At 41.5% G+C, this 123,698-nt stretch overlaps 1 protein-coding gene across 1 annotated transcript; it reads left to right on the forward strand.

The window, feature by feature from the left end:
• The first annotated feature begins 16,263 nt into the window (after window positions 1-16,263).
• LOC127573057 (cytokine receptor common subunit gamma-like) lies at window positions 16,264-108,949 on the forward strand. Its single transcript, XM_052020859.1, has 7 exons — window positions 16,264-16,450; window positions 74,694-74,781; window positions 75,564-75,745; window positions 84,991-85,130; window positions 90,422-90,581; window positions 98,957-99,050; window positions 108,479-108,949. Exons 1-7 carry the CDS (start codon window positions 16,411-16,413, stop codon window positions 108,498-108,500), a joined length of 726 nt encoding a protein of 241 aa, XP_051876819.1. The 5' UTR covers window positions 16,264-16,410; the 3' UTR covers window positions 108,501-108,949.
• Window positions 108,950-123,698: the final 14,749 nt, after the last annotated feature.

A 123,698-nucleotide genomic window follows, 5' to 3' on the forward strand; every position in this document is an offset into this window, starting at 1 on the left:
TTCAGGTCTTCCTATCCTGAATTCTGAAACTTTCCCAATTCTCAGGCATATGTCTTTTTGCAGCAGCTTTACTAGTGTTACTTTTCTTGACAGCCATGGATGAATCACTTTACATCGGGATTTTTAACCATAAAATGTCATATATTACTTGTTAACTTCACATAATTTTTTAATGACAGCTATTGTATGTTTACAGTCATACCTTCTTTTAATGTAGTTTCCAAATTTACCACAGTAACTTGTGCTTCATGCCATCGTATTTTGCTTTGTTTGGATAGAGTCATTGAGTAATACAGCACAGAAACTTCGGCCCAATTCATCCATGCCGATCAAGATGCCCATCTAAGGTAGAGAAACGAAGGACTGCAGATGCTGGAAAAAGGATAACACGATGAAGAAGGGTCCTGACACAAAACATTGACTGCCTGCTTTTCTCCACCAATGCTGCCTGGACTGCTGAGTTCCTCTGGCATCATCATGTCATGCCCATCTAAGCTAGTCCCATTTGTTCGCGTTTGGCCCATCTTCCTATCCATGTACCTGTCCAAATGTCTATTAAATATTGTTATTGTACCTCCCTCAATCACTTCCTCTGGCAGCTTGTTCCATATACTGACCACCCTCTGTGTGAAAAAGTTGTCCCTTAGGTCCCTTTTAAATCTTTCCCCTCTCACCTTAAACCTGTGCCCTCTAATTTTTGATTCCCTTTCCCTGGGAAAAAGAATGTGTGCAATCACCCTTTCTATGCCTATCATGATTTTATACACCTCTACGAGGTTACTCCTAGCCTCTTATGCTCCAAGGAAGCTAGCTTTATATGGCCTGGCCATCCCAACCTCTCCCTATAACTCAGTCCCTCGAGTCCTGGTGAAGTCCTTTAGATGCAGAAGTCCTAGCCTTCAGTCTCTCCGTATAACTCAGGCCCTTGAATCCTGGTGACATTCTCGTAAATCTTCTTTGCACTCTTTCCAGGTCAATGACGTTTTCCTATAACAGGGTAACCAAAACTGTACACAATACTCCAGGTGCTGCCTCACCAACAACTTGCACAACTGTGACATTTAGGACCCTGGTTTCAGATGGAACTAAATTATTTTAGACTTTCAGGTAAAATTCTATCACGGTGTGATCAATGTTTCCTTCAAATTTTCTAACCAAGATTCATTTACTACCAGATCAACAATTAACTCTTTCTCGTGTCACAATTTTTGAAGAATTAGAGACTGTTCTCTCATTGGTTCCTTAACAAACAGATCTAGTAAATTAGAATTTTTTTACCTCTGTGGTTCTGCTTTTCAATTTGGACCCTCTCTGTTCATATTCCTACGCTACAACAATTCCCTTTTTCCTTTCTATGTTGTTGGTTCCCAATTCCCTCTGTATTTTCCCACATGAACCACAACAACTGGATCTATCACTTCTCACTCTCATGGCTGCCTAACAATAAAATACAAATGTATTGATGTACTTGAAAGCTTGGCATGCAGAGCAGCAAAGCAGAGTGTACATCTAAAGCTAGATGCATCCACCAAGGAACTTGCAGTTGCACTTTATGGTAAAATTCATAATGCACAAAATAGTGTGATATAAAACAAAAAACATCGAGCCAGCAGTTCACTGAATATTTGTTAAGTCAGCTATTATTAAGAATATGCTTGACCCCAATGGTTTAAACATGGAAGTTACTCAATGGCAGTTGGTGAAGAAGTATAAAGGAATAACTTGCAGTTATTATTATTTTTCACATTCTAAGGACATCCTGAAGTTTTTCCACAGCCAATGATTGACTTTGAAGTCTATTCACTTTAGTATTTTGGCAAACAGTTCAGCCAATCAGGCAATAGAAAATGTCGCAATTTATGATTTATATTCTGCTTTTTCTGGTGACTGTTGATTAATAAACAGGTTACTGGGAGAAAGCCAGTGTTGTTCAAATAGTGCATTGTAATCTGTTGAGTCCAATGCCAGCATCCATCATGTGCCCTTGATCTTCTGATTAAGATGTGAGAGCACTACTGCTTTACCAAGGTTGACTTGAAAAGAACGACAAATGCTAGAAACATGAAATAAATGATGAAGGCCTTCAGCCTGAAACGTTAACAGTCCCTCCCTTTCTGAGGCCTAACCTGCTGAGTGTTTGATGGTTATCGATCAGTAAAACACTCAGCATGTTATGTAAAATTTAACTACTGGCAAATGGAATTGGATGAAGTATTATCAAACTTTCGCATTCCCTATACTGTATACACAGCCATTGACTTCCTTCTTCTTCTTAGGCAGCCCCTAGGGATCAATGATCAGTTGTTTCCACTCTGGTTTTGTGGATACTGAGGTGACTGATGAAGCAATATAGGAATCACAGCGTGCTCCACAGATGCCTGATCAGGTGAGTGGGTGGGTAGACTGTGAAGTAGTATGTTCTTCCTGATGAGAGCAGAAGACTTTTGTGTGCTCCCGAGGCATGGACTTGGGGTTGTCAATACCATCCCAAATCTTCCTTCCTTGACCAGTCATGAGCCAGAGATTGGTCAGAGTCAGTGGGAATATTGTGGCTTTTTCAAGGAGCAAGTGTTTTACAATCATCTCAGCCACAGAAATCTTCTAGCCTTAAATATCACAAATGCTAGATGATGTTGAAATAATGCAAGTTATTATAGATATGATCCCAGTTTGGAAAAAATGATAGGGAGATACAGAATTTTTCTATGAGTGAGTTATTATGAAAGTCTGTGGTAGCAGGTCTAATGTTAACTTTCAAAGGGAACTGACTAAATTGTGTACAAGCGTCAGCCTTCTCTCAGGTATTCTCTTACACTTCTGTATCATTGCTTGATGTGGGTTTGCTCTCTTGCAATATTTTGGTGAGTAGAGTAAAAAGAATGCAAGATAGCAAGCTCAAGATATCATGGCATAAGATAACCAGATAACTGTTTACATGATCCCCTATCCACTGATAACAATTGTAATGTTGTATGGGACGATAAGAAAAACTGAAAATGACTATTTCTGCTTTTGCAAGGTCTCAGAGCTTCCATCTGACGCCAATATATGAAATGTTCTTTCTGAATGCACAATGAGGACTATGCTTTCGTGCATGCCGGAGTTGGCGCCAGTAAGGCTTTCATCTAAATGTTTTACTTTTATTAATTGCCTACGCATTTCTAAAGTGTTTGAATTTTGTTTCCCTGCATCACGGGAAGGGTTTCAAGGATCATCTAACTTCAACAAGGGAAACGTCACAACTCAAACTGCCAATCTACTACCTTCCCAGTCACTATCTGTTGTTTAGTTTTGAATTTAGTAATGTACAAACAGTACCACAACAATGTTTAAAGTGGAATCACTTGTAGTGAAATGCAGTAAATTATTTCTGCATGGCAAGGTTCCACAAATGACATTGACATTAATAGTACACTCATTTCTTTGAGTGCTATTGGTTGAACAAATAATCTTGACCAGAACACTGGAAGAACTCCCCTATTTTTCTTTGGGAGGTGCCATTTGATACCATTAACATACCTGAGATGACAGGCAGGACCTCAGTTGAATGCTTCAACTCTCTTAAGAAGGAGAGCTTTTCCTCAGGCTGCACTAAAGTTTCAGTCAAGACTATGTGCTTAATTCTCTGGAGTGGGGCTAGAATGGCTGAACTTTTGACTCAAAGGTGAAGGGTCCTCTCAATGATATGTATGTGCATTAGTGACCACAAGTGAGAGGAGTACTGGAGGTGGGATTGGAGGAGGGGAAATTCCTTGTAATTCTTTCAGCACTACACTGCTGCTCAGAATTCCCCATTTTATTGCATACATTGGTTGTAAACTGCATCCCAGTCCCAGAACAGAACTTAGTGTCAGTACTGCCAACAATTTCATTCACAGTGAGCCCACCATAGTTATTTTCATCACATTTGTTTAGACTTAGTTTGAAGACCCATTATACAAGATCAGCATTGTAATCCCAATTGCCTTTACTTTGGAAGTGAACAAAGGTTATTGAAAACCTTTTGCTTTTAATAGAAAATTGAAGGGAGGGATGTTAATGAATTCAGTGCAATGTAAAGCAGCCTGAGGACAAGTTTAATACTACTAGTTACAGATTGTATTAATCTCAAAAATATATTCCTTATTAACATCAGACAAAGACTGTTTTGTGGTAGGCCCAAGCCCATAATGAACTGGAAAGTGCTCAGCTCATTTTGTGCTGTACCCCCTCAACCAACAAAAAGAGGAGGATTTTACATTAACAGGACAAGCTGGATAATGAAAATAAGTGATAAAAATAAAATAGTGGTTTCTAATCCACTAGTCTTCTTCCACTTAGTCCAATATTTCTTAAAGGATCATTAAAGAGGATATTCACTTTTCATCAAGGTAATTCAATCATGAATCACTGAAACACAAAAAATGTGTGAATTATTTGCCTCATGCTTGGTAACTTTTGGAAGAACTACTTCCTCTGTAGAAATTCAAGGATCTTTCAGAAAGGTTCCTTTTGAGAGGTAAATGTTTATATATTTATGATGAAGGACATCTGTTCCATTTCCTGCATCGGCAAGGCAGCCGCTGTGTGTTATATTGGAGAATGCCACAATGAGGATTGTGTTATGTAGAATTTTTTATATCAGCAAAAGACTGAGGAACAATGCACATAGATGTGTTTAAGAGAAAATGTGAACCAGAGTGCCTGAAGGGTTTGTGTGATAACAAAATGGACAATAACACAGAAGCTGTCTGTGCTGTTCTCTTCCCAACTCCCCTTACCGTTGAATCAGAGGAAGTGTAAAATGGCGACAGTTCAATCGTCATCTGCTGTGTGCGACCATTTGAGACAAATTGAATTCCCAGTGCATGTCCTATGAAAGTGCTACAGAGGGGACTTTATTCCAGAGAGGAAGGAAAATAAAACTTTGATTGGACTACTATAGCAGCAAGAATATAGAATTAGTATGTGCTATATTTTAATGTTTGGTACAAGAAATATTTGTCAGGTTTCTGCTTACAATACAAGGTTATTAAATGATATGAATGATAGAAAAATAGGGGGCTCCATGGGAGGGAAGGGTTAGATAGATCTTAGAGCAGGATAAAATGTCGGCACAACATTGTGGGCCGAAGGGCCTGTACTGTGCTGTAGTGTTCTGTGTTCTATGTTTGTTAGGTAAACACCTATCTGTAACCAGCCACCATAACCAGAATTGACTTTCTTTGATGTTTTTGCAAATATCTTGCCTCTTCCTCCTGTCCAAATGTACTGTTTGAAAAAGACACAAATCAGAAACCATCTGCTAGAGAGAAGTGTGGTGAGATCATACTGAAAAGATCTCCTCTGTGGAACAACCTCCTGCCATAATTGATGCCCCAGTGATCACTGAGCAATTTAGAGTTGCAGTCTTTTTAGAAGACATGTTTTCTATGCACCAGGTTGCCCCTGCTAGCCTTAGCGCAGTCCCAAGGAGAATTATAAAGGACTGGATTCATTCAGTCTCATTATAAAAGCCTATATTAGGAAACAGATGCTCGTTGACTGGTGATGTGCACACTCTCACACTTAGTTCCCTTCACCACCCATATACTATTAATCAGCCGGCAGCTGTTTCCTCCACCACATTCAGCAAGCTGGATTCTGCTGGCATCAGCTTGTGTTTCAGTTATTAGTTCTTCTGAAATCAATCTTGTTTGCTTTGACAATGAAGTTAAAAGTCGGTCAGCACGTTTCTTGTTGTTGGCCCAGCTGGAAAAGTGACTACCATCTTCAGCAGGGAGCCAAGCCCTTCGTGTACTTGATGAGACCTGGCCCTCCCTGCAAGACTAAAGGGAAGGGGGAGATATAAAGTTGGGGCAGAGATAAAAGGGAGAGACAGTGGCAATGGCTAATAACCTCATAGGAATGAGGTTTGGCAAGGGTAAGATTCTTATTCTTAGGGGTAAGATGCATCCTTGAATCGCATAGGTTCACTTTCAAGGAACCTGGGAATGGGCTTTAATGTTGAAGCAGTGAAGCTTCTGAAAATTCAATTTTAAGTTCTAATTGTAAAGTTTTCATTTGTTGCTAAAAATAAAAGCCATTTGACAAGCAATTAGCAGCACAGTGATGTCATTTCAGATGTGTCACTGCAACAGCTGTAGATCAACAGTGTAGCGAATCATCTTAAAAGACTTATTCTACTAATCTCTGAATTGGTTTAATTACCAACACCTTAAGTAATCCAATAAATAATTAATTGATCCATAATATATATTCTTTAAGGAATAAATTCTCAGCTCACAATTTATATGTTCGTGTGACATTGGAGTCATTTGCAAATCCAGTATTTCTCACCTAGCTCTACTTGGCCCTGATCATTGCAGCTTGTTAGAGGCCACTCCAGAGACAATTATGAATCAACAACAAACACTATTCCTTTCCTCCCACAGACGCTGCTCAACCTGCTGAGTTCTTCCAGCAGTTTGTTTGCTGCTCCAGATTCCAGCGTCTGCGGTCTCTCGTGTCTCTACAAACGCTGTTGGTCTGGAGGCACATATAGTCTGGGCCAGATAAGCAACATCTAATTTCTGATTATCAAAACCATCAGTTAACCAGATATATTCTTAAAACATTATGTAGTTTCATGGTCACCAAATGTATTTGATTAACCAGATTTAAATATTGAATTTAAATTCCTAAACCTACGGGAGGGATTCAAATTCATTATTTCAGATCAATAGTCCATGTCTTGGGATGCTGAACCAGTAACTTAATCACTGACCTACTTTTACCCTGAGTGTTTTGCCTAGTTTAGCATTAGCAGATAGCAGGCTAGATATACTTTCACTTGCCTTGTGACAATAATATGATTGTGCCGTTTTAGGAAGGCAATGGGCCATTTAGCATGTTGCATATCAGTTAACTATCAGAGCATTTTCTTTATTGCTTTTTTAATCTGTTTTTGTCTCCCTCTTCCCTGTAATTGTTAAACCTATTTTTAGTTTTCTTTCACTAACTGGTCTGATGTCTTGTAGCCAAGAGGGTGAGTGCGTATGAATGCACTTCTGAAGCAAGGAAGCTCAAGCCAGCTCTAGTGTCTCCTGTCTCCCCTAGAGAAGGGAGCTCAAGATCCTCTTTGCTAACCAACAGAAGCAGAAGGTTAGCTGTGTACACCAGAGCTTCAACTTGCACTTGAACTGCTCCATGCCACAACTATTAGCTGTGTGCAGGCAAATCATTTCCAATGCTGGTTGCTGCTGATCTGCCTGCATGAGTAACCCTGGAGGGATAGGTATATGCAGCAAATCTGATTAACAAATAAATAAACATTCGACTTGCAAGGATCAGATTTTGTTTTCTCTTACCTACCTCTTGGATGCAAAAAAATGCTTAACATTAGTTGGGGGCCATTCCTTCATATTGAAGCTAAAACTTTACTTTTAATTTTACAGCATAGCAGTCATGAGTTCAAAACCTATCAGGGCAGCTTGTGAAAATTAGTTACATCAATGTGATGATTTGTAGGCTGGTACTGTAAAGGTTAATTCGGTTAGTTACATACATCAAGGAAGGGAAATTGGTTTCTAACTGGTCTGGCCTATGTCTCGCTCTTTTGCCGCTACATAGCTAACTCTCCACATCCTCTAAAGTTGTCTAGCAAGGCGCCTGGTTTTAAATTTAGTTCCATTTTCTCAAGGGGACGAGAATTGTCGCTTTGCCACATTGACCCACACTCTAAGAGGAAACAAAGAAACAAGAGACAGAAATAGCTCTTGGCAAGATGATGTAATGAATTTGAGAAATGGAAGCAGATGGAGGCCATTTGGCTCCTTGTACCATCTCCATTGTTCATTAGGATAATGGCAGATCTTTACCCCTCTGCCACTTTCCTGCACCAACACCACATCCTCATTTCCCTCAATATCTAAATGTCTATCAACCTCTGTCTTTAATATATTGAGCCTCCACAGCCCCTTGGCTAGTGGATTCCTCCTCTCTGGGTGGAGACATCTTTTGTCCTGAGTGGCCAATCCCTTATTTTGAGATTGTAATCCCTGGTTCTAGAGACCACAGCCAGGGGAAAGAACAGCTTTGTGTCAATCCTGTCAAATCCCTTAAGAATCTTGTACATTTCAATGAGGTCACCTCTCATTCTTTTAAACTCAAAAGATTATAGGCTCAATTTGCTTAATCTCCTCATAAAACAAAGCTGCCATCTTGGGGAATCAACTGGGTAATCCTTGGCTGTATTCTATTGCTGGCATAATTTTAGCTAGGGAAACCAGACCTGTACAAATATTCCAAATGTGATACTGCCTGGGCTCCATATAATTAGAGCAAGGTGCCTCTATGTTTGTACTCAAATCCTCTTGCAATAAAGGTCATCACACGCGATGCCTTGCTAGTTGCTTGCCAAACTTGCATGTCAACTTTCAGTGATTTGTGTACATGGACACCCTGTTACCTCTAAAGACCCTCAGCTTTTAACCAACCATTATTTGTTTGCCACAAAAACTGATGGTTTAGGCAGAGAAAGATATGTCCAAAACAGACATTGTCTGTAATCAATGCAGATAAAACTGCAGAAAGTTAGTGGTGCTGATTATAAATTAGATAGAATAAAAATGTCAGGCACCAAGGAAGAGAAATCTGGTTCCTACCTAGTCTGGATTGTGTCTAGCTCTATTGTCACTACATCACTCATTCCTAATGTCCTCTAAAGTGGTATCATGGATGGGAGGAAAATGAGAAGAGTGGTTTAAATGGAGGGACTCCGTTAAACTTCTACAGTTCTGCTGATTTCATGATCTTAGAGGTGAGACAGAGGATGAAAGACAAGGAGGAGGAAACATGCTCTGTTGTTGTTGTTGTTGTTGCTCTGGGCATTGTGTCCCTAAATGTCTCCATCTCTCTGCTCTTTTCCCATCTGTTTAAGCAAACTATTAGTCATCCACACTAATATATTCCAAAGTGTTTCAATTTCCTACTTTGCCTTGTGAAACTTCAGTGAATTTCTTTGGGACACATTACTGTGTTGAAGGTGTTTATAATTCACTGCTTTAGTTGCAGTGACCAGGTGAAAGGTGTGAAGGAAGCTGGTTAGTGCTGCAGCCTGCTGTCTGATCTCTTCACTGTAAGCACAGCTTCGACTAGGGATTCCATGCAGAACATTCAACCATTCCAATTTTTTATCTTTCAGATGAGAAGTTAAACTGAAGCCCAGTTTGCTCTCTGGGCTGGTTCTGTTTTGAAGAAGGACATGGCAGATATCCCTTGTGATCAAGCCAAAGCTATGCTTCATTCAACACTTCTGGGAAATAAAGGATGCTATTTTTGAGAGCTTATTCTGAATAAATTAGTTGCCATGTTGCATCAGGAACCACAAATCATAAAAACCCACATTGGCTGTAAAGCCTTTTGCGTTGCTCTGAATGTTATGTCAAGGTGGCATGTGAATGCAAGTCCTTGTTAACAATGCCACATACGTCATGTGCAGTGTGCAGTGCAGGACTCCACTGAGAAAGCTGTAGTTGTCGCAGGTTTAAGTTCCATGTGGGGTTGAGTTCAGCAGGGTGGCACCCAGGTGTTACAGTCGGTTTCACTGGCACTACGCTACTGCATAGGGATGTTGTTCTGCAGTTCCCCCTGCTGGGAAGTGTGCAAAGAACAAATTACTTCCAGACTCCTGAGTTAAACTGAGCCCAAGTCAGTACCTTCTGGATAAGTGGAGGAAGAGGAAGAAGCTTAGGGAGAAAGAAAGTGCTCACACACACACACACACACACACACACACACACACACACACACACACACACACACACACACACACACACACACACACACACACACACACACACACACACACACACAGGTGAATTGTTTTTGAACAATCTTGGCAAACCTGACTGAAAATAAAGACAGCCTAAAGGTCTGGGAACATTCCAGCACAAGGAAAGGATGAAGTTCAAACTCACTCTCACTGAAAACAAAGGGAGCTTTAACTTTGACTGTTTCTCACTTATTATCTGATGATCCTTTGACCTTGTTCTTCCTTTATGTACAGCTGGCTGCACAGTGGAGATCTAGTACACTACCACCTAAAACGGAAAAACAAGTCCATTCCCATGTTTGAAGCACAAACTCTTAAAGGTACAGTGGTTAGTAAAATCATTTTTGAAACATGGTGATTATTATCATGCCAGGTTAGAGTAAAGCATCTTTTGAGAAGGATGTAGCAAAATCTGCAGGCCTGGGACAGATTTGCTGCTGAGGTGAATGACCATTAACATTCAGGGGAAACCTGGCCACTTTAAGCCTTGGTTGGGCAGGACAGTGGGGTCCTCAGGTGCTTCTTCTATCCACTGCTTTTGGTCCTAGTGCTAGAAGCTGAAATGATCCCATCTTCGCAATATCAACAGTCCTACCTCCAGTGTTCCCAACATTCTGCAAGAGATGGGTGTGCAGTATTTTAAGTAAGGCTGGACTGGGGACCACAGATCACTGAAGACTAGTTTCTTGTAGCAATATGTCATTTGAGTAGCATTCTCAGTTGTCTGGCCGGAGCTGTCGACACTGGTTGGTGCACAGTGGCCTCCCTGGTCAAATCTTGCTCCCTAATATGTGCATAAGTGTGTGTGTGTGTGTGTGTGTGTGTGTGTGTGTGTGTGTGTGTGTGTGTGTGTGTGTGTGTGTGTGTGTGTGTGTGTGTGTGTGTGTGTGTGTGTGTGTGTGTGTGTGTGTGTGTGTACGTGTACGTGTGCAGGGGGAGGTTTGGGTGGGTGAATCCAGTTATGCATGTCTTTTCCCTCACATTACGCATGGTGTCAGGCAAGTTCTTTTTCAGAATCTCAAAAAGTACGAACTCCTATTCACAGAGTCACAGAATGGTTAGTGCGTGGCAGGAGGCCATTCAGCCTGTTAAGCCAATACTGGTTTGACATAAGAGCAATCCACCTAGTCCTACTATGCCACTGCCTCCCCTGTGATATTTGTATTTACATTGGTGAGCATGTATTTGTGTTTCTGTATGTGTGTTCATCATTAGCAACAGCCCAAGGCAAAACACCTGGATTTGCCCAATGACTTCCAGCTCCAGTGAGCACTTAAGACTTCGTATAGTACAGTCCTGCAATAAGAGTTGCTTTCTCAATGTGGGAATGATGTTTACACAATCATATTTACAACATACATATAAATAAGAGCAACTTCTTAGTTAATTAACTGAGATTTTTAAAAATCCTTTATCCCATCACAGCATCCAATTGCTTCTTGAACAATTCCAAAGATTTTGATTCCATTGCATGGCATATCAATCATCCTTTGAATATTATTGATCTCAGCTCTTCATTTTTCTTTGCTGGTTTGAACGTCTGCCCAACATAGCACCATCTCCCAGACTCCCTGGAGGACATGGTTTGAGACAGAAATCTGGATTTATTTTTCTATGTAAATTAGTAAAGATTATAATTCAAAGAGAGGATTAAGAAGCAATTCATTCAACTATAAGGAATGCAAGTCAAGTCACTGAGACTTGATGGTTTATGTTGGAAAATCCTGAGGGAGACTGGAAAGACAGCCAATTTTGGGAAGTGGGTATTTCATCAGATCACAGCAGGGAGCAAATTTCATGCCACTCAGCAAAGGAAATAGAGGCAGGAATGAGCCAGATAATTGCAGGACCTCCAGAAAACACAATTGAGTGGTTAGTAATTGAATACAAGTGATCTGTGTTTAGGATCTCAAGGAGAGTTTGAAATCCTAGTTGATGGATCAATGATACACAGAGTTTTTGGAATTCTGGTCAAGACTGCTCCTCTGTCAATCTCACCAGGAGTGAAGTGATTATCTGACTATTAAATCACTTGATGCTTTTGGGTCTTGCTATGAGCAAATTGGCTGCTGTGTGTGTCAATAACAGAGACTGAATATCAACAGTAATCTGTTGGCACTGAGCACTTTACATCATTTTGAGGAAATGATAAGTTGCTCTGCAGATATGTTGCTGGATGTAGCACCAGGGGATTAATGGTGATCTCTGCAACTGGCTGAATAATGAAGCTTCAAGACAACAGCTGCCTTGCTTGACTGGAGTAACTCATCCAGGTATTTCCCCACTCACAGCAGGCCTTAGCTTGTACTTTCATGAAGCAGATTTTCCCCAACTGTGAGATACAATTGATAACATATCAACAATCCTCGGTCTTTCTGGAGCAGGAAGACAATCCAGGCTATTAAAAGGCAACTGGTCAGAAATATGAGGTACAAAATTATGCACGAGAACATCCAGTATCCTGATAGAGGTCAAGATTTCATTTTGTGGCAATCAATGGAGGCACCATTATGTGAATCTCCTTTTTGAAGAAGAAGGATATACTCTACTGTTCTGGCAGATCCAGGGGTCGTTCACTTACCAGCTTCATTATTCTGTCCATGTACTTTGGACATCCACTTTAGTGGGTATGAATGTGATCTACAACTCCAAAAAGGAGCACCCTTCTGCAGGTTAGTGCAGGAGTCAATCTCACTGCTACCAATGCATCCAAATGGGCACAAAAACAAATCTCTATCCAACCACCCCACCACAGGAGCTGCTGCCTTGCTCAGTTCTGAACCTTCCAGCCAACAGATGGCCTCTCTGCACATTTCCCCACATTCAGGGAGCATAGAAATTTAGCAAAGGCATCAGTTGTTGCTGCCGATTCTACTGGCTTTCCTCGGTTTCCAAACAAACAAGAAAAAATATACCTACTTTTTTCTTGCTCATGGATTCAATGTCCCTTTAAGTGCAATGTGTAGCAAAAGGCTTTCCTTCTACCATCCCCACTCTTAATGGATGAGGTTTTTCTTTTCCAGGCCCCTAGGCAGTTAATGGATATCTAGCCTCTCATTCAAGTCAAGGTCTTTGCTTTATTTAAACAAATATACCACTTCAGCATCTGTGTACTGACTGATAAAAATCTTTATTACTCCCCTACATACAGATGGTTTTTATGACACTACACTTGCAAGAATTGACTATGTGGGTAAGCCAAACATTTCTTGTTTAAATTGCAATTAGAAGCAGTTCCCCTCTTGTTCTTGTATACAATACAACTGATGAACAGGTGGTATACTGGCAATGTTTAAAAGCCTTACCTCACAGGTCAATTGCCATTGCTTCTTATACAAATATTACATCAAGCAGGTGATGGGAAAATAATTGAAAATCCTAAATGCATTCAGTAAATTACACTGGAAAAACCACTAATTCATGATCCTGATAGACATACCTATCAATGCAGCAATACGAAGTTGGCAAATCCTACAAATCTCAGTGCTTGTTTTTCATTAACTCTGTAGGAATGGTTCTTATTTGTAAATACCACATTAATATTAGGGAATCTTTCAGTACTTAAGGTATCTGGGGAATCAGCTTATGTAACGATGGTCCCTTTCTTTCAGAACTACCTGAATGAACACTAGTTATTTACAGAATAGAAAGTGATTTCAACCATTTCTGGGTTGAATAGTCTCCCCTGGAAGTTCAAACAGACACTTCTAGTTCTGAGGTACTTGGAATGAAGTTGAAATTTCTATGTCAGATGTGCATGGGTGAAGTTATTCCCAGTGCACCTGGAAATTAGGTCACATTTTACCTGTTGTTAGGCACTGCCAGAGAAACCAAGATTTAATAATGTTGCTGTCTCTGCCGCAGCATATTTTAAAGGAGCCTCTCTGAGCAGGTCCCAGCTTTGTGCTGAGAACCCAATCCAACATTGTGCTGGGTTCCCTTTAATATAATTAATTATCTCCTTGGGCCTCTCTCTACACTGTACTGATCCCACTCCCACACCACGATCAACCTTCAGCTGACATCTCCAATCACCTGGTGACCACCTGCCAAGGCCACTCTTAACTTCTGATGCCAATCAGCCACATACCCCCAGCCCCAGTCAGATTTCTGACCCACAACTACTGATCCTCTCTCCTGTTATCCCACCAGAACAGGCTGCCATTTCTGGACTTATGTGCTATTATCCTCCGTGCTGTCTGCAGGGTGCAGGGTGTGGGGGAAGATGTGTATGGGTCTTTCGGTAGCTTCCAGTCCTTGGGCCTAGGTGCCACTGAATGCTGCAACAAGACTGTTGGTAGGCGACATACCAATCAGTATGTCTTCCCTGATGGGGGATAAATTTCTAGGCCAAAATGATGGAACTTACTTTCAGATAGGTGGACGAGATAAAAAGTAGAACATAGAACAGTACAGCACAGGTACAGGCCCTTCGGCCCACAATGTTGTGCCAAATTAATTAATCTAATGATGCCTAATTAAACTAATCCCTTCAACCTGCACATGGTCCATATCCCTCCATTCTCTGCATATTCATGTGCCTATCGAAGAGCCTCCACCCTAAACCTTAAATGCCTCTATCATATCTGCCTCCACCGCCACCCCTAGCAGCACATTCCAGGCACCCACCACTCTCTGTGTAAAAAACATACCCTGCACATCTCCTTTGAACTTTCCCCCTCTCACCTTAAATGCATGCCCTCTAGTATTAGACATTTGGACCCTGGGAAAAAGATGCCGGCTGTCTCCTCTATCTATGCCTCTCATAATTTTATAAACTTCTATCAGGTCTCCCCTCAGCCTCCACCACTCCAGAGAAAACAACCCTAGTTTGTCCAATCTCTCCTTAAAGTACCTGCCATCTAATCTAGGCAGCATCCTGGTAAACCTCCACATTCTTCCTATAATGGGGCGACCAGAATTGAGGTGCAGCAGGAATTAGGTTAGGTGGGGAGGGAAGAGTGACCACTCCACTCCTTTCATACATAAGTTGTCATTGGGATGTCAGCCTCATACTGGGTCTCACTTTTCAATGGTTGGAGAAAAAATTGATTTCTCTCCATTGGCCGAATAAAGAATTTATGGCTGGTTCTTAGGTGTCCACTCATTTTTTATGTGCTGCTCACAGACCGGCTGATTGTCAGTTGTTGATCTGCCCTGTATTTCCTGCTTGTTTAAGGGTTTTGGAGTGGTTTCCTCAAGGCAACATGAGTGCAGTCCAAGGCTCCTTGCACCATATGGAATTCTGCTCTCCTTGGGAATCCCTTCACTTGCTCTCCATGATGCTCTCTAACCAAGAAGAAAAAAAAACGATTTGTGCTCGACATGAAAAGAGAGCCTCCAATATTTCCCTAATGCCACAGATTGTAATATATCTCCAGCGTAGATGTGGAGGAGGAGAAATTTCGTGCCATTGTGGCTTTCTTTGGTAAAGAAGTCCTGGTCCAGTGTGTGATCACTTTCTGTGACAACCTTCTCAGAGAAGTGGAATCTAAAATAAGATATCTTTATTAGTCACACGTACATCGAAACACACAGTGAAATGCATCTTTCTGTGTAGAGTGTTCTGGGGGCAGCCCGCAAGTGTTGCCACGCTTCCAGTGCCAACATAGCATGCCACAACTTCCTAACCCGTACGTCTTTGGAATGTGGGAGGAAACTGGAGCACCCAGAGGAAACCCACGCAGACTCGGGGAGAACGTACAAACTCCTTACAGACAGCAGCTGGAATTGAACCTGGGTCGCCGACACTGTAATAGCGTTACGCTAACTGCTACACTACTGTGCCTGCCCTTGGGTAGGCATTGAGAACCTCAAGTCCATCTGTCAGAAGTACAGAAAAGCCCAGTGTAATTGGCAAAAGGAGCACCCACGCTCCTTAATGACCCATCCACCCAACCTGTCAAGCACCATCCCCCACTTGTGGCAGAGTCTGCAGATCCCAGCTTGGCCTCATCAGGATGTTAGAACCCACATACTTGAGCTGAAGCAAATAATCCTCAATCCTGAAGGACTGCTTAAGAAGTATTGTGGGTTTATAACAAACAAGAGATGCAAGAGCCATCCAGTACCTGTTCAGAGATGATCTAGATGAAGCCTGACATGAATTTGACTCATGAGTTATTAGATTTTATCAAGATTTTTCTAAGTTGTCAAAACATGAAAACATGAAAGTCCAGTGCAACTGGGAAAATACGTGGTCAACAAAAGGTTACAGTTTCTTTTGTTGTTCTTCCAGCTGTATGGATGCACATTAGCAGTTCTTCACAGCAGGAGTCTCTTCCCCATATCCTGTCTTATTTGAGCACAGCACCATGACACATCCTGGCCAAGTTATTTTACACTACAGTAAGCAGCTTTCCAATCAGTTTTCTATAATGCAGCCACATAACCAGCTTGCTTAATCCTCCCAGGAGAAGAAAAGGCTTAGTCACTTGAACCTCTGTCCCTATTCACTCCAACAAACAATATCAGCCTTTGTTCTACTTCTATGCTGAAAAATTACATTCATATTAAGGTCATCCCAATTAGGTGTTGTTTACAAAGTTCATAATTTGAACTGCGGACAGATCATGTATTGAAGGAGAGTGGGAAGTGTAAATGCGGTACGTAGAAGAATGAAATCACCAGGAGTGGATTTGTCACCGGAGGGCAGCTGTAAGTAAGTGTGCTTTTCTGTGGCATTAAAAAATAAATGCAATTCAATGAGGTAAACGAAAATAGAAGTGGGGAGGAAGGGGAGCAGGGTCCAAGGGTTTTTAGAGAGGGGATGTGAACACGTCCTCAATGTTTTGGCGGGGAGGTATGCCCATGCACCCATGATCTCACTTTGTACAGTCCTGCTGATGTGTAAGTGTCAGGAATATGTCTGAAAAAAGAGGAATCTGAGGTAACAGGAAGGTGTTTAGTTATTGGGAGGTATTGGTAGAGGTCAGAATGATCAAAATTAGACATGAGGCAAATAAGGTACATTTACAGTTTTGGATCTAGGTACTCAGGAGTTTGCTATAGTAAGATTTCGAAGGTCGCTGCTCAGTTACACAGAAAATATCATTCACCTTCTTTCATGAGGCCCAAATTGTGTAAATCACAAAATGGTCACTCAGCCTTTGTTTTCCCTTTAATTCTCCTCACTAATCTATCAACTGGATGGCTTCATCAACAGCTCATCACCATGTCAATCCTGCCCCCAGCCTATCAGAGATATTCCTGTTGTCCCGTCCATCCCTCACTTACCCATCTGCAACTTAAAACTAACTTGTTTTCTCTCTTTCTCAGTCCTAATAAAGGATCTCAGATCTCAGATTTACCTGTTTCTCTTTCCACAAGTGTTTTCTAACCTGCTGAGCGTTTCTGACAGTTTCTGTTTTTACTACATGAACAATATTCAGTTGCTGATGCATATGGAAGAAGAATTATCGAGAGGAAGGGAACTGTTTGGCATTGAAGAGCAATGCTGAGATTTGTATAATAATGGAGGTAATATGGGAGTTCTTTTTGATATCAAAGAAAGTAAGAACATTTCAGGCTGGAGCCATTGAAGATTTTTGCATAAAGTGAAAAATACAATCCACCAATCACCACTGGCCTCGGTCTCACCATTTCTCCTCTCCTCTCCACACTATGTCCCCTCTCCACTCTCAGTCCTGATGCAGAGTCTCGACCCAAAACGTCGACAATTCCTTTCCTCCCACAGATGCTGCTTGACCCACTGAGTTCCCTCAGCAGATTGTTATGCAAAATACAATGTCTTTCAAGAATTGGTAATGATCCCAGCCCTCTGCTTAACCCCTGTGCAAAAGCATCATCTGTTTTGAACATACAAATAGGTGGCAATCTGATTGAATTTCAACATATATACTAAAGTAAAACTGCCCTTGAGGAGATGAACCTCATGCTGTTCCATCAAATTGACCCAAGAACCACCTCCCTGACAGACCAGATTTTCTTTATGTGTTATTTTTGGATGCAATGATGAAATCATGCTCTGATCCTCAAAGGCTTGGTAGCCAGCAGAGTGCACACAGATGGATCCCATGATTTGAACTCAAACTCCTTGACAGGAAACTGAACTTCTGACCTGATTTGGGAGGTGAGAGTGGTGTTTGGATTCCTCAGCTGTAGCCTCGTGCTTCATGTTTCATTCTCCAACTTCGCCCTGATTGAATAAACAGTGTGCAGAAAGATGAGAGTCTCTCAATTTTAACAAAGCTTACTTCTGCCAAGGCTGATTGATGTTGTGTGCTGTATGGTAATGCATTACAACAGCTCTTGACAATTGTCGTTCAATTGCCTGGATGCTCCCAAGATCCTATATGAGCAGCTGCTCTGCTTTTAGTATTCATTCCATAAAACCCTGGAAATATTCCTGTAGTTCCAAAATTCCAGATAAATCTGTAAAAACTGGAAAATTCAAATGCTATCTTCCACAGCTTAATAAAAGCATTCACAGGTTACTTTGCTACAGTCTACAACATGATCTACAACTACGACATGCAGTAAAACTTTCTTAGAAATAAATAGATATAAGCACCTACTGTCAGCAGATTTGCCATTTCTCAATTAATCCAGAGTTTCTGATTATGTGCTTTTTTTTGGTGTGCTAGATCGTGAGGTTCAACTAGTTCTTGGGTATTCAGGGGCAATAATACATCTCTTCCGTCATCTTTATCATGGCCCTCCCCATTACTTTGAGTTGTGCAAACCATTCTGGGGCCAGTGTTTGTCCTTCAACAATGTAACTTTGGCCCTGAAGTATGGAAACCATGTGGAGTTCACAAGTTGTTCCAGCTGTACATCTCTTGCAGAAGTTCCATGGCTTTGAGTTACTGCAGTGCCCACGGGCAATTGCAAACCATTTCTGCACAAATCAAGGGAACTGTGAACACTTGGTGCACAAATATAAAATTAAAACCTCTCTGGTATACAATTATGGTCACACAGGAAAGTCCATTGAGCAGTTAACTCTGTGCTTAATCCACAAATAAGGAGGTACCGTCAGCCACAGTTATCTGCCCCAGGCATCTAGTTGTCAATTTCTAGTTCCTATTCTACATGTACATCATTTGTACAAAAGAAGTGTCAGACATAGCTTAGCATTGTCAATATGTAATGAATGATGTAAGACAAACTATCACAGGGATTTGTGCTGGAGTCTCAAAGTTTCACAGTTTATGTAAATGATTTGGGTGCCAAAGGTGCGGTATCTAAAGTTGCTGATGATGGAAAAGCAGGAAAGTAAATTTTGAAAAGATGTAGAAGACTACGTAGGGAGATAGATTAGTTAAGTGAGGCAAAGGTGACAAATACACAGGAATGAAGGAAAATGTGAAATTACCCTTTCGGCAGGAAAAAAGAAAGGAATATATTATCTGTATGGTGAAAGATGTGGAGGGATTTGGGTGCCCTGAAGCATGATCTGCAAAGGACTAGTATGCAGGTAGAGGAAGTACTTAGCTATGCCAACAGTAAGTTATTGTTTATTGCATTTTGTATTACATGCAAAAGTAGGGCGGTTGTGTTTTGCTTATATAGGGAATTGGTGAGACCACATCTGTAGTACTGTGTGCAGTATTGGTTTCCTTATTTAAGTAAGGATATGTAGTACATACATTGAAAGCAGTTCAGAGAAGGTCTACTAAACTAATACCTGGAATGAACAGGTTGCCTTATGTGGGAAGGTTGGACAGGATAGGCTTGTATCTGCTGGAGTCTAGAAGAATGAGAGAGGGCTTGATTGAAGCATGTAAGTTCTTGAGGTTTCTTGACAAATTAGATCTGGAGAGGATGTTCCCTCTTGTGGGAGAATCAAGGATCAGGGTTCACTATTTAAGCAATGAGGCAATATTTTTTCTCCAGAGAAAAAAAAGGACTGCAGATGCTGGAATCTAGATGAAAAACACGATGATGCTGGAGGAACTCAGCAGGCCAGGCAGCATCCGTGGAGAAAAGCTGGCGGTCAATGTTTTGGGTCAGGACCCTTCTTCAGGACTGAAGATAAGAAAAAGGGAAGCCCCATATATAGAAGGGGAAAGCAGAGCAGTGATAGGTAGACAAAAGAGGGGAGGCGGGGTGGGCACAAGGTGGTGATAGGTAGATGTAGATAAGAGTCAGTGATAGGTAGGTGTTGGGGAGGAGGGGAGAGCAGATCCACTGGGGGATGGGTTAAAGGTAAGGAGAGAAAAAAAAGGTAGAGAAAAAGAGGCTAGGAAAGGGAAGAAGCATGGTTGGGAGAGGGGGGTTTATGGAGAAGGGGGGTGAGGATTACCTAAAGTGGGAGAATTAAATGTTCATGCCGTCAGGCTGCAAGGTTCCAAGACTGAAAATGAGGTGCTGTTCCTTCAGTTTGTGCTTGGAATTCTCCTGACAGTGGAGGAGGCTGAGGACTGACATGTCTGTGATAGTGTGGGAGGGGGAGTTGAAGTGACTGGCAACAGGGAGATGCAGGTCGTGGTTACGGACAGAACGCAAGTGTTCTGCGAAACGGTCACCTAGAAAATCATGTCTTTGTTCTTCCTCATGTTCTCCCTCATAAAATCATGTCTTTGGAACTCTCTTTCTCAAAAGATGGTGGAAGAGGAGTACTTGAAATTTTTTAAGGCAGAAGAAAATTGGTACTTGATAAACACCAGGTGGAAAGGTTATGGTATGCAGATGGGAATGGGGAATTCAGCCATGATTCCATTAGATGGCTGAGCAAACTTCCAGTCAAGTTAAGTCGAGTTTATTGTCCTATGCATAAGCATGGTGAGGTACAGGTACAATGAAGAACTTGCTTACAGTATCTACACAGACATGTAGATTCAGGCAACACAAATAACATAAGTTATGCAAAAATTATACTTAAATTATACTAGACAGTGAAGAAAACAGTGAACTTGAGAGGCTGAGTGGCCTACTCCAGCCCTTAATTTGTATGTGTGCATATAAATAGGATGAAAAGTCTATTTTAATCTTTTAAATCAATCTTTTGTAATGCCATTTATACCCTAAGAATTTCTGGCCATGATAGTTAAAATGGTGTGTCTGACCTGATGTTTGGAGACATTGTTTAGCTAATTACACAGCTGCTTCATTTTGAGATCTGGAAACGTCCAAATTCGATGTGAAATATGGGGTTGGAATACTGACTGATAATTCTTTCTAAGTACATTGTGAGAGCTAAGGTTGAAAGAGTATTAAAACCAATCACGGGATGATGAGGGATGTTCCACTATGTTCCCTTTCACTCCCAGCTCTCCAAAGCATTTTCAGCATTGTTTCTTTTGTAGAAAGATATCTTAGAAAGCAGTCATAGGAGATATGTTAATCCAAATTTACCCATCAAACTATTTTCTCTGTCAAGGATATTTGTGAGCGGAAAATCAAGCTCATTTTGCACCAGCATTAAGCCTTCCTTTTGCTGCTTTATATCTCAGAACTAGATTTATGAGGAATATCAACATCCCTGAGGCTCATTGGGAAATCTTAAGCTTTGATGGACGGAAAGTCCTGGGAAGCTTGCTTGTGATTTGCCAGCAATGGTTACACTGGCTGCAGCTTAAAGCTGAGAATATTCGGGGTAAAGAAAAAACTCCTGTTCTCTGTTTCAACTTCTGAAACGTAAGTCTTACTGCACCAGCTTGTAACCTTTCCAGTTTCTACTAGCCTACTGAATGGAATTGCCAGTTGGAACCAGTTTTGTGCTGTTTGCTTCGGAATATGACACACACCATTGAAATCATTAAATAACATGTCACACCTGACCCTTAGAGACAGCAGACAATGGGAATTTTTTATCCCATCAATCTAGGGAGGATTTGAATTGAGTTTCAGAGGTCAGTATTTCTTCCACTTCACCACAAAACCAATTTAATTTACTTGACAAATGTTCGAACAGTGGAAACAAGTCAGTTCTGGCTGGTGTAATACTAGAAGAACAGGCTTTATGTAATGCTGCAGTAATTCTCTTTCTGGGCATACAGAACAATATCCCAGGAACACTGAACAGGTTCTTGTGGCTTCTTCAACATGTATTTATCCCTGCACTAGAGTAGCCCCTTGACGCACATCACAGATAGGTAATTATTGGTCACAGAATCATGACAGTTACCTAAATGGTTTGTCAGAGCATTGTGCAAACCGTACAGGTTAACTATTTCACCTTTTCCTACTCTATTGATGCACATAGGTCAGGATATTATCAGTTGCCCTCCTTAGTGAGAGTGAGTGGTCATGAATTCTGAGCCTTTATCCATTTCATATCCTTTTATCAGCTTTGTGCTATTTCTGTTCTAGCTGAAAAGAGTCTTGAGATGTTTTGCATCAAAAGATCACTGCATGGTTTTGGAAATGGGTCCTTTTGTCAAGTTTTTTATAGTAACTGCATATCATGAAGATTTTCCAATGATTTAATGCGAGTGTGTTGTGAAGCTTTCAGTTATATGTTGCATCTTGACCAATTGAGGTTGTCGGTGTTGGGAAACAATGAGCTGGAAGGTTGTAAACAAGGAACATGCTGACAAGCTGCAAATTGTGCCATTGTTATCAATCTCAACAATACCATATCCGATCCATGTGTCTGTGAGCTTTCTGTGAAGAACCTTCTCAAGCCTAACTCCATCCTTATTCTTGTCCAGATTATTTGTTACTTTCTTATTAAATGTATGAAATTATTCCATCATGAATTTCCTTTTGTAAATCCAGGCAGATTCTTTTATTTATTGTATATAACATTTTAGGTGTCTTGTCTTTGGCAATTAATTGCAAAGATTTACTTGATATTAACGCTGGATTGGCTGGCCTATAATGACTAGGATTGGCTGCAGCTTTACCTTTTGCCTATTCATGCGTACATGATGGACTTTCTACCCCTGGTCACATGCCATCTCTTCCCTCTCCAAACCTGCAATTTGTACCTCTTCTGTTTTTTGTCTCACGATAGTGCTTTGCTAGAAAATTCAGGATTTGGACTGAGCAATGGTGAAGGAATACTGACTTTCAGGGATCTCAGAGCTGAGTGTCTACCCTTGATACTGTTGTACTGCTGCTATTTTTCTTCTGAATAACCGATGTTGAGGAGTTGATTGGTTCAGCTGAGATAATTGGTCAAATCTCTGCAATAATACACCCTGCAGGCAAAGTACTGGTGATGGACTGGTGGGTCTACCAATGATGTATACTTCTAGCTACTGGATGATGCTCAGTTTCTTGTGAGTTTTGCAGAGGGTCAAATCCAGGCAAGTGCTGAGTATTCCATCATGTTGCCTGGACTTGGGGCCCTGAGTTACAAGGAGAGGTTGCATAGACTAGGACTTTATTCCCGGAATGTAGGAGATTGAGGGATGCCCTGATAGAGGTATATAAGATCATGAGGGGCATAGACAGGGTGAAAGCATGTAGTCTTTTTCCCAGGGAGGGGATGCTGAAAACAAGAGGGCATGGGTTTTAAGATCAGAGGCAAGAGATTTAACAGGGACATCAGGGGCAGCTTCTTCACGCAAAGGGTGGTGCATATTTGGAATGAACTGCCAGAAATAGTGGTTGAGGAGGGCATATTAGCAACATTTAAAAGCCATCGAGATAAGTACCTGGATAGGAGAGGCTTAGAGGGCTATGGGCCAAATGTAGGCAGATGGGACTAGCACAGTCTGCATGGATGAGTTGGGCCAAAGGGCCTGTTTCCATGCTGTTTGACTTTGACTCTATCACAGTTTGTATTGGACCTGTCCATCATTAGAGAACTCAGTCTCTCTCTTCTCTTTCTTCAAATGAACTAAAAATTCTCACTCATCCTTAAGCTCATCCCCAACTCATAGCATGGAAGTGGAAGCTAATGCTCTCTGTGATAGAAAGGACGTGGACTCACATACTAGGTTGTGGATTGAATAGACCATCAGGTTTGTTCAGCTTGATACAATGGACAAGGAGCAAGAAGATGCCTTTGACCTTGCCAACATTTAGCTGAAAGAAATTTCAGCTCCCTAAGGAGATCATGGCTGAAATTACGTAATTTAAAAGAGATAGAAACCAAAGCAGGGAATATCATTATAGACTAAAAATAGAAACAAATGTGGAAAAAAATCCTCAGAAAATAAAATTCTTAGTGTATGAAGCCCACTATCCTTGAAAAGCTTCAGTGTTAGAATCAATCAAGGACAACAGAAGCATTATGGAACATTGAAAAAAGAGGCGGACAATTAAATTAAAAAGAATGGGTTCTGGCACGGTTAACAAAATAATGGAGCAGGCTTGATGGGGTCAATGGCATGTTCATAAGTCAATCATTGAACATGCCAAACTTAAATAACTCACCTGATATCATAATGACCTGCCATATACTAAACAGAAATAATGTTATTGAACCTTAGTTTAAGAAAAACAATTTGGGGGCAAAAAAGAAAGGCTGTTTAATCTTTACTCTGTACTTTAATTATATGTATTTCTTGATTATTCTTAATCTTCAAAGTACAGCTGCTTTTCTGTAAAGGAAATGATCTTGATGTTATGCAGAATGGTAATCATTTTTTTATTATTAACATAAGTGTGCCATAGTTAGAAATATTAGAAAGAGGGTTTATTTTGGTCAATCTACTGGATGCAAATTATATCATGAAATTGGGAATCGTAATCATTTATTTGCTTCGTATGGCACTCATGGTGCTGCATTTATGTTTAATATTACAGAAAGCACTGCTATTCATGTCTTAATACCTACACTTCTGTATTTCCCATATGAAGATACACACTGTGCACCATTTGGCTGCATTATGATCTTCAATACTATCTTTCCACATTATAATATACATTCTATCCTATGTTTGCTTTATAATACTTACAACCCCTATCACTTTGTTACAATGCAATGTCAGCATTATATCTCCATGACATAGTACACAAGCAATTCTGCAGGCTCTGCATTATGTCATGGAAATATCACCAAATCCTCCATTTATTTAGAATATTGCAGAAGAGAAACAAGTGTTTTACTTGGTTGGCTCTGTCTAATTCCACTATTCTGCTTGCAACTGATAACCTGGTTTTGTTTGCAAGCGATAATCTAATTTCCCTTTCAAATGAACTTTAAGGTTCTACCTGAACTAGTTTGTGGTAGAGAATCCACATTTCTCATTACAGTCTGTTTAGCAATCTCTCGTTTCGTTCTTGTCATTATCTACAAATGAAAGGAAACATTTCAGTTTTTGACTGGAAAGATTCTATCACTACAAATCTTATTATAACCTTTCACAATGACCTGATAATTGGTCTTGGCAAGACCTCCATTGGAGTCAGTAGAACTTGGAATGAATTCTAGTGAAATCTCCATATAACTCACCACTCCTCAAGGCCAAAATCAACCTCTCTAAGTAACCCAAGTTTACCAAGTTACAATTGCATTTGTTGTCAACAAAGCAGATGCAGATCAGCAGAAAATACATTTGGCAGCACAAGGTCCATGAAAGCTACTGTACTGTGAGCACCATTGAGTTTCAAGCAACAGTTTTCCAATCTTAGATGCAAAGAATATCAGAAGAATGTAAGAGCTTTGGAACTGTGTGTTTTAGGTTACGTCTGGAGCACTGCATCTTAGAAAGAATGTATTGACCTTATGATGAAGAGGAGTAGGACCTGTTCTACCCTCCCATGAGATCATGGTTATTCTATGTCCTAAATCCAAGTGTTTTCCTTTTTGCTGCATGACATAAACATTTTAGTTAACAGTCTATTAATGACATTTAAGATTAGCAATTGATCAAACATCTGTTGCCCTTGGGAGAAGAGAGTTCCAAACTTCTCACACCCTCTGCATGTAGAAATGTTTCCTACCTTCACAAATGCAGGGCCTGCCTCCAATTTTTCCAAGTCCTTAGTTGTTGATTCCTAAAATAGCAGAAGTAATTTAGCTTCATCTACCATATTAGTTAATCTTATATCTTAAAATCTAAACCAATCACTTCTTAACTTTCTGAATTCCAAGGAAAACTATCCTAAACTGTAAAACCTTTCCTCGTTTGTAACCCTTGAAGCTTCTGGTAATCAATGCTCCTCTCCCTCAAAGGACATAGTTCCCTGAAAGTGGTGTCACAAGTAGATAGGGTCGTAAAGAGAGCTTTTGGCATTTAAGCCTTCATAAATCAGGGCATTGAGTACAGGAGTTGGGATGTCATGTTGAAGTTGTACAAGACGTTGGTGAGGCCAAATTTGGAGTATTGTGTGCAGTTCTGGTCACCTACCTATAGGAAAGATATCAATAAGCTTGAAAGTGTGCAGAGAAAATTTACAAGGATGTTGCTGGGACTTGAGGACCTGAGTTATAGGGAAAGGTTGAATAGGTTAGGACTTTATTCCCTGCAGCACAGGAGAATGAGGGGACATCTTATAGCAGTATACAAAATTATGAGGGGTATAGATAGGGTGAATGCATGTCGGCATTTTCCCCTCAGGTTGGGTGACACTAGAACTAGAGGACATAGGTTTAGGGTGAAAGGTGAATTATTTAAGGGGAATCTGAGGGGAAATGTCTTCACTCAGAGGGTGGTGTGAGTGTGGAACGAGCTGCCAGAGAAAATGGTAGATGCAGGTTCAATTGTAACATTTAAGAGAAGTTTGCATAGGTACATGGATGGGAGGGGTTTGGAGGGCTATGGTCTGGGTGCAGGTAGATAGGATTAGGCAGAAGGTCAGGTAGGCATGGACTAGATGGGCTGAAGAGCCTGTTTCTGTGCTGTAGTGCTCTATGATTCTATGACAAAATATCTTACCCATTCATAGGACCTCAGATACGTATTAACCAGGTTTTGCACATGTTGTAACTTTGTTTACTCCAAATATAAAGGCCAGAATTTCACTGGGCTTTTGTGATTATTTTCTGTATCTTCCCTTCACAGATACGTATTAACCAGGTTTTGCACATGTTGTAACTTTGTTTACTCCAAATTTAAAGGCCAGAATTTCACCGGGCTTTTGTGATTATTTTCTGTATTTTCCCTTCACATTTTAATTATCCATGTATACACACCAGCCACAGCACCTCCTGAGCCCAATACCCACTACCCACACACCACACTGCTTTCAACTTTTTGAACATTTAGAAAGCACTATTACAGGAAGGACATGGAGGCTTTGGAGGGGGTGCAGAAGAGGCTTACCAGGATACCGCTTGGATTAGAGGGCATGTACTAGGAGGAGAGGTTGGACAAACTTGATTTGTTTTCTGACCTGATAGAAGTTTATAAGATTATGAGAGGCATAGACAGAGTAGCAAAAGAGCTGGCATCTTTTTCCCCAGGGTTGAAATGTCAAATACTAGAGGGCATCCATTTAAGGTGAGAGGGGGTAAGTTCAAAGGGGATGTGCAGGGCAAGTTTTTTACACAGACAGTGGTGGGTGCTGGGGTGGTAGTGGAGGCAAATACAATAGAGGTGTTTAAGAGACTCTTAGATAGGATCAAGAATGTGCAGAGAATGGAGAGATATGGACAATATGTAGGCAGAAGGGATTAGTTTAGTTAGGTGTTTAATTACTAATTTAGTTAGTTTGGCAGAACATCATGGGCTAGAGGGCCTGTTCCTACACTGTTCTATGTTCTTTGTTCACTCTGTCTTAACTCTTTAGGTCCAAAGAAGATGGTCTCACTTTGGTTGACATTAAATTTCATTTGCCGTAGCTTTGCCCATTTATTCAACTATTTTGTCATTTAATCAAGGGAATTTTAGGGCAGGGTTAATCATTCATCTTCTATTCCAGAAATTTCAGCTTTAGCTAAATGTTTCTTTGTGGGACTTTATTAAATGTCTTCTGGAATTTGATAGAAACAGAAATTCTCCTGTATTCCACCCATTCATGTGCCATCTGCAGTGTTGGTCACCTGGTTTTCTAGCCAATTACCAAAGTTGTTAACAAACGTGGTGAGTAGTTGCAGTCTCCAACGTGGATCCTTGAAAGATGCTAACAGGCACAACCTGCCTCTTTGACTATTTGCACATTATGCTTTCTATCTGTCGCTTGCTAACTGCATAGCCAGGCCAATAATTTGCCCTCGGTTCCATGATCATCAACTTTAGTTGACAGACCCATGAGGAACATGTTTAAGTGTCTCCTGGAAGTCCATATTAAAAATGTCCTTGCAAGGTCTCCTGTGGATCACTTCAGCTACCTGTTCAAAGAATTCAGTAGTGTTGTCAAGTAAGAGCTTCTTTTACAAACATAAATCCTTGAAAGGAGTTCAGCAATGACACCAGGATTGAAGATTTAAATTAGAAGGAGCAATTATATCAAGCAGACTTAAATTCACAGGAATAAATAAGGTTAACCAGTGAATGGACAGAGGTTTTTAGGTTTTTAAAGGAACTGATGGAGTTCAACCTGGAAAAGTGTGAAGTGATACACTTTGGTAGATCGAATTTGAAGGCAGAATACAAGGTTAGTGGCAGGACTCTTCACAGTGTGGAGGAACAGAGGTATCTTGGGGTCAACGTCCATAGATCCCTCAAGGTTGCCACGCAGGTCGATAGGGTTATTAAGAAGGCATATGGAGTGTTGGCCTTCATTAGTCAGGGTATTGAGTTCAAGAGCCGCGAGGTGATGTTCCAGCTCTATAGAACTCTGGTCAGACCACACTTGGAGTATTGTATTCAGTTCTGGTTGCCTCATTATAAGAAGGATGTAGAAGCTTTAGAGAGGGTGCAGAGGAGATTTACCAGGATGCTGCCTGGATTGGAGAAGATGTCTTATGAAGATAGGTTGAGTGAGCTAAGGCTTTTCTCTTTGGAGCAAATGAGGATGAGAGGTGACTTGATATTTACAAGATGATGAGATGCATAAATTGAGTGGACAGTCAGAGACTTTTTCCCAGGGCAAAAATGGCTAACATGAGGGGGCATAATTTTAAGGTGATTGGAGGAAGGTATGGGAGGATGTCAGAGGCAAGTTTTTTACACAGAGAGTGGTGGGTGTGTGGAACGCACTGCCGGCAGAGGTGGTGGAGGCAGATACATTAGGGACATTTAAGAAACCCTTAGATAGCCACATGAATGATAGCAAAATGGAGGGCTATGTAGGAGGGAAGGGTTAGATAGATTTTAGAGCAGGACAAAACATCGGCACAACATCGTGGGCCGAAGGGCCTGTATTGTGCTGTAATGTTCTGTGTTCTATGTAATTGAGCCAAGAAATAGAAATTCTTCTGCTGCTGAGGGGCCCATGGAAGGGAGGCATAATCTTAAAATCAGTTGGAGTTAAGCTACAAATTAGTCATAAACTGCTTGTTGAACAGGTTCAAAGGGCTAAATAATCCTGTTTCTTTACTTAACCTGATGGTGAAACATTGTGTGAGGTGTTTCCATTGTGTTAGAGAGGTTATAACTGAAAACTAAACTCAGAGCATGGAGACCATTGTCAGCAGATCCCTTCAGTGACCCCACCAGCACAGTTACAGTTCTCAGTTCACAGTTCACCACCTATTTTTCTATCTTTCTTCTCAAAACCTACCACCTTGACCAGGTTTTCTGGACAGCTGTGCTATCAGTGAATGCCATTCATGCAGAGCAGGACTTCACAATGAAAATAAGTCCAGCTTCGCCAAAGCTTAAAGGGCACATGTCTGACCAAATCCAAGGCCATGGAGTTTGATATGTAGAATCTCTTGGATTAGGTCCTCACTAAGTTATGTAATTACCTCCCACTGTGACTCTTTCTTGGGAGCCCACCATAGTACCCAAGCCCAATTGTGACCTAAGCCCTTACACTCATCAGCCAATCATCTCCCTGCAATCCCAATGTCCCATGCCCCAGTGCCCCAAATCCTGAGAACCCAATTTCACCAATCCTCCCCAGCCCAAGTGATTCTGTGGCCTCAACAGCCCCGGCCTATTGTCACTGTGACCCAACTTGCATCCTACTTGCAACCTACTTGAATCCCTCCACTCAATTTGCCACTTTGTAGAGCAAAAGTCTTTGTGCACATTAAACATGCAAGACCTGCTATGTTGCAGACAATGCTTTGGTCCTGCTGCAGTGTAGAATTTCGCAGCACCAGGTTTATGCACAAAACATGCATTGATCCATTTGCATCTCCTATTTAATATAACTTTCCAAGTGTGGAAGAATATCCAGGCTGAGGTGTTATAAGAATGTGCATAGCAAGTCAGAATAGTGTACATGTGGGAAAGGTAACCGGTGGGAGTGGAGTTTGGGGCCTATGAGGGAGAATAAAGAGGACAGAGTGTGGGAGTAGAAGGCCGTGAACAGTGGTTCAGGGTTTCTTGCAGACACATGGGAAGTGGGACAGGGAAGGTTGGTGAGTAGATATGCAGTGTATGTAATGCAGGTCTGAAGTGAGCACTTGTCTCTTCTAGTTATCTGTAGATTTTTGGCATTATTGGCATTGAATGCCTGCCCCTTAACAGGTCTTTATAAAGTGGCCGTGAGCCACATTCTTGAAATATTTGCAGTCTTTGTGGTGCTAAGAGAACTGCTGGGGTTGTCGTGTACCTTTAAGTACAAATGTGCGGCTCTCACTGATTCCAAGTATGTGTTGATATGGTGATCCTATTGGACAAGGGAATCACGTGGTGTTTCTGCTGTTGAACAATGTGCTAATGACATACAGCTGGAACATTCAGTCTGCAGCAACTCACAATTTATATGTATGAATTCTACCTTGCAAATAAATAAAATCTTTTGATTATATAAATGCCGCATCTCGGTGGATCTGTGAATTTGTGATAGGGATGCTAGATTATCTTTGGGATTGTTGAAGGACATTGTTGATTCTCAGTTGGCAAGTTTCTGGAGAGGTCTTAATAACAAAACTGACTTCTTATAACATTTTCAGTAATCCACTCACATACAATCTCATTTGTCTGAAGCCTCCAGTTACACCAGCAACAGTGCCAAAAGATAGTGTAGCTGATTTATCACCGGGCTGGCACATGGACCAAGCCCAGCCATCCCACCGTTGGATATGAGGGCACAGCATGGTTGCTTTGATTGGCTATATTGGGAGCTTTGGTTTGTATGACCAAGTGTGTAAACATTCTGCTCTTAAATCAAACAAATAGATGTTTTCTGCAAAGTAAGCAATTTCCTAGAAGTTGAAGGAGAAGATGATGTTGTGAGAGCCCAAAGCAATGTACTATGCAACTGTAAAAGAGCAGTACTCATGACAGGAACTGGGCCAGAAGCATATGGCTGGCTGACAAACCTCACTCAACACATGGCGAAAGATATTGTACAGAAACTAGAAGATTACTATAAAATAGCTGAAAGCTATAAGATTGTGAAAAGAAGCCAGAAGCAAGGTGAGACAATTGTCAAGTGCATTTTTTCATGAAAGAGTTTATCCATACACTGCAATTTCTCATGCCTTTTTTGATCATGCGTTAATGCAGTAGGTTTCTGTATGGACTGGTAAATGAACGAATCCAATCAAAGCTGTTTAGCATGTAAATCCTAACATTTAATCTTACATATATATGAAATTATTGTGTCAAAGGAAATGGCATTCAAGAATCCTGGAGAATTTTATCCAGTGCAAACAGCTGGTGTACCTGCAATCCATAATCAGAAAGTCATAACAAAGTCCAAGGTTACAAAACCGAACCCGGTGTTCTGGTGCAATTGCTATCATCGTAATAGCCATCGTTCACCCCAGTCTTATTAATTTAGAACAGCCAAGTATTTGGGTTGCCAAAATAAGGTCATATTTCAACAGCCTGCCGATCAAAGGACGAGAGAATCAAAAATGCAATTTTGGTGGCAATTTGAATTGACAACAGAAAGGACAACTTCATAATTTGGAAGTCTGTTCAGATAATGGGGAACTGGAATCTTCCCGTATCTATGCCACAGACATTAATGGCAGCAAACAGACAGACTCTTGATTAAAACATCGCATTGACATGCAAATGAATAGTGCCAAAGGTGGTTTGATAATGAATCAAGATACTTTGTCCAGCAAACGCAGCCAGATATAGTTGACAAAGAATTATTAAGCTGAAAACATACTTTGAGGAGGTTTTATTGGTGTTGGGTAAATAGAGTGCATTGTGCAACACAATACACGCAACTGGAACTGCCCATCATTGTACCAAACTTTGAAAATAGGCCAACTTTAGTGGGCAAGGACCGACTGAGACAACTTGAGCTAGATTGAACTGATGCTTTCAGTGTTGACACTTCAAATACCTTGACATATGTTTAGAAGGGTATGACAACAGGTTTGAAGACAGATAGACTGGCATAACAGGGGTGCAGTATATATAATATGTATCAGACTAGATTCAAAATTACTCTATTGGAAGCCCTGTATCCTTTAAAGAATCAAGTTGAGAACAATGTAGTGTGGTTGTGAAAGCTGATCAGTGTGAGTGGGCCTTGGTGAGTGATGCATCTGCTTATGGTTTAGGCGTGGTAATAAGCCACATGATGTACGATGGGAAAGAGATAACCATCGCTTTTGCTTTTTGCATTCTCACAAGGAGCAAGAACATTTATGCACAAATTGAGAAGGAAGCACTCAGAACAGCATTTTTGTTTTACTTGACACATTATTTACCCTGGTAACACTTCATATTATATTAGAACCTGAATCGGCAAGGTGTTCTATGGAGGGCATCAAAGGTGCAAAGATAGACAATTCCTCTATACAGTACAGCTGGATAATCCGGTATGGGAGTTCCAAGGTGAATGCTGTTGTGGATGCAGCTCTGCCATGGCTATCATGTGAAAAGTCTGATGTGATCCTCACAGTAAATATGATTGGTGAGGGCTTTCCATTGACCGTGCCTGATATTATAGACAAGATCATGAACGTGGTCTGTGAATGGACATTAAGAGAATCGACAAAACTTGCCTCGTATTCCACAATTGTCACAATGAGTTGTCAAGTGAGCAGGAGTACATCAGTGGGGCTCTGACCTATGAAATGAGAAAAGAGTTTTGCCAAACTTCCTGCAGTATACACAATGATAGTTAATAAGATAAGATATCTTTATTAGTCACATGTACATCGAAACATACAGTGAAATGCATCTTTTGCATAGAGTGTTCTGCGGACAGCCCACAAGTGTCGCCATCCTTCCGGCGCCAAAATAGCATGCCCACAACTTCCTAACCCATACGTCTTTGGAATGTGGGAGGAAACTGGAGCACCCGGAGGAAACCCATGCAGACACGGGGAGAATGTACAAACTCCTTACAGACAGAGGCCAGATTTGAACCCGGGTCACTGGCACTGTATATGAAAACAATCCCAAGAAACTTTATTTACTGGCCTTCTTTTTACAGAGAGCTTGCATCACTGATAAGCAAATTTGCCAAAGTTGTAGAAACCAGCCATCAAAAGCTCCTCATGGCCAACGAAACCCTTCTGGAGACTGCATGTAGACTTGGTGTAAAGGGGAATGACAATTTTCTGGTATTGATTGATGTTCACTCAAAGAGATACAATAAAAGAGGAACACATGGGTTCATATACCTGTTATGAAGGTACAATAAATGAGTTGATGTCATGGCTTAACAGAAAAACTCATTTCTGAGAACATTCCTTACTTTTCATAGTCATCAGTTTTAACCTACTGTGTTCACATGTATGATGAAATGGAATGGTATCAAACATAATCCTGTTCCTTCATATCATCCAACTTCAGCTGGAACAGTTGAGAGATCATTCAAAATAGTTAAGGAAGTTTTTAATAATCAAGTGTTGCTTGATTTTTGAGAGCCTTGGTATGAACTCATCATGAGATATCGTTTGCAACAATCCGCTGGAGGAACTCAGTGGGTTCAGCAACATCTGTGAGAGGAAAGGAAATGTTGATGTTTTGGGTCGAAACCCTTCATCAGGACCCGAAATGTTTCGACCCCAAACGTTGACAATTCCTTTCATCCCACAGATGCTGCTTAATCCACTGAGTTCCTCCAGCAGATTGTTTGTTGGTATTGGTATTGGTCTATTATTGTCACTTGTACCGAGGTACAGTGAAAAACTTGCCTTGCATACCAATCATACAGGTCAATTCATTACACAGTGCAGTTACATTGGGTTAGTACAGAGTGCATTGAAGTAGTACGGGTAAAAACAATAACAGTATAAAGTGTCACAGCTACAGAGAAAGTGCAGTGCAATAAGGTGCAAGGTCACAACAAGGTAGATCGTGAGGTCATAGTCCATCTCATTGTATAAGGGAACCGTTCAATAGTCTTATCACAGTGGGATAGAAGCTGTCCTTAAGGCTCTGGTATCTTCTACCTGATGGAAGAAGAGAGAAGAGAGAATGACCCGGGTGGGCGGGGTCTTTGATTATGCTGGCTGATTCACCAAGACAGCAAGACGTAAAGACAGAGTCCAAGGAGGGGAGACTGGTGTCCGTGATGCGCTGGGCTGTGTCCACAACTCTCTGCAGTTTCTTGCGGTCCTGGGCAGAGCAGTTGCTGTTCTAAGCTGTGATGCATCCAGATAGGATGCTTTCTATGGTGCATCGATAAAAGTTGGTGAGTGCCAAAGGGGACATACCAAATTTCTTTAGCCTCCCCAGGAAGTAGAGGCGCTAGTGAGCTTTCTTGGCCGTGGCATATACGTGATTTGACCAGGACAGGCTGTTGGTGATGTTCACTCCCAGGAACTTGAAGCTGTCAACCCTCTCGACCTCAGCACCATTGATGTAGACAGGTGCATGTACACCGCCCCCTTTCCTTGGGAATCTGTTGCTCCAGATTCTAGCATTGCAGTCTCTTGTGTCTCCATGAAATATACCTTGGCTAATTTCTTGCTAAAGTACAGAACAGTTCCATACCACGCACCGGGGTAGACCTCCTCAGGCCTACAAATGAGAAGACTGAAAACACAGTTAAACCTTGTTCAATCAAATTTTGCATTTAGAGTGGAACAGAAGCAATTGAGCCTAAAATGTCAATACAAGTGACCCCCCCCCAACACCCCCAACCACCCCCATTAAGTTTAATGGAAATTTGCCCCTACAGAATTCACAATCACTTTCCCAGAGATTGAGATATGGAATAAAATTTCCTCTCATGGAATTTATTTGCAAAACAAGTAAGTAAATAAACACTAAATTTATTTTTTATCAACTCGCACTTTATTGACGCACACGTAGATGACACCGCGTCACATTATGGAAAGTCATAATATGGACCATTTTCCAGGAACACCACCTCCCACACGTGGGGATTGCCTGTGTAGCATTAATTGAAAGTACACAGTTTCAAGCAAAATGACAGCCCTAATGCTCTTAGTTTACTCAACAAATTGAACTGACATCAGTGGGAGGTAGAAACCATAATAGAAGTTTGCTGAACCAAGAAATATTTGGTTGAAAATGGTGTTCAACAAGACCAAATGCCCATTGCTAGACATGAATGAAATCTGGATGGTGAACCACTCAATCAGGAAGCAAAGTATAGAACTCAAGCAAGCCTGATAAAGAACAGACCCTTCTTTGAGTTCAAACATAGTCCAAAGTTTGATTCAGTAGCAACATCAATAAAGAAATCCCTAAGATTCTGAAAACTAGTTACTAAAATGAATTTATATTTGTTGTTCATTAAATGTGTACATTACTAAGTTGCATATATGTCACTGTTGAAAATATAAAATGGCTTAGGTAAAAATATCTTTTTCTTTAAAAAAAGTGTGGTCTATCATTAAGCAAGAACATACTGTTCTCTGCCAATGCATGTGTGTTTTCATAATATGAACCTCTTGGGTGGAGAGTCCAATGGGACTTGATTTAAAACATACAACAATGCAGCATCCAGTCTCAACAAGCCTTGGGTGGCACGGTGTCGCAGCAGTTAATGATGCACACCTCTGTCAACCCATCCCCGATCCTGACCTTGGGTGCTGTCTCAGTGAAATTTTATGTTCTTCCTGTGGCCGCTTGGGATTTCCCCTCTGCTCTGGTTTCCTCCCAAATTTCAAAGACGTGCTAGTAGGTTAATTGGTTACTGTAAATTAACTCTAGTGTAGGCAGGTAGCAGGAGAACCGAAGGAGTTTTTGGTTATGTGAGAGAGGACAGTTTACAGGGAAGTAAGTGGAGGAGTCAGACTGACGGGAACTGGCATGCACTTGATCTGCTGAATGGACTCCTAAGTTGTAAGAAAAAATACATAAGTATTTTAAATGCTCTTCCTTGCAAATAAACATTTCTGATTTAAAATATTTATTTTATATAAATGCTGCATCTCAATACATTTTTGAAGACACTTAGGAGCCACTCCACATTCTATTCAGATGCAATTTGCAGAACTTCTGGCATTGACCTCCTGAGCCATCTCCGCCCATTCATTGTCTATGGATTTCTCACCTAATCCCTGAAGGGAATGTGTCCCCATCCTTCTACCAACCCAAGCATTAAGGGCTTCCATTGCTGAATTTGGAAAGCTGGGAGCTCTGCAGCTCCTTGTGCTATATTTCAACTTACAAAGAACGGAGAACATAGAACAGTACAGCACAGGAACAGGCCCTTTGGCCCATGATGTCTGTGCCAACCATGCCAATCTAACTAATCCAGTCTGCCTGTACTGTTTCCCTCTATTCCCTGCCTGTTCATGTGCTTGTTGAAATGCCTCTTAAATATTACAATCATATCTGCTTCCACCATCTCCCCTGGCAGCGCATTCCAGGCACCTACCACACCCTGTGTAAAAAGCTTACTTCGTAAATCTTTAAATTTTCTCTCTCTCACCTTAAAGAATCCCTCTAGTATTTGACACTTCCATTTAAAACATAGAACATAGAACACAGAAAAACTACAGCACAATTCAGGCCCTTTGGCCCACAAAGCTGTGCTGAACATGTCCCTACCCTAGAAATTACTAGGCTTACCTATAGCCCTCTATTTTGCTCAGCTCCATGTACCTATCCAACAGTCTCTTGAAAGACCCTATCTTTAGAAAAAGACTCTGATAGTCTAACCCATCTATGGCTCTCATGATTTTATACATTTCTGTCAGGTCTCCCCCCCCAGCCTCTGACACTCCAGAGAAAACAATCCAAGCTTGTCCAACTCTTCTTATAGCTCATACTCTGATCCAGGCAACATCCTGGTGAACCTCTTCTGCACCCTCTCCAAAGCCTTCACATCCTTCCTGCATTTATTGAAAGCATTTCAATGAAAGCATTTATTGCTCTCTTTAAAAGTTGCAAATAGTCTCTAAATAGCATGCTAAACGACACTGGTGTATGCATGTTTCCATATAATAAGGAAAGCAGCCAGTGACTACACAATGAGTACATTCAACAGAGGAATAACCCACATGTATTGAAACAGAACCAATTTTCCAGGTGATTGTAACTTATTAAAATTGTTCAGAAATATATCCTTCTGTAATAAGTACTCTATCTAATGAAACACTGTTGATCAGGTATTTTCTTTGTTATACTGCAAATTCTGTTGATATATACTTTTAGTATAGTATCCACATCTTACAACTCTCTCAACACGATATCCACATGTTTCATGGTGATGTATCCTAGGAATGGAAGTCTTCCAAATGTTCTTTGTGAAGCTTTGATGTGGTGAAACTGATCTTGGATCACAGAAGATAAATAGATGACCTGGCAATAAATTACAGGAGTCCATCAAATCTCAACTGCGGAAACATTTCATCAGGATTCAACACAATGTCACATTGGAAAAGAAGTAGATCAATTAGTATGGGCAATGCATTGCTATAGAGGGAGTTAATCAACTGATAGTTTGAGAGATGAATTGCTCAACCTTTAAATAGTTGTATCTCCTGTTGTATTCTCTTGGATTTTTTTCCTCCCTTTATCATGTAATTTGACACAGAAATTTTTTTCTGAAATTCCAATTTGTTTATTCTCAGATATGAAGGAAAGTAATTAGAAACAGATGCTGGGCCAAATTTCATCTGCTGAATAAATCTGCTCAAGAACAAGAAGGACGTTGCTAAGAATCTTTTCTTTCCTTTTACTGTCCCCTAGTGTTTATATTTCATAAACAGAACAAGTTAACTAGAAGTTAATAATGAGACATCATTTACCAAAATTCTTTGAACTCTGGGCAGGTCCCAGTGGATTGGAAGACAGCGAATGTCATGCCACTGTCTAAAAAAGGATGTAGGCAAAAAGCAGGTAACTATAGGCCAGTTAGCTTAACATTTGTAGTCAGAAAAATGCTTGAAGCTATCATTAAGGAAGAAATAGTGAGATATCTGGATAGAAGTGGTTCCATTAGGCAGACACAGCATGGATCCAGGGAGGGCAGGTCCTGTTTGACAAACTTACTGGAGTTCTTTGAAGATATAATGAGCGCAGTGGATAGAGGGGAACAGGTGGATGTTGTATACTTGGATTTCCAGAAGGCATTTGACAAGGTGCCGTATAAAAGACTTATCCATAAGATAAGGATGCATAGAGTTGGGGGTAACGTATTAGCATGGACAGAGGATTGGTTAACCGATAGAAGGCAGAGATTTGGGATAAATGGGTATTTCTCTAGTTGGCAATCAGTGGTGAGTGGGGTGCAGCAAGTATTGGTGCTGGGCCCGTAACTGTTCACGATATACATTAACGATTTGGAAGAGGGGATCGAGTGTAGCATATCTAGGTTTGCTGATGATACTAAATTGAGTGGAAAAGTAAATTGTGCAGAGGATGCAGAGAGTCTACAGAGAGATATAGATAGGTTAAGTGAGTAGGCAAGGGTCTGGCAGATGGAGTACATTGTTGATAAATGTGAGGTCATCCATTTTGGAAGGAAAAATAGAAAATCAGATTATTATTTAAATGGTGAAAGATTGCAGCATGCTGTGTGCAGAGGGACTTGAAAATGCTTGTGCATGAATCGCAAAAGGTTGGTTTGCAGGTGCAACAGGTTATCAAGAAGGCAAATGGAATGTTGGCCTTTATTGCTAGAGGGATTGAATTTAAGAACAGGGAGGTTATGCTGCAACTGTACAGGGTACTGGTGAGGCCGCACCTGGAGTACTGCGTGCAGTTCTGGGCTCCTTACTCGAGGAAGGATATACTGGCTTTGGAGGCAATGCAGAGGAGGTTCACCAGGTTGATTCCGGAGATCAGGGGGTCAGCCTATGAGGAGAAATTGAGTCGCCTGGGACTATACTTGCTGGAATTCAGAAGAAAGAGAGGGGATCTTATAGAAACATATAAAATTATGAAAGGGATAGATAAGATGGAAGCAGGAAGGTTGTTTCCACTGGTAAATGAGACTAGAACTAGGGGACATAGCCTCAAGATTTGGGGGAATAGACTTAGGATGGAGATGAGGAAAAACTGCTTTTCCCAGAGAGTAGTGAATCTATGGAATGCTCTGCCCAGAGAAGCAGTAGAGGCTACCTCATTAAATATATTTAAGACAGAGTTAGATGGATTTTTGCATAGTAGGGGAATTAAGGGTTATGGGGAAAAGGCAGGTAGGTGGATCTGAGACCACGATCGGATCAGCCATGATCTTATTGAATGGCGGAGCAGGCTTGGTGGGCCAGATGGCCTACTCCTGCTCCTATTTCTTTCGTTCTTATGTTCATGGGAACTTTTAATATTTGTGGCCCCATGGAATTAGGTGCAGCTTAAATAGGGAAAAACATTGAGGTGTTTGAAAACTGACATCAATCCACAGATTTCTGGGAATCTTGTGGAAGCTGGAAAAAGAGGTGGAAAGCCAACCTATTGTTAGGAGGCAAGTAGTCATTTGAAGAAGCTTGATGAGGCCGGAAACCACTGATTTAACTTGCTTTGAGCGATTGAGTTTCCCGGGCAACTAAATAGACATCAGGACAACTTCACGGAGAAGGTATGAAAGTAAGTACCTTCACTGCAGTGCTTATGGGCTGGGAGAAGCTGAAGTGCTTCTCCCTCACTACCACCGCCCCTCCACCAATGACACCCCTCCCTTCACCATCCCCCACCCCCCAAGCTCTCCCACCACTAGTTTTCACCTCCTGTATAAACTCCCTTCCAGGGATTATTCCCTCCTCACAGTGCCAGGGATTAGTGTATCCATCTTTCTAAGGGAAGTTCCACCTCGTTGTTTACAGAACTCACTTCAGTAAATATTTGGATATTTGTCTGGGACTGAGAGAAAGAGTTTATGATGTTTTACAATGATTTAGCAGAACACAACTTCATTGTAACAAAGTTCACCGATATTCTATTGTTTAAACTTTCCCTCAGTCAGAACCAAATGCCTTACAAGGTTTGATCATCCCCCCCATCCTTACTCCTTCCTTGGACTTGTTTACTTGCCCCAGACTTTTCACCCTTGATAAATCCCTGCTCCAGTTGAAATGCACACATTTCCAGCACAGGATTTCTTTCCATCACTTCCTATGGTATGAGTAGAAGTACCTAATCTGTATGGAGGCACAAGAGACTGCAGATGCTGGAATCTGGAACAATAAACAAATTGCTAGAAGAACTCAGCCAGCTGGGCAGCACCTGCAGAGGGAAATGGACAGTCGACGTTTTGGGTTGAGACATTTCATCTGGACTTAATCTGTATAACTACTGGACATGCTTGAAGCCACTGTTATGCAGGAACTTTATGGTTTGAAACCTTTCTCACTCTTTCAGCTTTGATAGCAGTCACAGCTGTTTTGTCTTAGTTATGGAATTAGGAAAAAATAGCACCATAAAGCTCAGTTTGCAGTGGTTAAAGTATACAAGTTCCAGGTATGGGCAGTAAACTTCCAAGTAGACACAAACAAACTCCTGGGGAGTCTATGGTGGCTGCATGGAGTTGTTCAAGACTTAATGGATCTGGGAAAAGAGAGGAAAGGAATGGCAGGAATATTCACAAGTCACCTAGTTTGCCTGAAAACTGGAATCTCCTGACCAAAGAAAATGCTAATTGTGCATCAGTGCACTCCTTTCAATAAAGGCAAAAGATCTAATTGTTATTGTTGCAAATGCATTTTAAAAGTATTGGGAAATGTGTTTGAGAAATCCAAAGTTGAAAGCTATAAGTTTAGGAAAAATTGTTGAGCATTACTTAATCTACAGATTCATTAATAAAGTAATTTCAACAAAAAATTGGTAACAATTATACATAAATACTTATAATACTTAAACCAATAACATGTAAATACAAAAGAATGCAGATATTTTATTTGCTCCTACAGCTTAAATTACACTCATGTTTTATTTAACTTGACACATAGTTACCATTTCCTCAGAAATTCAAAATGATGTCTGAATTTCTGAATCATGTCAGAGAACTGTCTTATTTGGATAAGCATGAGCTGTTGCGTTTTGGGAAGACAAATGATGGTAGGACTTTCACAGTGAATGGTAGGACCCCGGGCAGTGTTGTAGAACAGAGGGACCTAGTAGTACAAGTACATGGTTTCCTGAAAGTGGCATCGCAGGTAGACAGGGTGGTGAAGAAGGCTTTTGGCATGTTGGCATTCATCAATCAGCGCGTTGAGTATAGAAGTTAGGATGTTATGTTGCAGTTGAACAAGACATTGGTGAGGCCGCATTGGGAACATTGGTCAACCTGCTATAGAAAAGATGCCATTAAACTGGAAAGAGTGCAGAGGAGATTTACGAGGATGTTTGTCGAGACTCAAGAGACTGAGTTATGGAGAGAAGTTGAGCAGGTTGGGACTTTTTTCATTGGAGCGTAGGAGAATGAGGGGTGATTTTTATGGCGGTGTATAAAATTATAAGGGGCACAGACAGAGTGAATGATCACAGTCTTCCTCCCAAGGTTGAGGAATCAAGAACTAGAGGGCATAGGTTTAAGGTGAAAGGGGAAAGATTCAATAGGAACCTGAGCGGCAACATTTTCACCCAGAGGGTAGTCAGTATATGGAATGAGCTGCCAGACAAAGTGGTTGAGGCGGGTACGTTAACAACATTTAAAAAGGTACTTGGACAGGTACATGGATAGTAAAGGCTTAGAAGGATGGGCCCAACACAGGCAAATGGGACTAGCTTAATGGAAATCCTAGTTGGCATGGACCAGTTGGGCCGAAGGACCTGATTCTGTGCTGTATGACTCTATGATTCTATAAAGAAATATCATAGAAATCACACTAATAATTAATAGCCAGTTAAGACATTTTAAATAATCTATGTCCCAACCATAGAACTAACAGAAATAATCACGTATACTTTGCATCACAATTAATCTAATCAATCCTTTGCTAAATTGTGTCTTTAACTGTTATTGGACAGCACATTACAATGTTTCCTTTGTGTAATTTATAGCCATAGGATTAGACTTAATTTTTCATTTATATTTGGAGGTGTACTGAGAATATGAAAGGATATATATAAACATCAATTCTTTCTTCAGTTTCCAAGTTTACATTGCTAACATAGTAACTATACTTTGCAAGAAATACAACCTAAACAGATTTTCTTCTTCACACAACACAATGCAGGAAAGAGACGTATTGGTCTTTAACTTTTGCCAGACTTCTTTCCTTGATCCATCCTGGACCTCCCACTGCCCTTGCTTCCTACCGGTTCATCTTCTGCTGTAGATTTTGAGCTTCCTTTTCCCCTCCTCTGTTTAGCAAATACATACAAGAGAAAGGTTTAGTTTTTGCACTAAAATCATGGCATTATTGCCAGATTTCCCACACCATTTCCGTAACCCTAACCAAAAATGGGCTTGCAGGCACATTACATAATCATAATTTGAATTTATATTTCCTCTGGTAAACCCCATGAGTTTTAATTCACTTTATTTATCTTTAACAATGAAGTACTCCTTCCTCTTCTCTCATAATAAACTGTTTCTTAGTCCAGAGTGTCAGCCTAGTTCCAGGTTCACACCAGTACAGTTCAGCAATCAGTTGAATGAGATTCTCAGGAGCAGGGAGACTGGCCTAAGCTTGAATCTGTTACATCCATCACTTCAGGGAAACCTCTTGTTTCATATTGTGAGGGGTTATTGCACACATTCATAACACATCACTCAATGTCATTTCTGCTCATCTCTTTGCCTCTGATACAGCATGTATAACTATTACCACTCATCCAACAAGTTAAGGAATAACTGTAATTAGAAAAGGGTCTCCTTTGATAGGTCAGTGGGATAGTATTGAAACAAACGTACAAAATACAGGATGGTGACTTACTCTGTGAATATTAGGAGGCACCAACAGAGTTGTTGAAGTTGTTACTGTAATGATGGTAAAAGGTCAACAAGGAATGAGCCAAGAACTGTTGTTGAATTGGTTATCTATGAACCTATGTGAAGTATTAAGGGGAGGGGCATTGATCAGAGTTCATGAGGTTCCAAGGTGATCACTGATCCAGGGGGTGTGAATTCCCATACATTGACCAGACATGTTAGGAACTGCCAGGTTGAACCGTGCAAATGGACAGTGGTTCAAGATCCCTGAGAAAATGTGGAGGTCTCGAACAACCCATCAACTGACGATAACTGCATCCTGTTGTTGGATTGCTTCCAGTCAGGGGAAAGAACAAGCATCTATTTTTTTCCGGCACTGAGGCTGGGAAGTATCCCTGCTGAGCCCTGCAATGGTTCAACACACATAGCGCTGGAGGAACTCAGCAGGTCAGGCACCTATGGAAGGAAATGGTCAGTTGACATTTCAGGTCGAGACTCTCAACTGGACTGAAGGAAATAGGGGAGGGTGGAGCAAAAGCTGGCAGGTGATAGGTGGATCCAGGTGAGGAGGGGTGATAGGCAGATGAGGGAGGGGGGAGAGTGGGAATGTCAGAAGCTGGAAGGTGATAGGTGGAAGTGACAAAGGGCCGAAGATGATGGAATCTGATAGGAGAGGAAGATGGAACTTCACCTACATGCAAAGGTACAGCAGACTCATCCACTTCATTCTCTTTCCTGGAAACTGGGACTTCTGTTTAGAAACACAAGTATGTCCCAGAATAAGTACTGGTGCTCGGGCAGATGTTTTGCTCCATTAATGCAGATGACCAAAATCTTAGTCAAAGATTTTAAGGATAAAAGAGAGGTAGAGACATGTAGATGGTTAGGGAGGAAATTCTAGAGTAGAGGACCTTGGTAAATGCAGGCATGACCACCAATGATGGAGCGATTAAGTTCAAGGATGGGCAAGACTCTTGATTAAAACATATAGAGATTACATAGAACATAGAAAAATACAGCACAGGCCAGGCCCTTCAGCCCTACATGTCTGTGCCAACCATGATGCCAAATTAAACTAGTCCCAGCTGTCTGCACATGGTCTGTCACCCTCTATTCCCTGCCTCTTCATGTGTCTGTCTAAATGCCTGTTAAACATATTAAGTTCAAGTTGAGTTTATTGTCATGTACATTATATGCAGAGATTACAGAGAAAGGGAGAGACAAAGATATGGCGACATTTGAAACCCAGAGTCAGGAATTGCTTAATTGGGCACTATTATTGGTTAGTAACCACAAGGGTTTGGGTGAAAGGGATGGCATTCCAGTTAAAACATAGACAGCAACATTTGTATGTTACACAATATACAAATTATAGGGAAGGCAGCAAGGTGAGCATTAGAATAGTCAGGCCTGGAGATAATAAAAGGTTAATGAGGGCTTCAGCAGCAAGGTTTCTATTAAAAATGGGTGGTGTCAGGCAATATTCTAGAAGTGACTAAAGGCTGACGTAGTACCAGTGAAGATATATGTGCTGAAGCTCATCTCAGTAAAGAGAGATTTTTTTGTATCAAACCCATGATGTGCCTGACCTGATAGGATGGGGCACTGGCAAGAAGGACAAAAATTGACCATTTCCGAAAGCAAGTGCTTCTTACAGTGATGAGTGTAAAGCATGCAAAATGCAAAATGATCCCATTGTGGCGACTCACCGTTTAGTCGGGCGAACCGGCTCGGCAGTCGACCCAACGGCGGCGTCAGAGCGATGAGGCCCAAGATGGCGGCGGGCCTCGTCTTTCCGAGCGACGGGGAGAACCCGTGCGAGGGGAAAGTCTTGATGACGTAATACTTACGTCGTTGCCGGTTTCATTGGGCGGGAACAGTCTCCCTTAAAGGGCCCGCGCAAGGTGGGAAAATAAACCAGTTCTTGTTCGGCAATCCTCCGACTAGCGTCTTGTTTTATTCCGCGGTAGCAACCGCTACACCATTATTATAACCGGGTGACGAGTATGTAAGAAATTGTCAGTTGTTTGTTTAGCACTATTTAATAAATACGAGCTGTTGACTTCGTCCTTGGTGAGTCAGCAAGAATGCCATTTTGTGAGGCGAAGGAGACATCAAATGTAATGAAAAATAAGCCATTCCTCTGGGCACATAAGGAATATTAAGGTAAATTTTCCAATTCATGCTCTCAGCGGGGAACATGCAATGAAAAAGAGGGCTGCAACATCATAACCCCAACTCAGCAGTTATTCATTCCTTGCTGGCATGGATCCTCAACTGGGAACTTAAGACACAGAACAGTGGCTAAAAGTATATTGACAAAAGTGCAGTAAATTGTTTTGAAAATTGGAAGTATATAACTGTTATTGTAAATATAGATTATAAAAAAGTTGCTTATATCACTTTAAAAGACTCAGAAATAAAGTAAGTAATAAGTAAGAACAATAAGTAACATGAAAGGATTTCTTAGTACATAAAAAAATTAAAAAATAATTTTAACGGTTTAGAAATGAAGAATAGTTTGTTTAAAGAATCCTACAAGATTATCAATGCATTGCAGTTTTGTTTAAAAAAATCCATAATGGCATTCCACTATGGATGACCCTGTGGGACACATTGCTCCCTGTGTGCTAACTCCCAAAGTGCATGAATCCAATAGGAAATGACCTTGTGTGCATTGTCTATAGCTAAAAGCATTGTGGTGACGCTGAATGAGGTGGCAGGAATTTGCACTCAAGCCAGTAAGAATGCTTCTTATCACAGGCAGAAGGGAATCAAAATGAATGGCAAGGCTAAGGCAGCCGTGGTGACCCATGAAAACCATCCACCACAAAATAAGTAAATGGGGATGATCTGGGAGCAGTTGGAGTCAGCAACATGGTGCACTGGGGGAGGGGAAGACAAAGGCCAAGAATACCCAAAGAGCAGTGATTGAATTTCTTCAGCCAGTATCACAGGGCAGTGTGATAGCTGGAGTGTTCTTTGATGTGATCTGCTGTAGTTTTAAATATGGTCAGAGCAATGGTTAAAATGATTCAGACAGTAGGAAAAAGAATGTGCATTTACGTATATAATGGCTTTCACATCCTGAAAGCACTTCACAATTAAGAGGCTGCATTTGAAATGTAGACATTGTTAAGCTCTCGGAAGATAATTTTTAATTTTCCTGAACAAAAAGACTATTGAATTAAAAATATGGGACATGGAAAGGCACTGTTCAGTAAGTTTCTTTAGGCCTCACAAACCCACAACAGGCCGCAGTCAGTGAGGACAGGCAGCAACACCTCCAGCACAATTATTCCCAACACTGGTGCCCCACAAGGCTGTGTCCTCAGCCCCCTACTCTACTCCCTATATACTCATGACTGTGTGGCCAGATTCCGCTCTAACTCATTCTACAAGTTTGTAGATGACACCACCGTAGTGGGCCATATCTCAAATAACAATGTCAGAGTACAGGAAGGAGGTAGAGACCTAGTGACATGATGTCATGACAACAACTTTTCCCTCAATGTCAGTAAAACAAAACAGCTTTGACTTCAGGAAGGGGGGCGATGCTGTTTATGGTGCTCCTGTTTACAGCAATGCTGAGGTTGAGAGAGTTGAGAGCTTCAAGTTCCTGGGAGTGAAAATCACCAATAGCCTGTCCTGGTCCAACCATGTAGACGCCACAGCCTCTACTTGCTCAGGAGGCTAAAGAAATTTGGCGTGTCCCTTTTGACCTTCACCAATTTTTATTGATGCACCACAGAATGCATCCAATCCGGATGCATCACGGCTTGGTATGGCAACTGCTCTGCCTGTGACCACAAGAAATTGCAGAGAGTTGTGGACATAGCTCAGCACATCACGGAAACCAGCCTCCCCTCCATGTCTATATTTCTTGCTGCCTCGGTAAAGCAGCCAGCATAATCAAAGACTCCACCCACCCAAGACATTCTCTCTTCTCCCCCCTCCCACTGAGCAGAAGATACAAAAGCCTGAAAGCATGTATCACCAGGCTCAAGGACAGCTTCCATCCCACTGTTATAAGACTATTGAACAGTTCCCTAGTACAATAAGATGGACACTTGACCTCACAACCTACCTCGTTATGACCTTGCACCTTATTGTCTACCTGCACTGTACTTTCTCTGTAATTGTTAAATTTTATTCTGCATTCCGATATTGTTTTACCTTGTACTACTTCAATGTACTGTTGTAATGAATTGATCTGTATGAACAGTTTGCAAGACGAGTTTCTCACTGTACCATGGTACATGTGACAATAATAAACCAATTCAATTCAATTCACCACAAAGTAGTAAAATTGGCAAGACCTGTGATCAACTATTTCAGGGAAAGTCTATGGTGACTGAACAAAGGTTTACCTTTCGGTTAACACACTGTCTGCCTGTAGATTGATACAATGGGTTAGCTATGAATTGAAAATCATTTGGAGAAGGTAGCTGAGCCTGGATTTCAATTAGTGTTGCCACTTGCTTGAATCTAGATGGATGGTCACCCAGGCACCTCAGGCACTGCCTTTGAGGGATTATATGTGGATTAGCATTGGGATAAAAAAAAATTGGTTGAACATAGATTGCCACTGAGTTACTTTGGCTTATTCCAGATTTGAAAGTGCACCTGTGGTCAAGTGGTCTACTTTACTGTGGGTTAACAATACTGTGAAGTATTTGACTGAGATTAAATTGCAGTAAGTGGTGAATGAAGAAAAGCAAGAAAATTCGTAATAGTTTCAAAAATGCATGGGATCACAATTAAAACGAATGTGCAGGAATTGATTGATCACTGGGGTGAAATGTGAAAAACTTTAGCTTAGGCAAGTCATTGGGTTGATTTACACATCCAGCATCAAAATTCAAACACAAGGAAGATTTGGAAGACTGAGTCTATTTTCATCAGGACAGAAATGATGGGCGGATTTTAATAATGCCTATTGAAGGAATGGAGCACAATAAATGGAATCTAACAGATTTCAGTGATTAGGTATCCTAGAACAATGGGCATGGTAAAAGCCATGAACTGGAATTGGTATAGAGAAGACAAATTGATTAGTGTGGGATTGCTTGGGTACAGATGGATTTTCCTGGAATGAGGCAGGACTAATTTGAAGAAATTCATGTTCGATGAATTAGTGTTATGAATACAGTGTTGGCTACTACAATTAATTTTGGTGTGTAGAAATTACAAATGAGTTTTTTTTACTTAATGAGTGGTAACCCCCAGGTTATCACTGCCATGTATAGTACTAGAGGAGAATCAAATGTACTGTTCAAAAGGGAGCTGGGTAAATATCTGTAAGGAAGGAATATGCAGGGTTATGGCGTGAGAGAAGGGGAGAGGGATGTTGGCTTTTTCATACATATAGGTGGTATGAACAATGGGTAAAATGGTCACCTTCTGTGCTATAATTATTTTGTGATTCTTTGATATCCCTTTATCATCAAGAATTTAAAGAGGAATCATGGAAGAAAACCATTTCAAAATAGCTAAAATCTACTTTGCAAAACCCCATTCCCAGGCACCCAGGCACCTTTGCTTTGTACGTAACTATAGATTCATTAAAACCTAAATTATGAAATTGTACTTCTAGTTGCTGAGATAGGCTCACTGCGAAGAACACATTTAGGAATTTTGGGTTAGGGCAGGAAAATAGCTAATACTCCTGTCCCTGATCTTTATCCAGGAACCATTGATGTAAAATATGTGCATGGACATTAGGTTAGAAGATGGTTGGCCTTTTCTCTGATGCCCATGTGTTAGAATAACTTTCCAATAATCACTATCAATGTTTACCAAGGTCAAAGGTGGACAGCACCTATGCTAACTAAACCTCAATATACCTTCAGGAGAGAAAAGAGCAAAGTACAATGAAATAGGTTAGAAAAATTGCCTATTATAGAAAAGTATGAAGAGACCTTCTCAGGCTTTTGCTTGGGTGGTTGGTCCAAAGTGACGCACTGATTCTGAAGAGCTGCTGTAAATAAACAAGACACAGTTAAAAGGAAGAACAATAATTCAACATGGCATGCTCTTACAACAGACAATGGGCATATCTATTGCTTCCTTGCAGGTAGTGTTACCTCAATAACTCATTTGTGAAAACAGTAGGAAAGGTAACAAGGCTGTAAAATATGAGTATCTGTGCTTAAAGAACACAATTTTTTACATAAAGAATCTAATAGTATTTAAAAATACGGTAAGTCCTCTTTAAGGTCAACTTTAACTTCTGATTTAAGAAAGATGTGCTGAGGTGCTCCTATGGATAATAACATTAGTGGATACTCCAATGGGAAATTGAATTTTGCTTAATAGTTATGTTTGCTGTTTGAACTCTAATCCATGCAATTGCCTCTGCCAATTGTGAGGGAAGAGAGAGAGAGAGGTAATAAGCTATGATTCCTGATCAAGATCACCATACAATAGGTCCTACTGGAATATATTTTCACAGAGGATTCAGGGAAGGACTTGGGCAGATCTGATCACGATCAAATTAATATCTTGCTGACCCACATGGGCTAGAAGCTAGTCCTGGGCAGCACAGTGCACTTCATGATTCCAAAGTGCAGTTCGTTTAATTACGAGGGCTAAACTTCGGAAGTGCATGTAACATGCAGCTGTTAGAATAGACATGGGCATAATGCAAGCAACCAAAGTCAAATTTCCACCCTGTCTTTATACACACATGTGAGAACATTCACGCCAGAGAGGAATTTGCTCAAAAAAAAGGCATATACTGTATGTTTGATAAGAGTCTGTGTCTGCTATCGGTAGTTACAGTACCTATCAGTTCTTCGCTTGGATTGTCCTCAAGTGGAATGATTGATTTAAAGGAATTGTCTGGTGGATTTCCTGTAACAAGACAGACAAAATTCATCTACTTTTGCTATTTTATTTTCCCAATGTTCACTTATCTCATCTTTGAGATGCCTACTTTCAGTGATGTACAATACAACAGGTGCTAATTTCACTTTGCAAGCCCTGAAAATGCAACAACATGATATTTCACTGTCAGGGTAATTATAAGAAAGCACAGTTGTGGAACTGGAGTGGAACCCTTCGCTGATTTTAATGTTCCTCACCGCAAGGATACTGGAGCCAGTTGCAGTGCCATTGTCCTGAGGATGATTGTGGGATTTTTCTAATTTTTTAGATTAATTTGCAGGATGTAGACATCTCCAGCAACGCCTGTATTTGTTGCCAAACCACCGGATTTAAGAACAGCTACTTCCCTTCAACCATTCAGTTCTTGAAACTACCTGCACAACCTAATCACTACCTCAGTATAGCCACAATATGATGCTGCTGCAAGTTTTTCATTGCATCTGTGCACTTTGTCCATCCCTAATAGCCCTGGAACTGAGGGACCATTTCAGAGCACAGTGAGACTAACCACATTGCTGTGGGTTTAAAGTTACAGAAGCGCTACACTGGGAAAAGATAGAAGATTTTCTTCGGTGAAGGTCATTTCACTGTCACTATAACTGATTGCATTTTCAGATTTTCTAATTAACTATCAGAATTTGTGCATCCCAACTTCCATGGTGGGATTTGAACCCAGAATCCTGATATCTCCTCCATCAGAAAATCAAGCATTGAGAGAAGAGAAAAAGAGATAAGGTAGGAGGCACAGAAGGACCGGCAGTTGGCTGGAGGCTATTTATTGGACCTGTAGAAATATTCTTCAAAAGATATCCAAAAATGTTATCTTTTTCCTGAGTGGTTAGCAATGGTCCCGCTACATATATTACCAATGGCCGGATGCAATGTACATCCCATCACTGGTGTTAGAAAATTCTTTTGGCTTCCCTCTGCACATCATGGGAACCTGACTTACTTGCTTTAGTGTGAATCCTGTCTGAAATACATCGGGTCTCTGGCTGCCCATTTCCAGCACCACAGTTTTTGGAACATTGCTGACATATTCCTGCTTGTTAGAAGTGATGAAAATAGACCTTAACAATACTTTCACCTCTGACGCCAAATTAATTTGGTTGTATGACATTTGCTTTTCCCTAACTTCAGAATGTAAGGACCATATTTGGAAAATATTCCCAGTTCTTCACCAACTGGCCCTGAATTGGACACCTCAGTCATGACATTTGTAAGAATAATCAATGGGAAAGGTTGGTACAGTAAATCTAGATTTTGGGATTAAAGTAGATCGATGGAATATGCACTACTTGGCATAAAACCGATGATTAATGTATTATCGATTTCGGGTAGCAAAAGCGTTTGAAGGAGAAATTGACTTCCTAAGTGAATGTGAGGATGTCAGCAGCCAATTGTATTCACCCCTGTGCATTCAAACTCGTGAAGTCATAGAGTTACACAACACAGAAGCAGGCCCTTCAGCCCAACTGGTCCATGCTGACCAAGATCCCCCACCCTAGAGGCCCATAACCTTCTAAACCTTTCCAATCCATGTACCTGTCCAGCTTTCTTTTAAAAGTTGTTATTGTACCTGCTTCAACCACTTCCTCTGGTCACAGAATCCAAGGGAGTGTAGCAAATTAGACCTAAACTTGGTTCAATGGTAATAAAGGATAAAGACTGATGGATGTTTTCTTCTCTGGTTGGAAGGCCTTTAACAGTGGGGTTTCATCTAGTTCTTTGTTTTTTGAAATATACATTAATGATTAAGACCAAGGTGGAGAGGACTTGAATCAAGGTGTGCAAATAGCAAAAATGTTGGCCATATGATTGACAGTGATGAGGAAAGTTTTAGACTGCACAAAAGGTAACAGCCGTCTGGTCAATTGAGCAGAAAAACAGCAAATGGAATTTAACCCAGAGAAGTATAAAGTAATGCATGTGGGATGGTACAATAAGACAAAGGAATGTATAAGAAACAGGAGAGGAAAGAGTTATGGAGGAACATCGGGAGCTTGGAGTGTTTGTGCACAAATTCTAAAGGTGGTAGGACAGATCAATAATCTGGTTGGAAGGCATAGTGGATGTTATTCTTTAATAAATCAAGGCATAAAAGACCATGTTACATTAGAACTGCATACAACACAAGTTAGACCACAGCTTGAATAGTGCACGCAGTTCCAGTCACCACATTATAGGAAAGATGAGATTGCACTGTGGAAGATTTATGAAGATGTGACCTGGATCGGAGGCTAGAGAGGTGCTAAAGTTATGAGCAGCCAAAATAGGGCCAATTTATCTTAGCAGAAGGTCAGAAACAAAACAGGAGGCATAGATTTAACAAATAAGAGAGACGAGGGAAAATATTTTCAATGGAAGTGAATGTCAGATAGAGAGCATAACCAGTGGATGGTACCCTTGCAGAATTGAAGATGATTTTCTTGCTCTTCGAAATTCAGCAAAGCTAACAATTATTTGGAAATAAAATAATTCTCCAAAAATAAAAGGAGCAATGAAATGTTGGAATCCTTACGTTCAATTTTGCATGCATGGTAGATTCCTCTGTGCTCAAATATGTTTTCAACATTTTCAGTTAGATCTTTGATTCGGAACAGAAACTTTAGATTCAACTGGTCATCATACAAGTCTACTGTGTCTGCAAAGAAACAAGATTTATATTATGGAACCGGTTAAAATTAACTCAATACCTATCCCTCTCTCCTTTTGTCTTGAAGGTACTTACTGACACCAGTTCAGTGGTCTTTGCTGTCTGTTCAGTAAGAATGTATTTGCCCTTTTAACCTTCAGGACTTCCCAAAGCACTTTATGCCACTTAATCACTTTTGAAATGTTGTCATCATTGTTGGGAAGTGTGGTAGCTGATTTTAGCACAGCATGATCCCATGAACAGCAATGTTACAATGCGATTTCTACCACCTTGAAGAACAAAGGCTGCAAGTGCAAGGAACTGCACCATCTATCAGTTCCCCTTACACACCATCCTGATTTGGAATTATATTGCCATTCCTTTATTATCACCAACTGTGGATACTAGAACTAGGCACCCAACAATATCGTGGGAACACCTTTACCACAAGGAGAGCAATGTGTAAGTTGGCACCTCTACATTCTCAAAGGCAAATTGGGAATGGGAATTAGATCCTGGTCTCACTGCTGCTCACATTTCATAAGAGAGCAAAATGGACAACATATTGCTTATCTGCAGGCCATATTAACAATGTCCAAGAGGGAATGAGTGAGGGAAAAATTGTGAAGAACTGTAGCTTAGATAAGCAGGAAACTAGCTCAGGTCCTTGTTTTTAGTCTGGAGAAGGGGCTGTGAGATCAGGAGGAGCAAATAGTAGGGAACAGATGCCCACCTAACAACCTCAATAACTTGGAGACTAATTTTCTGCAGAGTGTAAGAGGGCTCTGCATGAAGGACTCTCTAAGTGTCCTGTCTCCACAGTCTATTGCACAGCATTTCATGTACAACAGGTCAGAGAATTATTCTGATCTTACTAAATATATAATATGTCTCTCTTTCTGTGTGGTGGGGCCTGGAATAGGTGGAGTGAGGCAGTTTTCTTCTGAGGCCTTCCAAGACGTTGACCCAGATCACCTGAAACTTTCCAAGTACTGTGTAATGTACACAAGGGCTCTTTTCTACACTTACGTAGTGCAAGGAATATCATGAATCATTAAGAGACATTAGGAACTGCTAAGTTCATCAATTTTGTTTATTCCAGTCTATCTATCGGTATTGGTATTGGTATTGGTTTATTATTGTCACTTGTATTGTGGTACAGTGAAAAACTTGTCTTACAAACTGATCTTACAGGTCAATTCATTACTCAGTGCAGTTACATTAAGTTAGTACAGAGTGCATTGATGTAGTACAGGTAAAAAGAAACAATAACAGTACAGAGTAAAGTGTCAGCTACAGAGGAAGTGCAGTGCAATAAGGTGCAAGGTCACAACAAGGTAGATCGTGAGGTCATGAGGTCATAGGTCATAGTCCATCTCATTGTATAAGGGAACTGTTCAATAGTCTTATCACTGTGGGGTAGAAGCTGTCCTTAAGTCTGGTGGTACGTGCCCTTAGGCTCCTGTATCTTCTACCCGATGGAAGAGGAGAGAAGAGAGAATGTCCCGGGTGGGTGGGGTCTTTGATTATGCTGGCTGCTACACCAAGACAACGAGAGGTAAAGACAGACTCCAAGGAGGGGAGACTGGTGTCCATGATGCGCTGGGCTGTGTCCACAACTCTCTGCAGCTTCTTGCGGTCTTGGGCAGAGCAGTTGCCATACCAAGGCGTGATACATCCTGATAGGATGCTTTCTATGGTGCATTGGTAAAAGTTGGTGAGAGTCAAAGGGGACAAACCAAATTTCTTTAGCCTCCTGAGGAAGTAGAGGCGCTGGTGATCTAAGTAAACTTTGCAAATGAGCATGTGGGCATATGACCTCCACATACATCACACTATGCAGCTTTCCTCTTTTTGAAAAGAATGATTCACATATACACAGATTTATTGTCTCTGAAGATCTTCACTCTCTGCTTTTCTCAAAGAACTTGTATTATTGGCATTTTATCTGTTGTGCTAAGGAAGGTGTCACTCCTTGACTTAATTCAGTAGAATTTTGTGTTGTTTCTTCCACAGTCTCCATCAGATCAACTTCACGCTCATGCTCACAATTTTTCATTATTCTCTTGAACATATCTTGCAGTAACCTAGTTCTGTCTCTTATCTTTCACAATATGTGCAGCATAGCTCAACAATCATTTTGACATCTCATTCCGGAATGTCAGATTTGGTAGGCAATGTTAACACACTGAATCTATCAGGTTGTGTAATATGCTTCCCTCCATGACTTGAGCCATTATTGTGTTTCTTGTTCAAATGCTTCTCTTCTAACTCACTCCACAAAATTTGGCTAACTAAACTGAATCAAGCTCTGCGTCTTCTACATATTAGTAACTCAGCAGGAGCAAAAATAGACTGCTGGAAGAACTCAGCAGGTCAAACAGCATCTGTAGAGGCAAAAGGCTGTTCGATGCTTCGGGTCGAGATCCTGCATCAAGATTCAGGAATGTAACCTGTGTGGTTTTAAATGTGGCACTATTCTGTGATTCTGCAAAAAAATTGCTAATCCACGTATCATTGTTAAACTTGAGCATCCCTCTAATACTTGTTTCTTCAGTGTTCCTTTAATAATTATTATTCTCTCTGCCACACCATTTATCATTTGATCATGTGATGAAATAAGTGTGTGTTTAGTAACATCTTGTTTCATAAAGAGCTCAAATACAAATTAATGATACTGAGACTGATTCTTCCAGTAAGCCAGGAAATCAGAATCAGAATCAAAATCAGGTTTATTATCACTGACATATGTTGTGAAATTTGTTGTTTGTGGCAGCAGTACAGTGCAAGACATAAAGACATAAAAATTACTATAAGGTACAAAAATAAATAAATAGTGCAAAAGAGAAATAACGAGGTAGTGTTCATGGGTTCATGGACTGTTCAGAAATCTTATGGCGGAGGGGAAGAATCTGTTCCTGAAACAGTGAATGTGAGTCTTTAGGCTCCTGTACCTCCTCCCCGATGATAGTAACATGAAGAGGGCATGTCCTAGGTGGTGAGGGTCCTTAATGATGGATGCTGCCTTCTTGAGGCACCGCCTCTTGAAGATGTCCTTGATAGTGGGGAGGGTTGTGCCCGTGATGGAGTTAGCTGAGTCTACAACCTTCTGCATCCTCTTTTAATCCTGCACATTGGAGCCTCCATACCAGGCAGTGATGCAACCAGTCAGAATGCTCTCCACCATACATCTGTAGAAATTTGTCTTTGGTGACATACCAAATCTCGTCAAACTCCTAATGAAGTAGAGCTGCTGGCATGCCTTCTTTGTGATTGCATCAATGTGAAATGAGAAGATGCATTTCAGTTCTTGTAGTACAGAATCCAACTTGGTTAACTTTGATCCATTTTAAATATCTGTTAAGATTTTATCAATCCCCTATTCACAATAATCAATGTACACTCTTTGCAAAGGTCTCATTTCCACAAAGAATGCCTTTGCAGGCTTGGCTTTGCAACCTTGAGAGATGGCATATTTCTCTACCAGCTCTTCAAGATCTTTATTCAACTCAGAACAATAACCAAAACGAGCACTTTCCTTCATTCTGAAATTTTCAGCGTGATGCTTTTGTAAAATCTGTCTTCACAACACACTTGACATAACAACTTTGCAGCACAACCTTGTTCTGTCAACAACTCCTATCATTGATCATTGTCTGGTCTCATGACTTCATCCAGACATCTGTCTGATTCAAAGATGGAAAATAGAATTGGGTCAAAGAATAATAAAAAGGCATACAATTTATGCAAGAGTCTTGGAAGTGAGTCATTGCTAATTCACTACTGTACAACACACAGAGTGTGCACATGCTTGATGCTGTTCTATTGGACCAACCATTATATCTGGACAGTCTTGTTCGTTTCTGTTGCTCCTTGTCCTAAGAACTCACTGAGGAGTTCCTTGCTGCTTCTGGAGTAGAGTTTTGAGCTGGTATTCTCCCCAGTGACAATACTTTCTCAAGGTTGGCCATTAATGTGATGGTGCCTGAAATTGCTGCTGTGGTCAGCAAAACTGCCATCTCATAGGTAACTCATTTTGCTAGATATGAAGTCCATTCTTTTCTTCCTGCAAGGTCCATTCTTTACATCGTCATCACCAATGTCTAATGCATGTGAGCTTGTATCCTTGTGGTAAGTTATGCCAGGAATATAATAACTAACCAAGATGCATGGAGAACTGCTAAAACACATGCATCTTCTTCCTATTCTCTCCACCAAAATTAAGCATGCACACATACCTCATACTGGGTGGGAACTGTGTTCCCACTAATACGTCTCAGAGCCACTTTCACCACATGCTTGCGATGGGTTTTAACAGTGACAGATCACCTTCTTGTTGAAAGGAGGTAAAATTACTTTTGTAATGAAGGAAATTATGAATTTCCCTGGAGCACAAGAAAAATAAATTTGATATATTAAAAATGGGAATAGAGTGAAATGATTTCCTTTACTGGGAAAATCCATTACAATGAGGTATAATGCAGAATTAGGTCTGGGCCATTTAGGCATGCCCTGAAGTACACTTCTTTACACAAAGAGTGGTGGAAATATGTAACTTTCTTCCCAAAAATCCACTGACACAATTTTGCTCCAGGAGTCCGATGCATGTGCGCTTAGTGTGTTGTGAAGGGTCCATCAACTTAGGGATAGGTGGAATGTAGCACAGGATCCTCCTGTCAGGGCAGAGTCATTGAACATTTCAGAACTGAGGTTGATAGATTTTAGTTTCGCTGGAGCATTTATGGAATCATGGTGGATATTTTAAAACAGTAGATCAGGCTTGAGGTTTTGGATGGTCTACCCCTTTTTGGATTCTGTATGTCGAATGGGGAGAAGACTAAAAGTAAGGGAGGTTGTAGTATGAAAGGTCATGGCTGTCATGTGACAGTGACAACACTGACCCCTCTGGTCGGATGATAGCATTGTTCATCAGGTCGGAAGCGACACCACTGTCAATCAAAGGTTTGGCTCCACCCCACCCATCAAGTGCACACCTAAGGACTGGCTTTGTAACACACCTTTGTCCTTGACCCCAAATCATTGGCTTGTTTGAATTACCTAAGCTAGCTTCACCCAGCTCTCCAGCACTATAAAGGATGCTACACGTGTGTAGCTCTCTCTCTTGCTGACTGCTGCCGTGGTCGAGACCACACCGAGGGACCACTTGTAAGAGTGTGCACTTCCACAGGGGTCTAGGAGCATCTTAAGTAGATTCCCAGTAGTGTAGAGCCATTGCTTGTCTTGAATCAGGGGGTTCAGGCACCGTATTGTGTCTTCCCTGATCGTTGGTGACTAGTTCACCGTGTGTGTGTGTATGTGTGTGTGTGTGTGTGTGCGCGCGCGCGCACGTGCGCGTGTACTTCACCCCTGTTGTGACTCCCCTCACGCTTCGCGATCACCCAAGTGCATGCGTGCGAGTGTGCATCTGTTCCCGTTCATTCTGTTCCCAAGTTTGTCTTTGTAAATAAATTCTGCTTTTTTTAAAATACAAGACTGTGTCTATACTTCCCTATTTTTGAGACCCAAAAGAACCTTTTCCCACAACAGAGGTGGAGCAGAAAGATGGGACTCTATTTAGAAAGCTGCTGAAAGATCTACTTCTGCTTCTATGTTCCTGGGCTTATGTTGAATGGGGGGAGGTTTGCTGATGAGCGAGGCACAGTAATGATTGGTGAGGAAGATCAGTTCAGCAAAGGTGATTATGGTGGGAGATTTCAATTAATGGAGTTAGATTGATTTTGTGCTCAACACTTTCATTTCCCAGTGTGAAACAATGCTCACTTCTCCCCTCAGACTTTGTGCGGGAATGTAGAGGGTGCTCTCATAACAAATACTGGTTAACTTCCCATAATTACCTCAAAAAAACTCAAAGGTTTGACTAACTTTATCCACTACCTGGATTCTGAATATTAAGTTTCTCTTCCATGTAATGCATGAAATTTCTCAGAGGACTGTTGGGATTAGCAAGAAAATGCTCACCATCTGAAATCAGAAGCATAAAGACACACAATCAATGGATGATTATACATTAATAATTTATCAAAGAGAGCTTCGATAATTTAAAACTGAAGCACAAAGCCCCTGTTTTAACCCAATGGAATAACTAGCCAATGGAAAGCTTTCATGGCATTTCTGGTGTGAGCTCTAGGCTTGAGATCTCAACAGCATTCAATGGACATCTCATTCACAATGGGACATGCCCTGGTGTAAAACTTTAGGCCTAGTTAGAGGAGAATGGTATTCCCGACTTGCACTTATCTGTGAAGACCATTCAAGAAGACTGATGAGTTAGAGTTACCTCTTGTTTCGCTGAATGTCCCAGCAGAAGAATTGAGGTCTTCCCAGCAGAAGAACTGAGGTCCCTGGTAGGTTTAGCTTTTTCCCAAAACACCCAAAGATATGAACCATAGAACCTTAGAACAATACAGCGCAATACAGCCCACCATGTTGTGCCGACCTTTAGATCATGCTTAATACTATCTAACCCCTTCCTCCCACATATCCCCCTATTTTAATTTCCTCCATATGCTTATCTAACAATCTCTTGAACTTGACCAACATATCTGCCGCCACCACTACCCCAGGCAGCGCATTCCATGCACCAACCACTCTCTGGGTGAAAAACCTCCCTCTGATATCTCCCTTGAACTTCCCACCCATTACTTTAAAGCCATGCTCTCTTGTATTCAGCATTGGTGCCCTTGGAAAGAGGCGCTGGCTGTCTATCTATCTACTCTATCTACTCTAGGCTATAAGGTTAGAACTTGACAGTGTAAACTAGGATGACATTTTTGAAGGGAAGTGTACTATGGAGATGTGTTCGTTGTTCAGGGATCTCTTGCAGGATGTTAGGGATAAATTTGTCCCCGTGAGGCAGAGAAAGAACGGCAGGGTGAAGGAACCATGGATGACAAGGGAGGTGGAACATCCAGTTAGGAGGAAGAAGGCAGCATACATAAGGTGTAGGCAGCAAGGATCAGATAGGGCTCACGAGGAATATAGAGTAGCAAGGAAGGAACTTAAGAAGCGGCTGAGGAGAGCAAGAAGGGGACATGAAAAGGCTTTGGCGAGTAGGGTTAAGGGGAATCCCAAGGCCTTTTTCACGGACGTGAAGAGCAGAAGGATGACGGGAGTTAAGGTAGGGCTGATTAGAGACAAATGTGGGAAGATCTGTCTGGAAGCTGTGGAAGTGGGTGAGGTTCTCAGTGAATACTTCTCTTCAGTATTCAACAAAGAGAGAGGCCTTGATGACGCTGAGGACAGTGTTGGTAAGATTAATGTTCTAGAGCATGTTGTTATCAAGAGAGAGGATGTGTTGGAGCTGTTAGAAAATATTAGTACAACTAAGTCCCTGGGTCCTGATGGAGTATTCTGCAGGCTGCTCCGTGAGGCGAGGGAGGAGATTGGCTAGGATCTTTGAGTCCTTGTTGTCCACGGGAATGGTACCAGAGGATTGGAGGGTGGTAAATGTTGTTCCCTTATTCAAAAAAGGTAGTAGGGATAGTCCAGGGAACTACAGACCAGTGAGCCTTACGTCTGTGGCGGGCAAGCTGTTGGAAAGGATTCTAAGAGATAGGATCTATGAGCATTTAGAGAATCATGGACTGATTAGGGAGAGCCAGCATGGCTTTGTGAAGGGAAGATCATCTCTCACAAGCCTGATAGGGTTCTTTGAGGAGGTGACCAGGAAGATTGATGAGGGTAGTGCAGTAGATGTGGTCTACATGGATTTTAGTAAGGCGTTTGACAAGGTTCCACATGGTAGGCTTCTTCAGAAGGTCAGAGGGCAAGGGATCCAGGGAGGCTTGGCCGTGTGGGTTCAGAATTGGCTTGCCTGTAGAAAGCAGAGGGTTGTGGTGGAGGGAATGCATTCAGATTGGAGGGCTGTGACTAGTGGTGTCCCACAAGGATCAGTTCTGGGACCTCTACTTTTCGTGATATTTATTAATGACTTGGATGAGGGGGTAGAAGGGTGGGTTAGCAAGTTTGCAGATGACACAAAAGTCAGTGGTGTTGTGGATAGTGTGGAGGACTGTCGAAGATTGCAGAGGGATATTGATAGGACGCAGAGCTGGGCTGACAAGTGGCAGATGGAGTTCAATCTGGAGAAGTGTGAGGTGGTACACTTTGGAAGGACAAACTCCAAGGCGGAGTACAAGGTTAATGGCAGGATAGTGTGGAGGAGCAGAGGGATCTGGGGGTTCATATCCACAGATCACTGAAAGTTGCCTCACAGGTGGATAGGGTAGTTGAGAAAGCTTATGGGATGTTAGCTTTCATAAGTCGTGGGATCGAGTTTAAGAGCCATGAGGTAATGATGCAGCTCTACAAAACTCTGGTTAGACCACACTTGGAGTACTGTGTCCAAGCAAAGAGGTGCATGACAGAAAAATGGGTAGTGACCCCCATATCCTGGATTCAATGGGGGAGGGAGCTCGGTAACCTTTGTAAAGCAGTAAAGGTGAATATAGTCATCTAGTTCTCCATCCTTGTCTCTACGTCACCTCACCACTGGGCTCACGCAGTGTTCCAGCAACTGTGTGATTGATATTGGGTTATCTCAATTTTTGCAAGATTTTCACATGTGGCTGCTATTCAATCCAGTATCTAGGCTAACATTTCTCCAGGTTTTTCTGTTCTGTGCACCAAAGTGGATGACTTCACATTTTTTCACATTTTGTTCTATCTGCTATACTCATGCCCAGCCGCTTAGCTTGTCCACGTCCTCTTGAAGCTTTTTTACATCTTCTGCACTATTCACAATCCCACCAAGTTTTTTACTGTCATAAAATGTGGAACTATGATATTTTGTTCCCTCAGTCAAATTATCGATATAGATTGTGAATAGCTGGTGCTCTAGTACTGATCCCTATGATACCACATTGGTCACAGCTTGCCAACCTGAGAAAAATGCATTTACTTCCACTAGCAGGAAACCATAAAGGGATGACCATGCTCAAAATGGAGCATGTCTCCCACAGGCACAACTCACTGACAGTTAAAATTGCTATCACTGTTTAGTTACTTTCACTGTTACGTTTATTTATCCTTCAGCATAATACATTGTGCAAACTTCTATTTGTAATCAAACTTTTTTGGATTCTGCTTCCTTCAACCCGACCAGAAGTTCATGTTTCCCTCAGCTAATGTCACATCATATCATTCCGTGCCTGACGCCACCTTTCTACTCTTGTGAGCTGATTATTTACATCTCAGGGGGAGAATTTTACCTGGCTTTGGTCATTGTTCTCCTTGCACACTTTCCACTGATTCCCCCAATCGCTGAAACTGGTCACTTAGATGATTGCTTCTGCATCTGTGCTTTGTTCCCAAATTCCATTGTCTTTATCATGTACATGAATCGTCATTACACATTTTGAAACTCTTTCACTACATATTATTCTCAAAGCATAATATTTGTTGTATACAATGCCATGTTTTATTTCACATTTGTTAACTCTATCAATTAGTTATAGACAAAAGTTTGCTTTCCCACTTTAGGTAATCGCCACCCCCCTTCCCCACAACACCCCCCCCCCCCCACCAAGCTTCTTCTCTTCTTCCCTTTCTTAGCCTCTTTTTTTTCTACCTTTTTTTTCCTTTCTCTCCTTACCTTTGACCCATCCCCCGGTGGATCTGCTCTCCCCTCCTCTCCCGCACCTGCCTAACACTATCTCTTACCTGCATCTACCTATCACCACCTTGTGCCCACCCCGCCTCCCCTCTTTTGTCCACCTATCACTGCTCTGCTTTTCCCTCCTATATATTGGGCTTCCCCTTTTCCCATCTTCAGCCCTGAAGAAGGGTCCTGACCTGAAACGTTGACCGCCTGCTTTTCTCCACGGATGCTGCCTGGCCTGCTGAGTTCCTCCAGCATCATCGTGTTTTTCATCTAGATCCCAGCATTTGCAGTCCGTTGTTTCTCTTTCAAAAGTTTGCTAATTTCAACAAGCAATTATTTCTTAAAATGCAATAATGTAACAGTTTAGGATGCACCTTTTAAAAACAACCACACATGTTTGGTCTTATGTACCGTGGCTATTATTTTTGGATTTATCCTAAGCTTCAGGGCATTTGTCAAAGCTTTTGTTATATCCCAATCTTTTGGAATACCTGCAATACCTACAGGTTATGTGATTACGCCTCTGTTATTGGAATTGTAAATGATACTTATCCATTCCCAAAACATGTGTAACATTAGATCAGCTCACCTCCATACTTGACGTAGATAAACATATCTTTTTGCCAATTCTCCTCACCTGGGTCAAATTTCTGCCTTTTTCTCCATGTCAATCTGACATCAAAAGCTTTGTGACATCAAGCTGCATAATGAAGTCACTGGGGAAGATATACAGGATTTTATCAAGTTGGATATGAAACAAGTGCTAGACTGCAACAGCTTTCTTAAAAGCTTTCTGTATGGCTCCTCCTAGTACATAGAATGAAAGAATCAGCACTCAAAGAACAAGTCCATTACTCTGTCTTGATTCAGCCAGTGGTAGAAGCAATGCTACATCTGGGAAAGTAAATCCAGGAAACACTCAGCAGGTCACAGATACGTCAATGTCTCGGCTACTGAATCTTTTATTGTCTTTTGATTGGCCTCACTGCCCTTAGCTTCAGTTCCTTCTATTGATCCCATTAAAAAACAGTCCAATTTTAATCAAATGGAATCAAGGTTACTAAAAATATCTTGACAAAATTCAAGACAGTGACAAAACAAAACCAAAATTAAAGTCAAACAATATTAGTCAGTAGTTTAGGACTTCTGGAACTTTGAAACAAATGAATAAATACTGATAGATATTAAGAACCATAACTATTGCACAGTTTTTTTTGGTATTTTTTCCATGACAGCAGTTGGAGTGAGAGGATGCTACAGAGAGTAACTAGCAGGATGTCCAGATGGTGGAGTATGGTAAACAATGAGCTGGCGAGGTGAGACTGATTGCTGTAGGCAACGAGGGAGAATTGGTTATAAGCACAATGGCAAGTCTGCAATATATAAGTGCCATCATTACCATGAAATCTACACTGCAAGCAAGAGCCTATTCCATTGATTCTCAAGAGAACAGGTCTTCAGCTGCTGATCTGATGGCCCTGCCCAGCAATTCTCTAATGTTTGTAACAGTATTATCTGTTACACCGATGTTCAGTAATATATCTTCCCAACTGAAATCCAGGATTGTCATTGTACAAATTCCAAAGCATCTACTGCTTTTGCACCTCTCACATGTTCTAGTTCACAGAACAATTGAGAAAATACGCCAGGGTCATGGACTCCACTTCCCCCATAATGTGACATACTTCTGCTCCTGCTCGTACCATTAGACTTGCATGGTTTTCTGACAGGATTGCCTCCTCAGCATTTTCTCCCTCTTTTATGCTATATAATTAAAATTAATGGAACTCCTGTATTAATTTGAATGGTCCAGGATGAGGGGGAGCTGGGGGGCATTTGGTAGCTCAACAAACAAACATAAAGATAAAGGAGAGAACTTAATAAGTAAAGTACAAATAATAAAAATAAGATCCAGAATGTTAACCTCAAATAAGCTATTCTATTTTCTACCCCATTCATGAGGCTGCTGCCTCCTCTCTCAAAAGCATGGCAAAAATATCTTGACATCTTTAGGAAAAACCAAGATGGTACTCGACACTGTTTATCCTTCAAAATAACATTACTAGAAAAAAAGAAACAGACTGTCTGCACTGCTGAGGAATCTTTGACCTGAAACATTATCTATATTTCTCTTTCCATGCATGCTACCCGATCTGCTAAGTGTTTTCAGCACTTTCTGTTTTTATTTCTGATCTGTAGTTTTTTCACTTTTCTGGCTCATCACTGTAGGAACTAACTGACTATTAGTTCATCACTATTACAAGAATTACTACATTTAAAATCTTCCTTGGTTATGAGATATTTTGGAATGGCTGCAGGCTGTGAACGGCACTAGAGAAATTCAAAATTTTTTGGTTTCCTATATTTCATTGTTAATCATTTATGTAACTAATTGAAAGTGTCAGAGAGCAAGAATGGATATTAATCTCTTGGATTTGTCCTTCATGTTCTCAGCACAGCAGTTGACCAGTGTAACTTCCATTAAAGATAAAATGAATCCTATGGTTCAGCCTTGAATTGAGACACATCAGACCAAAATCTTTCTGGTGTTATTTTAATGCTGTGGCAAAGCAAAACACACTCACAGTTCCTTCTGCTCAAATCTTGAAGGAAATTATGCAGTGTGCAACCAGACCCCCTCATGATCACAGTCACACCAATGGAAAAATAGCCTTAACCTAGCACTTTGAAAAGACTCCTTGACTTCTATCAACTCACAAAGTCAATTTGTGCTAATTCACCCTAAAGTTCAGTAAGTATATTTGACTTTTCTTGTCTACTTTCTCATCTTCCTACCTTTTCCTTTGAAGTTACTTTCAATTGATTCTGTGGTCCGTGATTCTGAAAACCTCCAGTTCCTTTCATTAATGACCATTCTAAATTTATGAGCATAGACAGTTAATGTTGCAGGCTATTCAATCATGAAAGCCATCACAGTCAGCCGACACAACTGACATCTATCTGTTGCGAGGTGAATTGCAACGTTGAAGCATGTTTGGGCACCACCTTGTAATCATACAAGTATTTACTTTTTTCTTTATATTTGTACAGCTTTTCAACACTGAAATTTTCCAGTTTCAATCCCAATGTTACCTGAGGTGTCCTTTAAATTTATGTAAATTAATTAAAACTAAGTTAAATAAACAGGTACTTTACGTGTTAGACCATAGGACACAGGAGCAGAATTAGGTCATTTGGCCCATTGAGTCTGCTCCACCATTCGATCATGGGTTATTTATCATTCTCTCTCAACCCCATTCTCCTGCCTTCTCCCTGTAACCTTTGATGCCCTTACTAATCAAGAACCTATTAACATCCGCTTTAAATATACCCAGCGACTTGGCACCCACAGCTGTTTGTGGCAATGAATTCCACAGATTCACCACCCTTTGGCTAAAGAAATTCCTCCTTATCTGTTCTAAAGGGATATATTTTTATTCTGAGGCTGTGCCCTCTGGTCCTCGACTCTCCCACTACCGGAAATATTCTCTCCACCTCAACTCTATTCCAGGCCTTTCAATATTCAGTAGGTTTCAATGAGATCCCTCCTCGTCCTTCAAATCTTCAGTGAGTACAGGCCCAGAACCATCAAATGCTCTCATATATTAACCCTTTCATTCCCAAGGTCATTCTTGTAAACCTCCTCTGGACCCTCTCCAATGCCAGCACATCCTTCTTTAGAAATGTGACCCAAAACTGCTCACAATACTCCAAATGTGGTCTGAGCAATGCCTTATAAAGCGTCAGCATTACATCCTTGCTTTTATATTCTAGTCCTCTCAAAATGAATGCTAACATTATATTTGCCTTCTTTACTACCTACACAACCTGTAAGTTAACCTTTAGGGAATCCTGCACTAGGATTCCCAAGTCACTTTGTACCTCCAATTTCTGAATTCACTCCCCGTTTAAAAAATAGTTTACGCCTTTATTCCTTCTACCAAAGTGCATGACCGTACACTTCCCTATGTTGTATTCCATCTGCCACTTCTTTGTCCATTCTCCCAACCTGTCTTTCGAAGACTCCCTGCTTCCTCAACACTACCTGCCCCTCCACCTATCTTTGTATCATCCGCAAACTTTGTCACAAAGCCATCAATTCCGTCATCCAGATCATTAACATATAACGTGAAAAGTAGCAGACCCAACCCTAACCCCTGCAGAACACCACTGGTCACTGGCAGCCAACCAGAAAAGGCCCCTTTTCTTCCCACTCTTTGCCTTGTCTACCTTGTTTAGCAATCTCACGTGTGGAACCTTGTCAAAGGCCTTCTGAAAATTCAAGTAAACAACATCCACTGTCTCTCCTTTGTCTATTCTGCCAGTTACTTCCTCAAAGAATTGCAACAGATTTGTCAGGCAAGATTTCCCCTTAAGGAAACCATGCTGACTTCGGCCTATTTTATCGTGAGCTTCCAAGTACCTCAATCCTCATTGACATTTCATGAAAATCTGCAGGGCAAAGGTATATTGTTTATGTGGGGGTGGGAAGGTTGTGTGAGGAAATGTTACAATGTTTATTACATGCAAATGTCATGATAACATTTTAATACAACTTACATCTACGTTGTAAGAATTTTCAAATTAAATCTTTAATACCTGTGTTCAAATTCATAACAAAAAATGAAGCACTGTTAAAACCCCCAATTACCAATAGTTCATATTTTTTCACTGCTCTCTCCTTTGTTAATTACATCACAGTTAACCCACTATCAGCTCTCTTTGTATTTGCATTTTGCATTTGCTGGAACAATAATCAGCTTGAATGTTAAAATCAACGCATAAGTAAAGTGAAGTTTCTATGGCAAGAAATTATGCAAATTGTCTGTAACTCTGTGCTGTAAAAAACATTTATTTTCCTTGATTGATTGGATCACATGACTAAGATTTAACTTGCTTCTGTCTGATCTGTTCATCTTTGCAACTATAGTCTCAGAATTAATTTACCGCATAACTAACTGGAGCATGCTCCTCGTCCCACAATTGTGTTGCTATATCATGCTCTCCTCCATGAATCTATCTGGTACTCCTCCTCCCAATTCTTTTGTTCATGGTTGGTTCTCCACTGGGAGCTATCAAATCGAACAGGCAATGAATTGCCAGGCCAGCTGCAGAAGTAAATGAAGGAACAATGTTTAGGCTGTTCCTAGCACATAGGAAAATGTTTGCTGTTTCACTGCACACTTATCAGGTGTACAACTGACCTCCATCATGTCTGTGACAGTCACATTAAGATCACAATCTCTTCCTTTCAAATATCTATTGAAATCCTGAACATCCAATTGAATAATCCAATTTGAATCTAAGTTTGAACAAATAATTTTTGTATTACTTTACTCCTTGTGTGAATTTTGTATAATTATAAGTGCTGACTCAATAACTAATTGCCTGATCTGATGGCTAAAGGGATGTCACTTCTCACTTCTCCCACATTCAAATAACTTCTCTCTTCTGGGGAGGTTCAGCACTAAATTATCAAGATGGAGGCCTAGTCAACCTAATGTTCAGGATCTTACTGGAAGTTACTTCAATTTATACTTTTATTCATGTAAAGACAAAAAAGAATTAATTAAAGATCATGTTAATGGAACTGAAACAAGGAACAGTGAACAATGAAAACCATGTAAAAAACATACTTTTTTGTTTTTTTTAAATGAAGGAAATATTTCCTGAGATTATCGGGGAAGAGTAGGGGAACAGGACTAATTAAGTAGCTCTCATAAAGAGTTGGGACTGGAAGATTAGATCAACTGATTCTTTCTGCAATCATCTTATTCATAAATGAAGACGGAAGAATTCCTTACGGTGATTTTTGCAGTAAGATCATAAATAGGTTTATAATGAACAGGTTTGTGATTTTACTAATTATAGCATAACAGCAAAATATGCTCGCAATCGAAGAAGGTTTGCTGATTAATTTTTCCATGACAATGTTGCCCTTTACAGTATAGCAGTGAGATGGGTCTCCAAAGTGACTGTGAAGTACCTTGGGATGACTTGAGCATATGAAAAGTGCTAAATAAGTGTGTCTTTCTTTTTTAATAGCTATAATAAAAAAAATTCTAGCAATTGGATCAACTAGCCCCCATTTTTAGGTGCCAATCATACAAATAACTGTTTTGCCTGGAAAAGACTGTTCAAGTCATCATTTGTGATTGAAATTCTGACCGTAGCAAAGCTGAACAGAGCACTTCCATGCATAATCCATGTTAGCAAGGCTGATATTTCCTGGACAAAGTACATGTATATAACATGTACCTAAAATGATGAGGTATCTTCTTCATGAAGCTACAATCCAGGACTGTTTACGTGCCAAACAACAGCAAGCCTTAGATGGGGCTAAGTGATATCACAACCAAAGGACTACATCTAAGCTCTGCAGTCCTATCACATCTGGTTGTGAATGGTGGTGGATAATTTAACAGCTAATGCACAACAATAATGGGACCCAGCATTCGAGTACGAAAGAAAAGGTCAACCATGTTCAGTCGAATGGATATCCAACTTCTCCTGAGTCTCCCACCATCATAGAAACCAGCCAATCCAATTTACTCCTCTTAATATCAAGAAATAGTGGAGAGAACCAAATGTAGCCAAAGCTGGAGGACCAGACAACATCCCATCATGGAACTAGCTGTGCATCCAGCCAAACTGTTCCAGAATAGTTACAGCACTGAGATCTGCCCAACAGATCTATCCAGCTGTACGCAGATCCCAAAAGTGAATATTTTTAAAAAAACATCAGTATTTACACACCTATTTCCATCCTTCCTGAGATAAAATAGAGCTCAATGATTACTCTCCAACTGTCATGGAACTGTCTCAGCACAACTGGGAATTGATTAAGCTAGTTTGATATTTTTGTTGGTGTTTAAAGGGATATTCTGGTGCCATTGGTAGATCTGATAGGACAGCTTCAGAGTTCATAGAGTCAAAGAATCATACAGAGTTCCAGCATGGAAACAGGCCCTTTGACCTACTGACTCCATGCCAACCCTCAACCACCCATTTACACTAACCCTACATTAATCTGCACAGTAGTCTAGCGGTTAGTGTAACTCTTTACAGCGCCAGCGACCCAGGTTCAATTCTGGCCATTGTCTGTAAGGAGTTTGTACATTCTCCCCGTGTCTGCGTGGGTTTCCTCCGGGTGCTCCGGTTTCCTCCCACATCCCAAAGACGTACAGGTTAGGAAGTTGTAGTCATGCTATGTTGGTGCCGGAAGCGTGGCGACATTTGCAGGCTGCCCCCAGCACACTCTACACAAAAGATGCATTTCACTGTGTGTTTCGATGTGCATGTGACTAATAAAGATGTCTTATCTTATCTTATCTTTTGTTATTCTTCCCAGGCTCCCTACATTCACACAGTGTTACAAAACTACCAGTGAATGGTTTCTCCAGCATTAGCTATTGAGGTACTGAGACAGAGAAATCAGGAGGGCAAAAAGAGGACATGAGGTTGCTCTGGCAGACAAGGTGAAAGAGAATCCCAAAGGTTTTTACGACTATATTAAGAGCCAAAGGATAGCAAGAGACAAGAAGATCTCTTGAAGATCAGCATGGACATCTATGCTTGTAGCTGAAAGAGATGGGGGAGATCTTAAATGAATTTTTTGCATCTGTATTTACTCGAGACTCAGATGGAGAGTCTATAGAACTGAGGAAAAAGAGTAGTGAGGTCATGGACCGTATCCAAATTGTGGAAGAGGAGCTGCTTGCTGCCTTGAGGCAAATTAGGATGGATAAATCCCCAAGGCCTGACGAGGTGTCCCCTCAGACCTTGTGGGAAGCTGGTAGAGAAATTGCAGGGGCCCTGGCAGAGATATCTAGAACGTCCTTAGACACAGGTGAAGTGCTGGAGGACTGGAGGATAGCTAATGTTGTTCCGTTGTTTAAGAAAGGTTCTAAGAATAAGCCGGGAAATTATAGGCAAGTCAGCCTGACGTCATTCATGGATAAATTATCGGAAGGTATTCTGAGGGACAGGATATATAAGTATTTGGATAGACAGGGCCTGATTAGGGCTAGTCAACATGGCAGGTCATGTCTGACCAATCTTATAGAGTTTTTCAAGGAGGTTACCAGGAAGGTTGATCGAGGGAAGGCAGTGGACGTTGTCTACATGAACCTTAGCAAGGCCTTTGACAAGGTCCCGCATGGGAGGCTGGTCCAGAAGGTTAAGTCACTTGGCATTTAAAATGAAGTAATCGATTGGATTCAACGTTGGCTTAGCGGGAGAAGCCAGAGAGTGGTAGTAGATGGTTGTTTCTCTGACTGGAGACCTGTGACTCGCGGTGTGCCGCAGGGATTGGTGCTTGGTCCGTTGTTGTTTATCATCTATATTAATGATTTAGATGATAATGTGGTAAACTGGATCAGCAAATTTGTGGACAGCGAGGAAGGTTATCAAAGCTTGCAAAGTGATCTGGACCAGTTGGGAAAATGGGCTGAAAATTGGCAGATGGAATTTAATGCAGACAAGTGTGAGGTGATGCACTTTGGGACCACAAACCAGGGTAAGACTTACATAGTGAATGGTAGGGCACTGAGGTGTGTGGTAGAACAAAGGGACTTTGGGAATACAGATCTATAATTCCTTGAAAATGGCATCACAGATAGATAGGAGAGCTTTTGGCACATTGGCCTTCATAAATCAGGGCACTGAGTACAGGAGTTGGGATGTTATGTTGAAGTTGTACAAGATATTGGTAAGGCCAAACTTGAGTATTGTGTGCAGTTCTAGTCACCTACCTAGAGAAAAGATATCAATAAGCTTGAAAGAGTGCAGAGAAATATTACACAGATGTTGCTGGGACTTGAGGACCTGAGTTATAGGGAAAGGTTGAATAGGTTGGGACTTTATTCCCTGGAGTACAGGAGAATGAGGGGAGATCTTATAGATAATGCAAAATTACCAGGGTATAGATCGGGTGAATGCATGCAGGCTTTTTCCCCTCAGGTTGGTTGAGACTAGAGCTAGAGGTCATAAGTTTAGGGTGAAAGGTGAAATATATAAGGGGAATCCGAGGGGAAACTACTTGACTCAGGGTGATGTGAGTGTGGAACAAGCTGCCAGTGCAAGTAGTAGGTGCAGGTTCAATTGTAACATCTAAGAGAAGTTTGGATAAGTACATGGATGAGAAAGGTATGGATGGCTATGGTCTGGGTGCAGGTAGATGGGACTAGGAAGAAAACCTGGCCGGCATGGGCTAAATGGGCTGAAGGGCCTGTTTCTGTGCTGTAGTGCTCTATGACTCTATAACTCTATGACTGTACTCATGCAATGGGTGCCTCATTAGTGACTGCTGGCAGTTATACCAATAACTAGGTCATTGTTATGGCCCTGGCTGGCCACTCACAGTGTTGAGGGACCATGGTGCAGGACTTGTCAAAGACATCACATCCTATCTGGGCCTCACTGATGAACAATGTGTTTGCTAGCTTAGGTTCTCCAAGGCTGTCTTTTCTTTAAATATGGGAAATGCTGACAAGTATTCTGTTGGCCATGTTCTTGTGTCTGGACTGCTTTGGTATGAAACACAACAATTTACCACATCAAAAATAGGTGAATCTGATTTAAGCTCTTCAGTGGACTGGCAGTGGACTAAATTAGATATGTAGGCCTTTCAGTTGAAAAATGATTTTACTTGAAAATGCATGAAAGAGGACAAAAACCAGAAGGAACAAAATTTCCTGAGACAGCAAAAGCAGGAGTTATATTGAAAGGGGAAGAAGATTTAGTGAAGCAGAAAATACAAGGGAACTGAGTTTAGAGAAAGAAATATTTCGTCAAGATATAAGCAACTTTAAAATGGGAGAGAAATGTTTGTGGAGAACACAAAAGTGGCTGAAGAATTGTTTTTTCTTCTCAATAATGATTTTACACAATGTGGAACCAAGCACACAGTCATCAGGTGAGCAATTTTTTTTCCAACACTTTTTCTTGTGTTTTTAATGCACTTTTTGACAGGAGGAAAGCGATCTGACCTGGTCAACACAGCACACGATGTGCGATCTGTTGATCTAACTTCTCGGAAGTTCTGATGAAGAATCATTTGTGCCTGAAATACTAATTGATAAATTATTTTGGCCAATAGACAAATTTTGCTCCTTGTTTCAGACTTTCACACACTTTTGCTTGTTGTCTAAAGTTAGAAGTTTTTTGTGGTAGTCAACACTTACAAAGAGTTCTTAAATCTTGAAGTAATTCCTCATGATAAAAAGACTATCCCTTATTGTAATCTATTGCCTGTTACTACAGAGAAAAGAAATGGTTCAATGCTTGCAATTAAAAGAATCAGTAGAGAAAAAAAAGTCTTGCAGCAACTTTATGTTTTTATGGATTAGAAAATTCAGGTTATCTTTTGATTTTCATTGCTGAATTTTGTTTCTATTTGATCATTAACATAATCATAATGATGTCATTATCATATGTAATTGCAACAAAGGTTTTGCATGTAGTTTCACATGATAGTTCCCTAGTTCATCAGTTCAGTGTTATTGAAATATTTGCAATCCATTGACTTAGATATTGCTGGGCTAAGTTTATCCTGGGATCCTGATCACTTAAATATGGAATAATAGGTGCAAAAGAATGGACTACAGACTTGGTTTAAATAGTCTATGTATAAATTAATGGGTCCATGAGAGAACTCCTTGTTTGAATCGAACTGGAGAGTCTACGTGAAATATTGCACATATATTGGATACTTGGGATCAGTTAACATTAATGTGACTTTTGTCTGTAGTCAGATCCAAAAGTTCTCAGAGGAGAATCCCTTTCATGTAGTAGAGACAATATTGTGTTCCCATTCATTCTGTGCTCTGTAACTGCCTTTTGTTATCCGTGTATTCATATCATTGTTGGATAATGGCAATAATGCAAGGTTGCTCATGCTAAGTTATTTCAGATCATAAAATTGAAAGATTTGTCACAGATTAATCCTGACTGGGTCCTGTAAATAATAATCTAAATGCTGATGTCTATCCTATTTAATTGAGGATCATGAGTTTAGTAATCATTTGAACAGGGGAAGTGAAAAAGTGATATTGCATTGGAAACCAGAAGTTCTCTGTGTATTAGATCAGTTTGGTGGTTTCACAATGGAGTGGGCTCTGCAGTTCATTGTAGCATTCCTTCTACAGAATATTCAATAATGTTAGAGGGAACGTAAAACTCTGTGCTTGTGTTTGTATATTTCTAGTATGGATGTACGGTATGTTGATATATTTGTGCTGGTGTATGCACATGTTACTTCATAAAATCACACAGGAGAGAAAGAAGCCATTCAGCCCATAGTGCCTGTGAAATCTCTTGGAAGGAGTTGTCAATGGGAATGGGAAAGGGAAAGAGAGGACAAAATGGATCTGTTATTGAATAGAGTTCAGGAAACTTCGAGTGACATATAAGATGAACATGCAAAATGAAAGAGGATTTCTTTAATTTGTTCATGGGATGCGATCGAACTGGAGAGTCTACATGAATTATTGCATGTAATATTGGATATTTGGGATCCGTTAACATTAACGTGACTTTTGTCTGCAATCAGATCCACGAAGTGCTAGGAGGAGAATCCCTTTCATGTAACAGAGACAATATTGTGTACACATTCATTCTGTGCTCTGTAACTGCCTTTTGTTAAGGGCAGGCACGGTAGTGTAGCGGTTAGTGTAACGCTATTACAGCACCAGCGACCGGGGTTCAATTCCGGCCACTGTCTGTAAGGAGTTTGTATGTTCTCCCTGTGACTGCATGGGTTTCCTCCGGGTGCTCTGGTTTCCTCCCACATTCCAAAGATGTACAGGTTAGGAAGTTGTGTGCATGCTATGTTGGCGCTGGAAGTGTGGCGACACTTGCGGGCTGCCCCCAGAACACTCTACGAAAAAGATGCATTTCACTGTGTGTTTTGATGTATATGTAACTAATAAAGATATCTTATCTGTGTATTCATATCATTGTTGGATGATGGCAATAATGCAAGTTTGTTCATGCTAAGTTATTTCAGATCATAAAACTGCTGACAAGATTAACATTAAACCTGAATTGGCCAATGAAATGAGTGGCTTGCTAGGACATCTCAGAGGGCTGTCAGAAGTCAACCACTTTGGTGGGTATGAAATCACTCACAGGCCAGAAGGGGAAAGGCAGTTTTTCTTCCTAGAAGGATAATATCCAACAAGATAGGTTTTTACAACAATTCATTATTTTTAAGGACACACTGATCTTAGCTTTTAATCCAAAGTGTATTTAATTACCTGAATTTAAATTGCCCAACTGTAATGGTGGAATTCAATATCATGTCTCTGGGTCAAATATCCAGGCCCCTGGATGTTAATCTACTAATTTAACCCCTTCATTTATGGCTGTAGATTAAGGAAGCAAAAGGTTGGTCTAGAGAAGAAGTAAATGGAAATAGCAGAGTCATTATTTCAGAGTTATGAACTCAATATTATGTCCAAAAGGCTGCAATGAGCCATTGCATCTTCCTCTTTTACCTTGAACTATCACCTTTGTTGATATCTCTCCTGCATTCCAGGCTAGTCACAGGCCTTCCTACCTGATATCTCTAACTTTTCCCAGTATTTTGTTCTTCCCTTGCATTGCTATGGTTGTCCTTGTATAGTTGCTTAGCACCTTGATGAGTTACAATGTGAAATCATTGTGTTCCACTCTTCCTGTAGATGTGAATTGCATTGTCCACAATGAGGAATTCATGGAGTGCACATGGACCCACAGTGAAGGGGAAGCAAACTACACCCTGTACTACTGGTGAGTCTGCTGGTTAGATGCAACTATTCAGGGATTACTGCATCTCCATAGTTTTTAATACTAAGAGTTTATTCATTTGTTGATGTTTAACCCTGATCATTAGATTTTCTTGTTTTTGCATCTGAGCTACATGGAACAGAGAGATAAATAAAGAAATATCAGATACTTTAATATTTCAATATTACTTTAGTTCAGTTCCAAAATATTTAACTCTTCTTATATTCTGAAGTGATTTCACAACAAATCAATCATCATCACGGGTTTATTCAAGCACAGAGGACAACGATTGCTGCGAAAACTCATCTGCTTCAGAAATGTTCTTCAAGGAGGGAAACATAAATGTCTTTACCTTGTCTTGTCTGCCTGTGGGCCTGATTGCACACCATTGTTCTTGACTCTTAACTACGTTCTGGAGTTGCCTGGCAAACACTGCTTGAATCAGAAACACATCTAGAGCTTTTCAACAAATGCTGAGACATGAAATTCTTTGACTTTCTGACTTAAGTCGTTTTGCACTATTGCTCGAAAACCTGATCTAGCTCTGTTTCAAAGGTTTGCATTGACATTTACCCCCAACTATATCCATTAGGAATTAATCTCAGAGTCAGAATGCACCTTTAGTGTGACCAACCAGGGATGAATTTTTAGGTAGCTTTCGCTTGTCTAACAATGAAGAATTTGACAACATAGTCAAGCAATTACTGAGTAATGTTTCACATTAAAGTCTTCAATTGAGAATGTTTAATAAAAGTTAAATTGCATCTATTTTCCACCTCTTATAGGTATGCCTCAAACCCAGCAGAGGAATGTAGGAACTACATTCAGCAGGATGGCTATAACGTTGGGTGCAATTTCTCAGCCGATGAGATTATACAATTCAAAGACTTCTATGTTTTCAGAAATGGATCCAGTGACTCAGGACATATTTCAAGAGCAGGCCAAATCTTTCACCTCCAGGACCAAGGTAAGAGTGTTTGTAACTAAGACACAGGCTAGGATGGATTAATTCAAAATTACAGAAGAATCTTGACAGATAAGAAAGTTATTCCCCTCGTCTAAGCTGATGTTCAGCAACACTTTAAAATCCTGACTCTTTAATGTTTACTTGCTTCTTAACTGATACCTGGATGTTAACCATTGCAGCTCTGTCTCATCCGATCCATGTAGGGCCAAATCTTTGTCCGAAGCGCAGTTTCCTGATGTTGGTCCTAAAATTTTCTTTTGCTAGATTGAGCCTTTTTCCTCTTATTTCGCCTTTGTAATCAAAAGTAACCTTTCAGATCTATCTTTTTCAATCTCTTACTTACCTTGTAGCCTTGTATAAAGCCATCTTTCAATGCTTTCTTCACCCTAATCTCAATCCTACCTTGCCCCCTCATTGTCTTCATCCTTACTCTAGCACTCACCACCCTCTCACTGCCTCCTTTGCCATTACTGTCTTGGCTCCCTGGTGGAGTTAGAGAGTCATAGAGTCATACAGCATCGAAACAGGCCCTTCTGTCCAACTCCTCCATGCCAACTAAGATGCCCATCTAAGTTAGTCCCATTTGCTGAGTTTGACCCATGTCCCTCTAAATCTTTCCTATCCATGTATCTGTCTTTTAAATGTTGTTAATGTACCTGTGTCAATCACTTCCCCTGGCAGCTCATTTCATTCAAGTACCACCCTCTGGGTGAAAAAGTTGTCCCTCAGGTTCTTTCTCCTCTCATTTTAAACCTATGCCCTCTAGTTCTTGATTCCCTAACCCTGGGAACAAGACTGTGTGCATTCACCCTATCTATGCCCCTCGTGATTTTATATACCTCTATAAGATCAGCCCTCAGTCTCCTGAATAAAGTCCTAGCCTGCACAACCTCTCCCTATAACTCAGTCCATCGAGTCCCAGCAACATCGCCATAAATCTTTTGTGCACTCTTTCCAACTTAATGGCAGGCTGACCAAAAGGGAACAAAATTACAAAGGGATTTGGCCCAGATTCACTGTAATGAATAGCACCAGACTTTTATTATGAGGGACATTCCTTACACCCCTTCCCAGTCTATTAATTGACATCCTCCTTTCCAGAGCTCCATATGAGACCTTGTTAAAATATTTGACTATGACTTCTTCTGATATGTGATCCTTCTGATATATGATATAATCCACTGTATTGACTACATTGTTATGAACCAGCAACAAAAGAAACACTCCAAGTCATGTATAAGTGTTTAAAACTACTTTATTAATAACTACTTATGATAATAAGAAAAATAAAAGTAAAAATGTTAGGATGTTAAAAGTAAAAAAATGTTAAATCTTAAGCATTAACCCCAAAAACTAAACTCGTAGTGTGTGTGTGTGTGTGGCAAATTCCCAAACTCCAACGTCCAGGAATAGTTTTCAAAGTTCAGTTCAGCAAGCCATAATGTGAAACGTGAGCAAAGGTGGCTTCAACAACCACCGTTAACTGAAGACAAAACGTAGATGGAGAGAGAAAATAGAGAGCAATTACGAAATCCAAGTGTTCCATGATGGAACCCAAACGACACCTCAGTGTTTACTCAGCAGTGACCACTCCACCGCATCTTCCTCACCCTGAAAGGCTCTCAAATCGTGGCCGTCCACACAAATACCTGTTTCCTTCTACAGGTCAACAACAAAGTGAACTCCACCGGATTACTCCAAAAATCCATACGTGGTTTGTAGTGACAGGCACAGTTATTGTTTCTCATCCATCGATGGAGAAACTAGCAGGCCGGTGTGTGTGTGTGTGTGTGTGTGTGTGTGTGTGTGTGTGTGTGTGTGTGTGTGTGTGTGTGTGTGTGTGTGTGTGTGTGTGTGTGTGTGTGTGTGTGTGTGTGTCTCTCTCTCTCCTCTCTCTCTCTCTCCCTCTCTCTCTCCTCTGACTGATTCCGACTGACCGCTTCAAAAACGTAATTACGTCTTTTATCTTCTGTTGTTGTAACCACGCCAACACAGACAGACAGACACACACACACACTCACACACACCACTATGCTCTATCTTAAAGGGACATTTACCAATAGTAACCCAGTTCGTAACAACATAATTGGACATTGTAAACAAGTGAACCACAGATGCTGAAACAAAACACTGACAGGAAAATCTGAACTTTCTGTTTCAGTTGATGCAAGGTCCCTCATGAACATTGTGGCACAATTTACATCAATATTGGAAAAAAAGTGGTGGGTCAGGTTAGGTGGGATTGGTCTTTGAAGTTGTAAAGTAGGTAATAGAAAACCCTGGCGGCCTGACTTACCCGTTTCTCTTCTCCACAGACTTCAATTCATTATTGTCCTTTTTACAGTACCTCACAAGACCAATTTCATCCCGATGAGAATGCACAGTTGGTTTGAATGGCCTGTTTGAAGCTCTCGTGTATTACTAACTAGTGTTTCATTTTACCTTTTGAACGACACTAAGTAATTCCAGAATATCCCACAGTGACACACATATCACAACATATACATATTGATATGGAATGCACCAATATAAGCATAAAGATGTGTAAAATCAAGTGGGAAACTAAAATGAATATAATGTGCCAGTAGGAGTATTACTCTAAAGACTATCAAGTACCAAGGGGAGTAAAATCTATGCTTTGAGATATAGAAGATGCATATGGGGAAATGAATGCTGTACCCTAAGACCAACAGGTACTGGGGGCCTCTGAAACCCTTGCCTTAAAGGTGAAATAGACCAGTGAGTGTTTTTCCCGTCACTTGTTTGAATTAATGTTGTGCTTAAAATAATCCAAAATCTCAATTGCACTAAATTTGCTGTGTCATTTTAAAATGGTGCACAGCTGGAAAATTTTGCATTATGGTAAAAGAACCCTCCAACATTAAATGAAGGTAATTTCTGTCATGGAAATACTTTGTTCAAACATACATGAAACCTAACGGTGACTAAAGAGATATTGATTTCAATTGGGAGAATCGTGAAATTGTTGTTTATGCAGTGGTATAGGATGGAAAATTCCTCTCGCTACAAGACAGAGCATAATTACTATTCAGCATTTACCTGGTTGAAAAACAAAGCTTCTTGGTAGCTTGTGAATACATCAGAGTATTTATCTACCAAACCCCTCCGTCTGTTTCCTATCCCTTAAGTGTAGTTATCTCCCATTTTCCTCAGGCTCATTATCCCCCACGAATTACCCTTCCATTTGAGCTTCCACTCAATTTCACCTCCAGTATTGGACATTCTATTGTTGCTTTTTCTGTTGAATCTAAATAGTTTGGAGGCTTGTTCTCACTATTTACAGGGATAAACACCAGTTACTTCCATACTATTAAGGTGCAATATGTCTTTAAGGATTAGATTCTCCTAAATAGCATTTGACAACGAAAAAATAACAGTTATTTATTGGCATATATATGATAGATAAGTGAAAATACTATAACACAGCTGCTTCCAATATTTTGAGGTGAAGTTTTTGAAAGCTAGACATATTTTTCAAAATAGGGATTGGGATAGATTGGTTTACCCTTCCCATTACTGCCTTTTATGTTTAATTAAATCTGCTGCAATGCAACATACATTCTACTACATATGTAAGGGTGCTGTCATTTATACAAGCATTGACATTGACTTCATCCACAGAGAAATTTTAGGATTTGAAACCATAATGAGATTTCTTTTAATATACATCAAAGGGAATTACATTCTTTTCCATATGTTTTAATAGCCAAGCTTGCTTCAATAAGATAAATTATTTGTATGTATAGAGTAAGAAGAAAAGAGTTCGAGGTATTGTAACATATTTTCTGGAAGATTCAAGCAAGAGAAATAAAGCAATAACTCAATTGTGCTTCAGATATTATTTTGAAATGATAAACATTTTTTTTATATTTGAGAATAAATAATGCAGAAAGAAACTAATAACATTTTATTCAACATGCTTCAGTTAAAAAGTCATATTAGTATTTATGTTTTAGATTAGTATGAAGGAGAGAAATTACTTCTTGTCAAATAAAGGGAGGGGCACCATTGCAAAATTCAACCTCTGGGAATTTCAGTCAGCAAACAGATTTCATTGCATTCTCTGAGCTAAGAACAGAGACTAAGAAACAAAGCTGAAACTCATTAGAAGTCAATGGTCTTTACAAATTACATAACCCAGATTTTTAATGAAGAGTATTAATAACATAAATATGAATACATTGATGTATTTTGTGTAAAATGCAATGTGAGAGAACCAGAGTGGATGATTGCAGACTGAATTCATTGTTGAATAGCTTAATGAATAAATTCTCAGTTGTGAGGATTGACCCATGGTTTAGACATCCAGGTGGCCCATAAGAACAGTACGTTGTAAAGGCAAACAGTTGCATTTCTCATTTAGCAGTGTGAAGAAGGATGTGAAACCAGACTGTATCTGTGCCAAGTAATGCTTTCATTTTTAGAAGTTGTACTTTTAAAATACAAAATCTATCCTCCTCAAAATCTGACTTCAACTTTTAGGTCTTACTGCAAGCATTTTTGCCACAGTAAAATCAACAACAGTGACTCATCCATTTTTAAGTTTCTGTAAGAAGTTTTAACCATTACCAGAGGCAATTTTAACATGCAAAGTAGTTTTGCACTATGTCTTAGTATATCAGTGGAAAACTCAGATTGTTCCTCCGGTGGTGCCAAAATAGCCAGAAATACTAGACTGATCAGGGATAATTTTATGTGACAGTGTGAAAGTTATTCTCTACATTACTGTTAGTAAGGTAATTAAGGAAGTAGCGGATCGAGCCAGAACTCTCATTAACAGAAAACAACACATAATAAGTGGTTGACATAACAATATATCCATTGCCATTCTAGAGCACATAATTCTCAGAAGGCATACGACACAATACATTTTATAAAGATTCTCCCTCTAAAAATAGTAAGAAGCTCATGCTAAAAATTACTACTGTATCTACACATAATTATTTTTCAATTAACTATTTACATACAACTTATATTTTTGCAATAAATTATACAAATACACACAGTCAACATCTATAAATTTAGTTCACATAAATCTATTTATTTTCTATCTTCTCAATTACAATACAATATAAATGAGACTTAACAATTCAACAGTATTCATCTTTTATATCAGGAAATCTGATAATAATCTTCCGCAATAAACTTCACATTTAACAAATCCCACATCTTGTTGCGAAGAGATACTTTAACTATACATAACCACAATATTACATACATTTCTCAACATTAATTGACTGAACATAAATGAATACACTTAGGCAGTACTTTGATAATGAGGATGACTTGTCTCACTCCAGTCTGGGGTGTTCTGAGGTGACAAATGAAGCCAATGTGAGAACTGTAGATTCTTCCGCAGATGGGACAGGAGATGTGTGGATGGGTGGGTAGTTTGTGAGCTAGTGCTTATGCAGGGCCTCTGTGAGCCCTGATCCATGGACTCAATATCATCCTAATGCTCCTTCCCCACTTTGGTCATAGGCCAAAGGTTCCAGGAGTCAGTGGAGAAATTGCAGTTCTTCAAGGAAGCTTTGAGCACATCCTTGAATCTTTTTCTCTGAGCACTCGGTAATCTCGTAAGACCAATAGCCTATTAGCTACAACAATTAAGTCACTTCATTTATGTGTTTTCAAAATATCGAACAGCAATTTCAAACATCTTTTTCTTGATGCTTCCTATCTTTATATCTGGATGCACATTCTGGTTCACATTGCAGCTCTCATTGTGACTCTCCATGGACTCTGCACATTTACTTTTCTTTGCTCAGCCTTTCAAAATTAGGAAGTCATCATTTTTGACTATCCTTCTCTTGATAGTTTCTAGTTCAAAGAACTCAGCCCCTCTTGCTGCATCTTTAGTTACAATGTACAACATGCAACATCAGTACAGCCACATGTGAGATAACATCATGCACAGGATCCTTAGCTCAATCTGAGACCGGTTGGAGCCATTCAGCGTTGTGAAGAGCAGAAATCTACAGACATTTTCCTATGATTTGCACAGTCTCTTCCATCTAACTTGAGTGAAGCTGCTTTACACTTAACATCTTGGCTTCCACCGAATTTGGGCAAAGCTATAGCTGTGATCCCAACACTCCTGTGAATCAATAAATAATCTGCTGGAAGAGCTCAGAGAGCTCAGACAGTCAAGCAGCATCTGTAGAGGGCAGATGCTACTTGACCTGCTATTCTTCCAGCTGTTTACTTCCTGCTCCAGATCCCAGCATCTGCAGCCTCTTGTGTCTGCACTCCTGTGAATCAGCTAACTTGCATCATTGAAGCAAATCACAGAGCCCAGTCTATCATTGCTGAAGACTGTGTGTACCACCAACACTCCGAACAAGCAAGATAAATGTTGTCTCTGCACTCCAGATTCAAACTGCATATCAAGGACTCTTCAGAAGCATTCTTGCAACTCATTAAATTTCACGGACTATAGACTTTTCATTAGTGTTTCCAACTCACACTAGCTTCATACCTGGGAGGATCATCTTTCCATGTACAATTGAGCAATTTCACAACATCGCTTGGCTCCATACGACTGAATCTCCTGGTCATCTCTTGTGCATGAAATCATCAGATGCATTGACTGAACTTCTGAGTTTCCTCTTCTCTTGAGTTCATTGGGTTTGCTTGTTTCTCGTACCTGATAGTCCCAGTCATGCAGTCACCTTCAGGTGGGTTGTCCTCAGACTCTTGCTGCATACTGCGGACCTACACTGGCTGTCCTTTCCAGCCAGGTAGAGCAAAAGTGGCTACCGATTTCTCATTCTCCTTGGTTACTTTGTTAGAGGTTTTTAGTTCTGCATGGTCATGCCTGTAACCTCCAGATTTTTTGACCCCCCTGGAGCCCACCCGAGCTGTGGTTTTCTTGGGTGAGGTCACTGCACCCCATGGCTTGGATGTCCCCAGAATCTCATCCAATGTTACAATTCTTTGAAAGATACAGCCCCTCAGCTCATGTGACTGTATACAAATATGCCCCTGATTGCAAGTACATGTCTCTGGCCCATAACCATGATAGGTAACTAGGTTCATCCATTTCCAACAGCCTACCTATGACATAGCCCAGAGTGTCCCTCCTGCACAGGTTCCTAACACCAGTTTACTCTGCTTTAATGGAAAGAACTTCAGGTATCTCAGTCCACATCTCACCCAATAACCAACCAGTCTGCTGCAGTGTCAATGCACAAGCTGATCATCATGTCTTCAACTGTTATGGAGGCCACCAATGTTAAATTCTATTTAACATATCCAGCTGCAATCCTTCGATCTCCAAGTTCAATTCATGAATGGTACCTCATTGTGATTGTTCCATACCTTCCTCCCTGTGTCTAAGACAAACAAGCAGTGGCCTACTTGAGGATCCTGCACACCTATGCCCCATCTGATGGGTAATTGAAACATCAGGCCATCTGGAAAGTTCATTCTCCAGGCAGATGCTTCCATGACAACCATGGCAAGTCCTCACCTTTTTCACCCACACAAATAACACACGGTCTTCCTGCCTTCATGTGACCTGTTGTTATCCCACCAAAAACATTAATACCATCTACATGACCGGGACTTGAACAAGACCATACCGCCAATGCCATCTCTGTGGACTAGCCCACTGTCAGCTCCTCGGGATCATGTCCTAGGTAAAAGCTTTCAATGGCCTTTCCATATTCATGACTATTCTGCATGCTCCCTCAAGCATTAGATCTTGCAGGTTGAATTCTCTTGTCTGAGAGCTTGTACACTATACCATCTGATCTGTACCCGATACCTGATCTGAAAAAGTCTGAAGATTGGACTTTTAAGGCAGTGGGTTTTACCTGATGATGTATTGCCATCAGTCCTTTGAGTCTTTGGTTGCACAGATCAAACGTATAACTCCCGAAAATCTCTGAAGTTATACGTTTGGTCTGTATTAAAATCTCCCATCAAAGTTATCACAATATCTGGTATTGGTATTGGTTTAGTATTGTCACTTGTACCGAGGTACATTGAAAAACTTGTCTTGTATACCGTTCATACAGATCAATTGAGGTAGTACAGGGTAAAAACAATAACAGAATACAGAGTAAAGTGTCACAGCTACAGAGGAAGTGCATTGCAGGGAAGACAATAATGTGCAAGGTCATAACAAGGTAGATTGTGAAGTCAAGAGTCTATTTCATCCTATAAGGGAACTGTTCAATAGTCTTATCACAGTGGGATAGAAACTGTCCTTGTGCCCTCAGGCTCCTGTATCTTCTGCCTGATGGGAGAGGGGAGAAGAGAGAATGACCTGGGTGGGTGGGGTCTTTGATTATGCTGGCTGCTTCACCAAGGCAGCGAGAGGTATAGACAGAGTCCATGGAGGGAAGGTTGTTTTCCGTGATGTGTTGGGCTGTGTCCACAACTCTCTGCAGTTTCTTGCGGTCCCGGGCAGAGCAGTTGCTATACCAGTTGCGAGTCTGCATTTTGTATTCCTCCAATCCTACTTCTTCTAGTATTATTGCCTTCCTCTTTTCACATTGCCCACTTCTCTGTTTTCTTCTGGAACACTCTCAGGAATATCTCTGCCTATTCCATACATACAGAAAACATCCATGATCACACATACTTTTCACCTCATGTCTGCTATGCCCACCGCCTGCCATCATTCCATCTAGCTACATCCTTAGCAGTAATATTCCATCCTTGCTGCCAGTGTACAGTCTGTAGGTTCTTCTCTGTATTGTTCTGGACGTTGTGCATCTGCATTCTTTTGTTCTAGTTCTTCTCTATATTGCTGTTTAGTAACGTAAGAAAACAGGATGGAACTTATGGCCAAATTCATTATTGCTGACAAACAATGCCTAACTAGCAAGTGATAGGACAATGTATTCATAGTTATACTACATGGTTTGCACAGTTCTTAAAGATATACACTCTTTTTCATTTAATCTGATGATAGTGAGAGGGAAGATCTTTTTACAACTCTCACAACTTTTATTTTCACAGTAGAAAAATTATTCTTATAATTCCTTAAGGATACTGCCATGGCCTGTGTGAATGTGTGGTATATTTCAGTAGTCAGCCTTTTTATTGAATTTGCAGATTAATGTGTTCAGACCTGATGCTGGTGTTTGAAACCCAGGCGGTTCACTCAATTCAGTTCAGCTGAGCTATCATGCTTTTCTGAAACAATCACACTCTGATATGCTTGGAGTAATCCACTTTTGTAAAAGGACAAAAACACAATTGCTATTTTTCAGTGAAACCCTTTCCTCCTGGGAACCTGGTCGCGAATGCCATGGAAGACAATGGGCTCCTCCTGCATTGGGATGCTCCGATGCCAACAGAGAGGTGTCTGGAGTATGAAGTCAGGTACCGGGAAAACACCAAGAATTGGCAGGTACAGTGTGGGAGGAAGATGGGAATTTAAAAACTACACCGAGAACACAAGACGCATATTTAATCACTATTTTAAATTTATCCACAACTGGCTGTATTTTCCAGACTGCAGGAAACCTAGCAGCTAAATGGTGGTGGTCTGCTGGAACCAGGAGTTTGCTTCCCTTCTGTGTTCCTGGTGAATCCTGTTGTCCTGCTTCAACAGCACCTTGACGTCAGACACCCAACAACCACCCCCACATTCCAAATCTCTGCAATCTCCCCAGAAGCCAGCTCCTGATTTTCGCTCTGGATCCACTCTCCATCAGGGTTTGGACCCCTATCTTTTTCCAGTCTCCAACTTTCCTGCTGCCCCTTCGACCTCCCTGGTTCCTCTCTCTTCCCTCTCTGTTCCTCAGTTGTGAGCTGTTGCTTACCTGCCCGACATCTAGCCAACCTTTCAAAATTCCTGCCTGCATCTCGGAAACACACCTTAAGTAAATGCTAATTGAGTTCTGCTGCAAATTCTGTTGTGTCCTGAAGAAAACCCAGTTTTCTGGGTGTCCCGGCTATAAAACAGACACACACCTTCTACCCTTCTCTCAATTAATATTCAGTCCACAAGTCACATTGTCTTCTAACAATGGACTATTGGATGATAGCAGCCAGGCTTCTCCAGGGTTATGGTTACTCCAAGCCGATACCATTAATGATGAAAGCTCAAAATCAAACCTAATCCTCTCTTTCACACCACCACCCCAACATCCTGAATGGTCCTCACATTCTCCAATACCCCCTTACCTCATCCCATGGAAAACTCGAGACAGTTGACCCTGCATTACAGCCGTTCGGATTATGGAAATTCACCCTTACAGAATTCAAAAATTGCTACCCAAGAATTTGAGATACAGAATAAAATTCACTCTTATGGAGTTCATGTGGGAATACAATAATTAGAGTCATAGAGTAAAGCAGCACGGATACAGGCCGTTCGGCCCAATGAGTCCATGCCGACCATGGTGCCCACCCAACTTGGAGGGATACGGGCTGAAAACAGTTTCCTGTGATCAGCCCATATCCCTCCAAGCCCCACCCCTCCATGTAGCTATCCAAGTGCTTCTTAAATGATACCATTGTACCTGCCTCAACCACTTCCTCTAACAGCTTGTTCCATATACTCACCAACATCTGTGTGAAAAAGTTGCTCCTCAAGTCCCTTTTAAATCTTTCCCCTTTCACCCTGAATCTATGCCCCCTAGTTTTGGATTCCCCTACCCTGGAGAAAAGACTGTTACCATCCACCTTATCTATGCCTCTCATAATTTTAAACCTTTCCACAAGTCGCCACTCATTCTCCTATGTGCCAAGGAATAAAGACCTAGTCTAGCCAACCTCTCCCTGTAGCTCAGGCCCTCTAATCCTGGCAACATCCTCGTAAATCTTTTCTGCACTCTTTCCAGTTTAACCATGTCTTCCCTATAACAGGGTGACCAAAATTGTACACAGTACTCCAAGTGCAGCCTCACCAACGACTTATACAACTGCAACATAATGTCCCAACTCCTATACTCAATGCCCTGACTGATGAAGGCCAGTATGCTAAATGCCTTATTCATCACCCTGTCTACCTGTGATGCCTCTTTCAACAAACTATGTATTTGTGCTCCAAAATCCCTCTGTTCCATTGCACTCCCTGGTGCCCTACTATTCATAATATAAGCTCTACGCTGGTTTGACTTTCCAAAATGCATCACCTCACACTTATCTGTATTGAAATCCATTTACCACTTCTCAGCCTACTTCCCTAACTGATCAAGATCCCCCTGTAATCTACAATAACCTTCTTCACTATCAACAACACCTCCTGATTTTGTGTCATCCGCAAACTTACTGATCAAGCCTTGTGCATCCAGATCATTTATATGAAAAACAAATAACAAGGGTCCCAACACCAACCCCTGTGGCACACCACTAGTAAACGGCCTCCATTCCAAGAAGCAACCGTCAACCACCACCCTCTGCTTCCTACTTCTGAGCCACCCAACTAGCTCTCCCTAGATTCTATGGGCCCTAACTTTCCAGACCAGTCTGTCATGTGGGACCTTGTCGAAGGCCTTGCTAAAGTCCAAATGGACAACATTCACTGCCCTACTCTTATCTCATTTTTGGTTACTTCTTCAAAAAACTTTAAAAGGTTTGTCAAGCATGACTTTCCACGCACAAAGCTATGCTGACTCCTCCTAATCAGACTCTGTCTACCCAAATGCTTGTAGATCCTGGCCCTCAGAATTCTCTCTAATAGCTTCCTCCCCAGTGTTGTGTGGCTGACCAGCCTATAGTTCCCTGGCTTGTCCTTGCTACCCTTCTTAAACAACAGAAAAATGTTAGCCACCTTCCAGCCTTTGGGAACTTCACCATGGCTAATGATGAAGCAAAAATCTCTGTAAGGGCCTCTACAATTTCTCCTCTAGCATCCCACAAAGTCCAAGGATGCACTTGGTTGGGCCCTGAGGATTTATACACCTTCATGCTCTGTAAGGCTACAAATACCTCCTCCCTGGTAATACGAATGTTCTCCAAAACATCTTCCCTGATCTCTTGTGCAACCATGATTTTCTCCTCAGTAAACACTGAGGAGGAATATTCATTAAAATTCCCACCCATCTCATGCGGCTTGAGACAGGCAACCTTGCTGATCTCCAAGGGGACCTACTCTCTCCCTAGCCACCCTTTTGCTCTTGATATAGCTATAGAACCTCTTGGGATTTTCCTTAACTTTACCTGCCAGATCCATCTCATGCCCTCTCTTTGCCAACCTGATTTCCCTCTTAAGAGTATTCTTAAGCTTTTTATTGTCATCAAGGGATTTGCTCAATCCCAGCCTCCTAAACCCAATGTATGCTTCCTGCTTTTTCTTGACCAGAGCGTCAATATCTCTCGTCAGCCAAGGTTCCCTAAACTTGCCAGGTTTACCCTTCACCCTAATAGGAATATGCTGCTCCTGGAGACTTGCTACCACACTCTTAAAAGCCGCCCATTTGCCATTCATTCCTTCCCTGTCAAACAGGCTCACCCATTCAATCTCTGCTAGATCCTGTCTAATTCCCCCAAAGTTAGCCCTGTTCCAGTTTAGGACCCTAACCTGTAGACCCGTCCTATCCCTTTCCTTTACTATCTTAAAACTAATAGAATTATGGTCACTAGAGCCAAAGTGCTCCCTGACTGCCACTTCAGTTACCTGCCCTGCCTCATTCCATAAGAGGAGGTCCAGTATTGCACCCTTCTGAGTAGGGCCTCTTATATTGACTCAGGAAACTTTCTTGTCACATTTCACAAATTCCACCCCATCCAGGCCCTTAGCACTCTGGGTGGCCCAGTCAATACCAGGGAAATTAAAATCTTCCACTAATACAACTCTATTATTCTCACAACTATGAGCAATTTCTCTACACACCTGCTCCTCAAGTTCCTATTGACTATTGGTGTGGGGGGGTTCTTTAATACAGCCCCACTAGGTTGACCCTTCCCTTCTTGTTTCGAAGTTCTACCCAGATGGCCTCACTGGACGATCCCCCAAGAATGTCATCTCTGCTGTTACGTCCTCCCTTATTAAAAAGGCTACACCCCCTCTTCACTTACCTGTACCTCTGTCACACCTGTAGCATCTGTATCCTGGAATATCGAGCTGCCAGTCCTGCCCTTCTCTCAGCCATGTTGCTGTTATGGCTATAACATCCCAGCCCTCAGAGCCAATCCGCCCTCTGAGTTCGTCTGCCTTACCTATGGAAGCTCGAGCATTGAAATAAGTGCAGTTTGACTGAGTATTCCTTTCCCTGCCTTTACTGTGTCCCTGGCTAGACTTGCTCTCACTGACTACTTCTTTATCCCATGACTTGCTCCTGCTCAGAGTCCCACCCTTCCGCCAATCTAGGTTAAACTCTCCCATGTAGCATTAGCAACTTTCCCTGCTATGACATTGGTCCTTCTCTGGTTCAAGTGCAACTCATCCCTTTTGTACAGGTGGCCTCTACCCTAGAAGAGATACCCATGGTCCAAGAACATGAATCCCTGCTCCCTGCACCAGGTCCTCGGCCACGAATTCATCCGGCCTATCCTTCTATTTCTGACCTCACTAGCATGTACTAGTAAAATGCACACTGGCATGTGCTGAGGTCAGCATAGTAATCCTGAGATCACTACTGTCAAGGTCCTGCCTCTTAACTTCTTACCTAACTCCCTACACTCATCCTGCAGGACCTCATCCCTTGTTCTACCTATGTTGTTTATACCAACATGTAAAAAGACCTCTGGCTGTTCACCTTCCCCCTCGAGAATTTTCTGCAGCTGCTCAGAGACATCCTTGACCCTGGCACCCAGGAGGCAACACACCATACTGGCATCTCTCCTGCGGCCATAGAATCTCCTGTCTGTCCCCGTCACAATCGAGTCTCCTCTCACCATTGCCCTGTCTTACTGCACTCTTTCCCTCTGAGCCTCAGTCAGTCACAGTGCCAGAGATCTGACTACCGCTGCTAGCCCCTGAAAGAACATTCCCCTCAACAGTATCCAAGGGGGTATACCTGTTAGCAAAAGATTATGTGGGATTAGATTATGTGGGAATACAATAACCTTATTGTGGGAATAAACAGAAAATGAAAAAGAAACAACATATTTTGTCAATTTTTATTTTTAGTTGCTCAATACTGTGGGGCAATAAGATTTGGATATGATGTCACCAGGTTGACTGGGTTAGCAGTCACTGCCGAGTCCCTCCTTTGCCACATCCTCTCCAGTCTGAGGACATGTGAACAGACGTCCCAGAGTGCAACACTGCCGCGCTCTTCTCTGTGAGGCCTTTTCTCTGATGCACTGCATTGTGAGAAGCTGTAGTAGCCATGACCAGCTCCTTAAAGTAATCCCTTGGCCTTTACTCCACTTCCACTGAGTCACTGCACTTTAACCCATTACCCCTTCTACACCACCTTTCTCTCATGAACCCCAACCCTCAAATCCCATCCCTTTCCCTAATATCCCCACTTGGTTTTAAGGGGAATCCAGCAGATTTCCTCCACATATTTCTGAAAACATGTCATCAAAACTCATTTTGACAACAGTAAATAGCAGGTGGTTTGCAGTGGAAGTATTAAAATGCTGATCTGAAATAAATTTTTCACCAATGACTACTGGCGACAAGAATTTTTTAAATATTGCTCTCGTTACTGAGATTTGTGATTAAATTAATCAGGTCTAGGCTCATTCAGGTCTGCCATCACCTCTCATTAAAGTCTGGTTTTAATGACTTTCTCCATGTAGAAAGCATCAGTCTCGATGCAAAGGAACTTTAAATTGGCAAGTGTGGATCCAGAGAAGTTCTACACCTTTCAAGTGAAAAGCAAGGTTAACATCTACTGCGGCACAACTCAGCTGTGGAGTGAGTGGAGCCTCCCTGTTCACTGGGGAAAATTTAACACAGGTAAACAAAGTTCCTTTACTGTATAATCTTGGAATCATGGAAACCTACAACCCAGAAGAAGGCCCTTTGGCTCACCATGCCTATGAAAGAACTATCTAATTTTTTTTATTCATTCAAGGGATTTGGGCTTTGCTGGCATTTAAGTGCCCATCCCTCATTGGCCTTGAGAAGGTGCTGGTGAGCTGCCTTATTGAACCACTGCAGGTGTGGGAAGGTGTGGGAACATGTCCGAACATCCTTCACATGGGTGAACTTAGGGAATGATGGTGTTGAACGCTGAGCTGTAATCAATAAACTGTAGCCTGAGGTATATCTTGTGAGGCACCAGGCCCTGACAGTGTACCTGGCCGGGTACTGAAAACCTGTGCCGACCAACTGGCTGGAGTGTTCAAGGACATCTTCAGCCCCTCACTGCTGCAGTTGGAGGTTCCCACCTGCTTCAAAAGGGAAGCAATCATTCTGGTGCCCAAAAGAGCAGGATGAGCTGCCTCACTATCGCCCAGTAGCACTCACATTTACTGTGATGAAGTGTTTTGGGAGGTTGGTCATGGCTAGAATTAACTCCTGCCTGAGCAAGGACCTGGACCTGCTGCAATTCGCCAACTGCCGCAACAGGTCTACAGCAGATGCAATCTCACTGGCTCTTCGCTCGACTTTGGAGCATCTAGACAACCGCAAGACATACGTCAGGCTGCTCTTTATCGATTACAGCTTGGCGTTCAACACCATCATCCCCTCAGTACTAATCAACAAGCTTCAAAACCTGGGTCTCTGTACCTCCCTCTACGACTAGATCCTCGACTTCCTTATTGGGAGACCACAGTCAGTGCAGATCAGTAGTAACATCTTGTCCTCACTATCAACACAGATGCACCTCAAGGATGTGTGCTTAGCCCACTGCTCTACTCTCTCTATACTCATGACTGTGCGGCTAAGCACAGCTCAAGCACCATCTATAAATTCGCCGATGACACCACTGTTCTTGGTAGAATCTCAGGTAGCGATGAGGAGGCATACAGGAGTGAGATAGATCAGCTGATTGAGCAGTGTTGCAACAACAACCTCATACTCAATTCAGCAAGACCAAGGAACTGATAGTGGATTTCAGGAAGGGGAAGTTGAGAGAACACACACCAGACCTCATTGAGGGGTCTGTGGTGGAAAGGGTGAGCAGCTTCAAGTTCCTGGGCATCAGCATGTCAGAGGATCTATCTTGGGTCCAACACCTTGATGCAATCATGAAGAAGCAATGCCAGCAGCTTTACTTCATTAGGAGTTTGAGGAGACTTGGTATGTCACCAGAGACTTTGACAAATTTCTAAACATGTACAGTGGAAAGCATTCTGATTGGTTACATCACAGCCTGGTATGGAGGCTCCAATGCACAGGATCTCAAGAGGCTGCAGAGGGTTGTAGACTCAGCCAGTTCCATCACGGGCACAACCCTCCCCACCATCAAGGACATCTTCAAGAGGCGGCGCCTCAAGAAGGCGGCATCCATCATTAAGGACTCTCACCACCAGGGACATGTCCTTTTCATGTTACTACCATCAGGGAGGAGATACAGGAGCCTGAAGACCCACACTCAACGATTCATAAACAGCTGCTTCCCCTCTGCCATCAGATTTCTGAACGGTCCACGAACCCATGAACACTGCCTCGTTGTTCCTTTTTTTGCACTACTTATTTATTTTTGTAATTCATAGATTTTTATATCTTTGCACCGTACTGCTGCCGCAAAACAACACATTTCACGTCATATGTCAGTGATAATAAATCTGATTCTGATTCTGGGTATAGCCACAATGATAGATGGGGTGTTCCAGGATTTTGATTCCGTGACAGTGAAGGAGCAGCAGTATATTTCCAAGTCAGGATGGTGTGTGGCTTGGAGGGCAACTTCCAGGTGGGGGTGTTTCCATGCTTTGCCGTCCTTGTTCTTCTAGCTGGTAGAGGTCATGGGTTTGGAAGGGGCTGTCAATGGAGTGCTTTACTCTGCATTCTGTTATTGTTTTACCTTGTACTACCTCGATGCACTGTGCAATGAATTGATCTGTATGGACGGTATGCAAGACAAGTTTTCACTGTACCTCAGTACATGTGACAATAATAAACCAATTTACCAATTTACAAACAGCTACCCATGAGATTTTCTTTCTACACACTTAGATCTGGAATGTATTGTCTGTTTGCAGGCTAATGACAAAGAGTAGGGTAATGAGATAGGGACCATGGTCAATTCCTTTTGGTAAGTTACTATTGATCTACAATCAGATAATACATTCCAGATCTAAGTGCCTAGAAAAAAAATGTCTTTCATTCACCTCTTACCAACTACCTTAAATCTGTACTGATTGGTTACTGACCATTACCAGTTACTGCAACTGGAAATAGCTTCTCTTTATTAATGCTAACAAGACATGTGTCCTTTAAATTTCCCATTAACCTTTTCCTTTCTATGCAGAACAATCTCAGCTTCTTTAGTCTGGAGACCGAAGTCCCTCAGAGGTCTTGCCATTCTACTTAAAGTTGGGCACTGCAATTGGGCAAGAGTACTCCATTTGACACTTAATCTATGTTTTACAAGGACTTAGTCTAATTAACTTTCTTTAATCCTCTTTTTATGAAGCTAAATGAGTGAAAACCAAATGTGTTTCTTCAGCCACATTATCCTGTCACCAAATATTTCTGTACATAAATTCCCATGTCTCTGCTCCAATATCAGCTGGAAAAGTGTACCATTTAGTTTATGTTGTCCTTTCCCATTTGTCCTTGCAAAATGGACAACTTCATGCTTCACTCTGTGAACTTTCACTCACCATGTGTCCATCTGTCTGTTCATCTGCATTTTCTTATGTCCTCCTAATATCAACTACAACATTTCTCATTGTTTACAATCAATTATGTCCTAAATACCATGCCAAGGTGACTAATTTAGATCTGAAAGTGCATTGGTCCTAATGCCAGCCCCAGGAAAACACCACTGCATACTTCCACATGTTTCACCCTCCCCTCACAGACACACACTCATAGAATGATACAGTTATAGAAATCATACAGCACAGAAAATAACCCTTTCGGCCCATCTCATCCCTGCTGACCATGATGTCTACCTACACTAATCGCATTTGCCTGCATTAGGCATGTATCCCTCTACACCCTTCCTATCTAAGCACCTGCCCAAATGCTTTTTTAAACATTATAATTGTATCTGCCTCCACCACCTCCTCTTGCAGCTCATTCAAAATATTCACAATCCTCTGTGTGAAAAACTTGCTCCTCAGATCTCCTATTTCTCCATTCTCTCTTTAAACTATGCCCTCTACTTTTAGACTCCCCTGCCCTGGAAAAAAGACCCTCTCTTCCCTATCCATGCCCCTCATAGTTTTATAAATCTCTATAAGCTCACCCCTTAGCCTCCTATGTTCCAGTAAGAATACATCCAGCCTATCCAATCTCTCCTTAGAACTACAGCCCTCCATTCTGTACTGAAGAAAAATTGCACTACTTTCTCCTTTTTGACCTTGAGCTAATATTATTCAAGTTCAGGTTCACGTTTATTGTCATAGGCTTATATACACAGAGTATAAATGTCATGAAAATCAGCTTTTTGCAGCAGCAGCACAGTACATTACCAACATGACAAACATAAGTTAACATAAACTTAAATTAACATAAATTATACATAAATCACACGACAAAATAAACAAAAAAACATAATGGCATCCATGCTTTCAATTTCTTTTTAATCATTTTTAATCCATATTGTCAACAAGTTTATTATGTGATATATTTTCATAAGATCTTTGATTGTCTGATTGTCTAAATACACAGCAGAGACAGTACGCTCAGCAACTATCATCCTTAGTTTTGTCTATTGCCATTTAGCCAACTTTCCAACTGCATCAGTAATTTACCTTCAATCCCAGGAGCTTCAGCTTTAGCTGACAGTTTCTTATTAGGCTCATTATTAAATGCTTCTGGAAATCTAGATAAATAACAGACACAGACATTTCATGCCCACTACTTTAATCACCTTTTCAAAGGAATTCAATCCGTTTTGGCAGACATCTCCCTACACTTTACAAATCCTGGGGATTTATTATTCTTCATTGCTGTTATTTTCTTCATCACAGTTATTTTGCTTACTATAAATGTGGTGAGTTTGTGTCCCTCATTCAATAATAACTTTCCTGCATGCTATCCTGTTCCTCGATTGTTAATATCAATGCAAAATAATTATTCAACTGCCTTTACTTTCTTCTTATTATTTTTACCTACATTATCACTAGTTTCAAATTTCAATAAGACCTCATTGCACTTGCCCATCATCTTTATCTTGTTATCATCTACTCTCACAGCTATGTAATCATATACTTTAAAACCTCATACTGATCTTCTGTTACTTTAACCACTAGCAGGTGTGTCCAGTTCAAAGTGGACGCTCCCTGGTACAACATTTTGAAATCACCTTTACCCAAACCAAGAATCCATAGTTGGTTTGCATTTCTCCTTTGAAAACACTATATTGGTCTTCACTGTATTATGACTGTTATTAAATGAATGTTCACACTCCATGAGATGTTAACTAAGTGTAGTTCTTTACCATGACATAATATGATCTGGTCCCTTCTTCGTTCTAGGTCATTTCTTTCAGAAAGCGGTCCTTAACACATTCAGACATTCACTATTTTTTAAGCGTGAGCTAGAATGTATGAAAATTATAACCATGTGGCCTTGGCTCAATGACTGCATTTATACATTCCACCAGTTCACTGCCATGATCAGGAGCTACATACTATTTCCACTAAAGTGTTAAATCCTTTTCTATTTCATAATTCTACCTGAATGTAACAGTCTGCATTTTCAGCATTACATCCCCTCTCACCAATGAAGTGATTTTGTCTTTATCCACCCAGGCTGCCTCCACCAATCTCCCAATTTTTTTTTCATATTGGAGTGATCTGCACAGTCAGCCAGTCACTTCTACAGATGCAATCTTTCACATTTGCTGTGAAGTCTGCTTCACTGCAACTTGAAAGGGGCCTTCCTGAGCAGGTCCACAGCTGGGAAACTGATGGGTGAACCCACTAAACTGAATTGATACCTGAATTTCATTTAGTTTGTTCCTTATAATCTTAAAAAAATATATGGAGAAGGTTTACTTGGACCCTACCCTATCCTTTTGGTCCAGTACTTTACTCAGTTTTTAACCACCTTTTCAGGTTTAATTAGGTCACATTTTAGTGCCTGAAACACAAATTCATACAACTACTTGCATTTAAATAAACTAAATGAATTTTAAAAGAGAACAGTCTAATTCTGTCTGGAAAAACAAATTATTTGTAAAAAGAAAAAGAATTAATATGTGTATTTTTAATGAAGTGTGCTGTGATCAATTATTCAATATAATGTTTCCCCCTTGATCTCGAGTTTAAATCCCAATATTTATTTCACTATTTCTGCAATGATTTAAATGTAATCTATGTTTTATTTTTCTTTAATTGTTTGCTTTGTTATGAGCTACAATGAGGATTCTTCACTCTGATTGATTAAATAGCATCCTTGCAGCTTGACTTGCTCAAGGACATCACAGAAACCCTGTGCAGAGCACTAGTTTCAAACATTTGTTGCAGAGTCAAATTCTCAGCTGATGAGCCCAGTAAAGATCCGTGGGCAACTGTATGTGAGAGTATTGCCACCCACAGCAATATCCAAACCAATATATCTGATTGCTTGGTAGGTCCAGTCTGCGGTGCACAAAATGTGATAAAATAATTTGGTGATATTTATGCCTAAAATGCTACTTAGCTAATATATTGTAATTTTACAAATGTGCAATCACTTTCCCACTCTCCCTCCCCTGCTAAGAACAAAAGAGTTGAGGTTGATGCAGCATTACTACCAAGTTTAAGGCCTAAAATAAAAGATATAGGCCTTGAATTTCCCCTGCATCTGTGATGGCTTGTTAAATATCTGCTGCAAATTGTTTTAGAACCATAGAACCATAGAACAATACGGCACAATACAGGCCCTTCGGCCCACCATGTTGTGCCGCCAAACCACACCTAAGACTATCTAACCCCTTCCTCCCACATATCCCTCTAACTTAAATTCCTCCATATGCTTATCTAACAATCTCTTGAACTTGTCCAATGTATCAGCCTCCACCACCACCCCAGGCAGCGCATTCCATGCACCAACCACTCTCTGGGTGAAAAACCTCCCTCTGACATCACCCTTGAACTTCCCACCCAATACCTTAAAGCCATGTCCTTTTGTTTTGAGCATTGGCGCCCCGGGAAAGAGGCGCTGGCTGTCCACTCTATCTATTCCTCTCAATATCTTTTATACCTCTATCATGTCTCCCCTCATCCTCCTTCTCTCCAATGAAAACAGCCCTAGCTCCTTTAGTCTCTCCTCATAATCCATACTCTCTAATCCAGGCAGCATCCTGGTAAATCTCCTCTGTACCCTTTCCAATGCCTCCACATCCTTCCTATAATGAGGCGACCAGAACTGGACACAGTACTCTAAGTGTGGCCTAACCAGAGTTTTGTAAAACTGCATCATCACTTTGTGGCTCTTAAACTCGATCCCCCGACTTATGAAAGCTAACATCCCATAAGCTTTCTTAACTACCCTATCCACCTGCCAGGCAACTTTCAGTGATCTGTGGATATGAACCCCCAGATCCCTCTGCTCCTCTACACTGCCCAGAATCCTGCCATTTACCTTGTACTCCGCCTTGGAGTTTGTTCTTCCAAAATGTACCACCTCACACTTCTCTGGATTGAACTCCATCATAGTTCTGAGTCCACCACTTGGAAACAGTCATTAGGAATTAACCTTTCAAGAGGAAGGTCTCTCCTTTCACAATGCCTCCGCACAAAGTCTATAAAGGAAATAAGTTTAGTCTCTGGCCCCCACTCAGCTCAGGAGCTATGCCTGGGAGGGAGCCCAGGGTGAGGGGAATGATCAGGGGTTGGAGGGGTGGAGTGTGGAGTGAGGGTCAGCTATCAGTGATCAGTGTTTGTGCGGGAAGGCTGAGGTCGCAGATTGAGGTTCATGGGGGATCATTGGGTGAGGGCATTAGGCTGGTGAGGATCATGATCTTGTGGATATCAGACTCTATGTCATTTGGGGACTTGGGGAAATAGGGATTCTGAAGGAGAGCCAATAAATCGTTAAAGGGGCTTATCGGAGCTAAGTTTGCCCCACCATTTTGGGACCAGCTCAGGAAGGATCCCCTTAGTCAGAAAGAAGCAGCCATTATAGCTCCTGTGAGATTGTGCTTCTGTAGGAGTTGGCTCAACTGCATATCCCATGATCTAGCTGTTGCTGAGCCCATCTGTCCAGAAAGATCCCAGCTTCAATTCCTTGTCTGGTCTGGCTCAGCTGTTCTCGGCCAGGAGAAGATGGAAGTGAAAAATGTGAAGGAATGGGCACCCTGATATTTTGCCCACTGATTCCCTGTTCTGAACGTGCGTGCTGCCCCCAGCACATTCTCAGTAACGCAAAAAGATGTATTTCACTGTGTGTTTCGATGTACATGTGACTAATAAATACATATCTAATATCTAACTGTGTAGGTAGTGGGAAAAACAGAACTTGGTTTGCTGACATATCCTCCTTGGTTGAAATGCCAGGTGAAGTACTGAACCTGACAGGTTAAAACCCAACGTTAGTCTGTGCTTTCCTTCTTTTATTCATTTTTCGGGGTCTGTGCGTCAATAGTAAAGCCAGCATTTATTGCCCATCCCTAATAGCCCTCGAGAAGGTGGTGGTGAGCCACCTTCTTGAACTGCTGCAGTCCTTCTGGTGAAGGCTCTCGCATGGTGTTGTTTGGTAGGGAGTCCCAGGATTTAGACCCAGCAACAGCAAAGGACCAGCAATATCTATCTATCATCAAAGATCCCCATCACCTGGGCATTGCTATCTTTTCACAGCTACCATCAGGCAGGAGGTACAGAAGCCTGAATTCCCACACCACAAGGTTCAAGAACAGCTACTTCCCTTCAAGCATTTGCTTCTTGTACCAACCGGAAAAATCCTAATCACTACAGTTTAGCAACACTATGATCACTTTGCATTGAAATAGACTTCTTTCTTTTGCTCTAATTGTGTTCTTTCTTGTAAAAATTGTGTATAATTTATGTTTAATTTATGTTTTTCTTGTGAATGCTGCTTATATGATGCTATGTGCCTGTGATGCTGCTACAACTAAGTTTTTCTTTGCACCTGTGCATACGTGTACTGTGCATGTGACAATAAACTCAACTCTGACTTTGACTTTGATGTTTCCAGTTCAGAGAAATTGAGGTAGAAACTTAGGATGAAAAGGAAGTAGGGATGGTAATTATTTTATTTTTCAGAAGATAAACAAAGGAGTTTCAATCCATTGGAATTACTCGCTACTGTACCAGTTTTGGGTTTATTCGTATTGATAATATACCTAATACATAAAAGGTGGGTACAAGTTTAGTTTGATTTACTACTATGGTTACATAGGTTATGGTTACACTCGTGACACAATGGTTTACTTCTTAATGTGCCTAGTTGTTTTGCCCTGTGACTGTGAATCACAGAAATATTGGCCAAATGCCTTTCACTTTAATCAACTCATCCTGTGTTTGAGAGAAAAATATTACATTGAGACAGCCTGGACTAGATTCAAGACATAAAGTGAAAATCAAAAAAAAAACTGCAGATGCTGGGAAACTGAAATAAAAATATGACATTCTGGAAACACTCAGCAGATCAGGCAGTGTCTGTGAAAGGTAAACAGAGTTAACCTTTCCGGTCAAAGACTCTTTATCAGAATTGGGAAAGGGAGCAAAGTTAGTTTCATTGCAGAGAAGGTCAGGGAAAGGATGGACAGGACGGAGGGAATATCTCCAATAGGGTGAGACCAGGCCAAGATGTTGATGAAGCTACCTGGTTGGTAGGTTAATGAGAGATATTAGAGAGAGAGAGAGAACACAAACAAAGGAGCTTGAAGAATGCAGGCCACAAATGAAGGAAATGCCTGGCAGATCAGGTCAGTGGAGAGACAAAAAGTGAATTAGTATTACAGATCAATAACCTATTGCTAGAACTGATGAGTTACAACATTTAAAGGACATTTGGACAGGTACATGGATAGGAAGGGTTTCGAGAGATATGGGCCAAATGCAGGCAAATGGGACTAGCTCAGGTAGGCCTGAGTGAGTTGGGCCAAGGGCCTGTTTCCGTGCTGTTTAACTCTCTGAACCTACGAGTTCTGACAGACACAGAGAAAATGAGTTACTTGAAATAGTTGAATTCAATATTGAGTCCTGAAGGCTACAATGTGCCCAGAGAGAAGATGAGGTGTTGTTCCGCAAGTTTGTGTTTGGCAGGAGGCTGCGGATAGATAGGTCAGAGTGAGTGTGGATTTCAATTCTCCATCCCAGGCCCACTCTTATAGCAAGGCACAACACAAGCCCAAGGAACAGCTTCTCATTTTCCATCTGGAAATGTTTCAGCTTTCTGGATCTAACATAAAAATCAGCAATTTCAGGTAACTCATTTTCTCTGTTTATATCAGAACTGCTGCCAGTTCTACCAGTGGTCCATCTATCTGTAATATTAACTCAGTTTTTCTCTCCTGTCTGATCTGCTGGATTTTTCCTAATGTCTGACCTGCATTCCACAGCTTTTACATGTTCCTCTGTGTGTTCTCTCTCTCTCTCTCTCTCTTTACCTGCTCTTATTAACCCAGCTACCAGATGGCTTCATCAACAACATCACCACAGTAGTCTTGGTCTCACCTTTTCAGAAATATTCCCTTTGTCCTATCCCACTCCATACACTCTGCAACTTAAAGCAAGCTTCTTTTTCTCACTTTCTCAGTTCTGACAAAGGGCCTTCAACCAGAAGCACTAACTCTGTTTTTTTCTTTCCACAGGTGTTGTTGAACTTGCTGAGTATTTTGTTTTCAGCATTTTGTTTTGTGTTATGATGCCTGATTTGATTAGGTCCTGCTCAATCTATTTCCTAGACTGGCATAATTCTGAAGAAGAAGGAAAGGGAAATTGAAACTACAAGGTCTAAACAACAAGCACGTTGTCCTTTGCCTCCATCTTAGTGGGGTTGGGAAGAATTGTATTAATCACAGAACAATTCATAACCCACCAGCATTTCAAGCACTATGGAGCCCAATTTCCTCATGCACTTCAAAGGAGAGAATCACTGTTTATTCCACTAAATCCTGAAGTTTCAGTGAATAGCCAGACAGTTTAGAAAAGCATTGGTGTTAGTGGATAAAATGTTAAAACAGAACATAAGAAAGCAGGGAATGGGAAAACGCTCTTGAAGCACTGACCCCATTCCTTTTACACTCATCTGAAAAAGCTGGAAAAACTCAGCACTTCAGTTTGACAGCTGTGAGGGGGACAGAAGAATCAACAATTCATGTGCAAGCCCTTCACTGTGTGGGCTTTTACATCTCAACTTTTATGGGTTATTCCTAAACCCACTCACTCTCCTGGGAGAGGCAGCCAAACACACAAGTGCCAAGAAACTTACTGAAATTACTTGCATTCCACAATGATGAATTTGTTTTACCAGTCCAAAGGGACAGCAGTTCTCTACTGTAGCTCAATCATAGTGATGGAAGTGCTTACTGCTGAGTTAAAAGAATGCTCAAAGTGGCTGCGCAGGTTGACTCTGTGGTTAAGAAGGCATATGGTGTATTGTCTTTCATCAATCAGGGAATTGAATTTAGGAGCCGTGAGGTATTGTTGCAGCTATATAGGTCCCTGGTCAGACCCCACTTGGAGTATTGTGCTCAGTTCTGGTCGCCTCACTACAGGAAAGATGTGGAAGCCATAGAGATTGTGCAGAGGAGATTTACAAGGGTGCTGCCTGGAATGCAGAGCATGCCTTATGAAAGCAGGTTGAGGGACTCGGCCTTTTCTCCTCGGAGAGACGGAGAATGAGGGGGGGACCTGATTGAGGTGTATAAGATGATGAGAGGTATTGATAGGGTAGATAGTCAGAGGCTTTTCCCCAGGGCTGAATTGGTGGCCACAAGAGGACATAGGTTTAAGGTGCTGGGGAGTAGATATAGAAGAGATGTCAGGGGTAAGTTTTTTACTCAGAGAGTGGTGAGTGCATGGAATGGGCTGCAGGAAACGGTGGTGGAGGCTGATACGATAGGGTCTTTCAAGAGACTGTTAGATAGGTACATGGAGCTGAGTAAAATAGAGGGCTATGGGTAAGCCTAGTAATTTCTAGGGTAGGGACATGTTCGGCACAGCTTTGTGGGCCGAAGGGCCTGAATTGTGTTGTGATTGTTCTATGTTCTATGTTCTAACTCCTGCAAAGCCCTAAAATAAAACACAAATTGGACAGATCGCAAAGATCTGGCATCTATAAAGAGCAGATACCAAGGTCTCAGTAACCTGCTCAAGGGGCACTCTAGGGAACTGCTCTGAACCCTGTCCTGTATTTATCCTCCAACCAATGCTGGCTAAACAGAAAAAAGCTTCATTATTGTCACTGCTGCATGTGATTCTTGCTGTGCACAAATTGGTTGTTTTAAATACTTGCTGTGATTACATGCCAAATGACTTTGTTGCAATTTCCTGAGGCCAAGAAGTGCTTGTACAAATACAGCTTCTTTCATTTTTGATCTATATTTTTCTCTTTTCAGATGTTGATGAAACTCTGGTGTATGTCCACTCCTCTCTCTTCCTAACAGTACTCATCCTCAGCATACTTCACCATCTGTAATGTTAATTACTTATGTTTTTCCTTTTCTTAATATCCACTCCAACTTGATTCTTCTATAATTCTGTCTTTACTTCCTTCTCACCACCTCCCCAAGTGGACATGGCTAGAAGTACAGCCTTTGTTTCAGTAGTACGTAATCACTTTACAATTGACCTTCAGAAAATTAGCTACCTTTCAACATATTACTGCCAGGTAGACCATTGAAATTTCCCACTTTAAAAAGCTGACCCAGCTAGGATTATATACTACTGTGATCAATAAATCTATTAATTTCTTCCTGCCCTCCAGTACAACTACCTCAGAAATCTTTGGCATATTCAAATGTGAAATGAAGGGCGTGTGCTTTGTTTACTAATCATGATTAACTAGGTTTTTTTAAACTAAGTTTTCTTATGAGTGCAGAACATTTTGTTTTTCTGATTTACAGCACCACTCCCCATGAAGTATTCATATTTCATTTGTTTACACAAACTTAATACTGAGTTTCACTTTACAGGACTTTAAAAGTTAGTCATATAATTAGGTTACTTACAGTAATGTTAGGTTACACTAACATTAGGTTAGTCACCTAATTGTAAGTTAATAGGTGATTGGCTAATTAACTAGTTATCAGCAGCCAATAAAAAGAAGGTTGAGTCAAGTAGAGTGGCCATTTTGGGGGTGGACCAGTGTGAGACTGGGAAGCTTTGGTGTGAAGAGGCTGAGTAAGTGGCCCAGGTGCTTGGAGTGAGAGCAGGGACTTTGAAAGGCAAGTCTCATTTGTTTGGCTAATTGGAGGGCACTTTATCCAATAAAAGGAAGGTAAGGTTAAGTGGCATGGTCTTTTGGAGTAGAAATTGAGAGACTGGGGAGTTGAGGCTGTGAAGGGGCACAGGTAAGACAGATAAGGTTTTATTTCTGTTGTTCATCCTTTGTACTTGATTCAATGTAGGCAGGATTGTAGTTGGGGCAGTGAAATGCTATCCCTGCAAGATGTGGGAAGCTGGGGACCCCCATGGTCTCCCTGATGACCACATCTGTGGGAAGTGCACCCAGCTGCAGCTTCTGACAGACTGGGTCAAGGAAATGGAGTTGGATGTACTCAGGACCATCTGGAGTTTGAGAACCTTATGGATGAGACTATTACTGAGGTGGTCACACCCAAGGTACAGGGTTCAGATAGATGGCTAACCATTGAGAAAAGTAAGGAGAGTAGGCAGTCAGTGTGGGGGTCCCCTGTGGCTATTCTTTCTCTAACAGCTATACCCCCTGGATACTGTTGAGGGGTATATTCTTTAAGAGGTTAGCAGCTATAGTCCTGTCTGTTATTGTGACTTCCCCTGAGGCTCAAAGGGGAAGAGTGCAGTCAGAGAAGGCAATACCAATGGGAAACTCAGTAGCGAGGGGGACAGGCAGGAGATTCTATGGCTGCAGAGATGCCAGGATGGTGTGTTGCCTCCTGGGTGTGAGGGTCAAGGATGTCTTTAAGTGGCTGTGGAAAAATTCTTGAGGGGAGGGTGAACAGCTAGAGCTGTTGCATGTGTTGGTACAAGTGCCTTGCCTAGAGCAAGGGAAGAGGTTCTGCAGAATGAGTACAGGGAGCTGGGTAAGAAGCAAGACTTTGAATAGTGATCTCTGTATTACTCCTGGTGCCACATGCTAGTGAGGTCAGAAATAGAAAGATGGGTCAGATGACTTCACGGCTGAGGAGCTGATGCAGGGGGCAGGGAGTCAGGTTCTTAGACCATTGGGATCTCTCTTGTAGAGGTGACCTGTACAAGAGGGATGGGTTGCACTTGAACCAGAGAGGCACCAATGTCCTTGCAGGAAAATTTGCTAATGGTACATGGGAGGGTCTAAACTAGAGTAGCAGAGGGGTGGGACTCTGAGCAGGAGCAAGTCAGAGGAGTTGTCAGCAAGAGTTTAGTAATCAGGATAGCCAGGGACACAGTAAAGGCAGCAAAAGGAATACTCAGTTCAACTGTTTATTTCAATGCTTGAGGCTTAACAGGTAAGGCAGGTGCACTCAGTGTAGGTTGGCTCTGAGGACTAGGATGTTATAGCCATTACAGAAATATGGCTGAGAGCAGGACTGGCAGCTCAGTATTCCAGGATACAGATGCTACAGGTGTGACAGAGGTACAGGTAAGTGAGGACATAACAGCAGAGATGCTATTCTTTGGGGATTGTCCTGTGAGGCCATCTGGGTAGAATTTGGAAACAAGGGGAGGGTCAATCTAGTGGGGCTGTATTATTATCCCCACCACCACCAATAGTCAGTAGGAACTTGAGTAGGTGTGGAGAGATTGCTGATAGTTGTAAGAATAATAGGATTGTATTAGTGGGAGACTTTAACTTCCCCAGTATTCACTGGGCCACCCAGTGTTAAGGGCCTGGATGGGGTGGAATGTGATTAGTTTCTTGAGTCAATATAAGAGGACCTACTTGGGAGGGTGCAATACTGGACCTCCTCCTGGGGAATGAGGCAGGGCAGGTAACTGAAGTGACATTTGGGAGCACTTTGGCTCCAGTGACCATAATTCTATTAGTTTTAAGATATTGATGGAAAAGGATAGGACAGGTCCACAGGTTAGGGTCCTAAACTGGAGCAGGGCTAATTTTGGGTGAATAAGGTAGGATCTGAGGTTGAATGGGTGAACCTGTTTGAGGAGAAGAGAATGGCAAGTGGGAGGCTTTTAAGAGTGTGATATCAAGTGTTCAAGAGCAGCATATTCCTGTTAGGGTGAAGGGTAAACCTGGCAAGTTTAGGAAACCTTGGTTGACAAGAGATATTGAGATTCTGGTTGAGAAAAAGAATATGTACATTGGGTTTAGGAGGTTGGGATCTAGTAAATCCCTTCTTAAAAATTAAGGATTCTCTAGGAAATCAGGAGGGCAAAGGGTATGAGATGGATCTGGCAGGTAAGGTTAAGGAAAATCTTGATATTCTATCACTGTATTAAGAGTGAAAGGGTGGCCAAGGAGAGAGTAGGTCCCCTTAGAATTCAGCAAGGCCACCTATGTCTTGAGCTGCAGGAGATGGGTTGGATTCCTGAATATTTCTCCTTGGTGGTGGTTGAAGGTGTTTTTTCCTGAATGGAGGCCAGTGTCTTGTGGTGTGCCTCAGTGTTGGGACCCTTGTTATTTGTATAAATGGTTTGGATGCAAATGCATAAGGCTTGATCAGTAAGTTTGCAGATAATACAAAATTAGCATGTGTTGATGGTGAAGGTTATTCTAGATTACAGGGGATCTTGGTTAGTTAGGGAAGTAGGCCAATGAGTGGCAAATAGATTTCAATACTAATAAGTGAGGTGATGCATTTGGGAAGTCAAACCAGTGTGGGACTTGTACTATAAATGGTAAGGCACTAGGGAGTGTAATGGAACAGAGGGATCTAGGAGTACAAGTGCATAGTTTGTTGAAAGTAGCATCACAGGTAGACAGGGTGGAGAAAAAGGTGTTTAGTGCACTGGCCTTCAGTCAGGGCATTGAGTATAGGGGTTGGGACAACATGTTGCAGTTGTACAAGTTGTTGGTGAGGCTGCACTTGGCAGTTTTGATCACCCTGCTATAGGAAAGATGTGGTTAGACTGGACAGTGCAGGAAAGATCTACAAGGATGTTGCCAGGACTAGAAGGCCTGAGTTATAGGGAGAGGTCGGCCAGGCTAGGTCTTTATTCTGTGGAATGTAGGAGAATGAGGGGTGACCTTAGAAACATTTAAAATTGAGAGGCATAAATCAGGTGGATGGTAACAGTCTTGTCCCCAGGGTAGGGAGTCCAAAACCATGGGGCATAAATTTGGGGTGAGGGGGGAAAGACTTAAAAGGAACTTGAGGGGCAACTTCACACAGGTGGTGAGTATATGGAACAAACTGCTAGAGGAAGTGGTTGAAGCAGGTACAAGAGTATGGCAGGGCTTGGAGGGATATGGGAGAAATGCAGGAACTTGGGACTACTGGGTGAGAATTGGTCAGCATGGACTTGTTGGACTGAAGGGCCTGTAGCCATGCTGTATTGCTCTCTGAATCTAGCTGTCCGTTTAAATGAGTTCTAATACCATTGAACCACAGCTCAGAATGAGGCCATTTGTCTTGTTGTTGCCTTTGCCAGTACTCAGCTGTACAATTTGAGTCAGTGTCATAGTCACAGAAACAGACCCTTTGGCTCAACTTGTCCATGCCAACCAAGGTGCCTAGCTAATCTAGTCCCATTTACCTGTGTAAATCATATTTACCATATCCCTCTAAACCTTTCCTATCCATGTACCTGTCCAAATGTCTCAACATTGTTATACCTGCTTCCAGCACCTCCTCTGGCAGCTCATTCCATATTCCCACCATCTTCTAAAACCTGCCCCTCAGTTGCCTTTAAAGTTTTACCCTTTCATTAAACCTATGCCCTCTAATTTTAGACTCTTCTACCCCAGGAAAAGACTGATTTGCCCTACTTATGCCCCTCATGATTTTATAAGCCTAAGGTTACCCCCTCAGCTACCTTTGTTCCAGGAAAAACAGTCCCAGCCTATTTCTCCTAACCCAAGCCCATCAGTCCAGGCAACATCTTTGAATCTTCCCTGCACCTTCTCTAGCTTAATCACCTCCTTCCTATAGTATTTGCCTCACACTCCTGCCCTTGCTACAAAGCCATTTTCCTTTCAGTATTTATCCAATTTCCTTCTGCAACTTGCTGTAGAATCTGTTGCCACCACACTTTCAGGGATTGCATTCCTTAGCAGGACAACTTGCAGAGAAAAGACCATCCTCATCTCCTCTGGTTCTTTTTTTCATAGTCATAGGTCCTGTTTGTGCTACATGACCCTTCAGCCTATCTCATCCATGCAGACCACCTTGCCTTCTACACTAATCCCACTTGCTAGGATTAAGACTGTATCCTTCAACACATCTGACTGCCTATCTATGCCCCTCATAACTTTATAAGCTGTTTTCAGGTCTCCCCTCAGGCTATGGTGCTCCAGAGAAAACATTCAAGTTTGCCCAACCTCTCCTTGTAGTTTATGCCCTCTAATCCAGGCAGCATCCTGAAACCTCTTCATGCTTTGCAAAGTCTCCATATCCTTCCTGTAGTAGGGTGACCTGATCTGCACATTATACTCCAAGTGCAGCCTTGTATAGATGTGACATGACTTACTCTATACTCAATGCCCCAATCAATGAAGGCAAGCATGCCATAAACCTTCATTACCAGCCTATCTACTTGTGTGGCCACTGTCACTGAGCAATGGACTTGAACCCCAAAATTCCTAATGAAAGATTTTGTCCAGGATAATTGATTTCTCTTGAATGCTAAAAATCAAGTGGAAGATGAATCAATAGCCAGGGCATTGAGAATAGAAGTTGGGAGGTCATGGTGTGGTTGTACCAGATGCTGGTGAGGCTGAACTTGGAGAATTGTGTTCAGTTTTGGTCTGCTATAGGAAAGATGTTATTAACTTGGAGAGAATGCAGAGAAGATCTACAAGGATATTGCCAGGACTTGAGGGACTGAGTTGTAGGGAGAAGTTGGAGAGGCTAGGACTCTTTTCCTTGTACCATAGGAGACAGGTGATCTTGTAAGGTGTATAAAATCATGAGGGGCATAGACAGGGTAAATGCACTCTTTTCCTGGAGTTGGGCAGAGGTTTAAGGTGAGAGGGGAAAGATTTACTAGAACCTGAAGGACAAATTTACTACAAATTGTGGTATGTGGAATGAGCTGCCAGAGGAAGTGGTTGAGGCAAGTAAAATAACGATTACTCAAAGAAGTTGGACAGGTATGTGGATAGGAAAGGCTTGGAATATGGGCCAAATGCTGGCAAATGGCACTTGCTCTGATAGGCACCTTGGTCAGCATGGGCCAAAAGGCCTGTTTCTGAACTCTCTCTATTTTCACCCTTCCATTCTCTCCAAGAAGGGCTGTCCTTTTCCACATAGTCCCTGGTGAAATTATTAGTTTACAAATGCAGATCTTGGAACCAACGTGCTTTACTGTTTCAGACAGGATTTAAGAATAACCAAAATAATTCTGATCTGAAAACTAAGGGATGATGAATTTTAAAAAGATTGATAAAGAATGCTGGATCCAACAAGCCATCTTGAGATGAAGCTCACACCATTGTTTTTGTTACTAATTCAGTGTTTTGTATGTCTTTTCTCACAGGAATCTTAAAATGAAAGTCTAACAATGAGTTTCAAAGTGATCACTTCAAATTTCCAAAGGATGGATATTGGCATTAAAGATCAACAATCTCTTGTCCATGTTTATGGTTCAGAGGGCCATTGCTTCACATGAAAGATATTTACAACTTAAAAACAATGATGGCATCACTCCTACACAATTACTTTATTTCCACAATGATGCATGCTTGTATTTTAACCCCATCTGCACAGCATCATCAGCTTTTTGGTCTAACAGAAACTTGTCTATGCTCCACAGGGAGTTGAAAATGAAAGTTCCAGTGTCAGTTATCTAAATCTTTCAGTGATTTTTGCCCAAGCAGTGCATTTACTTGAAGGGGTCAATATCATCTCTCCACCAGTTTATACAGCTTCAGAAATAAAAAAAAACAATGTGCTAATGTAGCAATTAACTAGTAATGGAATCTAAATAAATCAAATGCTTTTGCTTCTGTTTTACTGTTATTGATTTGTTTTCTGTCGGCTTTCACCCCTGTTAAACTTTGAGTACATAACACTTCTCATTTTACCACATCCTCTATTTGGCTTCTGATCTAACCTTTATCACAAAAAAACTCCTTATCAGCCTCCTACTTTGAACCAAAAATGTGAAGAATTCAATCATCCTAAAGGTCATGGTTTCAGAACTGGAGCTGACACTTTCAAAATTAGCACCTTAGATCATGCAACAAAAGCACCTTACCTGAGGCAATCCCTCCCGCTTGAGAATGACTGACTTGTACTCCCAGGTTGCAGAGAGGAGATGTGTGTATGTGGTTCCTTTTAATATGGGTGGCCATTGTATACCAGCTACCACACAGACTTGACAGTGAGATCATGGTCCAATCATGAAAGGGTCCTAGGTGTACACAGACCAGGCTCTTCTGCATGGACTTAACAGACTCCACTCTTCTCTCCTCCCCCAGGAAACACCCACAAGTAGATACCCCCATACCCCCAACATATACAGACACCCCCCACAAGTAGATATTCCCAATGCACACACGTAGATACCTCCAGCACATTGCAAAAATGTGCACACATATGTGGAGACCCACTCTCATACACAAAAGTAAACACATGAGGACACACAAACCCATATTAGTGGGCAAGTACACACACACTTCCATGCACTCACTCAAACCTTCTTTCTTGTCTCCCCTCACTAGCCCTATTCCCATTCTTCCTTCAGTCTCTCCTTCCCCTAGAACTCAGTCACCCTCATTAACTTCAGGAGTAATTTTGTTGTAAACTGCAATACAGACTTTACCGGTAGATGGCAGCGGCAGCAACAGCAAATTACATATTTTCTTCCATTATAATAGGAGCATAAGAGTCCATTATAAATAACATTTAACCATGATGCAACTGTTCCTATGTTTCATTACTAGAATAATAACACAGGCTCAGTCTGTGTTGTTATAATAAAGAACTACAGTTCCCAGTAGGCAATGCAAGGGGTCACATGGGGGAACAGAAAGTGGCTTTCTCAAAAAAAGAGGGAAAGCAAGCCACACTGTTGTTGGTTAATAAAATGTTCCGATGTTAAACCCATGCAAAGTTTGTCTCTTGATGAAGAACAAACATAGCATGATGTCAGAAGTTGGTGTGAAGTCTGAATGTGGATGAATACTGTGTGAATTGAGAAAGAGAGTCAGTGAGTACAAAAGAAAAGCTGTAATAAGATGGAGAAAAAGCTGGCTGGCAAGGAAGCACATTGGTCCTGAAGTTCAGCAGTCACGGGATTTGCCAAGAGAGATTCAGGTGAGAGGCTGAGAGTTCCTGTTATGGATAAGCTAAGTCCTCCCACACCTATGCAGTTTACTGGCAATCTAACTGATAAATGGAAAGGCTTCAAACAGCCATTCAACATATATTTAGATGCTAGTGGAGCGGGAAGGAACAATGAAAAATTGAAAGCGTCTATTTTTCTGCACGTGATTGGCAAAGATGCTTTGGACATCTATAACAGTTTTGAAATTGATGAGACAGCTTTTGAGTTGGGCACTTTGATGAAAAAATTTGAGGAGTGTTTTATCCCAAGTAAAGACATCACATTTGAGAGAGAAATTTTTTTCCTGTGACCAGAAACAAGGTGTTAGCTTCGTCCAATACTTAGCTGAGCTTCACACACTGAGAAAGTCTTGTGAATTTGGAGATTTGAGAAACTCACTAGTTAAAGACAGAATAATTTGTGGAATTCCAGATAATGGACTCAGAAAGACTGTTGCGTGAAGAAGATTTGACCCTGGAAAAGGTGACGAATATGTGTAGGTCTGCAGAAACCACACGAACACAAGCTAAGGAGTGGCACAGGGCAGACACAACAGTGCATGCTGTGAAAACAGGGAAGCAGCACACAAGGCATTTCCGAAAGCAACAGCAAAGCAAAGAGGAAGGCTCAAACTGCAAGTGCAGCAGATGTGGAGGTAGACACATTCCAAAGATGTGTCCTGCTTATGGGAACTCCTGCAATAGCTGTGGGAAGAAGAATCACTTTGTAAGGTGCTGCAAAGCTGCGGCTACCAAGAGAAAGGTGCATACAGTTGATGAGGGAATGGAGGAATTCTTTGTGGATTCTGTACAGACTGTGGCTGCTGGTAAAACAGAATGGATTGTTCCAGTAACTGAATACGACAGTAATTCCATTCAAGCTTGACACCGGAGCTCTGGTGAATCTGTTATCCATGGATGATTATAAGATTCTCACAGTAAAGAGTAAGATTTACCCTGTGAAATTAAAAGTGACAGGCTACACTGGAGAGAAAGTTCCAGTAAAAGGGGGCAGTCTGGTGACCTTTAAGCACAAGGGGAAGCACTTAAAATCACAGCTACTGATTGTAGAAAAGAGAGTACAGCCAATATTAGGCCTGAGTGCATGTGAAAAGCTCAAACTAGTGAAAAGAGTTTTCATAGTAGCTTCACATACCAAAGATGACCACACAACACTCATAGAAGAGTATGCAAATGTCTTTGAGGGGCTTGGATGTGTACTTAGTGTACACAAAATTCACATAGATGAGGCAGTGGCTCCTGTTGTCCATGCATTGCAGGAAAGTTCTGTTTCAACTTAAAGATAAACTTAAACAAGAACTAGTATGCATGGAATGGATGAATGTCATACAGAAAATTGAAGAACCAACAGATTGGGTGAGTTCACTGGTCATTGTGCAAAAGAAAAATGGAGCATTGCAGATATGTCTAGACCCAAGAAATCTCAATAAAGCCCTCAAGAGAAAGTATTTTAAATTGCCAACATGGGAGGATATCATGTCTTGGTTTTCAGGTGCCAAATGGTTCAGCAAGCTCAACGCATTGTCTGGGTTTTGGCAGATGGAGCTTGATGAGGCAAGCTTGAGACTGTACTTTTAACACACCACAGGGAAGATATCACTATCTTTGGCTGCCATATGGGATCCTGTCCGCACCAGAAGTCTACCATAAAACCATCTACATGATTTTTGAGGGCATACCTGGTGTCGAGACCATGATGGATGACATCATTGTCTGGGGGTCCACCAAGGAGGAACGTGATACTCGGGACTGGGGATCAAGTGCAAATCCGAGATCATGATTCCAGCACATGGTCCATGCAAGGAGCTGTGTAAGAGGAAGTAAATCCACATTCATACCAGATCCAGATGGAGGGAGGGACACTTCTGAGGAGGAACCGCGCAGATCTACGACCACAAGTTCCAACCCATGGCTGTGACCCATCCCGTCAGTACACCAAAGGGGCCAGCATATGGAGAAAATGAACATGTGGACCAGAGTTCCCAGGAAAACATCAATAGTAATGCAGCAAATGAAAGCAACACACCCGCAAAAACAAGTACCAGACCAAAAAGGACCATTAAACCACCTCAGAGACTGATTGAAAGCTGCTGAGTGGACAAGGGTTCTTGGCAGGTTTATAAGGACGAAGTATTGGGCTTGTTTTTCTTTAAAGGGGGAAGATGTGTTATTATGTAGTTATAATAAAGAACTACAGTTCCCAGGAGGCAATGCAAGGGGTCACATGGGGGAACAGGAAGTGGCTGTAAAAAGAGGGGAAAACAGCCACTCTGTTGTTGGTTAATAAAATGTTCTGATGTTAAACCCACGCAAAGTTTGTCTCTTGATGAAGAACAAACATAACATAGGCTTTCATCTGGAGGTCATCAGTAGTAGGGAACTTATTGGGAAAAGTTCTGAGTGAAAGGATTAATGATTACTTAGAAAGGCAGGGACTGATCAGAGACAGCCAGCATAGATTTGTCAAGGGCAGATCTTGTCTGACCAATCTGATTGAACTGCTTGAGAAGGTAACAAAATGTATTGATGAGGGCAATGCAGTAGATGTGGTTTACATGGACTTCAGTAAGGCTTTTGACAAGGTCCCACAAGGGAGACTGTTCCAAAGAAGGCTCATGGGAACCAGGGCAAGTTGGCAGATTGGGTCTAAAATTGGCTTGGCAATAGGAGAGAAAAGGTGATGGTAGAAGATTGTTTTTGGTGAATGGATGCATGTGACTAGGGAATGGTGCTGGGACCCTTGCTCTTTGTAATATCTGTGAATGATTTGGATGTGGATGGAGGAGGCATGATTAGTAAGTTCATAGATGACAGGAAGATTGGTGGAGTTGTCGACCACATGCAGCGTAGTCGTAGGCTACAGGGTGATATTGGTGTGTTGGTCAAATGGGCTGAGAAATGGCAGATTAGGTTTAATCCTGATAAATGTGAGGTGTTGCAATTTGAAAGTACTAATAAGGCTAAGACATTCACTTAGGTCCTAAGGAGTATTGAGGAACAGAGAGATTTTGGCATGCCAGTCCAAAGATCCTTGAAGGTGGCAGCACTAGTAGATAATGTTAAGAAGGCATATGGGATACCGGCCTTCATTAGTCAGGGCATTGAATACAAGTGCAGGGAGGTTACGCTCCAGTTTTATAAAACCTTGGTCAGACCTCAGCTGGAGTACTGCACACAGTTCTGGTCACCACATTTCAGAAGGATGTGACTGATAATGCTGGAGATGGTACAGAAGACATTCACCAGATGATGCCTGGGGTGGAGTGTTTCAGTTATGAGGAGAGACTGGAGAGGCCAGGCCTGTTCTCCCTGGAGCAGAGAGGGTTAAGAGGGACATAATTAAGGAGTTTCCCTTATCAGGTTGAATAAACTAGAGGACAGAGATTTAAGATAATTGATAAGAGATTTAAAGGGGATCCAAGGGGAATCTTTCTCACCCAGCAAGTTGTAGGTACCTGGAATACACTGGAGAGAGTGGTGGAAGCAGAGTTGCAAACAGCATTTAAGAAGTGTCCAGATAAGCACTTAAATTGCCTGGGCATTGAAAACTAGAGGCCAAATGCTGGAAGGTGACGTTACTACAAATGGGTGCCCACTGATTGGCATGGATCTGGTGGGCTGAATGGCCTGTTTCAGTGCTGCTTGACTCTATAACTCTACCAGGAGAGCTGGGAAGTTTAAATGTGGTGAATGAATTAAATTAAAAGTAAATAGTAGAGGAGTACAGCACAGGAACAGGCCCTTCAGCCCACAATGTTGTGCCAAACCAATTACATTAGTAATAAAATGCCCAGCTAAACTAATCCCTTCTGCCTACATAATGTCTATATCCTACCATTTCCCTCACATTCATGTGCCTATCTAAAAGCTTCTTGAACGCCCCCATTGTATTTGACACCACCACCACCCCAGACAGCGCATTCCAGGCACCTACCACTCTCTGTGTAAAAAAAACTAGCCCCACACATCTCCTTTGAACTTACACCCTATCACCTTAAATGCATGCCCCTCTGGTATTAGACATTTCAACCTTGGGGAAACGATACTGATTGTCTACTTTATCTACGCCTCTCATAATCTTATAAATCTCTATCAGTTCTCCCCTCAGCCTCCGCTGCTCCAGGGAGAACAACCCAAATTTGGCCAACCTATCCTCATAGTAGAAGCCCTTTAATCCAGGCAGCATCTTGGTAAACTTCTTCTGCACCCTCTCAAAATCCTCCACATCCTTCCTATAATGCGGCGACCAGAACTGAATGCAATGCTCCAGATGCAGCCTAGCTAAAGTTTTATAAAGCTGCAGCATAACTTCCTGACTCTTGAACTCAAAGCCTCAACTAATGAAGGCAAGCATGCCATATGCCTTCTTTACCACCCTATCAACCTGTTTAGCCACTTTCAGGGAGCTATGAACTTGGAGCTCTGCCCATCAACACTGTTAAGGGTATTGCCATTAACAATGTACCGTATCTTTACATTTGATCTCCCAAGGTGCAATACTCCACGTTTGACCAGGTTGAACTCCATCTGCCATTTGTCCGCCCATGTCTGCAACTGATCTATATCCCACTGTATCCTTTGCCAGTCCTCAATACTATCCACAACACCACCAATCTTTGTATCACCTGCAAACTTACTAACCCACCCATTTTCATCCATGCCATTTATATACATCACAAACAGCAGAGGTCCCAGTACAGATCCCTGAGGAACACCACTAGTCACGGATCTCCAGCTAGAATAAGTCCCATCAACCACTACCTTCTGTCTTCAACGATCAATTCACTGTGGATCCCATGCATCTTAATCTGGGTGAGCCTCCCATGATGGACCTTGTCAAGCGCCTTACTAAAATCCATGTAGACAACATCCACAGCTCTACCTTCTTCAATCACCCTCGTCACCTCATCAAAACACTCAGTCAAGTTAGTATGGCACAACTTGCCCTGCACAGAGCCATGCTGACCGTCCCTAATTAGGCTATGGTTTTCCAAATGCTCATAAATCCTATCCCCAAGAATCCTCTCCAGTAAGTTCCCTACCACTGACACGAGACTCACTGGTCTATAGTTACCAGGATTATCCCTATTGCTGTTCTTGAACAATGGAATGACATTAGCTACTCGCCTGTTCTCCAGGACCTCGCCTGTGGCTAGAGAGGACATGAAGGTATTGGTCAAGGCCCCGGCAATCTCATCTCTTGCCTCTCTCAATAACCTGGGGTATGTCCCATCAGGCCCTGGGGACTTATCCACCTTAATGTTCTTTAAGAGATCCAACACTACCTCCTCCTTAATCTTGAAATAACCAAGCATATTAGTACGCTCCACACTGATCTCCCTATCCTCCATCCTCCACTTCCAAGCACATGTTCCCTCTTTATCCTTGAGTGGTCCCTAGTATCCTCTTGCTCTTGATATAGGTATAGAATGCCTTGGGATTCTCTTTAATCCTACTTGCCAAGGGCTTTTCATGACCCCGTCTGGCTCTCCTAATTCCCTTCTTGAGTTTTTTCTGGCTTCTTTATAATCCTCAACTGCTCTGTTTGATCCTAGCTTCCTAAGCTTTATGTACTTTTCCTTTATTTTCTTGGACCAAATTCACCACCTCACCCGACATTCCAATGTTCCCTTAACTGCATTCCTTGTCCTTCCTTCTCACTGGAACATACCTGTCCTGTACTCTGTGTAGTTGGTCTTTAAACACCCTCCACATGTCAGATGAGGACTTGCCCAAAAGCAGCTGTTCCCAATTAATTCTCTGTAGTTCCTGCCTAATGATCTTGTAATTTGCCCTGCTCCAATTTAATACTTTCCCACAAGGTCCATACTTATCCTTATTTATCGCTATCTTAAAACTGAAGGAGTTGTGGTCGCTGTTCCCTAACTGTTCTCCCACTGAAAGGTCAGTCACCTGGCCAGGCTCATTACCCAACACAAGGTCCTGTATGTCCCCTCCTCTTGTTGGACTATCTACAAGTTGACTTAAGAAACCCTCCTGGATGCACCTAACAAATTCTGCCATGCCTATACCTCTTACACGAAGGAGGTCTCAGTCTATATTAGGGAAGTTGAAGTCTCCCACGATAACAATGCTATTAGTTTTACACCTTTCCCTAATCTGCCTGCATACCTGTTCCTCCATGTCCCGGAAGCTGCTGGGGGGGGACTGTAGTATAATCCCATCAGAGTGATTGCATCTTTCTTATTTTTGAGTTCTACCCATATAGACTCAGTGGACGAGCCCTCCATTATATCCTGTCTGAGTGCAGCTGTGATATTGTCCCTGATCAGTAGTGCAATTCCTTCCCCTCTTTTACCTCCCTCTATCTTTTCTAAAGGTAGAAACCCTGGAACATTAAGCACCCATTCCTGTCCCTCTCTCAGCCAAATATCTGTTATGGCCACAACAACATAGTTCCATGTACTGATCCACATTCTAAGTTAATCACCCTTACACATAATAGTCCTAGCATTTAAATACACATGCTTCAAACTGTCCGTCCCATTGTGTCTATTACTTTGTCCCTGCCTGTTTTTACTGGCCCTGACGTCTACCTTCCTCTCAATCCCTCCACTTTCTGACCCAGTGCTCCGGTTCCCATCTCCCTGCCAAACTAGTTTGAACCCTCTTGAGTGGCACAAGTGAACCTCCTGGCCAGGATATTGGTTCCCCTCCAGTTGAGGTGCAACCCATCCTTCCTGTACAGGTCACCCCTGCCCCAGAAGAGGTTCCAATGATCCAAGAACCTGAAACCCTACACCCTGCACCAGTTCTTCAGCCACTCACTCATCTGTTCTATCATCCTATTTCTGCCCTGACTAGCACATGGCACTGGGAGTAATCCAGAGATTACTACCTTGGAGGTCCTGCCCTTCAACCTCTTCCCTTTTTCTACCTATATCATTGGTGCCAATGTGCACCACGACCTCTGGCTGCTCACCCTCCCCCTTGAGAATATCTGCAAGCTGCTCTGAGACATCCTTGACCCTAGCATGGGAGGCAAACACACCATCTTGGTGTCTCTTTCATGACCACAGAATCTCCTGTCTGTCCCCCTAACTATTGAGTCTCCTATCACTATTACTCTGCCTGACTTTACCCTTCCCTGCTGAGCCGCAGAGCCGGCCACTGACCTGGCTGCTGCTGCTGCTGTGCCCTGATAGGTCATTCCCCCCCAGCAGTATCCAAAGTGGTATACTTGTTGCTGAGGGTATGGCCACAGGGGAAACCCTGCACTGACTGCTTACTCCCCTTACTTCTCCTGGTGGTCACCCATCTATCTGAAGCCTGTATCCTGGGTGTGACCACCTCAGTGAAAGTTTGATCTAGGAGGTATTCAGCTTCCCAGATGGTCCTGAGTACATCCAACTCCAGCTCCATTTCCTTGACCTGGTCAGTCAGGAGCTGCAGTTGGATGCACTTCCTGCAGATATAGTCATCAGGGAGGACCGTGAGGTTCCCTGACATCCCACAATCTTACAGGAGGAGCAATTCCACTGCCCTAACTGCCATCCTGCCTACACTGAATCAAGGACTAAGGATTTACAGACAAACGAAATAAAGACTTCCACCTGTTATTACCTGTGCCTTCTTACTGAAACCATTTTTTTTAAAGAGCTTCTTGCACTCCCGTCACCTAGGTGACTTACTCAGCCCCTTCTCACCGCCTTTTCCATCTTCACCATTGTGGGCTATACATGGGGTTGACTCTTACCTATCCTTTAACTGACCTATCAAATTAATCAGTTCAATGGTAATTCGAGATGAGCAATAAATGTCACCGATGCCCTATTCCAACAAATTAAAGTAATGCCCTATTTTAAGCCTCAGTCTATGACTGAGAGGCAGTCTGGCAGCAACACTTAGAGCAAGCATCGGGTTAGGTTAGGCGTACCAGTGTTTTTACCTTCTTAGAAAGTTAAGGAGGTCCAGCTTGTCACCAAACAATCTAATAAATATCTACAGATTTACTGTTGAAAGTATCCTGACTGGTTACATCATGGTCTGGTACGGCAATTCAAATGTGCAGGAACGTAAGAAGCTGCAGGGTAGTGGGCTCGGCCCAATACGTCACAGGCACATCCCTCCCCACCATCAATAGTATCTACAGGAGGCGCTGCCTCAAGAAGGCAACATCTATCGTCAAAGATCCCCACCATCCGGGCCATGCCACCTTCTCACAGCTACCATCGGGCAGGAGGTACAGAAGCCTGAGGTCCCACACCACCTGGTTCAAGAACAGCTACTTCCCCTCAACCATTCGGTTCTTGAACCAACTTGCACAACCCTAATCACTACCTCGGTATAGCAACACTATGACCAGTTTGACCACTTTGTACTACAATGGACTTTGGTTTTTTTTGTTCTAATTGTGTTCTTCCTGCTAAGAAATGTGTATAATTTATGTTTTTCTTGTGCATGTTTCATATCTGATGCTATGTGCCTGTGATGCTGCTACAAGTAAGTCTTTCATTGCACCTGTGCATACATGTACTTGTGCTTATGACAATAAACTTGACTTTTGACTTTTGTTCAGTGACAGAACACATGGGAACGCAGGAATGGGGGCAGAACAGTTTGAACTGAACATTGCAATCTCATTACAGGAAACACAAGAATTTTCTGCTCTCAGTTTATGATCCTAATCTTTTGCAGTTTTAGAACATAAAGCAGCATTTGAAAAGGCTGACCAGCGACAGTGACTACTGGATATGACGTTATTAGCACTTATTAGCTAATCCTGCTTAAACTGAGTGTCTGGCTGGGTAATTTCAAAGGGTATAAACTACTCTAGGACATAAAGCCCAGGTTGGGTAGAAAGAGCAAATCTGCTTCCCTGGCCATTTTTCAAGACAATTCATTTCAGCTCATCATTGCTGAAACAATCAGATACAGATTTATTTGTAATTAATCAACTGAATTTAAGTTCCCTGAGATTTGAACTCATATCTCCAGGTCAACAGTACAACAAAAACAGAAAAATGCTGGAAACATTCAGCAGGTCAGGCAGCATCTGTGGAGAGAGACACACAGTTGACGTTTCAGATCACAGACCTTTTGTCAGAACTGGGAAAGAGAGAAAACAAGTTGGTTTAAACTGCATCAGCAGGTTTTGAATTACAGATCTTGCATCTGTTCAAGTTGGTCTTCACCGCAAGAGAATTTGAGTACAGAAGCTGCATGTCTTGCTGCAACTGTACAGGGCTTTGGTGAGACCCCATCCAGAGTTTTGAGTGCACTTTTCCTCTCCTTGTCTGAGGAAGGATATTCTTGCCATGGAAGGAGTTCAACAAAGACTTAATTGACTGATTCTTGGGATGGCAGGGTTGATACCTGAGGAGAGATTGGGTTGATTAGGCCCAGATGCAGTGGAATTTAGAAGAATGAGAGGGCATCTCACAGAAATCTATAAAATTCGAATAGAACCAGACAGATGAGATGCAGGGAGGATGTTCCTGGTGGCTGCAGAATTCTGAACCATGGTACAACCTCAGGATACCAGGGATGACATTTAGGAGAAATTTCTTCACCCAGATGGTGGTGAACTTGTAGAAATTTCTACCCCAGAAGGCAATGGAAGCCAAGTCATTAAATATATTCAGCAGAAAGGCAGATATATTTCTTAATGCAAAAGGGATCAATGGAGAAGTGGAGATGACAAGATCAGGGTAGTGAATTGAATGGCTGATCCTGTTCAAGGAGGATTAGCAAATACAGGATCATGTTGAATGCTGGAGCAGGCCTCCTGAAGGGCCGAATGGCCTACTTCTGCTCCTATTTTCTGTGCTTTTATGTTTCTGAGTAGCATGCTGGAAAAAGGATATCATGTGCTATGGTTTCTAGCACAAAACTTGTGGTGTGGAACCAGCAAGGCTGCAAAAATGAAGTGTAATCAAACTACTTTTGAGGTTTCCTGTTTGTTGACAAAATGCATCATGCTGGAAAAACACAACTGCGATGTGGGCTTGACTCTTACCTATAGCTTTTTTAGCCTTCAACTTTAACCACCATTCACCCTAGTTTCAAAACTACAGTAAATGAACTTCGGCTGGGTGAAGTAAATATCTTGCCTCTAACCCCAAAAGTTGGACTTTCGTCTGTTCCATAATACATCCTCTAAATCGTAGGAAGACCAGAACTGTCCAGCATTCAACGGAGCCTCAGGTGGTAAATAGGAATTTTATTTCTTGGAGGATGGTGCAGGTCAGATTGTATGCTTAACCAGCCAACGTCCTACAAATCATCCTGAGTAAGAGTCAGAAGTCAGATTTTTGGGGTTCGTCCCTCTCTTGCCCATGGGAGAAATCTGAAGTGACTACTGTCTTGAAAGGAGGTGGAAGGATCAGCTTAGGGCTAACCAACTTCATAGATCCGCTGATGCATTTAATTTGTCAGCAGGGACAAAATGAGACTTCTGCAAAGGCACTGATGAAGTGACAGTATATGAGAAGGAGGATCTCCAAGGGAATTCTTCCTAGGCACTGGAATGGGATGGCAGGTAGGGTGCTGTGGTCAACACCCATGTTTCTGGGAAAAACTGTGTGGTTTCAAGTCCCATTCCAAAGACTGAAGTGCAGTAAACAAAATTTAGGCAAGCTTTTCAGTGCTATACCGAGGAAGTAATGTAGTATCGGCGGTGTGGAATTTTAGGTGTGATGTTAAACTGAGACCCCAATATGCTCTCTCAAATAACTATAAAAGACCTATCCCTGGTACCCAGTCAGGTATTTATCACTTGATCCACATCACTTAAAAATAATTGTCCAATAGTTATCACATTGAATATGTGTGAGGCTTGCTATGTGTAAATTACATAGAACATAGAACAGTACAGAACAGTACGAGACCTTCAGCCCATGATGTTGTGCTGACCTATATGAACCTTTTCCACATTCAACCTATCCCCCTCTCTACTTCACCTCCCATAACCCTCTATTTTTCTTTCATCCATGTGCCTATCTAATAGTCTCTTTAATGACCCTATTGTATTGGCCCCTACCACCACCCCTGGCAGTGCATTCCAGGCACCCACCCCTCTCTGTGTAAAAAAACCTACCTCTGATATCTCCCCTGAACCTTCCTCTAGTATTGGCTATTACTGCCTTGGGGAAAAGATGCTGGCTGTCCACTCTGTCTATGCCTCTCATAATCTTATATACCTCTATCAAGTCTCCTCTCATCCTCCGTAGCTCCAAAGAGAACAGCCCTAACTCGCTCAATCTCTCCTCATAAGACATGATCTCCAATCCAGGCAGCATCCTTGTGAATCTCCTCTGCACCCTCTCTAAAGCTTCTACATCCTTCCTATAATGTGGTGACCAGAACTGAACACAATATTCCAAGTGTGGTCTAACCAGAGTCTTACAGAGCTGCAATATTACCTTTTGGCTCTTGAACTCAATCCCCTGGCTAATGAAGGCCAGCACACCATACGCCTTCTTAACCGCCCTATCAACTTGCGTGGCAAATTAGTTGCAGCATTTCCTTCATTACAATAATGAGTAGACATCAAAAAGTTCCCTTTGACTGGAAAGGACATTCTGAGGTTGGGAAAGGTGCTCAACGAATGCACATTTTTTTACAGGAAAGAAAGATTTAAGAATTGGTGTGAGTGGACAGATAAGTACAAGGAAAAGCCTGACAAGTTAGTCACATGCTTTGCCCAAGATACTGGAGAAAGAGAGCAGAAGGTCAAAACCATTGGTGCTGCACCGTGTTTGCTAGGTATAGTCCATTTCAAGTACCAGCCCCTCCCCCAGGAACAACTGCACAAAGATTGATTTTCGGGATGTTTAAGGTATCAAAGGATAAAGAGATCAAACAGGCAAATAGTGTTGTGGAAGAAGTTCAGCCATGGTCTTGTTGATTGTTGAACAAGCTTGAAATGCCAATGACTGATTCCTGCTCCTATTGCTCATGTTCTTATGTTTACAAACCCAGACTTATCTCCGCCATCTTATAATTCTGTTAACCATCTCCCTTTTCTCTCTATCTCCATGACTTCAAGTCCTAAGCTGCATCTCCCGCCATCTCTTCACTCCCTTTGACCTTGCTGCAACCCCCCCCCCCCCCCCCCCCCGAGGCCTTTGCGCTTGAACCACATTTATTAGGAAAAAATTATGCACAGCCTTAAACATAAGGGTAAGCTGTGAATTACTGTTATTCAATTGTTGCTGAGCAAGGTTAGGAGAATGATCAGTCAGCTATTGGTACTAGACTGATGTAACAACTTTATTCAATGACTTTGGAAATAGGATTCCAACAATCACTTTTAATTACACAAGGACACAGGAAATACAAATAGGTGTAGACCACCTGATGTCTCAAGTCTGCACACCATCCTATATGATCATGGCAGATCTGCCACAGGTTTCAACTCCTCTTCTGCGCCAGTTCCACATAGCCCTCACTTCTCTGATCTTTTTGTTAAGTAGAAGATCCAGTTGCAAATGCACTGCAGAAGCAAGCTGGGTTTCTAATCACAGTATTAACCTTTCAGGCCAATGACAATAGTGCTAGAGGTGTGGGGGTCCTGTAACTATAAAGTTGCTCTAAGTCCACAGGCATATAACATGGTGATGTTTTAAAAATTATAATTTGTATTAATGAATTAATGTTTCAAAGTGATTTGTGTCAGGGTGCTTCAATGTTGTACAAACACACAGGACATTTTGATCCAGTCTTATTTTCAAATCTTTATTGAACACATCTGAAACTCACAGATAACCTCCATAAAGGTGTACAAATATTTATACTGTGATATATATGGTCTATTGGTTAACAGTAAATGTTGATGAATGTTCAGGAGAACAAGCTCAGTGGAAAACCTTAAAAGTGAAGGGTGACAGCCTAGCATCGCTAGATAAACACTCAGCAACCCAGCATATGTGATGATCCTGGATAATCAGAGCAAAATGCTGCAGCAGCTTCAAATCTGAAATAAAAACAGAAAATTCTGGAAATAGTCAGCAGCTTCCAACGAAAGGACATCAGTTTGAAATGTTCACTCTTTTTCTTTCTCCACAGATGCTGCCTGATTGGCTGAGCATTTCTTTCCATGTACTTCAATGAATTCCACTTTGAGAAATTAGAAAGGAATGGATAAACATATTGTAGTTTTGTATGATTGCCTGCAAATGTTTCTGGTGAGGGAATTCTTCTTTGGTTATCATCACCAAGTCCATGGGGGAGCAGTCATACTCATGCTCAGGTACTCAATTACAGTGACAAATGTGGAATTGAATGTACAATGAGTATGTTTAATGTCTGATACCCTCACATCCACCGAGTGCCAGCAACGAAAGGAAAGTCTCTACTAGGCGGTGTTGTATTCCCCTTAGGTGATGGGGTGCAGTCCCTGACAGAATAGAAGTGAGTTAATAGGCTGAATATATTTTTCTAGCCTC

The sequence above is a fragment of the Pristis pectinata genome, chromosome 8 (genome assembly GCF_009764475.1).
Source record: "Pristis pectinata isolate sPriPec2 chromosome 8, sPriPec2.1.pri, whole genome shotgun sequence".
NCBI lineage: Eukaryota > Metazoa > Chordata > Chondrichthyes > Rhinopristiformes > Pristidae > Pristis > Pristis pectinata.

Coding starts and splice junctions, on each gene's coding strand:
- LOC127573057 (XM_052020859.1), top strand. CDS start 16,411: ATGAAATCACCAGGAGTGGATTTGTCACCGGAGGGCAGCT. Junction 16,451..74,693: donor TTTGTCACCGGAGGGCAGCT/GTAAGTAAGTGT, acceptor CTCTTCCTGTAG/ATGTGAATTGCATTGTCCAC. Junction 75,746..84,990: donor CTTTCACCTCCAGGACCAAG/GTAAGAGTGTTT, acceptor GCTATTTTTCAG/TGAAACCCTTTCCTCCTGGG.